The sequence below is a fragment of the Sceloporus occidentalis genome, unplaced genomic scaffold (genome assembly GCF_023333645.1).
Source record: "Sceloporus occidentalis isolate IW3139 unplaced genomic scaffold, rSceOcc1.0.p SCAF_29, whole genome shotgun sequence".
Classification (NCBI taxonomy): domain Eukaryota; kingdom Metazoa; phylum Chordata; class Lepidosauria; order Squamata; family Phrynosomatidae; genus Sceloporus; species Sceloporus occidentalis.
Window position 1 is genome coordinate 6,797,868 of NW_028317009.1, and position 144,179 is coordinate 6,942,046.

General features: G+C 46.0%; 2 protein-coding genes and 2 pseudogenes across 2 annotated transcripts; 2 read left to right on the forward strand and 2 right to left on the reverse strand.

Moving 5' to 3' along the window:
• Window positions 1-14,895: 14,895 nt before the first annotated feature.
• On the forward strand, window positions 14,896-30,426 carry LOC149299233 (hepatocyte nuclear factor 4-beta). Its single transcript, XM_089486400.1, has 10 exons — window positions 14,896-15,010; window positions 22,745-22,916; window positions 23,903-23,997; window positions 27,133-27,239; window positions 27,945-28,100; window positions 28,368-28,455; window positions 28,833-28,985; window positions 29,208-29,444; window positions 29,647-29,769; window positions 30,296-30,426. Exons 1-10 carry the CDS (start codon window positions 14,896-14,898, stop codon window positions 30,424-30,426), a joined length of 1,377 nt encoding a protein of 458 aa, XP_089342526.1.
• A 7,446-nt stretch (window positions 30,427-37,872) lies between these two features.
• Window positions 37,873-40,371, reverse strand: LOC149299234 (palmitoyltransferase ZDHHC7-like). The gene is made up of 6 exons (XM_089486453.1): window positions 40,066-40,371; window positions 39,656-39,780; window positions 38,925-39,021; window positions 38,611-38,692; window positions 38,361-38,491; window positions 37,873-38,046 (listed from the first exon to the last, which is right to left on the reverse strand). The coding sequence occupies exons 1-6, from the start codon at window positions 40,369-40,371 to the stop codon at window positions 37,873-37,875; spliced, it is 915 nt and encodes a 304-aa protein (XP_089342579.1).
• Window positions 40,372-48,964: 8,593 nt separating this feature from the next.
• LOC149299235 (neural-cadherin-like) lies at window positions 48,965-81,149 on the forward strand (annotated as a pseudogene).
• A 30,654-nt stretch (window positions 81,150-111,803) lies between these two features.
• Window positions 111,804-123,264, reverse strand: LOC149299236 (neural-cadherin-like; annotated as a pseudogene).
• Window positions 123,265-144,179: the final 20,915 nt, after the last annotated feature.

Here is a 144,179-nt window from a genome sequence, read left to right on the forward strand (position 1 = left end):
TAGACGTGAACTTATCTCTTTGCGGAAACCCCACCATAGCCGTCCAAGCTTGCGTTAAAACCACTCTAGTCATGATTGATAATAATAGTAAATCTTATTTGCCAAAGAGATACCAAAACTTTGTGCTGCTCGCCTCACCCACAATAGGGGTTTAACTGGAACTATATATATATACACAAATATATATATATATATATATATATATATATATATATATATATATGGTATAGCCATCACCCATCTCTGTGGTCTGGACTAGTGGTTCTGTGAACGGTCTTATATACCCAAACGCATTATCCTTAAATCCAAGGTCGTTGGTGGTCCTGGAGGACTTATGTTTAAGAGTTTAAGACTCTGTTATCTCTGGGTCTGTCTCAGAAAAAGAATAGGATTAGTTTCTGGTTAAATATCAGTATCTTCCATATCAGTCTACAATCTTATATGTCGAGTACCACGTATTTTATGGTTTTTTAGTACATTAAGATAAACGAAGAAGTTTTTTTTGTTCCTGACCTTTCTACCCGTTAATCAGTTATTACTGTAATTTCAGAGACAGGATAAAGCGTCTACGCACCGTGGTCATCTCACGGCATTCCGCTGAAAAGGTAAGAACGAACTGTGATGTTAATGCGTCGGTTTATATATACCCTGACCCCTCAGATGCAGTGGATATATATGACTAACCCCCCCCCCCCCAATACAGCATGTGGATTTTATAGACCTGATAATCCACGGTGTCATTTCTGTGAACCAGCAAATGGTGTCCAACATGTTGCTTTGACATCTCTCACGTGTAGTAGATGAAAAGTCTTTGTATACACACGTGCTTTAAACACGCATCCCATCCAGGAATTTCATTTGGCTTTTTATTTTCATTTTTAATCTCTGGCTCAAGGATGGGGTTTTAACTTAAAACAACCTTTACTCCACTAACAGAGCGCATGGACAGCCTTTAAACTCTCAGGCTTTTAAAGGAAACTTGGAGTAAACAGGCATAAAATAGCAGTAGACAAAATTTGTTACTGTCACAGAGAATAAACATTAGACTGGATCTCTTACTAGTTGTATTAAAACTGTTTACTATGCATGCCATATAAAGTACTTTTGAGAAGGCTTTAGAAAAGCACTTAAATAATATTATAATATAATAATAATAAATTCATTAATATTATATTACTTGGAAGAGAATACATGGGTATTATTACAGTCCTTGTGTGTTTTTGAACTAAATAAATTTACTTAAGCTATGCCTTTTAGATGTAAAATATAGTTATAATAATACACTTAGATGTATATAAATAAATTGTACATATTTTTTATCTTTGAAGCCTGTGAGTGCCCCATTCTGTGGATATATATATATATATATATATATATATATATATATATAAAAATATATACATGTATACGTTGAATAGCCCAGTCACTGTAGGAATTCAAAATGTTCATTCTTCCCAAATAAAACCAAAAGCTGAGTATTACGCAATATCCTTCTTCTGTGATAGCATCTTAAATGCAAGTTTACCATTAAGCAGTTATTGGAAGGACGATTATCTTTTTTCCCTTAATAATAAACACAGAGCGCAAGGCTCCCAAGGTATCTCTGCACGAGGTATCATTGATACATTTTGTATATTTTTCTATAACCGAATGATAAAATATCTGGTCCATATCCCTGGGCAGCAGGACACCAGAAAAAGCAAGAACCCAAAATGGGAAAACTATTCATGGAATCCAGTACAGATGGTTTATACCCTGCCCACCACCTCTCCAAAAAAAGCGGTCCCTTGTTGGTAACCAGGACTCCCCGGGCACAGATTAATTAATTATTTTTTGTCCAGAAAGTGATATCAAAATATGGAAAGTTGAACCGTCTCCAGTAAGTGCTTGGATTAAACAAGCGTCGTCTTTGCTATAACAATGTGTATTAAGAATGATTCACTGCTTCCATTTTCCAGTAACTTCTCAGCTGCTTTGCAAGCTCTTCCATGTGTAAAAAAAAAAAAAAAAAGAAAAAAAACACATTCCCAAAATATTTAGATGGAAAACCTTTTTTCCCCAAGGATAGGAGATACAGTCCCTGGTGATGGGGATGTTTTACTCTGCTGTTCTGGGTTTTATGCTATGTTTCTAACCAGCAGACGGTTGTTTTCCTCAGTACAGCTAATAATATTACTTTTGTTTTTTTCTAGGGCTGTTTGTGAACGGTGCAAAAAAAGAAAATGTGGCTGCGTGTCTACCCTAACCGTAAGTAAACATATAATACCGCTCTTTGGGCTTAATTTGGGGGAAAAAAAATTTCTCACGAAATGTATATTTTACTGTACGTGGATGATCAAAAAAGGATCCCCCAAAGAAGAATTTTTGTAGGTTTTGTCCATCTTTGGTGGGCTAGCTGAAGTGACCCCACGCTCAGTGATGTATACGCGTGGGGTGGTGTTGTAGGTCTGGCGCACAGCACGGCCACCATGATCCACCTTGAGTCCTCTTCCTCAGGCCGTGTGTCCTCTGTGCAGTGGAAGAGATACTACAGGGGTCTGTGCCAGCTAAGCACGGTAGTGTAACCTAAACAAGGGACGGGGAGACTATCACGCCCTCCCGCATGCCTGCCAACCTTCCCTAGAATACGCCACCACTTTGCCCATTTATATTGACATTAAAAACCATGGAGTGATTTAGGAGAATGAATGGTGGACAGCGGAGTATGAGCATGAATTTATATTGGCAGTCGTGCCCCATCTTTTTCATATTCTTCAAGGCAGTCTAATCCATAGCAGTGATGGCCCCTTCCCACATCCTCCCCTTCTTTTGTAAATCAATTTTTAGACCATCCTTAGAAGATGAAATGATTCAGAAATCTCAGAGCTGATATAAGGCCTGCCGAGACAGTCCCTTTAAACTACTCTCACCTCAAAGCTGTTGCAAGGTCTGCTCGCATTTCCCAGTCTGTGTCAGTCTTGGTTTTAATAGATCAGCGGCCATCTTTTTTTCACGCGGAGTTTGTTCTTTTTAACCATTATTTTGTGTGTGTATTTTTATGTCATATAATGTCATAATTACTATGCTTTTGTCAAGGCAGTAGGCGTGGCGATCCTTTAGTGTGAGGCTTTATGTATATAATCTGCAGATTTCTGTACCAGAGCCCATAAAAAAAGGTATTCAGTGCTCTGCTGCAGCTGCTGGGCTCCTCCGTAGTACAAATGGAGCAAATTATAAACCACATTATACAAAGCGAATGTTGGAAGTTCTTTAATATCAACAATGGAAAATCGAGTCAAATAATGAATGTGGCATGTGGAGTTAAGTCGTTTCGCCTCCTCATTGGCACCTGACGAGACCAGTTCAAAAACATCTCACCAGCGCAGTAGGAATTGTTATTTGCAAACATAAAGCGCTAGAGAGATGCATTAGCAGCACCTCCAAATTAAACTTCGGCCAGATTGAAGTGGTTTATATAGGAAAGTCATAATTGTTTTACTAGAATTACAGGAGGTCAGACGTGGCCTCTCTTAGACGTGCCTTCCAGCGTATTTCTCCCCTCACATTGTTAATCATGAGAGCGGGGTATATAGTCAAGGCAGATAGGCAGAGAACTTACTGACGGAAACGTAGTCTTAGAAGATTTATGGACAGCCTCACCCCGTACTGTCATGATTCAAGGGAAAGCGTGACTTTCCAAGAATTGGCCTCAGTCCGTGAAAATATACATGTAAAGGATTTAAGATACAATTTCCAAGCAGAGACAAGTTGAGTTTGTTTGTTTTACTGATGGGCAGATATATTAATACTACCTATCACACTTTTGCTGTCTGCATGTAGCCAGAGATAAAAGAACAAAGTTGTTTATAGCCCAACCTGCACCATGTGAACATGCCATCGCGTTTCCACTTTCTAAGGTGTCAGCCAACCAACTAAATATTGATCTTTGATTTTCAAGTTTTGTTTTTCTCCACCACCACGGAGTTTGGGGTCACTTAGAAATGTCCTTGTTTATGACCGAAAAGGAAATTTTATCCGTTAAAGTAACATGAAATGGATCAGAAATCTAGCGCAGGCGCTGTTAATGTTTAAATGACTGTTGTAGCTGGAAACGGCTGATTTTCAATGGAATATCTTCATAGACGTACAGAGACCCTTTATCACTCCCATCACTCCTGTGTTCCAGTGGCCCTTTATCACTCCCATCACTCCTGTCTTCCAATGGCCCTTTATCACTCCCATCACTCCTGTGTCCCAATGGCCCTTTATCACTCCCATCACTCCTGTGTCCCAATGGCCCTTTATCGCTCCCATCACTCCTGTGTCCCAATGGCCCTTTATCGCTCCCATCACTCCTGTGTCCCAATGGCCCTTTATCGCTCCCATCACTCCTGTGTCCCAATGGCCCTTTATTGCTCCCATCACTCCTTTGTTCCAATGGCCCTGTATCGCTCCCATCACTCCTGTGTCCCAATGGCCCTTTATCGCTCCCATCACTCCTGTGTTCCAATGGCCCTGTATCGCTCCCATCACTCCTGTGTTCCAATGGCCCTGTATCGCTCCCATCACTCCTGTGTTCCAATGGCCCTTTATCGCTCCCATCACTCCTGTGTCCCAATGGCCCTTTTTCGCTCCCATCACTCCTGTGTTCCAATGGCACGTTGTGTTCGCTGATCCAAGTTTAAGTTTAAAATGCAAATTGATTGTTACAAAAACCCTTTTGCAATTATGTTACGGCCGGAAATGTACTTGTTTTCCATTAAAACAGCTAAGTGACCCCAAACCTTTGAACGTTTGTATAGTTGTTATGAGGACCCTTTTATCAGATATGTACCTGGTGAGTCAGCCCCAAACAGTAAGATGTTGGGAACATTTCTCGTTTACTTATCCTCATAGACCATAACAGTATGTGTGATGGTACATGGAGTTTTATATTAAAATACAGGGGGTGGGGGGAGTATGTTTTTCTGAAGCGTAGCTCAACTGGATCAGGTTGGCAAGACATTGGCAACATATGCACGGTACACGGCCAGAATCTCTATTTTTAACATGTTTTTTCAACATTGCAATACCAAGTGTGGTATTGTATAACCAAGCATGGTCAGCTTGTGGAATGCCTTACTTCAGTGGCTGGACAGGAAAACACGCTTTATCTCAGAAAATATTTCCAGGTGACGGCCTTGCAAACATCCGATGTGCTAGAAAAAGACATTTATTTCACAATAGTTGTACAAATAACAAAAAAAAAACAAAAATGGCTTGAGGGTGTATATGAAAAATGGGAAAAGGAAAGCTTGAGTCTAAATAACTATTGTGAAATACTGATGAGCCTCTTGATTGCAGTTAAACGTGGGTTTGCTTAGAACTTATTTAAGCTTCTTCGCTCCGTAATAGAATATTCTGAAACAACTCACTCAGCGGGGAACGCGTCCTTTGCTTTTAACGCTGAAATGCTTCATCCCTAAATTTCATGCCTGGGGGTGGAAATAGCACAAAGGGTAAAAGGTTGCATGCGAAGAACTTAATATGCTACAATTACTGGCCAGTTTTACAAATGTTGAATGGGGGTTTTCGTTGTAATGCATGTCAGTATTGTTAACTATTCTTTATCTGTGGAATACCAACTCTTTGGCATCTGTTTCATATCCCACCAAAGCCACATGATGTAAGCCGGTCGGTACCCTCTGTATAATAATAGGATGATAGGTGTAAAAGATAAATAAGCAAATCTCTAATTTAAGCAAAAAAGACTAAAATTCCAGGACATACTGCTGTCTTGGTATTGGCTGTTCCACCCGACCGTTTATCGTCTGTAGTCTCCTGTTGGAGGAGGTGAACATTGGGCTTTATTGATGGTATTTCAAATAAATTAGAAGGGGTATGTTGGAATTGTAGACACAGTGAAGTTAGTGCTTTTCTTATAAATTGCCATGCACTACTTCCATAAACTATCAGGGTGTTCTTATTGTACAAATTACCCCCCTAACCATTATTACATAGTCTTCGTCGCCGTCCTCGGCATAACCATCATTGTCCCATCCCTTCTAACTATATAGAGTTCATTTTGCCTGTTACGCAGTAGGAATACTTGTACCAACTCAACCCTTTTACGTTAATGGCATCCAATGATCGGGTGTAGGTTTTGTATCAAACGTATCAATGTATCAATTCTACACTGAAAAGAATGAAAATACCTTATTCACCATATATTTGAAACAACAAAAAAACCCCATTCATTTTATTAAAGACTAGTATTTATATTCATGATGGCTGAAAGTTCCTCTATCGATCAGCTTGGTGGCAAAAACTTTGCTGGAGGAGCCAGAATGATTAGTGTCAGTTCTCAGAAACGCCATACCAGGAATAATCTATGGGCCCCAAGCGGGGGATGCTCCTTATTCTACAAGGGAGGCTTGGATCTTTCCACATGCAATTATAATCTGGCAGTTATACAAAACCTAGCACAGAGTATCCAATAACAGCTCGCATACCCTACTAATCCTTACAGTGGAAATATCTATTCTGCATTTTTATGGTTTTGTAGGAATCTCACCATAAAATCTTGAGATGTCTTTTATCTGCAATTAAAAGTAATGGTTTGTATATTTTGTATTCACAAACTGTATTGTAAGCTTTGCTAAAGGGGCAGTTAATGGTCCCTAACCGCCCCACTAAAGAGCAATCCATGTTAAAGTACTCTGTGAGTACTTTAATATGGATTCTTCCGAATGAAAAAAGCACATAACTGAGGTAGGATCGAGGAAGCAGCCAATCAGAGGCAGGAAAGTACTCCCATTGATAAGAGTCTGCTTCTAACTTCCAAAGGATGATGGGAAAGATAGTCTTTTAGATAGAAACACAGGACCCCTGGGCTGCTGGATTGGTAATGGGACAGCTAATCGGGTGGGTGGGTAAATAGGCTACGGGTAGGGAAGGAGATGGAAGAAGCGTGAGGGGAAGAGGCAGAGTGTTAGACGGTAGGGATGACTGGGAATGGTCAGCGGGAATAGGTTTAGGAATGAGGGAGAAAGGGCAGGGGGGGTCGACAGTGTGGCCTGAATACCAGGACCCCCTCACCAGCCGCCAGGGGATCCTAGCTCTATCTCCTCAGAAATCTAATCTTCCTCTCATGGTTCTTTCCATGTAGTTTCCGGATCCAGGTTGCCCCTGAAGGTTGAATGTCTCGAGTTCCATGGCTTCTTAACAGGATATAGAAAACAAAGAAAATGGTGAGTAATAACTGGCTTTACACAAGGGTCCTCCTTAAAAACCACCTAACTAACCTCTTTTGTCCCTGCCATTGAAACTGTCCCAGCCTGCTGGCCTTTTTCCCCTGCAGACCTACACACTCAAAAAATAGTGTTATTTTGCCTAGAAGTTCATTCATGCATTTTTACAGAGCAAGAATGAATAGCTTCTCGAAATATAAGAAGATTCAGGGGTATCAAAACATACAGCTGCATGTTCTCCAGAATATAGCAATCATGGTATTCAATTGCAATAATATACAAATCAAGGAACATGGGAAATTAATAATGCTATGATTGACATGAGACAATTTAATGTGTACTTAATCATGTAACCTTTTGGGTGACTAAAAAGAAAAATGACTTTTACGTGATATTTCAACAATTGCTTGGATTCTGAGAATCCCAGCTATTTAATCTGCGCCATGATTTGGCTGCAGTGCCCCAGGAGACTTGTTTATTGGGGGAAATGAAATGGACAGATATATACGGTATTCTGGATTAATCTGTACATGTTTTCTTTTGTGCTATTATTCTCGTATTTTACTTCTATATACAGTAGGACTCCAATATAAGGAATAACTATTCTTGGCGTAAACCTGCTAGCAGGGCTATACCTAATGTTTCCATTTACCTTAGTCTCTTAATTCTCTTAATATCTTTTGCAATGTTACTAAACCTGCAGTGTTCAGTGATTGCTTTAAAGGTTGTAAACCTGTGGTGTGGACCTTTAAAACACCACCATGGTCTGTAATGGTGGGTTTTGGCTCTAAGGAACAGAGTGGAATTGCTGCATTGGCCCCATGGCAGGGTTCCAAACGTGGTGCGCTCTTACAATTCAATTGAGGGCCACAGTCAGGAGGTAAAACCCTGTAATTTCCCCTAGTGGGGCACCTCCACAGAGGGTATCTTAGTTTGCCTTGTGGGAAGCCAGTGCTTAAGGGCATCTTAAGCATGAGATGTGTCTTGGCTCTAAGCCGGTGTATTACCCGAAGGCTATTCCTCTTCCTTGCACGTTGGCCCATCTAGTCCACCCATTATTCTTGATGTAAGGCTCGGGTCTTAATCAGTCCTTGATCTTGTCTTAGTTTTAGGATATCTTTATGCCAATCCCATGCATGTTTAAATTCCCTCACTGGATTAGACTCTACCACTTACAATGGTAGTCAGACATATAGTATTAGTATTATTATTATTAATTTTTATTTATATAGCGCCAACATTTTCCACAGCGCTTATTATGATACATAAATTCAAAGGGTCTGACAAAGCTGAAGTTAGCAGACTGACACAAACGATACATTAGGTAAATAGAATTTTTAGATAAAAAAGAAATATTTATTTTCGTCGCTTCCACTCTCTTTCTAGGACATCACATGTCTGCACACAGCACCTCTCCATTTATTATCTGCTGTCACAAGCATTTCTTTGCCGTCTCAATCAAGCTCCAGCATGTGGTTTTATCTCGGTATTGCTGGATACAAATGCATGATAATCAGTTGCAAAGGTATCTAAATGCAAACTGTGCTGTGAGTGTAAATATGTGTATATGTGTGCGTATGTATGTGTATATCCATGCTCCAGTCCGCTCGCGCGTGATGCTGGGGTTTCTTCTGTTCACGTGTTGGTGTTTGCTAAGTTCAGCCGAGTTCCTTGTTTTCTGTTTTTTAAATTTACGATGCACTGTTGGTTCTCCTGACAGGCCATCTCTGTGAGAAGTCACTTGAAACCCCATAAAAACGACAAGAAATGATCATCCAAAACCGAGTCTGACGCAGATTGCTAAATCCCCATCCTTTTATATGCTTTCCCTTGATTGTGTTCCTTGTGTGCACATATTTGTGTATCCCTTGGGGGAGAATCAGAATCTTCAGCTGTGTAGGATGTACAGTTTGACTTCATGTTTTTAATCCGAATGTTGTTCACTTAAATTTCTACACTGCATACCGGAAGACACCAGGCAGTGTCTTTTGGCGGAAAGGTCTTCCCTACCTTCCATTTTTAGCGTTACTGTAATTGCAAAAAGGTTTACTATAAACCTGATCAAAACATTAAGGTGTGTATGCCCCCACAATGTACCCCTGAGCATGGGGCATTATCATAACGGCCTTCCCTTTCCGCACACCTGGCAAAAGCCCCATTCAGCCCTCAGTACAACCCTGTCCACAAAATCAGTGCTTGCCATTGACCGATAGCGTCACCGGAGGGGTATGCCGGCACCCAGCCATATGCCCATGCCAAGCCCAACAACAAAGTTAGTGCCTAGTTGTGGCCTGAACTGAACTGTACAGGGTGTTTGCTGGCAACCTTAGGCAGAGGGAAGGCCGCATTACCGCCACCAAAGAATGGACTCTATTTGCTTACCCCTCTTGTCACTGTTAATACACACTTCTGCCCCAAGTCATCAGAATGTATTTAGGTATTTAGGGTTCTAGTCATTGAGAAGCCCTCTGCATTCATGTATGAGATTGCGAATGCGTTTCCTGCGACTCTGTTCCATACGTGCGTGTAGCACACCTTTATAGTAAGAGTCTGCTGCCAACTTCCAAAGGTTTATGGGGAAAAACAGTCTATTAGTTAGAAACTATGTTTTCTCTGTAGCCACAGGACCCCAGGGCCGCCGGATCGGGTGGGTGGATGGGCTACAAGGAGGGAAGGAAACAGAAGGAAGTCGAGGGGAAAGGCCAAGGGGTTAGAAGGTAGGGACAACTGGGAGAGGGCAGCTACCTGGATACCATGGCCACCTCACCAACAGCCAGGGGATCCCAGCCCTATCCCAGCCAGATCTGATCTTTCTCTCTGTTTTTCCATGTAGATTCCGGATCCAGGTTGCTCCTGAAGGTAGAAGGCCTCGGCTTCCATGGCTTCTTAGCAGGATCTGGAACCAAAGCCACACCGGTGTATGCATCTCTGTAAATAGCAGGTATTTAAGATGTTAGGGAGTCATGGGTGCAGATAGGGGCACCAATAGCATCCCAACTGATATACATACTTATTTAAAATCCATGGTAAATAACTATATAATCATGTCTAAGGTTCACTGGTTACATTACTTGCTGGTTTTTTTTTTAATCATATGATGTTTGTTTTGGAGAAAATGTGCCCATCGTGGCTAATATTCGTGCTGTCATTTGTCTTTTATAAAGAAAATTAATTTATACATCTGTTATACATCATGCATTTCCCCAACATAACCTCCACTGGTGTCTACAACAGATGAGCTCTGCAGTCAAAACATGAAGCCTTCCAGGAGATAAGTTTCAGACCCTCACTAATGATTCATTTTGGGCACATTGCTTTTGTTTAACACTCCGGGTGAGAATGTCCTTTGTGATATGATATACGGTATATTAAAACTAGACGGTAACCTATTTGTGTGCGGCTTACCCTGTATACAGTGTATTCCAACTATACATTTTACACCGACATTGATCGCTTTGGTGGAGGAAAAGCTGCCCCCGTTCCGTATAACTAGAAATAGTAGAATATCTCATGTTTAGAATATCACGGATGCCTGTACTATATGTCAGAGAAGAGAGGACTGGGGTTTCTGTGCGCGTCTCACCTCCCCTTAGTTGCTGATGTATAAATCACACAGATAAAATCCGTAATGTTGCTTTAATTGGTGAAATGGTCTTATGCGGAGAGAGATATTTTTTTGGCTGTGACTTTTGTTTGCAGTCGTAATCTTATCCATGTTTCGCTGGCACTATGTTTCATTGAATTGAACATGCATGGGACAGTCTTAAACCTACCGAGGACTGAATAGGCTTTGAGTCTTTACAGCGGGACACATGGGCAGACTAGACGGGCCGAATGGGTCTGATCTGCCTGCAAATGTTTCTGTTTTATATATATATATATATATATATACAGTGATTTTTTTATTTTATTTTTTACTTTCTTTGGAGTTAAAGTGATTGATGTTCTTTTTGAAAATATTTGGCAAGTTGAGTTGCATTCTTGAGCTTCAATAAAGCTCATATCTAGCTATATCATAAAATCTCTGGTATAATACGCACAATTTACCCCTTTTTTCAAGAGTCCTGAAAAGGGGGCTGCTTATTACACCCGAGGTACTCAATACAGACTTACCTTTTACCTGCAACACTACCTGTGTCCGATCTCCTGTTGTTCCCCTTACAATCTTTACACGCCGCCTGCGTCAGAGCGCCGGGGAATGACGCCATATCCCGGCAATCACACTCGGCGTGCTGGGACAGAGGGAACGCCTATGGACAGGGCTTTGCTGGCGGCATTGCTTAGCGCTTCTGGTCACCGGGTTGTACATAAGTGTCAGTATATGTAAGTATGAGTACGTAATTCTCTCCTACAAATTTAGGCTACATTTGTACCTATATATTATACACAGAGTCTGCTTTAAGCAAAAGGAATCATCTCATTTTCATTTTGAGGTTGTTTATAGCCTTTTGGCTATTTATTAAACCAATATGGCAGTCTAGCCCTGTATATCAGAGCTATAGTTTATAGAATCTGCAGCAGTTCTTTCCAAGTGGAAAATGTTTGTCCTTTCGTCAATGAATTGAGTCTCTTTGAGTTATGAGATCCTAAGCGCCAAACATTTGATACGCTGGCTGATAAACCTTTGCACGTTTTCCAAAAATATGTTTGGTTTTGTTTTTTGTCTTTTACGCAGCTAGAAAAACCAGTGAGCTCTGTACTGGCCGTGGATCTTTTTGGCAAATAGATCTGAAAGACCGTGCAGGTGAGGATTTGATTTGTCGTCTGTATAGACACAGACAAGTGAAATAGATTTGAATCCAAGTCAAGGTTAACCAGCACTATATGTATATATATATATGTATAAATATACAGTACATAGTGCTCGTTAGATACAGAATAATATGCTGTATATAGAACTGTGTAGGCAGCTAATATTGTAGAACCACTTTGTTACTCCAGAGTCTGCTACTGTTTTACTCTTTACTGTCCCTTTAAATAAAATAAAATAAAAATACTGTATATTTCCTTTGCAGATTACATCAGACGCTGAAAATAACCGCACAGCCCTTGTAAGTATGAGTCAAGGGATTTTATCCTCGCTTCATTTTCTTGTTTCACCCCGCATTGTAACCCCAGGTGTGGTTCTATTACCCGCAGCGTGCGTGTCATCTTCTCCTTTGGATGTGGAGGGGAAAAGTCGTGGGATCAGCACACCCTGCTGGTTATATGCCACACTGCTAGTGTTACTGTCAAAGAGGTATTATGGAGGGTATTTGTCCTAGATATTGACTGCATTGGGTTAGAGTTTGCCCAGGGGCTCATCAGCCTCCCAAATCCCAACCTTCTACCTACCGGAGGACTAAGGAACGTCTTTCTACCAACCTCTTTACAATCTGATAACGTCAGCAGTTACTCCCTACCCACGGCAAAGATACTTTTACAACTGTGTAACATTTGATTGCATAAAACATCTGGAAACGAAGAAATATGAATTGATTTAATAATGAAAAATGACTCAGCTGCTATACAAATACGTTGATGAAGGAAATTTGCCACTGGCAAGGGTGAAAATGAAATCCATCCCCCTATTAAACCATGGGAAAATCCCTGTGCGATGTAAGCTGATTTATGAGGGTATAATGGTTCCCCGCAGTGTTAGCCACATAGATGACTAATGTCTGATAGCCAACAGAACGTCTTGTATGACAACCCTTTAAATATCCATGTGGGAAGATATTACAGTCGCTCGAACAATCCCCCTAACAACACACCTTGCATTGATTACCTATCCGTCTTTCCTGGAGGTGTCTTGTAAAAATGTTATCATGTTTACACGACAGGAAGGCGTTGGGGTATTTGTCTAACCGGGCGCGCGTTTTGTGTGCTGCGTGGCCGTTGCGGTTTCATAGAACCGAAGAGGGAAACCACCCATGCCTCCTACCCCTTTTACAGAACGGGAATCCGGCATTCTCGCATCCATGCGTGGGGCTGTTTGAGGAATATATATAGCGCCTTAGGGGGTAAGGATGGCATTTTAAAATGAAGGAAAGCTGTGGGCAAACGAAAGGTTCAAGGGTATTTCACCTAAATGTAATTTATCAGTAATTGGGTCGGGTATATATACCAGCCACGACGGCACGTTACATAGATTAGGAAGGTAAAATGGTCTTAACATTGCTGGGTTCTTTGGGACGGCATTTAGCATCCCTTTATGCGTACATTATATATATATATATATATATATATATGTACAGTGCTAGTGGATTACTTGGCATATTATTATTTAGTTCCTAATGGTGTATGTTCCTGACAGCAATCCCAGACCTGTGCATATACGACAGCAGAGCTGTAGGGACTTGCTACCGCTCAATAGACACCTTGAACTCATTTGCTTGTCCAGGAGAGCTTGCAATCTAAGTGAAAGTGTTTCTGTTATGTCTCCCCAGTTCTCTGCCTTTACTAATCAGATCGTAATTGGGCTGACACTGGCATTATTGGAAGTCTCGGGGCAGAGTCCAAGGTAAGGATAAAGACTTCGTCCGTTATCTGATTAAAGTGTCATTGCTTTATGAAGTATAAAGTTATTACACAATTTGTTAAAATTAGATTATTTGTCGAACAAAGTAGGGCAAAGGTAGATAACCCTGTCCTTGAAAACTTGCATATTTATGTGTTCTAACATTTTTTTTTATTAATAAATATCATGAAGCAATCGAAAACCAGTCATGTTTAGGGCTGAAAAAAATATAACTATAAAAAAAAACATTTGTAACATTAAAAACTAGGTTGGTATGAATTATGAAGTTTATTTTATTTGGTTGTGTAGATTTTGTATTGACTGTTTGCTGCGATATACTGATTTTTGTTTCCCCCCCCCCCCATCTACTTGTAGTGTGAGCACTGACACTAAGACTAAGAAGAAGAAGAACTAAGACTTCACACGACATAGGGAGCACTGGCTTGCTTGCTGTTCCTGGTCTTCCTGCACTTCTGGGAAGACAGCAGGAAAGACATTGCCATTGATGCGACGATTGTGGCGATGTGGGGGTAGTTTTAATCCATGACATACCAGGTACGTCACTGGTCCTCAAGAGACATTTTTGTTATGACATACCTGATACGGCATTGTTTGCAAAGGAGTTAAACAACAGGTATTTTAATTTTATATCTAAAGTGTACAAATGTTTATAACACTAAGGCAAAATGCTCAGTATAAGTGCATTTGTCTGTTATGAGAACCTGTAACTCAAGCTGTGATTAGAAAATGCTGCATGGGAACCTCGCTTATCTCTTACATTTACAATGCTTTTTCATGTTGTGCTACGAGCCTATGATAACTTTGACTATGTCTTCGGGGCTCTACAGCTTTAAGTGACAAACCTGAGCGTGATCCGCACTGTATTTACTCAACAATAACATTAAGCGGTATTGGGCTGGTTTGAGGATGGAGCAAAGTATAATCAATGCCTTATCTGCATCATATAACCATAATATGACACATAGATTGTAGGTGCCTAAGGCTTTCAGAGCAAGGCGAGGGAGCGTCTCCTATTTTCTTTTTTTCTGCCACTCACACTTTGGGACAGCCTTCATTGATTTTTTTCCCTCTCCCGTTTGCAGTAACTTGCGTTGCCCTCCAAAGAGGAGCCTACCGGGGTGATTGGCAGTCAGGCTGTTTGGTTTGACCTGCGGTTAATGACTAATAATGAAGCTGTGTGAAGCCATGATGGATATGGAAATGCCAGATTATACAGAAACTCTGGACTCCTCGTACACCATGCTGGAATTTGACAGTATTCGAGTATTACCGAGCAACAACGGTGAGTTTTCCCATTTTATTTTCGTGGCAATAGATCTCTGGGATGGTGCTCTTCTGTCCTCTGTGATTACGCTAAGAGGACATGTGCCTTCATTTCAGATTTATGCTTCTAACATTTTATGCAAATGATCTTCATTTTAAATACATTGCACTGTGTTTTTATTTGATTTTTTTGGAACGCTAAAGAATTATGTAAGTGCCGTCACTCCTCTGTTCATTATATACACTATACTCAGGACGTATAAACTAATATATTCACCTAGAGTACAAGAGGTTAGAAGGGCCAGATTTATCTAACAATAAACCCGTATAAACATCTGGCTGCTATCCTGGTTATAAAATAAACGCTCCAATGCAAGATTATATGATGAGCGAAAGGAATCAAGTGGAATTTGACATACAGGTTGCATCAGCAACTTTGCCACATATTTAGATGCTAAATATTTATACAAGATTGGATTTTATGTACTAATTAATAGATGGGTGCTTGGTTGGCACATCTATGTAGAACTCAAGATGAAACATTTTTGAGCCAACTTGGTTTCAGGAGGCAGGAATGTATGGTGGGTGTGTGTCTGGATAGAGCCTTGTTTAATCCCGTTTCTACCCATGGTACTTATCAGACATCTGCACAGGTTTTGGTCATTTACTGTACTATCTATGTATGTACTTACCATCTATATAAGATACATTTTATCTGACCCATTAACTGGATAGCTCAAATCTCTGGAAATCCATTAGAAGGAAGGAAACAATAATATCAAATACATATCAGTGATTTTCAGATGACCAAAGATTTGAAATTATTGGGGGGGGGGGGGTTATGTGAAGACAAGATTATGTTTTTGAAACATTTCTATTGAGAACCTTTGTTTATACCTTTTAATTTTAATGCAACGACCATTGATTAGATGTACACAATGATCTGTAAAAAGCCTAAAAATAACTTTTGCATTGTACAGCGCTGTGGAATATGTTGGCCCTATATAAATCAATCAATACTTGTATTGTAACGTCATATGAATCTTTGCACGAATAAATAGTATAGCAAACAATGATCTTCTATAGTATTATTTTCTAGGTCACTATTCAAAAAACTTTGTAAATGGATATTGGTGTTTTATTTTTTTTACTAATCTCGGCCTCTTTGTTCCTGGAATATGGAGGAACTGAGTAGTCTGTTAAAAGGTTAAACCAGGATTTCATCCTGGGTACACCATGGCAGGTACATGAAAGAAAACACGCTTCTTGTTGTCTTCTAGAATTGGTGGCTGTGTGTGTATTGAAGGCAATGGTACCAGGGTCATGCCTGGAATATTTGCTTTCTCGTTAATCAGTTACCTACTCCCATCACACCATGCTGTTTGGAAAACAACTTGTTTATCTAGGGTAATTACCGCATTTTTTACAGCCTTGAAAACATATCACCGAGTCGGGTCATACACAGATTCATACTGCACAGCCGTTTACTTTGTGTCTAGCGGAATACAAAAAGCAAATATTATATCCCGGAGAATCTTGTTACAGATGATGTTATTACAGGGCGTGTTTTAACAGAAAATTGACACCGTTCTAGATAACGTTGGAAAGAGGTCATTGTGACATCATGACGCTTTACTTATAATATTAGGCAAGAGCGCAGACATTTTGAGTTTTTCTACACTTTTGCCTCATAAAACCCCTAATTCTTTGCTTAAATTGCATTCCTCTTAGACGCACTGATTCTTAAACGAGATCCGTCTTGGAGTGTCATGTTTAAGCCTCTCTATAACTTAATTTGATCTAACCTTTGATACCATTAGCCATATTTATGGCAGTATTTTAATGCTGCCATAAAACTAAGGAAGAAGCATAGCAAGTGCCCAACGATTCAAGAAAGAAACCGGTGCGTTTGGGTAGTGACCACGCATAAATACATGTGAAGCCTTCCTGCCCCATATATAGTAATATGGAGGTGTTTATGAGTCCAATGCAGGCATTAGATGTCCATGGAGAGCTGCTTTTGCATGGTGAGTAGGACACCTAACGCTCAAGCCACCACTGTGGCGACTCGAATTTGCTCGTCCATAATAAATACTTATACTCAAATTCACCCACTCGCAAAACATAATAAACACCGAGACAGATGCTCTAATGAGATTAGAACCTGTAACTTTCCACATGGTGAGTAACACACCTTACATGCGCGCCACATTTTCGATGAATGGATCTGCTCGTCCGTAATACAAATACTCAAATTCGCCCAATCTGAAAACATAATTTTACACAGAAGTCGCACTTGGATTAGAACTAGAAGCTATTCGCATGTTGGGTAATACACCTAGCACTCGCGCCACCCTTGCAACAGACAAAACTGCTCGTCCGTAATACAAATACTCAAATTCGCTCCCCTCTAAGAACATAATTCTACACACTAAGCTGTTAGACACACTAAGCAATAGGTAGTGCACCTTTTAGATTGTGTGCATTATGTTAGATGTTATGTGTATTTGTGCATCACACGCAGGCATCATATGTTCATGGCGGCGAAGAGCCTTCAATCATCTGATGGCGTAATGGTTAGGTGCCCTGCCTGCCATATGTTGCGGTCCCGGGCTCGATTCCCTGTAGCTCCGTGGGGGGCATCCAGCCATGCGGTGGTTTGAAGGTTTGGTGTGTTGCATACTTGATGCTGTGGTCCCAGTCTGGTTTCGCTTGAAGGTTCGGTGTGTTGCTTACGAGATAATGTGCCGGTGGCTCGGTAAAGCTGCTGACAATGTCTCTGTGCGTACAGCGGTCTTACCCTGAAAAAAAAATGCGTGCTGCTGTATTATTATTTTTTTTTTTTAGCATTTATAGAAAAAGCGTAAAAGGGTGTTGTGTACTACCGACTGGCTCTAACCCCCAATCATCCTGACCCGCACATACGCACAGCACTTTCACACACCACCGAACATACTCATACGCCTTACACACCGCACCGAACATACTCATACGCCTTACACACCGCACCGAACATACCGCACCGCAACCGCTCGCCAGGCCTCACGGGGATTAGAACCAGAAACCAAACCGCTTGGTAAGTAAGTACACTTAACACCTGCGCCACCCTTGTGGCAGAGTGGATTCGCTCATCCGTAATACTTATACTCAAATTCACAGAGTCTAAAAACATAACTTTGTGCTCTTAGTCGCGAGACTCACCGAGGTTTGAACCAGGAGCTTACGGCATGGCGCATGATGCACATACCACGCACGACACCCTCAAGATGGAGCAAAGCTGCTCATCGGTAATACAAATACACAAATTCCCCCACTTGAACAATATAATTTTACAAATATTTACACTTACGTGTAGGCCTCACAGAGATCAGAACCAGGAGCCTTACGCATGGTGAGTGATACACCTAACACATGTGCCATGCTCACGGCTGAATGGCCGCCCTTGTCCCTTAAACATATACTCAAGTTGACCTCTTTCACTTGCCACAAAGCAAAGGGGGTTAGAACCTGCAAACTTTTACACGTTAGTCATTTCCCTTACCTTCCACGCCACATCACGTAACGACATGCGGACATTCTAGTGGCGGACTGATAAAGCTCGTCCAATCCACAAACACTCTAAAAACATAACAGCTGGAGAGAACCACACTCGCATACAGATCCAGTGGAGATTAGAAGGGGGTTAGAAGCACTATATAGTTCCCTACAGGAGCGAAGTGGGTTTGAACCATAAACCAGTCGCAGTGCAGGCGATACACCTAACCATTACGCCACACCGCAAAATGGCGTCGGCCGCCCACCTGCTCCATATTTACTCATACGGACCCCCTCTAAAAAACATAAGAAAACATGCAGACGCGCTACACACGTAGATCCAGCTTTCATGGAGATTAGAACCAAAATACTTTTATATGGTTAGTGATGCATACGATGTCTGCCTGCTCCACATATAATCATATGCACCAAGTATAAAATGATACAAATACACAGATCCACTATAACAATAAACACAACCGCACCACACATTCATAGGGACTCAAACACATTATCATTCACGACAAGAATAACGCACCCAACCTTTACGCCACCGCATGAATGGGAGCTCGCCGGCTGTCTGATCCACGTACACTCATATGCACCAATTATAAAATAATAGTTACACACACGCGCACTATAACACTCAACACACCCAGCAATCATTGTATCGTGAGTAATACACACAACCACTAAACCACACTATGGTATGATAAATTATGTCATCTCCATATATGCTTAGATTCACACGCTCTAAAAAACATTAAAAAAACACAGCAACAAAGCATTTGTTTACCGCAGTTACAGCGTTAGAACCAACAAAGCCCCGGATGGTGAATAACGCACATAACCCACCACTGCAACTGGGTGTATTGTGGCTGACTGATCCCCCAAATACTCTTATGTACCCCACTCTAAACACTTAAAAAAACATCCAGCCTCTATAAAGGTAGCAACAGGAACCAGGGGGATAGAACTAGGAACGAGAAGTATGTTAGGCGATACACCAAACCATTACACCACACCACGGCGTGGGGACTGTCACCCATCTGCTCCATATTTACTCATATGTACCCCCTCTAAAAACATATAAAAAAAATATGCAGACACGCTACACATGTTTCATGGAGATAAAAACCGGTAAAGTTTTGGATGGTGGGTAACTCACCTAACATCTACACCATCAGTGCAAATTGATCTTTGCCAGCCGCTGTTTCCGCCAGTACTCTTACACACACATTAACACTCCATCAAAATGTTTTATGGTGGACACCGCACCAAACACCTACCCCACCGCTGTACTTTGATTTGTTCAGTCTGATTTTTCCCCAAATACTTTCTTATGTACCCCACTCTAACCGCTAAAAAAATTACACCCAGCCGCTACAGGAACCGAGGGGGTTAAAACCAGCAATAAGTTACATGATAGGCGATACCCCTAACTATTACACCACACCACAGGACAGGGACTGCTTGCCACCTGACCCACATATACTCATATCTGCCCCCTCTGAAAACATTAAAGAAACACGCAGACAGGCTAAACACGCAGATGCAGGCTACATGGAGATTAGAACCAGTAAAGCCGTGTACGACAGACAAGACACCTAACATCTACACCACCAACGCAAACAGATCATCAGCACCTGCCAGTTCCATGAATATTCTTACGCAACACTCTAACACTCAGAAACACACAAACTTACATAATTCTACACACTAAGCAATTAGACACACTAAGCAATAGGTAGTGCACCTTTTAGATTGTGTGCATTGTGACAGAACCCTCCATCACTGGTGCCCCTGGAGAGGCCTGAGAGACAGCCTCCTCCCTATCGACTATGGGCCCAGGCCTTGTAGAGACTTCTGTGTGTGGATACAGGGGTTCAGTCTGCTGATGTACCCCATGTTTTAGCACTCAGTGTCTCAAAACTGTAACGTCAGCTGGACATCCTGTGGTAGGAAGAAGGCTGGTTGTCTTTGCATTGTTGATTGTATAGGTGTGAAGTGTTTCCCCTGGTATTGTGTGAGTTAGCCGTTGTCTTAAGACCCCCTGTAGGTATGACTAGGTGTCACTGCTGCATACCTAATTATCGATTACATAACAGGCAACTGTTAATCCTGTGAGCTCCTGTTATCCCTGTGTCCTGGCCATTGCCTGTCTCAAGCCGATTATATGACATCATTCCCCATCTACGTCCCCAGTTAATGTAATTATTTATGTCTCGTGTCATCCTGTCCTTCCCCCGGATATTGTGTTGCAGGATTTACTTCCTTCCTGACATGGTAATTAGATCATGTGATATGTGTCTTGCCCCTTTTCTTACTTGTGTATATATAGATCTGTCTTTGGTTTTAATAAGGGAGTCCTGTTTTCACCTCAACATGAGTGTTGCCTGATGCTTGGGGTGGGCTGCTATGATCCTTTATTGTCCTTTTCAGGACAATAGCCACGGTGTGTAGCTAAGCTTCGGATAGCCACAGTGCCAATGCAGCTTCGGTGCAGCGACGTCCCCCCTTCTATCTACAACGCTGGTTCTGCCTGGCGCTGAAGGGGTTAATTGTTGGTGTCCCGTCAGGAGGAAGCAACGTTTGGCGGGAGTACCCAGTCGGGGTACAGGTCGGTCCTGTCACATGCATTATGTTAGATGTTATGTGTATTTGTGCATCACACGCAGGCATCACATGTTCATGGCGACAAAGAGCCTTCAATCATCCGATGGTGTAATGGTTAGGTGCCCTGTCTGCCATATGTTGCGGTCCCGGTTCGATTCCCTGTAGTTCCTTGTGGAGCATCCACCTATCCGGTGGTTTGAAGGTTCGGTGTGTTGCGTACTCGATGCTGCCCTGGTGGCTTGCTTCTGTATTGCTCAGTAAAGCTGCTGACAATATCTCTGTGCGTACAGCGGTCTTACCCTAGAAAAAAAAATGCACGCTGCCGTATTATTTTTTTTTTTTTTTTTTTTTTTTTTTTTTACACGTTAGGCATTTCACTTAGCTTCCACGCCACATCACATAATGACATGCGGACGTTCTAGTGGCGGACTGATAAAGCTCGTCCAATCCACAAACACTCTAAAGACGTAACAGCTGAAGTGAACCACACTCACATACAGGTCCTGTGGAGATGAGAACCAGCAACACATTGCACAATGCACAACAGACTTAACATCAGTGCCACCACTGCAGCTGGGTGAGCCCTGTCTGACTGATCCCCAAATACTCTTATGTACCCCACTCTAAAAGCATAAAAAGCACCCAGCCACGAAGCGAAGGGGGTTAGAAGCACTATGCTCCACCTGCTCCCTGCTTATTCAGCAAATACTCATATACCCCCAATATAAAATGATAAATATCTGCGCAGCCAGACGAAACGCTTAGAGGCACCAGGGAGATGAGAACTCACTACCTTTCGGGTGGCGGGTAACACCTGCACCAACCTTTCGGCTGGATTTTCAGCCAGAAACCTTGTGACTAGACTTCGGTGCCTGTCTGTCCCACAAATACCCCAAAGGCACCCAATATACAGACTTAGCCCCTAAACGCAGCCGCAAAGGGCACAAACCTCTTGTGGCAGCTGCGGCCAAATTTATAATTCAATGGCCATCCTCACGGCCCCAGGGGACGCAGCCTACCATGAAATTTCCCCGCTAACCCGTACAGCCTTGCTGTAATGCCCCTTTCCGGATTTAAAAGTTGCTTTTGCGTTACTGCCGGTTGTCGGCAGATTTAAATTTTAGGAGAGAAGAGGTGCTGATTACTTACCTTTTTTTTTCAGAATAAAATGAAGACGTAAAGTATTTTTAAAATGTTGGGGGGAAAAAAATTCCTAAAACGATATATCTGTTAAAGGTACATGTGACCAAATGATGGCATGTGGTGTAATTCATTAACATTACCCGTAATTCACCCGCAGGTCAAATAAAGGGTTCAGAATTCTGCCTGCAGCATTGCGTTGGTGAAAGTGACAATAAGGTCAAGACTAACTTTTGTTGAGTCTTCGCGCTTCTAGTTATGGTTTTGTTTGATGAGAAACAAGCATATTCTACAGAACTCATTTAAGTCGCTTCCTAAAATATGGATCACATAAAGCGAGACATATTCTTCTCGTTAAAGGTCCCCTCCCACCGACCGATGTACTTTAACACTGGCGATGGTCGAGTGCCATTGTAGGTACATATTAAGTAAAGCAGATTTGTGTCTTTTGTCTTTCTTGTAGAAATCATTTCTGTTGAATCGTCCAGTCCTGGTTTGCTGACGAATGGCGTGAGCTCCCTGTGTGCCATTTGCGGTGATCGAGCGACTGGCAAACACTACGGAGCCTCCAGCTGCGACGGCTGCAAAGGTTTCTTCCGCAGGAGCGTCCGCAAGAACCACGTGTACACATGCAGGTAAGCGATTTCAGAGACAGAGGCCAAAACGTTAAGAAAAACCCTGCTTTTTTTATTGTACAAAGGATATTTACATGGACAATGTCCAGAAGCAGAAAGGAAACCAACGGTTTGGCCCCCAAAGATGTTCTAGAGCAGCTATGAGAGGAGTGGTGAGAGCCAACAGTGGCATAAGGATAATTTATGTCTTACCTCCTCAGACCCCACTGCCGTGTTATGCTTTTGATTACGTGGGACTCCATGCAGAAGTAAAGAGAACGTTGATTTTTGTAGGAAACATTTGGCAAAATTCATTGGAAAACTAACATATAAATGAATTCCATCCATCATAGCGCGAATGCATGTTCCTGCTGGATGTTATGGCTCCCAGCCCACGCGTTATAGAACTATTGCCAGACTATAGCTTCCTGATTTACATTTTTCCAATCATTAATTACTGGTCGCTTTTCAAATATGTCCACAAGGATACTCTGTCACTTTTGAAAGTCTGGGCCATAGGACCACTTTCTGCAAACCTGAGAAAACAAATAAAGTTAACGTTTTTTTTTAAAAAAAAAATCGAATGCAAAGACCCAGACGTTCTAAACACACGCGCCATTTACGTAGGTTACCAAAAGCATCGTTTCCCACTTATACAGCGCTCGGCAAAACATATATTAAGTTATTCAAGCTAAATTTGCTGTAGTAGATCGTGCGCTCGTAGCTGTGAACATCATAATTGAAGACGGAAGGCGGAATTAAGCTGTTTAAGGATAATTAGGCAAAGACTTACATTTGGGTATAATTTCCCTTTAATTATTGTGTTCCCCAGCGGTTCAGGATGAATAACACATTATAATTATTGGGTAACCACTGATTTGCTTCCCATGACAAATCCCTTTTCTACCACTTGGCTGTGGTTAAGTGGGAGCCTAACAATAATATCACATTTTCATATACAACTGGTAATTCTGTGTCACTTTCTTCTTTTTTTTTTTGCACCAAAGGTTCAGCCGGCAATGCATCGTAGACAAAGATAAGAGAAACCAGTGTCGCTATTGCCGCCTGCGCAAATGTTTCCGAGCTGGAATGAAGAAGGAAGGTTTGTACATTCAGATAAATTCTCTTGTAAAACGGGTCCAAAAAGGCTACAAAATAAATCCACTGCGTAGAAATCCCTAACACAAAGGTTGCTGTGTCAGACAACATGCCCTCTTGTCTCCGCGTCTGAGTCATGCTTTACTCTTCATTGGAAAGGACTCTTAGCTGGCGACAGGAGAAGAAGAACTCCGAGGCGAGGGCCAGCACTTGTGGGTTGCCTTGTGTCTCTTGTAGGAACATAGGCCATGCCAGCTCAAACAGAATTAAGTAAAAATAATACATCATTCTAAAATACGGCACCTTGAAAAGCAGAATTGCCCGTTTCTGCCAGTCTGGTTATAAAGAAACACATTGCAGCGTTGGCCAGGATACTGGTCAAGGATTGATTCCTCTTTTAAAGGGGCTTTGTGTATTCCACGCGGGACTCACACTTCACCTTCAAATGAGTAGAAGAAGACTCGCCCCAAGCCCAAAATACTCTTATTCCATGTCTAGAGCTCCTTTCTGAATCAGCCCACTCCCAAATGTGTATTGCCCCAAAGACTCAAGTATTAGTATGTATGTCTTTTGCTATAATGGAAGCATCACTCAAGAGTAGATCTTCTATTAGTACAACCCTACTTTACTTTAATTAACTGCACTGTAGGGTAGCCGTGTAGAGTTGCAAGTGTCCCTTAACCACAGGATAATTAAAGCAGAACTGCTTTAATTCTGTGGCAGTTACTGTTTGTTGCAGTTCTTGTGATGACCTCTTAATGGCATTTGGCTCTCCAGCTTGGTTAGGCAATTCCATAAAAAAAGATTGTCTTTCAGCCCTTCGGATCTTGCTGCATGATCCAGCTGCCTTCAGCATCAGGTGGTGGACAGATGACCTAAAGATGGAATTCTGGAACAAAGCTGAATGGTTCTTTCCATAATGTTGGCAAGTTGGCCTGTCCTGAAGCCATAACAGTGCCACCACTGTGCTTGACCATCGGTATTTACCTTTTGGGAAGTCACAGCAGGATCCTTGTTGCCCAGAAGTTCTGCTTCTAAATTCTCTGTCTATATAATATTGGTCCAGATCTTCTAGAAGCATCCAGATAAACTCTAGAAGAAAATGCATGTTCTTCCTAGAGAGCTGTGCCATGAATCCCATGTTTCAAAGGGTCTTTTGGATGGTTTTGTTATGGACACTGACCTTAGCCAAGGCAAGATAGGCTTGCAGTCCCCTGGATGATGTTCTAGGTCCTTGGCGACATCCTTGATCAATTTTCACCTTATCTTTGATAGAATCTGGAAAGATTCACTACCGTCCACCTCCATTTGGTCATCGTGGCCTGGATAGTGGTTCGGTGGACCCCCGGAGTCCTTAGCAAAGACTATGTAACCCATTGTAATCAGACAGAGAAAAATACTTTTCCACACACGCTCCAAACTAGTCAATATGGAGACAAAACCATTAGCTGTTAGAGGTGGGTTGGTGTCCAGTTTAAAATGGATTGTGTGCCAGGTCACGTTGTAGAAGTTGTATAGAACATGTGCCATCACCCTCTGGACTTGCCCAGACACACAATTTACAGCTTGTCCTCGAAGCATTGGACTGTTCATGATGGAAACAGAAGAGATTAAAATAATTTTAGAGCACAGCTCTTTAAATGACTGCAAGTGAAACGGACAGTTTAATGACCCCCATTACTAGGTACGCAGCGATTTATTTATTGTTGGCACTCATATTGGAAGAATGGGCAGGAGATTGATTACTGTCGACTCCGGGCACAGTGGGAGGTAATGAGCACAACGCATGATTCCGTGGGGTCAGCTGGCTTTCCATATTAACATTACTACGCATGCAAACACGCTGGCAACATAAAGGACGGAAGGAGAGGCGTAGTAGTGGAAGGTTTGCTTCACAGATCACCCAGTGTTGTTTCTTTGTGCCATCATTGTGTAGTTTAATGACCTTTATGTCTTCCATACTAACTCTCCTAAGTTTCAGTCGTCTGACATACATCATCGACGCCTTACACCGTACAAAAATATCTATATGACAAATTGGCAGCGTTTCATTAAAACCGGCTAGGGGTGAGGTGAAAGGCCAGAGGGTCCACCAGGTTCCCATGAAGGAACATTGGAGCCACCAGCCACCCCATGGCTGTACTGAGCTTATCTCACTCCTTATACTTATCTCACCCCTTATACTTATCTCACTCCTTATACTTAGTTACAAACCCAAATTAATTGAAGGGCAAGGGTAAAATGCCCTTGGTATGGGTATAATGTTATCAATAAGTGTTTTATGTTCTTGTACATTATTGTTGTAATGATGATTTTGACCTATCCTCTATTTTATAGGTGCAATAAATATCCCTAGAACCGTACACAGAGATAGATAATGTTTAACCGAAAGGCAGGCAGCGTGCGTTCTGCTACTTCAAAGAATCAGAGCTTAAAAATAGACTTCAATAGCCCTCCTCATTAAGAGCCTCCTATACACAAAGATTAAACCTAATCCTCATTAGACTCAGTGAAATGTGGCAAAGAGCATTGCGAAACATCAGAACAGCCACAGATAAGACGGCTGCGGAGCCAATAAATCAACCGCTTACACTTAAGATGATGGAAACTGCCAGAAAACGAATTCGTTTAAAGCCGAAGTCACACAAGTTATTTGTTTTAAAGGTGTTTTTGTTGTTGAGGAGCGAGACCCTGCGGAGATTTCTGCAGACATTGTGCTGAAATAACAAGGAGCGTTCTTTGTTTTGTTCACAAAGTGGGGGAATATCACGGAAACGTGACCATGCATAGAAATACACGCTTTGGCAGGCGTGACCATGCTAGAAATACACGCTTTGGCAGGCGTGACCATGGGTAGAAGTACACGCTTTGGCAGACGTGGCCGTGGCTAGAAATACACGCTTTGGCAGACGTGGCCGTGGCTAGAAATACACGCTTTGGCAGACGTGAGAATGGCTAGAAGTACACGCTTTGGCAGACGTGACCATGGCTAGAAATACACGCTTAGGCAGGCGTGACCATGGGTAGAAATACACGCTTTGGCAGCACTCGCCATGAAACAAACACTGCTCTGTCGATCCATAACTGCATCATCCTCTATGCGGGACAAGCGGAACATTAATTCATGTTATTTCTGAAGCTGTGCAGAATGAACGCGACCGGATCAGCATGCGCAGAAGCAGCTACGAGGAGAACGGATCTCTGTCAATCAGCGTTTTAACCCAGGCCGAAGCAATGGTACGTCAGGTACGTGTTTTATTACACTGTTTAAACTAAGGATACAGAAGTAGCTGCCAAGTGATTGGAACTTGTACGAGTTCCATCAGGTATTGCTGAAGCTATGGAAAAGAGGTAGCTGAGGATCATGGGAGTTAACCGATAAAGGCAGAGTTACACGTCGGTAACCCTGGAATAGCGTTATCATGCCTCACTCTCTGCAAATAGAGTTTGATGCTTTCAACGGATTGCTGGTTTTCATTTTCAAGATGCAACGTGCGGAGAGTTCCCTCAAGCAGGGAATGGGTTAAATGTCACAAATCTGACTCGTCACTTGTGAAGAGGTTCTCCAGTAATGTGCACAGTGTCAGAGCTCATGGCAGAAAGCCGCGCCTGGCATGTCAAGGGGTTTTAGGAAGAAAGGCGGATGACGGCTCCATACAGAATTAGTGTATGAAGGGAACAGCGCCGCCTTGTGGCTGCATTTCAGATGACGTGCATTGCCTTCGTGTCTCTTACCCTAACCATCTAGTCCGTAACCCAGATATGTCAAGTAGATGCTATTTCCCAAGCTGGATCTGCCTATACATGCATTTGTTTCAAAGCACCTGTTACCTTACCTGTACCCAGCATTCTTAATGCAGAGCACACAAAAACCAGTCCCTGTGTTATTTACAAACCGACGGAATCCAGGCCATGTAAAGGGTTAACCGGCTTCTGGTTCTCTGTCTCCAGTTTTCCCCAGTAAGTCCGCTTCACGGGACAGATATTGCAATGAAGAAAATCGCCACCATCAGCGACGTGTGCGAGTCCATGAAACAACAGCTCCTCCTGTTGGTAGAGTGGGCTAAATACATCCCGGCGTTCTGCGAACTTCCTCTGGACGACCAGGTAATGAACACCCCGTCTCCTTAAATGAATTACAAAATCCCCCAGGCTTCTTCGGGTAGTAGGTCCGAGACAAGTATCCACGTGAATGCAACTCCCTTATCGATTGTGCCGTTAAGAAACATTCTTTATTGTTACTGCCAACCTCTTTACCTTCAACCCAGTTATCAGTAAATCCTCTTAAGCTTTTGGCTACCATTCCAGAGTATTGAGTACTGAGGACTAGCGCATATATTATTATATATTATTATTATTATATATTATTCCCAGGTTGCCCTGCTCCGAGCACACGCGGGCGCCCATCTTCTCTTGGGAGTCGCCAAACGTTCTCTTCCTTACAAGGACTTTCTGTTGCTGGGTAAGTGTCTGATACTCAGATCCTAAACATCAGAAATAAAAACAAGCAAAAGTTTAAGCTCTCGTATCACACCTAACCCCTCCAACGTGTTTATGCCAATTGTCGCATTGCCAGCGGGTGATGGACCATCGCTGGCCTTTTAAACCAAGGATGGCGGGAATGATTGATGTAGAAGTCAGGTTGAAAGCCCTCCGGGAACTGTTTTGTTGGTAGGAAGGCATGGTCTGCTTTCCTGTATGTTCTGATGTATTTATTCTATTTCATTCATTCATGCACCATAAGTGTCACGCAAAGTGGTGGACTCCCAAGTACTACGAATTAGTTCAATTGAACGTGTGGGAATGAAGGAGTAAGACTTGTCCTTCTGCGCGTTACAGGCAATGACTTCATTATTCCGATGCACTGCCCAGAGCTTGAAATAGCCCGCGTTGCCACACGGATTTTGGATGAGCTGGTCAAGCCCTTGCGAGAGATCCAGATAGATGAAAGCGAATACGCCTGCCTCAAAGCGATTATCTTCTTCGATCCCGGTGAGTCCTGACGCACAGAATTCATCGCTAGAGACCACCTGCTCATTGCTTTCAGTTCCTGGTTTGGCGCTTCAGGAGCTCCGCGACACAGAGACCTCATGGGTTAATTTAATGCTCCCGAGCTGTGGCCACCAGCAAAGTGTGAATTGCTGCGCGGCTCTCTGATAATGCCTTCAGTGTCGCCTATTCCCACCGATTCACACGATTCTGTGTTAATCCCAGATTGCAAAGGACTCAGTGAACAAATGAAAGTGAAGAACATGCGCTTCCAGGTGCAGGTGAACTTGGAGGATTATATCAACGACCGGCAGTACGACTCCAGGGGGAGATTCAGCGATATCCTCCTCCTCCTGCCCCCTCTGCAGAGCATCACGTGGCAGATGATCGAGCAGGTGCAGTTTGCCAAGCTCTTCGGAGTAGCCAGGATCGACAGTTTGCTGCAGGAAATGCTGCTGGGAGGTAAGGGTTAACGGCGATACCCCGTAACAGACACTGGGGGTACTTTACAGAAGTACAGGTGCCCTCCACGACCTGCTTCCCTTAGCAGACAGTATGCCCCTGTACAAGTTACCATTCTTCTCCGAGACTTCCAGCTACGCATCAACTCCGGAAGCCAAGCATAACAGCTTAAAGAAATACACAATTGTTATTTTTGTTGTAGGATCCAACCAGGATGGGGGGCAGTACATACATGCAGCTAATTCCAGTCTAAGCCTTGAATTAATCCCAGGGCACACGGTTCATCCCATCAACCTCCATTCTGTCATACATACGGTGTCATCCGGTAAGTGACTGACGCATTCATTACATCATTAGCGCCGTCAGCGCCTTCGAGAGCTCGAAACCAGGAGCCAAATGTGAAGCGATAGAGTTGATTTCCTATAACGTAGCAGATATGGTGTTATGGATCTGATAACGGCCGCCCCCTCTTTGGCCAATATCTCATGGCTCCATAAGACCTCTAGACCCCCGGCCCCACGTGTTCTTGGCACTTCCCAACACTCCATCTCAACCTCTTCCTGGGCTAGATTTACTAAACCGGTATGCTAAAGGTGGCCAGGTATCAGGGGCCTATTCCACTAGACCAGGGGTTCTCAAACTGCGGCCCTCCAGCTGCTGCAGGACTACATCTCCCATAATGCTCCTTCAGCTAAGGGGCTGGCTGAGGAGTATGGGAGATGTAGTCCTGCAGCAGCTGGAGGGCCGCAGTTTGAGTACCCCTGCACTACACTTTCAGTCTTTGCGTTTGATGTATGAACCCTGTTTTTTATTGATACTGCACATTTTTAACCGTGCTTTCTCCCTTTTAGCCTCCAACGAAACATCCGTTCCTTCGCCTCCTGCCAGCGCTGGCACCGAGGAGTACAAGTTTATCCCCGGTCCAGAAGCCTCCATGCCACTGATGCCACGCACTGTCATAGCCAAAAAGGAGATCTTATGAAGCGCACCGCTCTGGGCAACCACGTTCAGTGCCGCTGATTACCGCTGCACATGAGGATTTTGGATACAAGCCTCTCTCGTCTCCCGTACATAAAACAATTCACGGGAGACACAGAAAACCATCAGAACTTTAAGTACATGGAGGCTATGAGTCGGCGACTAAATGTCCGTTAACGTCCGCTGAAAACAAATCCCGTTTAATCCCGTTTCATCTTCCTGAGGACCCTTTGTATAGTTATGCAGGATTTGTGCTCTCTCTTGGAGTTAGGTTATTTTCCTTACTAATCACAATATTAACTGCTTTGTTCATAAAATAAAATGCTAAGAAAAAACTATTCCAGCCTAGAGGTTCCTGCCTGTCCTGCCTGGGTTTTAAATTGTAACACTTAACATCAAATGTCCCTTTAATTACCGTCACTTGCAAACCATGCCACTACTCTACAGAGCGCAGAACCAATGTATATATGTTATGTTTAAGATAATAATGTATCTCAGTCGACTGGTTGTATCGGTTATTAAAGGTTACAGCCATTTACGAAGAGGCAGGTCGGTTGCCACCGTGGACAGGACAAGTCTTCATCATAGGAGACAGTAAATATCTCCTGTATACACCTAAATACTGTAATATTTACAGTGCCGATCGTTGGCATTTAAATAAAGCTGTAACATGATGTAAATAACGTGTAAAGAAAATGGTATCTTCGTCAGGCATTTTTAGACCGGTACCCGCGCTTTTATTTTGACTGGTGGTTGACAAATAGATAGTAACACGACTGGGCTATATGTGTATGACTCATACAAGCAGTAACGTGTCCCCTTATGTGTAACCGCTCAACTCTTTATTGATCTACAAACCCCCCCAAAAAAGAGGATACGTAGGAGAATTAGAAGAAGTAGAGATTCCGTCACAACCTCCACCAAAAATGGGCAAGACAAATTACCTCCCGTGTCTTCCGTTATTAATTTAGGCAGTCACCTTCTTACCACAGCACAGGAATCCTTGTTAGATAAAGGTCTCAAATTTGCACCTAGCCATTCGGTTAATAAATTCGACACATTTATAGGCATTGAGAAATTCGTGAGAAATCTCGGCCTAAAAAAAATATTTTTTGAAACGCCCGCTGGAACAAACCATGACATCTTCGGAATGTCCTGCTGCGTCCTCGAAGTATAAGACACACCAACTGTCTTGGTTCTATCCAAAACAAGAGAGTGGGCCATATATTATTTCCTTTAAAAAAATTAGTAGAAAATGACCTTAGACAAATGAAAATGAAAAAAAATATCCCACAAACAATGTGAATCTAAGGGAAAGGAAAGCCATTCAAGAACTTCAAACTGCCAATGCTAGAGAACCTTTGCAAACAGGCATTAGAGGGAGATATTATTAATGAACACGAGTCAAAATTCATTATGGGTACGCAGGAGAGATTGCCCGTTTTCTACTGTCTGCCAAAAACACACAAAAGTTTACAAAGTCCTCCTGGCCGTCCGATTGTATCCGGAATAGGATCTTTAACATCAAATTTGTCACAATATGTTGACAAATTTTTGCAGCCATTTGTACAAAAGACAATTTATCATTTAAAAGACACTACAATTAAACTCATAGAGAGTTTTTCTTGGACCACAGATCACGTGTTAGATTATACACCAGCATCCAACATGATTTAGGGATAGCAGCAGTGGAAAGGTTTTTATTGGCAGAAGACATTGCGCAAGAACAAGTTAAATTGATCACAGAGGCCATTCGATTTATCCTAACACATAATTACTTTTATTTTGATGGTGATTTATTATTTACAGCAAATTGGGGCCGCCATGGGCACCAGGTTTGCGCCAAGTTACGCAAATGTATTTATGTCAGCGTGGGAGGAAGATACCATCACCCCCATTCTTGGCGCAAGCCTGGTGCTCCGGCGACGTTATATAGGCGATATTATTTTAATTTGGAAAGGGTCGATATCACAGTTAGAATTATTTGTTGAAAATTCCAATATGAATTCGCGCAATTTGGTATTCCCGTCCACAATAAGCAAGGAGAAACTGTACTTTGGCAGACAATTTTGAGGATGAGGCATCACTGTTGACCTCTCAATTTTTGGAAAAAGATTACCCTCCAGATTTATTAGAAAAATCTCTGGATAAAATCAGAAGTGCTGATAGGACATCTTTTTTTGAGGTTCGTGATTGTGAGAAAAACACGAAAGTAGCACAAGAAGTGAAATTAATTTTGCCCTTTAACAGAGATTATAAAAAGGCGGAACAGATAATAAAAAGACATTGGTATTTATTAAAACAGGGCAAAGTGATAGGAGGATCTATACCATCTCGCCCACGAATAATTTACACTAAAGCACCAAATCTAGGCATTATGGTGGCTCCATCTATTAAAAGGCCTCCACCGAACGAAATAAGCCAGTCGTGGCTTTCCACAAAAGGTTTTTTTTCGACGTGGGTCTTGTTCAAATTCAGGGTGAGAAAAAAAACGGTTATGGTTAAGTCTACAGTCAATGATTTTGAGTGGGAAATTGGAGAATGAATCACTTGTAATACTAAAGGAGTTATATATATATATATTGCAATGTAGTTGCCATAAACAATATGTAGGGCGTACAAAGAGATCGTTGAAGACAAGGGTGGCAGAACATTTCGTTTTGCCCACTTCCACAATAAAAATCCGTCAGAACTGAGTTTTACAGGTTTACAAAAAATCGAAAGAAACTGGCGAGGGGGCAGTTACGTTATTCAGATGTCGAGGGCAGAAACCAAAAAGATCTATGAATTTCAAAGTTTGGAGCCACATGGCTTGAACTCAAGTATAGAACTTTTTGGTTTTATGTAAAAAGACTGGCTCCCTACCTGTGACCCACTCTGGAATAATTGGTAGAGTGGCCCCCGGGAGGGATCCTATCACCTTTTGGTATTTTTTCATTATTTATTTATTTTTATTTTTTTTATCTTTATCTTTATTTTGTCTGCGGCCATACCACCCTGTAAGCGCCCGATCTCGTCTGAGCTTGCAAGTTAAGCAGGGTTGAGGCCTGGATGGGAGACCGCCTGGGAATCATTTTTTTTTCTTTTTCTCTCTTAATCGTTTCCACCTGTGTTCTATTGTTGTCATGTGACTTTTATGGTTAGTATAAAAGAGAGGTGAGATACCTCTAAATTTACAGCTACTGAGGAAGGGGACTGCTCTAACAGCTACTATACCCCGAAACGCGTTTGGTTTGTTTTTAAACACGCTATTATATTGGACCCTGTTCAGATACTGGCTGCTAAAGCCAGCAGCAACTGTGAAAGTTTGGGAGGCACTATTTGCACTTTTTCGGCTGTATGCTGATTGACTGTGGAATCCACGCGAACACCCAGCGAATACCATCACGGAGCACTGAGCTGGTCTGTGTCTGCGATATCGGCCGGAACGTCCCACATACAGTTAACAACTGACGGATATCATGTGACTATTACGTCAGACGCCGGTGATTGCCAGTGCGCTCGCCTGTGTGAGAGGCTACCTTCCATCCAGAGCCGTATCTCCCAGTTGGAACGTTGTACCGGAAAAGGTCTGCTACCGACAAAAATCCGGTCTAACATCAGATGGTGAGCGGTACAGTGTACCACCTTTTATGATCCGTTAAGAAAAAGAACATCTGTTTTACTAAATAAGGCACCGGCCAGTGATTCTATAAAGACATAGTGCTTACTGCCTACCCCAAGGATTCCAAAACCATGTTTTGAATTATTCAGTGCTGAAACACGGTTGATACAAATTTACGTTGCAGGACAATTGCTACAAAGTTTTCAGTTGGATACAATTTTTTTATAGGTTTTTCTTATATGGGACTTTATACTTATTAAGCCGGAACCGTGTACCAATATTGATTAGGAGTGTTATATTATTATATGTTTTATTCTATATATTTTTTGGTGTTTCTTTTTTTCTGGTCAATTAAGCAACTGAGTCTGGCCACAAGGGCCCTGTGGTTTCTTAGACTGACAGTTGTGATTTTATTAAAAGTGGTTTTTATACTGTCACATATATTTCTAGATTTTTCTTATTTCCATAAACTGCCATTTCCAAATGTCATTGTGGTTTACTGAGGACTGATACAATTGTTTTAGTATTTTTCCATATGTTGATTCCACTTGAGGTATTGGTGGTGTTTCAGTTAACCTCGTTATCTTGATCGTCAGCTGCACTGTGTTGTGTGTTTCCTAATTGATATAGTCCAGTGGTAGCCATGTGGAGCTCTTCAGCTGTTGTAGAACCACTTAGTAACATGATCTTTGGCCACCATCATGGGACATGTGGTGTCAGACCAGGCCATCTCCAGCACAACCAGTAGAGGTCCTCCACCGACGTGTGACTGGCGGTACCAGATATGCCAGCTGACTAACGCCGGCACGTGTCCACCTAGCCCGAAACATGGCAGCTTTAAGGGTAAAACAAGGCAATTCCCCGAGATGAAACAGATAAATGAACAGACAGGACCAACCTTGATTTGGGAAGAGCCGTATTGTTTCCAGTAACGAGCCGGAGGTCTAAAGCTTTGTGATCTTTTATGAAGCTACAACTGTGAAAAATACTTCATTGCTGATTGAAGTGTCAATTTTCTACAATTATTGTGCTTCATCGCCACTGCCAAATACGTGGTCTATATATGTGGTATGCGATTAAAGCCCCAGTCCCAAACAAAGGAGAACTTCTGGGGCAGATGCCCTAAATGAGGGGCATTAATGCTCCTAGAGGAGGGGAATAGGCTATGATGCCTACAAGATGTTTCCTCAACAATGGTGGAGAGATAATAAAGGAAAACGTGCAAGGTTTGGGGTAAGATGAATGTTTGAAACCCATAACATTCTTATTCGTACAGATACGGCCGCTGTCTCTGTGATTTGCCCTGCTCTGCCCTAATCGAATAACGCCAGGACAACAAAACAAACCAAACTAACAAAACAATTGTTAGTGCATTTATTTTACATATAAAATTACAGTTTAACAAGGACATACAAATTAAATCAGTTCCAAGTAGCACACATGCCCATAACATCAGGATTTAGAGGATCGCAGTTACAAGCTTTAATGAATGAGCGGCGGGTATTTAGACTGTTTGGGGGTCCGCTGTTATATGACGGTTAAAACCAGTTTAATGACATTGAAACAGCGTTAAAGACTCAAGATGGGACTCCCAATAAAGACGGAGATCTGTAGTAGTTAGACACAGAAGCATGGCTGCGTGGCTTTATTACAAATCACCTGGTTAAAAGCAGGAATGACGTGATGCCAATGGAGAGGGCAAGTGCTCTGCTGGACGGAAGGCACAAGTGACGTCTTCAAGGCAGAGCTGGCCAAACCGACGCAGAACTTGGGAGTCATCCAGAAATGTTCAGGTGCTATGGAACGTTAAGCTTTATAGATAGATTTGAGTCAAGGCTACCTGGCTGCTGGGGTTGGCCCAGATGTGCTCAGAAGGAATCAAATATGTCCGTTAAACTGCGTAAAAAAGCAGCGATTTGGGAAAACGTTCTCCTGTGACCCCCCTGCGATGACACAGAGGTAAGTATTATTACATAAAGCCATATAACATGCCGATACCAACCACTGAAATTGTTTGGTGCAACAAGCTATCTTCGTAGGTGTCAGTGAAAGGAATAAAATGGGTATTAAGTAGACGATTCCCTTTTCTGACTGCGCTGTGACTGTACTTGCTGTAAGTCCCGCGTACTACATGGCGTATGTGGTTACATATTATCATAAATAGTTGTAAGGTCAACAATTCCCATAACATCTCATCAATCCCAACCCATTGGATGGCTCACGGATCTTAAAGCTTCACATCCCGATGTATCAAACCCTATTAAATCGGTAATGTCATCGAACCGGTCGGTCCGGATGGTAAAATGTGACTCTGTCCCAATCCAGAGCCGGTCACAGATTCAATAGCATTGAACTCTATGATTCCCCGAGGTAAAGTGGATCAGCATGGAGAAGAGATCTAATGTATGTGATAAAATGTTTATTACAGTTTATTTCATCCACCCCCCGCCAAACACCAAGCCGTGTATTCCTAATTCTCACTGCGCCTTCAGCTACATGGAACCATTAATCAGAGCTAGACATATAAAGCACGCTGGAAATGATGTATGCAATGTGACTATGTGCAAAGTGGTCTTATCGCCATAGCAACCAATGGAATCGTGCACTCGGCAAATGGACCGCTTTCCTTCACATGACTGTTCTCCAAATGTCACGGGAGGAACCTGGAAGAACTAATAGATGGAGACCGAAAGACATCTGTAGTATATACTGACCACATCATGTCCTTTGTTTCGTATGGAGACAGCGGTTCGATGAAAGCTGCCTTAATATCAGAGAAAGTAACCCAAAAAGCCGCTGCCTGGCCGCGCAAGTCGCCGACGTTCTACGCTTCTAGGGAGCGTCGTGTGAAAGTAACGAAATCCTTTATTTCATAAATCAGTGCTTTAAAGAATTACATTTCCTCTTTCTTTTTAGACAATTCCATACATTTGATCAAAGGAGACAAAGAAACACGCAAACCCCGTGAAAATAGTCCGCAATTACAATTACCGCAGTATTTAGGAAGCGATATAGTGGGAAATATCGACCCGGCGCAGTCCTCTGATTGGCCACCGCGGACTACATTGTTACAGATAAAGAAAATATAAAATATATATCGCCAGAGGTGCTGCGCGGCACCGGGACAGGCCAAGGCTTCCCTCTTCGCACATCATCTTGTTCATAGGAAGACCCCATTAAACCAACGCACACGCGTTGTAAGGATGTAAGGGGTTGGATGGATAAGAGAATGAAAATATTAAAAGGGAAATGAACACAAAATCAAGACACGTCATAATTATTATAATATTGTTATTAACTGTAACTCATGGATGTACATGCGCAGCTTTCGGCTCTGCTATCGGCATGCGGATGCGCTGTAAACATTCTACCGCAGGCTTTGGGACTTCCAGCACGTGTAATAAATGATACGGGATAACGGCCACCCCGGGCGAGATCACCGAATCGAATGTCTCGTTCCAGCTCGAGAGTCACTTGGCTCGTCAAAGAGAGGAATCGCTTTTCACTATAACATTTTCCATTACCCGCTTACAAAAAATGAGGGGGCTCAATTTAGGTGCAAAAAAAATTAACCCTGTATAAGAATAAATTACAGCAATTGGAAGTGTCAGCCTTGTCCCGTGGTCCACATATTTCAGCGTCTCGCCTTCCATTCCGAAGGGGTCCGCGCCACAACCACATGACGGCATCCTGCGCACAGAATTCAGTAATTAAGACCAAAAAAAAAAAAGACAGTTTTGCTGCAATACCAAAAACAGTTCTCAGGTTCGATAGTTCGTCTGTAGACTGTTCCTCCGGCTCCAATAAATACAGCAATGCGTGATATTCCAGTTAAACGAGAAGGTCCTAGACGGAGAACTCCGAGCCCCCTTTCCTCCCTCTAACTAAGCGTCTGATTTGTAATCCAGCGAATGGGTTAATCCATAGGAAGGACGGCTGACCCCCGAAGACGGACCTCATGCCGTCCCACCTTAGCCTCCTCTCCCACGTGGGTTTTTCGCTTTTCAGCCGTTCGATTTCCTGCAAACGCACGAGAAAGAGAGAATAAAAAAATAATATTAAGAATAAAAGGTAGGCTTTCTGTATCCAATGCCGTCATTACATCAACAGAAACATTCTGTTTCTACGCAATAACAGTACATTTCTTTCTTTTTTGCCGAATGTGAAATAAGCTTTATTATTTGCTGGCTGCTCCTAAGGCTTCATTTATTATTATTATTATTATTATTATTTACATGTTTACCCCATATAAGTTCACAGGTGCCTTAATCCGCTCATCTAAACAAGTATTTGCTTGAAGAAAAACCCCCAAACAAGAGATCAATACATCCTACCGTCTCGTCGTTGCATATTGAGTGTATTTGGGTACCAAACATAACCGCCGTGAACGTCAGGAAAAGCAGTCCCTCCAGACACAGGAAGATCATCAGGATGACGGTAACCGGTGGGGAGAAATTACTGCACGCTGCAAGACAAGGAACGGCCGTGTCATGTATGTGCCTAATTATTTTGGAATAAATGCTGTGGAGGGAGCCCCGAGACGCACGACGGAGTAGATAGGAAGCTTTCTTTTCGTCCCCTTACCGTTCCACTGTCCTTTCACACAGGTAAACAGATGGATCCCACACAGCACCAGCGCATGGGCAGAGATCAGAGCTATATACATCTGGAAGCGGAAGGGAAAGCCAAGTTAAATCATCGTGTTACATCAGAAGATGATGAAATAACTACAGAGGTAAATGTCAATGGAAAAGACTACACGCCTGATCCACAAGCCACGCGAATCTCCATCCCTTTGCTTCATACCCCGGCAGGCCAGCCCTGGCACGGACTACAATCACCGCGATGCATTTGTGTGATAGCGGAAGGTAGAGCGTTAGATATTAAGGCAAACTCACCGTAAAAAGCACAAAGAACCTCTGGTTCTTCTCTCCCACGCAGTTGTTCACCCAAGGACAGTGGTGATCCATCTTCCGGATGCATCTCTTGCAAATACTGACATCAAAAAAACAGATGGATTTGAAAACTCTTAGTATTCCTGTAATAACTCCTCTCAGATTCTATAAGCCATGATCGGTATGTTCTTACACATGTAACACGACAACGGAACATACCACGAGGTGGACTGACAAGGGTCACACTGCAACCCTTTGCGACAAGGAGAATCCTTTGTATAAGGACAGAGGGGAGAGACGGGAGGCACGTGGCAGAACCATGGATAAAGGTGTAATTCTCCAAACACAATATCAAGACATCATAGCAACATCTAGATCGGGGGCGTCCAACCTGCGGCCCTCCAGCTGCTGCAGGACTACATCTCCCATCCTTCTCAGCCAGCCCCTTATCTGAAAGAGCATTTTGGGAGATGTAGTCCTGCAGCAGCTGGAGGACCGCAGATCTAGACGAACAAGAAGACACAATGTTGGAGGCAGACCACATGATTTAGTTGACTCAGAACCAGCCATTACAGTCCTTCAAAGCTTCCGCTCTGTGCAATTATTTATATCAAACCCGATACATTCTGCGCTGTATATATACTTCTCTCTGACATGGGTCCCAGGAGCTTCACTGCCATACTTGAAGGGTTAACGGGTAGGACTAATGGTGGTCCAGCGAAGCAGCGGGTTACCTGCAGTGGTGAGCGCGCTCCGGTTTGATGCTGCAGCACTTTGGACACTTATAGATCACCTCTCCCGGCTTCAGCTGCAGGCTCTCCATGTATTCTTTGGTGGCGTTACCTTTCGGGACAGCTCCCTGATATCATTCCGGATAAAAAGACACAAAAATATATCAGCATGCGCTGAAATCCAAAGTGCTGCGATGTGCCAAAGGTCACCGATGTCAATTTACATGCTGCGTTTGTGTTTATAATGAATGAACACAATCATCTCTCAAAAAAAAACAAAAACGGGACGGACAGGTTTATTATATTTCTGCATTTAAACGAACGCATGGATTCCAGATATTTGCTGAGTGCTCTCTCTCTCTCACACATATATATATTTATTTCTTGCCTTGTGTAAACCGAGCGACACCTACCGGGTCCGTCAGCATCGTTCTCAGGTGGGACGTCAGCGCGAGGGACGCGAGGCAATTAAAGAGGATCCCGTTGATGATAGAATACCAAAAGTCTGTGGAAGGCAGCAGCAAGACAAACGTCACCACGAAGTCCGCGTAGAAGACCAGCGTCCAAGTGATGACGGCACAGACCATGCCGCAGCTGTCCCGGATAAACCATACTTTGTCGGCCGGCTCTCCTTCCGGGGGAGAAGAGTCGTACCCATCGCTTTCGTTAAGAAGAGGATGGTGCTCGACGTCGCGGAATCTGTGACCCGAGGACTGCATGGTGCCCGGGGTGTCCTGCCAGAGAATGAAACCCAAGTATATTAACATTCTAATCAGAATTAATTATCATCTCGGTTACTTTCACATCCAAAAAAGAAGGATCCATTATTTTTGGTTATTAAAACAGCCCCGCTTTATTGTAGAGTTAAAAGGCGGGTTCTGAGAGAGAGAGACAGATGTGACCTTAGAAGCCGAGCCGGAGACTCTGACTAACGGCTATTGATCTGAAATTGGATACGGAAGACATCAGCTCAAGGATTATTGATTAGGAAACAGAACCATGGAAACCTGGCCATGAGCCATAAGCCTTAAGGCCACGCAAAGGGAGAAGAAAAAAGAAAGCCAAACAGTCACGCCGGCCCCGCTTCGCTCTGACGATGCTTGCTCTTGGAAGAAGAATCTGTCATTTTCGCTAACAGTAAGAGGCGGCTGTCACTTTTGGCAAGAACACTTCCTCAGAGCCCCGTCGAGTTCATTATTTCTATATCATCGGCTTTCGTCAGCACGAAGCACTCAATGATCAAAGTGCAGGTCTGTGATGAATCAACTTGGCTGGATTTAAAACCTTTAGCGTGGTCTCGAGATAGAGCGTGGAAGCCCAACGCCAATACGCTATAACGCAACGTTTCACACTAACCCTGAACTCTGAAGCTGCAGCGATTAACACGCTGCTTCCTAAAAAGTGTAATAAGAGATAAGTAAAGCTCCAAACAGCTCATCCCCCGGGAGTTCCGTTAAGCACGGATTAGGGAAAATAGCCAGAAACGGCTGACTCACCTCACAAATTCTGTGTTATTTTGACATCGCAGTCTGTTTTCGGACTCCCGGAGTACAGTTACTCACGTCTGTCGTGATCTAGAAAGACAGCGTAAAGGAACAGCTTAGCATCGCACCTCGAGCCAAGACCGGCCCCCCCCCCCCCGATCACAATGCCCAATATCGCTCCCGAGGCTCAGTAAGCATCCCTGTACAGACTACTCGGCACGATCGGCCGCTGGGCTGACAAACCCGAGCCTCTATCTGTGAAACGTTCCCACGCAGCCCGAACGGGGAAGCACCAATTATCTATAAGTGTCAGGGCGCGGACTCCTAATACGCATGGGAACCGAATTCCACAAATTCATTGAGAAAAGAAAAAAAAAAGGTCAACCCGATCTCCGCACGTTTCACATTCACTTTCTTTACTAGGAACCGATCGAACTCCGACTCCTGGGACTTCCCAGCCAACCTCTGAAGGACTTACCGGCCCCGCTAAAAAGTTTCTGAACCTCCTGCAGACAAAGCCGGACTACTTTTTAATCCTTGTCCTCCACAAAAGAAGCAAATATCTAAGCAACTTCCTCAACTGATCTCCTTCAGCAAACAAATTCACTATGAGATACGAGAGCCACCGAGGACGCCCTGGAACTGTTCCATTCTGACAGCCACAGGGAAGGGGAGCTATGGCCGCCGTGGTTTGGAAAGCTACATTTTACGATGATGATGATGATTACAGTGAAATAAATGTGGCTGGTGCTAAAATGCATTAACACAAATACTAAAGTAATTACTGTTTGCTTGAAACATTCCGAGCACAAGAGCAAAATTAGCTTCCGATGAGTAAGGTTCTTCTAGAAGGAATGTAACCCAACTGGCTTGGCGCTCTTGCCTGCGATGCTGAAGGATCGGCACAAAGCTAAAAAAAAAATAATACTAAAGTTCGCTAGTAGATGGGAGAGATAATAACGCGGACGCCCTATCTGGACACGGAGATAACGCGTCACATCGGACTATTGATCAGCCTGCCCTGCAGACCACAAGCTTCTGATTCACTCGCCTCAATGAAACAATAAAAATATCTGGGACGTCGGTTCTGCCCAAATCGGCAATTATAAGAACTGTCAAAAATAATGAAAGGTGTCAGAGCATGTAACATAAATCAAACGTACATAAACAAGAGTCAGCATCAGAAGAACGCAGAAGTGATCACTCCCAACACGACGCAAAGGGGGGGGGGGGCGATGAACGTTCTTCCAACCCGGAGACGTCAGATCTACGTCAAGATATGAAAACGTTCAAATATCTCCGGTGGATACAAATTTGGATTTAAACAACATGCCATCTCTTAACATGCGACCAGACCTCGTGTGTGAAGGGGCAGCTCTCAAAAGAACGAACCCTCGGTTGGTGGAAGGAGGTCAGCACTCCTATATCTGAGATGCAAATACGGTGATTATATGAACATTATAGTCAAATATATCATATCAGCAGCTAACCAATCAAATTACAGCTGCCCGGAATATTTGTAACTTGTAATAGCGCCACTGGAATCCTATTAGTGTCACCAGTGTGGCATTTACTGTGGCACCCAAGAAGCAGGAAACTATTTGATTCCGGATGCCTAATATTTTAGGTTATGTTTATATAAATAAAAGATATTATTATTATTATTAATAATAATAATGTTGGGCTATGCCAACAGATGCACTTATATCTTCTTTCCAAACACACAATCTGCCCACATGATTTCGTTTTAATACATTACTGGACTACATCCAGCCCACTGACGATGCGGAGGGTTCTTCTTCAAGCCGGTTCCGCCAGCTTTACCGGAGGGGCAAAAAGCCAGCGGAGAATTACTGTAACAAGCGGCAGGAGACCCAGAGCAAACAAAATAATGCGGGGGAAAAAAGGAGAATGTCGTTAAGATTTGGCTTAATCTCAAAGACACTGTCACATTGGGGTCACTTGACAGTCCTGCGGCTCCCACATGCCTTATCAGCCACGGATAAATGAGTTCCGAGACCGTAGACCAGGAAACACAGGATGCATTCAGATGTGAACCGAGTACGATAGCTTATCCTGATCACTGCAACAACCGAGACAATGTAGTACAAGAACACGCAACATTCTATTAAACACGAGCATGACAGAAGCTCTCATTCCTCTACAGCAAGTAGCTCATTCTTCTACCTACACCTGCCAAGGGCACAAGCATAACACTCCATGCCACACACTATACAGTCTTGGCCAACATTGGGCAATCTAATTCCAACCAGCCTGGGAGCCGCAAAGGATCACATACACATACATGCTGGTGTGTTACATATTATTTATTATATACATGTATTATTATTATTTGTTATTATAAAATAAATCAATCAAAATAATTATTTGGCATTTAAACTATTCACAGCCCACGCTGTTGGTAAATATCACGAATTGTAACGATCCGGCCATCTGCTCTTGGAGCCCATCTGAGTCAGGGCTGTGATTCAGGCGGAGGAGCCTTAGGTCTATGATTGCTAGCTCTTGTGGTTATGCGATTCCTTTGCCCAGTAGCTGGCCCGCTGGGTTGAAGGACTGCTCTTTGTGCTGAGGAAGCCTCCCAGGGCATTGTCTTCGGACAGGGAGGCAGATCTGTTCTGCAGTACATTCTCTAACCTCCTGTCATATTAAACAGCCTGCAGTTTGTTACCCCTGCGCTTTTACCCGTGGGGTTATTATTTGCCCTGCCCCACGGAGGCAGATCCCTGGAAGCTGGCATGTCTGGCAAGCTGCCTCCAGGTGACAGGCCGTGGAGCTGCACTGACCTGCCACCCAACCCGCAGCTGACACATGCGCACGCCGCTCTGCCATCACCCAGACCCCGATCCCGGGTACGTGTGCGCCCCTTACCTAATGTCCATGGTCGCCCTCATCCATTGTCCCTGCAGATGCTGCCAACCACAGCCCCTCTCCTACCATCCAAAGGCTACTTCCGGGGTCGGTGGGATCGGCTCTTTCCGGAGACGCATCAAGGGTCTTTCGGTAGTTTTCGGCACTAGAGTGTGCGCATGCGTACGGCACTACACACTGGTGAAGCTGCGTCGGCCATATTGCTTAAGGTAGGGAACGTTACTGCCATACTGGTTGTGGCAAATGTTTTCTGAAGTAAAAATAAATAAATGATACATTATTAACTCAATGAAAGTAAGTATAAACAGATAGAAGACAAGAACATTAACAAATGAATCCTCAATGTTTAACGCACACATCATGTTCATTAAACCAAGAGGAAATGTATACAGTAATAAAGTGCACCGGATAGACGTCTCAGGGTTGACGTTGGAAGTCACTCAGCAGTATATGTATGAGTTGGTTGAGGCTGCTCTCTTCATACCCTCAAAAACACAGATCAAAAGCTTTGGTGTCTCATCCAGCTTTTATAGGGCGGGTTGTTGGCTCTTTGGGACTGATCCCCGTAACTTAAAAACTGGAAGAAGAAACCATCATTAACAATGGTGATGCCCATCAGTAACCCATCCATCGAGTAAACACGTTACAGATAAAGCTCCCGGGAGTGTCACCGCCATGACCCAAAGCAAAGATATCCTAAATAATTACATTGTATGCATAAAACATGATCATGTAAGAATAGATTATTGGACACGTCACTAAACAATCTTTATGGGGATACCATCTAAGTATGGAAGCAACAAATTTTAATACAGTGACACAAATGGGATAGGGATTAAGGTCTGAGTCCTTACACCAGGAGAAACGGGCCACTAGGCACGCCGAATGGGGCCAATCTCTGGCAAATTCGATGTTTCTATGATTGGTTGGAAAATGTTTATTGCTTTGAAGGTTGAGCGATAGATAACTCCCCAATTCCTATAGTATATTCCCAGCGTAAAGTGTCAGTTTTCCACTGACTGATGTAGGTGGAAGAGGCATGGAGTTTGGAATCCCAGTCAAACATTAATATATAGTTTAAACGTTAGATCCAATGATAAGGGGCATGTAGCCTTGGATAAACACTCTAACCTTTAACACCATTCCACAACTCCACTTCACAAAACAGGAAATAAACGACATAAATCAGATTTGGGGATAATAACCCGACATATGTCCCGGCTCTAATCAATATCTTAACGTCACAAGATGAGCCAACGATAAGCAGAAACGTGAGCAGATATAATACAATATAATATTAGCACACAATTATTAACTACAACACATAGTTCTTACTTTGATTACTCGTTGTGGAAACTCAAAGTAATGGTTTCAACATTCATATTAATATTTTTTATTATTATTTTATATACAGTTTCCACAGTGCTTCTTACAGTCCGTACATTCAAACGGTCTGAGATAAACCAATACATTAGTTATAGAGAGCCCACCTTGTGAGCTGACAATCTATTAATAATAACTATTATCGTTTCAGTTATGTATCAGTATCTTTCCGTCCGTTTTCAGTGCCCACGGGGATCATCTATTATTCAGCATTCAATGTTCACAGTCTCACTGCTTGCATGGTCGGGACGCTCTTTGTTCATAAGAAACCCGCTGGGGCTTTTGTAAAATAAATATTTGTAATATCAATATTTTTCCACATAAACAAAGCAGCCCCCAAAAGAACCGTCTCCTTTCCACTTTGTATATTGCAGAAATGTTTAACATTGATACATATGTACATATGTTTTATTTATGACAAAACCTTCACTTATCGGCCCCTCTAAAATAATCCGGTAATATTTAGAAAGTTTGGTGCATTTTTAGAGGTTGTATGACTGGTGTTGGACTCCGAAGAGAGAGAGATCCCTTAAGAGATTTAAATCAGATCTATACCATTATAATTAACCCCATAAACAATGTACACGCATGCAAATATAAAAAAAATCAGGTTAATAATTCCATTAAAATATTTAAGGTTTCCTGGTCAAGCAGCAACAAGATTAGGGCACAAAAATGTGCATTACCCAATGTCATCCACTATATGCCACTATATTCCGCTGCAGCGGAAGTTATCTACGCAAATCGCGTGGAGCTCTACACGCTGCCCGGACTAAGCACCGGGGACTCAGAAGCACCGGTAAGTTGGGGGGGGGCATAAAACAGGAGGATCCAGGTCCCCTGCATGGCTGCGGGGGTTCTGGATCTTAGTCTCATAGTCAGACCTTTTGGTCTGGAAAAAAACCTCGTCTCATAATCGAGAAAATACGGGTAGTTTTTAAAAAAAAAATACAAACTGGGCCGAAAGGGTTAAACTCTGTGTTTTATGCTGTTGTGATGTAGCATCTGAGATGTTTGCCGCTCGCTTGTATATCTTTAACAATACGATTGTGTTTGCCTTGCTATGGGCCGCACGCCGCTGTGGCACACAGAGGGTTAATATTGTAGCGCTGTTTACTCTTTGTGCAGCGTTTATGTCCATGTTCTGGGGTTTGATTCGCTCGCTGGGCCGCGGCGTGCCGGTTACCCTCTCGTGTGTGTAAAGCTCTTGGTGCTGATACGTTGTATATAAATAATAATAATAATAGTAATAATGCCGTCTGCCATTTTTGTTTGCTATGTGTTATTTAAAGCCTCCCGCACGCCCCTAGATGCCCCTCGGTTCTCTGCCGTGTTCTGGACGTTCCGTGTTTAATCGCCCGGATAATTCTGACTTCGTGCAACAAATGTGATATTAATGGCTGTGGGGAGTTGGCTCGGCCACGCGTTACTTTCACTGGATTTGGCTCTTTATATCGTAACTTTGTATCTGCATATCTGGGTCTTTATATTATACCTTTATATTTGCGTCTTTATATTATAACTTTTGCATCTTTATGTTGCATCATTGAATATGTTGGTTGACAATGAACCCCAATAATTATTCCAGTGCCCCCTGAGGCTGGGGTGAGGATGAACAGACGCCATGTCTGAAACCTTATATAGCACATGCTATAGTCCAATCTTATAGCATAAAGTGCAGATATTGCCCCGTTACACATCATTCACATAATAATGATTATTATTGCCCCTCTCCATGCTGTAGGTGCCCTGTTACGGCTCCTGTAGCTGTCCTCCGATGAATATCACGGTTTATTCACGTATTGTTACTGCGAGGTCTGCCCCCCGCAGGCTGTCAGGATCTCCTGGTAGGAATGGAGGTGGATGTTGCAGGTAGAGGGCGGCCCTGATTGATCCACCTGGGTCAGGACTGCTGGGCTGTTCAGTGATTTCCAAAGAGCTGCTTTGATGTTGCCTCTTAATCCACTCTTTCTATTGAGAAATGGAAACCCAAAAGACCCCACAAGTTTGCGTGGGGGGCTGTTGTCAACTTTCTGCCCCCCAAGAAAAGCCTGTTTGGGGTGAATTGGGGAATTATCTGCTCAAACAAGCAGCAGGCCAAGGCCCTGGAATATAATATTGGTTGCAGATCGGCGGAGCTCTGGGGTCTGGATTATTACACCGAAATCTACCCCATGGAGGGATTGTTTGGACTCCGGCTGAACTGTTACAGTAAGGACACGGAGGGCCGGTGAGTGGCTTGTTTATAAGACAAGCATGTGGTTTTATTTATCAATACATTGTTTTGGTTTTTTTTTTAAATACAAACTGGGCCGAAAGGGTTAAACCCTGTGTTTTATGCTGTTGTGATGTAGCATCTGAGATGTTTGCCGCTCGCTTCTATGTCTTTAACAATACGATTGTGTTTGCCTTGCGATGGGCCGCATGCCGCTGTGGCACACAGAGGGTTAATATTGTAGCGCTGTTTACTCTTTGTGCAGAGTTTATGTCCATGTTCTGGGGTTTGATTCGCTCGCTGGGCCGCGGCGTGCCGGTTACCCTCTCGTGTGTGTAAAGCTCTTGGTGCTGATACGTTGTATATAAATAATAATAATAATAATAGTAATAATGCCGTCTGCCATTTTTGTTTGCTATGTGTTATTTAAAGCCTCCCGCATGCCCCTAGATGACCCTCGGTTCTCTGCCGTGTTCTGGACGTTCCGTGTTTAATCGCCCGGATAATTCTGACTTCGTGCAACAAATGTGATATTAATGGCTGTGGGGAGTTGGCTCGGCCACGCGTTACTTTCACTGGATTTGGCTCTCTATATCGTAACTTTGTATCTGCAGATCTGTTTCTTTATATTATAACTTTGTATCTGCAGATTTGTATAATAATGCGCCGATACTGGATGCAAGAAATCCGCTTTGGAATGTTGATAAATTGATTGAGTAATTGGAGGGAAAGGGACCGGGGAGGAAAAACTGGGAGTGTACAAGGGGTCACAGGTAAAGTGATGGAAAGGGCCGGCCCATGACTGAGTAATGAGGGTCCTGGTCCAAGACATTTTAGGGAGCGGGTGGGAGGTTTACCTACTTGTATTTGTCTTGTAACCCAAGGAATTAAGTCCTTTTGATGGCTATTATAGGCGGAGGATCAGATGCCCATGCGCAGTCTTATAGACACGCTGGCCTTGGTGCCTTCTCGCCCCCGTCGTAAAGAGAAGGGATGCGTACCCGGTGGCTTGTATTCCCCGTGGGAATCCTACTGCCGTGGAACGTGCGTGCATCCGGTGACATGAAACGCACGCATACCCTGTGTATACTTGGTGGGCCCATGCGGGTACCCGGTGCCGTGTATCCTGTGCACACATGTGTTAGCATACCCGGTGCCGTGTATCCAGGGCACATACATGCCTCGGAACAGGCTTATATCCTATGTGTGCTATGGAACGTGCCGTGTTTCAGTGCACCTACGTGCGTATGCGCAGTGCCATGGACCCAGGGACATCCCGGTGCCGTGCCTGAGCGATGGAACGTGCGTATACCTTATGTCTACCCGGTGCCACTTAACATGCATATCCCCGCTGCCCCTGCCGCCTACCCGTTGCCCGCAGACCCCCTGCGCACATACATGCGTGCCGACCCGTCCCTGCGGGCCTACCCGTTGCCCGCGGACCCCCTGCGCGCCTGCCCGCGGACCCCCTGCACGCCTGCCCGCGCACCCCCTGCGCGCCTGCCCGCGGACCCCCCCCGCGCGCCTGACCGCTGCCCCTGCCCGAGGAGGCGCTACGCGCCTACCCGCTGCCCATGGACCTGCTGCAGGCCTACCCGCTGCGCGCCTACCCGCTGCCCATGGACCCGCTGCGCGCCTGCCCGCTGCCCATGGACCCGCTGCGCGCCTGCCCGCTGCCCATGGACCCGCTGCGCGCCTGCCCGCTGCCCATGGACCCGCTGCGCGCCTGCCCGCTGCCCATGGACCCCCTGCCGGCGTGACCCGCTGCGCCCCTGCCGGCGTGACCCGCTGCGCCCCTGCCGGCGTGACCCGCTGCCTCTGCACGCGTACCCGTTGCCCATGGACCCGCTGCCTCTGCACGCGTACCCGTTGCCCATGGACCCGCTGCCTCTGCACGCGTACCCGTTGCCCATGGACCCGCTGCCTCTGCACCAGTACCCGTTGCCCATGGACCCGCTGCACGCCTACCCATGGACACGCTGCCTCTGCGCGCGTACCGGTTGCCCATGGACCCGCTGCCCCTGCGCGCGTACCCCGCTGCCCCTGCGCGCGTACCCCGCTGCCCCTGCGCGCGTACCCCGCTGCCCCTGCGCGCGTACCCCGCTGCCCCTGCGCGCGTACCCCGCTGCCCCTGCGCGCGTACCCCGCTGCCCCTGCGCGCGTACCCCGCTGCCCCTGCGCGCGTACCCCGCTGCCCCTGCGCGCGTACCCCGCACGCTGTGTTCTCTGTCAGAGTGATTTCCGACACTAGGACTGGAAATGACCTGAAAGTCCTTGGAATGAGTTCCGGGGAATCACCGCAGCGCAGAGTTTTCCAGAATGCGTTCTGCTCTGATTTCAAATCATGGGCTGAAGATCAAATTCCAAGAAGCGTGGCTGAGGGGCCGTAGAATAGGTACATTATAAAGGATTTATAGCCGATAGAGGACAGAGCACGGACAGACAGCGACAATCAACACCCCGGAGAAAGCCTGCGCAGAAAGTTTAGGAAATAGGACACGTTTAGAAGCTGCTCCAAACGTTTGGGAGAACCTCGTGGCTTCAGACAGAAAAACACAATGTAGACGGCAATTTGTGACATAAAAAGCATCAGCTGCCCAAGATGTGCCTTCACTCGATGGGTGGGGCGCGGTGGGTGCCCTACCTTCCTCGTGGATCAGGTCAGATGGTGAGTTTGTCACTCAGTAGGTTACCGACAAGGACGTCATCCAGCAACAAGAGTAGTTTAGCCAACGATAAAACTACAGCCATGCAGAGCAGTCCTGGATCTCTAAAGAGCACCTGGGGGCGAGAGAGCTCAGCCTGGGACTGGATGGTGTTTGAGAACTGATAGGTCGCTCTGGGAAAGGAGGTTCAGGTGTTGGGTGGCATTCCCTTCGGCTTTTCCTCCCATCTGAAGCAGAGTGGAATAGAATGGGCGCCTGGTTAGCTCAGCACCCAGTGTCCCTCTCTTCCGTACCACGTGGTGTTCCGCATGGTCTGGAATCTGGCATGGATTCAAAGAGTTGTGAACGTTCTGTGGTGCACATTGCCGGTGGATCCATATGTGGCCGGTCGATCCTGGCTCATGTTTAATACAATCAAGTTACTAGTTTTGGAAACCCTTATGTGTCATCGCAGAGGACGTTACCGATTGTTATCTTGTTAGACGTTAGCCGCAGAATACACACAGCAGGGATCCTTATTTATGGGTAATGGTTTTTGCATACATATCTTTAAGTGCGATTGATGACATCATCTTTATGAGGCCAGCCCAAAAAATAATTGCAGATGATAGACAGATCAGAGCTACATAGTCATTCTACGTTCCAAGCCTCATGTTCTGGGTAGCAGAACGCCTTTGACGTGCATGTTAAATTTCACGCACTGTATTAACCTCCATAATTGGGATGTCTGTAGATACAAAGTTAGGGTTTTCCTTTTCTTGTTTGGGTGAATTTGTGACATTGCTGTCTGCGATTGGCGCCTCTTGGTGATTGCGCTGGAAGGTGGCGCTTCTTGGTGATTGCGCTGGAAGGTGGCGCTTCTTGGTGATTGCACTGGAAGGTGGGGATTTTTGGAGATTGCGCCAGAAGGTGGGGATTTTTGGAGATTGCGCTTGCATGTGATTCTATAGCAGATGAATCCGAGATCCATTTCTCTTGGTTTCAGTATTTGCTGTATGTGAGCCTGAGCCGGTCCATCTCTGAAAGTATTTAGAGTAACATTTCACATCCCGTTCCCAAATGTAACAAGATAGTATGTCGCATAAATAACTGACGGGAAGACGGGGGTATCCAAGACGGTCCTAAATTAGGCTACAGGCCATCCATGCGTTGATGATTGTCTCTGATGCTCTTCTCCCTGCTCGATAGTAAACTGTCTATGAGAGCCGTTTCCATTGACTTTAGGAGAGCCATTAAACAACAAACTATGTACTTGGCAGCAGTGGAACGCGTCTGCTTACTCCATGGATCATACTCCAATGATGCTCCAGCTCAAGGCCTGCTTCCCTGCTGCCCTCACCATAATAGATTAGCGACCTACTCGCATTTAAACGCAACAAACCCATTCTCCACCCGTAATCATCAATTCCTCCTTAATGGTTCCCTGGCACTTTAAATGTAATTTTGGATTCTTTTAGCCCCCTACCATCTCATTCCTCAGTTCACTTGAATATATGGGGATTTTTTATGTGCATTAGCCTTCTGCATGAAGTACAGAGCCTCACGGTGTATGCTCTGCGCCTTCTCTCTGATTAGTATTAATGGCGTAAAGTTTACATTAAATTGTCCCCGTAGTAATAAAAGTCACTTTGTAGCAACGATACCCTGGGGATACCAGCATATTTTTGGCTACGGCTTCCCTGTTCTATTTGCATAGTCTAATAGTTAAGATCATTTTTATGTTCTCTCCGTCACAATGAGAATAAGCACCGCGCACGTTATAAATGAACTCCTATTTCTGCCGCAATCTGTTGCCAATTGTCTAAGATTCGTATAATGAGTTACAGAAATACTGCTTCGGTTTCAGAGATGCCCTCAGATGTGCAAAGTCAGAAACCCACTCCAAAAACAAAAAAATTGCCCAGGAGAACCATTCATCAGCCTGTGTGATCTTAATGGGACAGAGCAAGAGCCAGTGTGATGGAACCTGTTGGCCGCTAGGGTTGTGATGTACAAAGAAAAATAGACAAACCCTACGGCTGCTGCGGATCTTCTTTGGAAGCTAAGGTGTCGATGGCAGCTGTAGGGTTCTAAAGGGTTCCTATTGTTCTAAAGCATTTAGTCTGTTGGCTGGTGAGACTGTGTGAATGATGCAGACAAACCCTATGGGTGCTGTAGATCTTATTTGGAAGCTAAGGTGTCGATGGCAGCAGTAGGGTACAAGTTGGGTTCTTAAGGGTTCCCGCTAGTCTCATAGCGATGAGATTGTGATGGTTTACACAAACCAGACAACCCCTACAGCTGCTGCAGATCTTCTTTAGAAGCTAACATGTTGATGGCAGCAATAGGGTACAAGTTGGGTTTCAAATGGTTCCTATTGTCCTACAGCATCTAGCCTGTTGGCTGGTGAGATTATGTGAATGATGTTGACAAACCCTACAGCTGCTGTGGATCTTCTTTGGAAGCTAAGATGTTGATGGCAGCAAAAGGGTATATGTTGGGTTCTAAAGCATTTATCCTGTTGGCTGGTGAGATTATATGAATGATGTAGACAAACCCTACAGCTGCTGCAGATCTTCTTTGGAAGCTAAGAGGTTGATGGCGGCAGTGGGCTACAAGGTTGGGTTCTTAAGGGTTCCTATTGTTCCACTGCATACATGTTGGGTTCTAAAGCATTTATCTTGCTGGCTGTTGAGTTTGTAATGATGTACCAGACAAACCCTACAGCTGGTGCAGATCTTCTTTGGAAGCTAAGATGTTGATGGCGGCTGTGGACTACAAGTTGGGTTTCTCAAGATCTGCAGCAGTTATGAGCTTTACAAAGAGAATGGTTGATGACGGACAGTTCTGCTTGAGTTTGCATGAGCTCTGAGGTCTTTATGGATACCCCACGTTGACCTCGCCGAGTATGATTGTAGATTTCATTGCCGTAGATATCATCAGATCTATTTGCACGCAGAGGAAAGATGAGGGTTATCTAAAGCCTGATTTGTGGTCTAAAAGCTGGCAGCCAATCTCAATGTGTAGCCCATTCGGGGAGAGGTAATAAACTGTAATGCACCTCAATAAATAGTACTTGAGAATAACTCCCCGGGGTATCATACACCAAAGACTGCATCGTACAAATGACATCGTAAGCGGCTTACGGCTCTACGAGTAATTACGTTTGCCACACATTTTTTAGCCGAACGCTCACAGATCTTGTTAAGCTCCTATAGAAACAGCTGGGCTTTGTCACTCTTCCTCGGAATCGGTCACACTGACAGTTTTAAGAGCCGGCCTCCAGATCTTTCCTTTCATAACTTTAATGGAAAAAATGTTGTGTCCATTAGGTTTCTGCATAGAAATATCTACTAAGGTCACTTGAAGAATAAAAATGTTACTGGGGGGAAAAATGGTCTTAAAGAAATAAAACCTGACGTGTAACATTTTAAAAACGTTCTAGAACGAAAGAAAACGCCTCAAGTTCCCTTTTTCACATTACAGGCAGAAAAATATATTTTTTTTTTGGATGGGTATTTTTTTTAGGTCTCCCCCCCAAAATTTTTGATGACTTTCTGGTTTGAGGACGTGTGATAATATCACTGATACGCGTAAATATAGAGAAAGGGGGACATTCTCCGATTTAACCTTGTTAATCCAAGTGGCAAAAAGACCGGCGCTGGCACACCGAGAGTTAACACATCATATATTGTCCCCAATGGAAAGCTCACTGATTTAATTACAGGATGGAACTCAATTCCGCCGTTCTTTGCCTTGTTCTACGGTAATTCTGAACGTTCTTCGTACCCCGTCTCACGCATCGCTTAGTATATCAAAGGCTTGTTTTGGTAACTGAAATGCCCCCTCCTCTCCCTTCCCATCACATCCTAGCAGACCCCTTGATGTCTCTGCCACACACAGAGAGCGGGCTGAAGGGCTCCATCTCCACCCATAGGTGGTGCTGGCAAATCTCTGGCTTTCTGCATCAAACTGCCTTCAGCTCCAGGAGGATCGCAGATGTTGCTGGGTTTTGATACATTGTATCTTCTCGTTTCCATTGAATCCCCTTTTCCTAGCCTGCTGGGGGTGATGAGGACCTGGCTCAGAGGCTGCCTGCTCTTCATCCTCCTTTCCAGGTGGGCTCTGGTGTCTCTGGCCACCTGGACTGATGAAGGACCTAAACTCAGAAGACCTGTCTTCTCTGGGTCGGTGCACGAGAACTGGCCCATAGGGACTAAAGTGAATGGGTTAAACATCCCCCTGAACAGGATCAGCCCCCAGCCTTGGTGCTCCGGGGTAACAGGTCGCCGGCTGCATCTGGAGCTGCTCGGGGACATGGGGTCTCTGTTTGAGGTCTATTTCCACCACAGGTATGCCCAGCTGTCTCTGAAGACCACCCAGGTGCTGGACAGGGAGGAGAGCTCCCGGTATGTGTTCAGGCTGGGGCTGTGCTGCCAGCGGTGCTGCTCTCTGGGGCATACCGTCAGCGAGCTGGCCGTGCTCACCGTGCACGTGTTGGATGAGAATGATAATGCCCCCCGGTTTGCCCCCGCGAACCGCTCCACGATCAGCCTGGATGAGACGGCGGAGCTGAGGTCCGTGGTGTTCAGAGTCTCTGCCCACGATCCGGATCAAGGGACTTCGCCGAGCCCACCAGCGACTACTTCTTCATCATCCCGAAGACCGGCCAGGTGGTCCTGGTGGGGTCCCTTCTCAACGTCAAAAAGCCCCTCAACCTGACTGTGTATGCCCGGGACCACGGCCAGCCCCCGCTGCGCAGCGCCCCCCTACAGATGCGGATCTGCCACAGGGCCAAGACGTTTTCGGTGCCCAGTAAAGGGAAGGCATCTCCGGGCATCTTCAGGCGGAAGAGGGCATCCCCCGTGCCCCAGGCGTTCTATGCCATCTCCATAGCAGAAGACGCCGCCCCGGGCTCTGCTGTGAGCGCCCTGGAACCTGGAGAACTCAATGGCTCCACATTCCAGCCAGTCTCCCCCGGGGACTGTCCCATTGGGGTGAACTGGGAGACCGGCGTCGTGACTCCCTTCAGGACCCTGGACAGAGAGTCCGTCGCCAAACACCACTGTCTCTTCAGAGTGCTGGACGGCACCGGTAAGGGGTCCATTCGAAACTCTGGTTTCCCTATTTCTCTCTTTCTCCCCCTTTCTCTCTGTCTCCCCCTTTCTCTCTGTCTCCCCCTTTCTCCCTTTCCCCCTCTCTCTTCTTGGAGTGATGCTGTAGGGGTGTTAATGTATGTTTCGTTGTGAGGGGTATCGGGGTAATGCAGTTATATGAGGGTCTGGGTTCCCTTTCTGGTGATCTTCACTTATCTGAGTGATTTATTAACTCTTTGGGTGTATTAACTCTTTGGGTGTACTAACTCTTTAGTTGTCTTGACTCTTTGGTTGTCTTGACTCTTTGGTTGTCTTGACTCTTTGGTTGTCTTGACTCTTTGGTTGTCTTAACTCTATGGGTCTATTAACCCATTGGGTGCATTAACTCTATGTGCTTCTCAATGTGCTTGGAGACTGTAAGGGTTAAATACCAGGAGCCCCTCTTACTTTAACCTTTCTCAAAATAAATGTGAATTATTACTTCCCAATCTTCATCGGCTAGCTGGCAAGAGTTACCTGCACTATCCAGTGTAAAGTAGTAGGTACTGGCGTAAACTCCCAACACGGGTGGTAACGTATAATGAGTGAACCTTTGCGAGGACCCGCTTCTATCAGTGTAATTAACGGAGGTTTCAGGGCTGCTGATCCGGATTAGTGGAGTAATGGGGGCTCTTTCAGGATTATCGCTGACACTTTGGATCCACAGATTTCAGTTCATATGGTGCTCTGATAATCCTCTTTACTCACAGAGGGGGTCTCCTGCCTCATACTCATCTGATACATTATCGGGCCGCTCGCACCTTCTGCGCGCGCTATACATGCACGCTCGCACCTTCTGCGCGCTATACATGCACGCTCGCACCTTCTGCGCGCTATACATGCACGCTCGCACCTTCTGCGCGCTATACATGCACGCTCGCACCTTCTGCGCGCTATACATGCACGCTCGCATCTTCTGCGCGCTATACATGCACTCTCGCACCTTCTGCGCGCTATACATGCACGCTCGCACCTGCGCGCTATACATGGACGCTCGCACCTTCTGCGCGCTAGACATGGACGCTCGCACCTTCTGCGCGCTAGACATGGACGCTCGCACCTTCTGCGCGCTAGACATGGACGCTCGCACCTTCTGCTCGCTAGACATTGACGCTCGCACCTTCTGCGCGCTAGACATGGACGCTCGCACCTTCTGCGCGCTAGACATGGACGCTCGCACCTTCTGCGTGCTAGACATGGACGCTCGCACCTTCTGCGCGCTAGACATTGACGCTCGCACCTTCTGCGCGCTAGACATTGACGCTCGCACCTTCTGCGCGCTAGACATGGACGCTCGCATCTTCTGCGCGCTAGACATGGACGCTCGCACCTTCTGCGCGCTAGACATGGACGCTCGCACCTTCTGCGCGCTAGACATGGATGCTCGCACCTTCTGCGCGCTAGACATGCACGCTCGCTCCAGGTGTTAGTATTGAGCTCCATGCCAGACACTGCTCAGAAAGGATGATAGGGATCAGAGTCCTCCAGCAAACAGAGCTCTGCCCCAAACTGTATATTAGTTTAGCTCCCGTGGATTAAATGCAGAAAAGTGCACAAAAACCCGCTGGCGACCCACAAATCGCGACTTTCCTCCCATAATAAATAAATCCAAACAGGAGCCGAAACAAACAAACGATTGCACTTTTCTGTTTGTTTAAGGAAATTGCTTTTTTCGAAGCCGTTTCAGCTGGAAATGCGTTTCCCTTTTGTTTCGGATTTGTTTATTGATGATTGGCGCTCGAGACGCCGCGTGTACCTTGCGATGCGAAATCATTAACCTTTTCAGAGTGCTGAAAAAACGTAATTACGAATGATGTCAGACGCCCTGCCATGCGGAGTGGGGCGCGCCGGGCGCTAATCACTCCGCGTTCAGAAAGGTGTTCACGGCGAGCGTTTCTAGAGAAATGCCACGGATCCATATCCTTAATACGGGCTGAGCCTGCGCGGGGCTCGTACCTCGGGAACTGAAATATTTCAAGGCTCTTCTGCATGTCGGAGAAAAGATTCTTCATTTTATGTGAGAAGCGGAGCTGAAGCTTCTCCTTTGGTGGACATATTTATACGTCCGGGTTCATGCGGTATATACGTCCGGGTTCATGCGGTATATACGTCCGGGTTCATGCGGTATATACGTCCGGGTTCATGCGGTATATACGTCCGGGTTCATGCGGTATATACGTCCGGGCTCATGCGGTATACGTCCGGGCTCATGCAGACCAGCATAAGACCTTGCTGAGAGAATGAAGATACTAACATGTTCTTTTATACGGTCGCTAGCAGGGTGTCTCGCGCAGGTAATTGTTCAGCTGACCGTCCTTTCTCAGGTTGGTGGAAGCAGATATCCTAACGAAGGCGAATCAAGAGAGGTCCGGAAACCCTCTAGGAAGAGATTCCCGGTGCATTGACTTTTAGTCTCATGTTAGACCCTCACCCGGTTTACCAGATACTTCATACCATCCTGAACTATAACGTGTCGCGGGATCGCCCCAGACGCAGAGACAGCACATTGTGTGGCCCTTGTCAGAGCCCCTAACCCCATGCATCAGATTGTGTGGCCCTTGTCAGAGCCCCTAACCCCACGCATCGCCCGCGGTGTGATTTTCCGCTGGAGACGTTTGCGCAGGCTCATTTAAAAGGGAAAGGACGGCTGGATCCGTAGCTCGTGGTAGCCCGGGGGCAATGTGATTTTCTAGATGTATGTAGCCGGAGCCATAGGCGGAAGGCGCCTGTCTGAGCGCAGCACGCCTCGGGTCACCGCACACCGCTTGTCTGATCTCGTGAACAACAATAATCATAATAATTGCTTTGGGGGGCGTTTAAATCATTTGCCACTTCTGGGGACTGGATACTGTTACCAAGGATTAACCCATGTGCATACACACAACCTATCCCGTTAGTAGGGACTGCTTTTCAGTGCAGAGCGCACATTAATCTTTAAAAAAACCCTATTTTAACTGCTTGGGTGGGTTGAATCACTTGAATGGTACAAGCTTATAATTAGCTGCTCTACAACATCTTATGTTTGAATAAAGAAGCCTTCAGGGCCAGGACAATGACTGGAGACGCTAGGCCGGTATTCTAGGAATAGTAGGAACTACATTGACATTTTGTAACCAAATTCTTCCCTTCGGAACACCGCCAGGAGCGGCTCTGTACCTCGTTCACCTGGAGCTGACCGTGGTGGACGTTAATGACCAGAGCCCAGAGTGGACAATGGAGCCCTCGCCTTTCCTGGCTGCGGTGTTACCTTCTGCCGGCCCGGGAACACGCGTGTATAAGCTACATGCTATGGATAAAGACGAAGATGTGTGCCATTTCTGGTGGGTATTCCAGAACCTTTTCTTCAAGCCCCCTGTAGGGCTTTTAACTTGGCATTGGGGCGAGGGTCTTCTTGCTTGAAGGTTTGCTCTCGATGTACAGTTTTATGACATATGTTGGCTTTCCAGGTGGAGAAGACAGATTTGTCATTGACCGCAGCACAGGTTGGATTCGGACAACTAACCAGAGTCTACAGGAAGGTCAGGAGTATCTGCTCAATGTGCAGGCCGCTGATAAGCTTGGGATGAGAGGTTCCCCGGCTGTCGTGTCTGTGATTGCTGGTGTCAGACCCCCACAATTTAAATAAGCTTCATACACCGTACACGTTCCAGAAAGCGCTGCCCCGGGAAGCACGTAAGTCGCCATTCAACGGTCTCTTTGGTTTTGGAGCCGCTGCCTGTGATGGATTGACCTGTCCTCCGTGTTCTAGGTTGGTGACCGTATCCGCGATATCACATCTAAGTAATCCCCTGAGCTATAGCATGGTCGCAGGTCCCCAAAGTGTGTTCTCCGTTGTCCGGATCACTGGCCAGGTGACGCTCATCAGGGCTGTAGATTTTGAGAGTGACCCTCAACAGTTTCTACTGGGAGTTACCGCTACCGAAAAGCCGACGGACCTGAAGAGCACCGTGCAGGTAGCCCAACAGACGGCGGACGGGGTCTAGGAGTATTTCTCTGTATATGCCGCAATGTACGCTGTTGTGTTGCCCCATATCTCATACATTCGTAGCCAGGTAGTCATTATGTTTTAATGAAGTACGAGATCAGGAAACAGAGCTCCTATAATGTTCTTCCATAATGTTCCTATATATTTTAATTAAAGTGCTGCACAGAGAGGCTCGCTAATGCCTGCACAGATGGTGGGAGACTCTAGCCCAAAAGGAGATAAAATAGTGGAATTTATGCATCAGAACGATGTCAGCTCGCGTGCCGGGACGTGCAACGCTTACGCACGAGTTTGGGGAGAACGCACCCCGGCAGGAGACGTTTAGTGGCTTGAGATGTCTCCGCGCGCATGGTATACATTTGGATGCGTTGCTATGTTATGCAGATTGAATATTTTTCTCATTGAATATCTTGCAGGTAGCGGTTGGAATCACAGATATTAATGACTGCAAGCCAGAATTCTATAGCAAGGATAACGTACCTGAAACAGTGCCTGCGGCAGCCGCTCTCTTACAAGGTTAATGTGATAGTCCTTGCTGGCGTGGGGGGGCTCTTATAGCTCTCTACCCGTACGCCCCACGAGATAGAATGCACTTTTCAGGTGATAACTCTCACTTCTTGGTATATTAGGAGATAGCGGCTGAGAAGAGGATCTATCTGTTAATTGCTGTAGGAGGTAGCATTTTATTATGCGCTTAGAATCGAGACTGACTCTTCTCCGTTCTGGGATTGGAAAACTTTCATTTTTTAAGACTTTGTCATATTTATATAGTATAATATATGGTATAGTATATGGTATAATATATAGTATAATATATAGTATAATATAATTATATAGTATTATATATGGTATAATATATAGTATAGTATATGGTATAATATACAGTATAATATAGCTTTCTGCATCAGTCTGAAAGATGTCACCCATGCGGTGAGATACTCAGAGTATGTATATGTTTGTGTGTATGTATGTGTGTGTGTGTGTATATGTGTGTATACATGTGTGTATGTATGTGTGTCTGTGTATGTATATGTATGTGTGTGTATGTATGTGTGTAAATATATATGGATGTATGTATGTGTGTATAGATATATATATGTATGTATGTGCGTGCGTGCGTGTGTGTATGTATGTGTGTATATATTTATGTATGTATGTGTGCGTATGTATGTGTATAAGTGTATAAATGTACTGGGTAAAATGCCATTTTCCCTTTAAGGCTTCAAAATAATCACCCAGTGATATCTGGGAATAAAGAAAGTGAACGTCGAGCGATCAGCAGCAGACTCAATTACAGCCGTAATCCCCAAAACCGTACGATTGTCCTACTATAGGGCTGTTTCAGCTGCCAGCTGTATTGATGTGTAATGATATGGTGTATCGGAGCGCCGCGCGTGCTTATTGTTCTTGTGTTTGCTTCTAACCAGTGACAGCCACCGACTGCGACTCCGGTTTGAATGGCGAGGTTTCCTATTATTCTTTGAGCCCCGATTTTGGCATCTCCAAGGAGGGCGTTATCAGCCCCGTCCGGGAGTTGGATTACGAGAGGCCCAACCATCTTTACGAGTTTGTGGTTCTGGCGATAGACCACGGAGAAGACCCAAACACCGGGACAGCCACCGTCCGCATCCGTGTCTCCAACGTGAACGATGAAGCTCCGGAGTTCTCTCAAACCACGTAGGTGCAGCTCACGAGACTCTTCTTAGTTAGGGTAGTGCCGACATGTAGGTGGCAAACCTTTCCCCTTCACAGCGTGGAAGTAATGGATCCAAAACAGATTCAAACTTGAGAGTTTTGGGCAATCTTTCCCAAAGATTAATTGTTAAACTTTGGGCAATTTTCTAAGCTTCGCTTCCAAAGGGGAGGGCAATACAATGCTAGGTGATCATTTTAGAAGAGGGATAGTGTTGTCAGGTAATTAACAGCCACTCTGAATGTCATTCCCGTTCAGCAATGTGTGATCTATACTGCCCCCCGCAGGCCGGGGTAATGGTGCACGCGCTCCGCGAGGCGTATGAAATGCCGTTTCTGTTGTCCTGTATGTTGCACTCGCTCTACCCGGGGTGCCGTATATAGCCCTGATTGTCAGAATGATTGCAGGGCCATTAGTCAGTTTAATGAGCGTGAGATGGTCGTTTAAAGAAAGGCGTCTCGAGGGGCCAAAGTTTGTTTTGTTTTGTCCATTAACGCATCTCGGTGTATTGCCGGAATCTTTCTTCTCTCCCTTCTTCTCCCCCATCACAAACTTGCACCTTCTGTAACTGATACATTGTTGCCCTACTTTTATTCTTTAAAGCCTCCTTTGTCTTGCGAGACCTTACCGCGAAGTATTCCAAACTCCCATCTCTCTCCCCCTCGTCACTTTATAGCTTTAAAACTGTCAAAGCTAAAATCAATTTGCTCGTTAGACTGGAGGCAAAGACAGGGCCTTGGGCTATAATTTGTTGCCGAGCGGCGTTAGCTTCCCTCCAGCCTGGTGCATTAAACGAGGGATTCACAAATAATCTCCTCTCCAGTCTCCTTCAATTTGCAGCCGTGTGATCCGGACAGTGCAGACGTCTCGGCGTAATGGCCGTTGGTTACCCTTTTTTCTCATTCAGGGTTTTCTCATTTCATATTTCTTCCTCTTGCACAAATTCATGCAATTTTTTTTTTTTTTTTTAACCTATTATTAACGATGACATGTCTGTAACTGCCGCGATTCTTTGGAGCGCGATACGTTTTAAAGCCGGGCATAGAACGTCTATTACGTCTCTGCCTGGGAGAAGGTCACGGTTCGGTCTTTTTTCTTTATGGCGTAAAATATTGTAGCTTCACTCCCATAACCTAATACATTGTAATACATTGCGGTTCATCAAGTCTCTCCCAACAAAGGCTCGAGAGTTTGTCCCAATACGATCCATAAATGAAAGGCGACTGCATAGACTTCATTCTATAACTTCTTTGCCAGGGCCGGTGAGGCTGGGATGAGTTTTCGGCTCAGAAGACCAGTAGGTTTGGTGTTGGCCGAGCCTCGGGGTAGGAGGTAGCACTGAATGGGTCTCTTGGCAGCGTTTCTCTGCGGAGGAACTTGATTATGTACTCCATTTTCCAGATACAGAACGTTTGTATCGGAGGAAGCTGCTCCCAACACCCTGGTTGCCACCGTACATGCCTTTGATCCAGATGGAGATCATGTGACTTACAACATTTCGGAAGGAAATAAAGAAGGGAGCTTGTGACAGAACCCTCCATCACTGGGGTCCCTGGAGAGGCCTGAGAGCCAGCCTCCTCCCTATCGACTATGGGCCCAGGCCTTGTAGAGACTTCTGTGTGTGGATACAGGGGTTCAGTCTGCTGATGTGCCCCATGTTTTAGCACTCAGAGTATCAGGACTGTAACGTCAGCTGGACATCCTGTGGTAGGAAGAAGGCTGATTGTCTGTACATTGTTAATTGTATAGGTGTGAAGTGTTTCCCCTGTTATTGTGTGAGTTAGCCCTTGTCTTAAGACCCTCTGTAGGTATGACTTGGTGTCACTGCTGCATACCTAATTATCCATTACATAACAGGTAGCTGTTAATCCTGTGAGCTCCTGTTATCCCTGTGTCCTGGCCATTGTCTGTCTTAAGCCAATTATATGTCTATCGTCATTCCACGTCTACGTCCCCAATTAACGTCATTATTTATGTCTCATGTCATTCTGTCCTTCCCCCGGATATTGTGTTGCAGGATTTGATCTAATTACTTCCTTCCTGCCATGGTAATTAGATCATGTGATATTTGTCTTGCCCCTTTTCTACTTGTGTATATATAGTTCTGTATTTGGCTTTAATAAAGGAGTCCTGCTTTCACCTCAACATGAGTGTTGCCTGATGTTTGGGGTGGGCTGTAGCCACGCTGTGTAGCTAAGCTTCGGATAGCCACAGTGCCAATGCGGCTTCGGTGCAGCGATGTCCCTCCTTCTATCTACAACGCTGGTTCTGCCTGGTGCTGAAGGGGTTACTTGTTGGTGTCCCGGCAGGAGGAAGCAACATTTGGCGGGAGTACCCAGTCGGGGTACAGGTCGGTCCCGTCACATTGGTTGCAAGCGGCGGGATGTTTCCTTCCAAACGGGACATCCAAACCACCACCAGGATTGGTCACCCTTCGGGCAGAGTAGGAGCAATGTCAGGATCCTCAGCTATGGAACTGGAGTTCAGATGGCGTATGCAGGAGGCATGGGCCCAACACAACGGACCTGTATCGGCTGAGAACGAGCTGCGGTGGAGTGATCATATCCGTCGGCAACTCTGGGGGGAGACTCTGCAATGGGAACAGGAATACCAGGGTAAGTGCCTCCTAACCAGCGAGGACATTTACTGGTTCCAGCTGGAGGCACGAATGCCGTTGCTGGGAGAGCAGCCCAAAGAGGAATGGGTGGCCGAGTTGGAGGTGCTGGTCCAGACAGAGCTGAGGTTGGATGATGGCTATCGGGCTCTGCGGTGGTACGCAGCACAGCTATGCCCGGGGCTGGAGGATAAGAGGGCTATGGCTTCGGCGGCCCGGGGCTACTATTGGAAAGCATAGAAAAGGATCCCGACTTCGAAGTACATCGGAGTGCCGGGGGGAAGACATCCAGGAGCGCAGGGCAGAGGCTATCCCATATGTGGCCGAGCTGTGGACTGACCTGGATTATTTGGTCACACAAGAATGGGAACTGGAACAGGCATATCAAGAGTTGTTCGACCATGTTCAGCAGTATGCCCCAGTGTCCATGGATTTTGTTGACTGTTCATACGAGGATGTTAACCTAGGATGGGTAGATGGGTAGATGGCCCTCCAAATGCTGGGTAGTTCGCCCAGATCCATACCCCCCAGCTGAAGCGCTGACAACAGGGTGGAGAGCCCCTGGCTTCTGCCCCGTACCTGCAACAGGAATCCAGGGAGATGCGGCAGCCGGCCCATCTCCCCAGCGGCAGCAGGAGCACGAGGGAGTGGAGGGTATCGTCCCTCCTCCCCAGCGGCTGTTGGATGACCCGGGAGACGGCACAGCCGGCCCATGTTCCCAGCAACAGAAGGAGCCTCAAGGAGGGAGTGCAGATGGCATCCCTCCCCAGCGGCCAAGTGAGTGCACAGGAGATGGCGCAGATGGCCAGTCTCCCCAGCAGCAGCTCACAACTCTGGGAGTGGAGGAACCTGTTCTCCCTCCCCAGCGGCAGATCCCAGCTGAGGGAGCTGAGGGTGTCGTCCCTCCTCCCCAGCGGCTGACGGATGACCTGGGAGTGGAGGGTACCGTCCCTCCTCCCCAGCGGCTGTTGGATGACCCAGGACACAGCGCAGCCGGCTCATCTCCCCAGCGGCAGATGGAGCACCAGGGAGGGGATGCAGGCGGCATCACTCCCCAGCGGTTGGGTGAGTGTCCAGGAGATGGCGCAGCTGGCCAGTCTCCCCAGCGGCAGCTCACAACTCTGGGAGCGGAAGAACCTGTTCTCTTTCCCCAGCAGCAGATCCCAGTTGAGGGAGCTGGGAGTGTCGTCCCTCCTCCCCAGCGGCTGACGGATGACCCGGGAGACGGCGCAGCCGGCCCATATTCCCAGCAGCAGAAGGAGCATCAAGGAAGGGGTGGAGGCGGCATCCCTCCCCAGCGGCCAAGTGAGTGCACAGGAGATGGCGCAGCTGGCCAGTCTCCCCAGCAGCAGCTCACAGATTCGGAAGCGGAGGAACCTGTCCTCCCTTCCCAGCCGCAGATCCCAGTTCAGGGAGCCGAGGGTGTCGTCCCTCCTCCCCAGCGGCAGACAGATGACCTGGGAGATGGCGCTGCCAACCCATCACCACAGTGGCAACAGGAGCACCAGGGAGAAGATGCAGGCATCATCACTCCCCAGCGACTGGGAAGATTCCAGAGAGAAGGTGCTGTAGGCACTTCTCTACAGCGGCAGTTGTATTTTTCTGGAGAGTCAGAGGTGGGGCGGGGGAGTACTGCTCTTGGAGGGGCAGATTATTTGTGGCACCAGTTTCGGGAGGGCATTGATGGGCTAAGTGAACTAACTGACTACGGAGTCAACCCGTTTGGGGTTTCCTCCTGTGTCAGTCCTATTTGGAAGGGGGAGAAGTGTGACAGAACCCTCCATCACTGGGGTCCCTGGAGAGGCCTGAGAGCCAGCCTCCTCCCTATCGACTATGGGCCCAGGCCTTGTAGAGACTTCTGTGTGTGGATACAGGGGTTCAGTCTGCTGATGTACCCCATGTTTTAGCACTCAGAGTATCAGAACTGTAACGTCAGCTGGACATCCTGTGGTAGGAAGAAGGCTGATTGTCTGTGCATTGTTAATTGTATAGGTGTGAAGTGTTTCCCCTGTTATTGTGTGAGTTAGCCCTTGTCTTAAGACCCCCTGTAGGTATGACTAGGTGTCACTGCTGCATACCTAATTATCCATTACATAACAGGTAGCTGTTAATCCTGTGAGCTCCTGTTATCCCTGTGTCCTGGCCATTGTCTGTCTTAAGCCAATTATATGTCTATCGTCATTCCACGTCTACGTCCCCAATTAATGTCATTATTTATGTCTCCTTCTTCCTTCTATCTACAACGCTGGTTCTGCCTGGTGCTGAAGGGGTTACTTGTTGGTGTCCCGGCAGGAGGAAGCAACATTTGGTGTGAGTACCCAGTCGGGGTACAGGTCGGTCCCGTCACAGAGCTTTCTTATTGATTCCGAGAAAGGTACATAGAGCTATATTTTGTATACATCCATAACTAACCCCCCCCCCCCAATGCCACCGATGCTTTTTACAGATACCTGATGATTTCTCGCATATTCTGCTACATAAAGAAGAAAATTAGTCATCGAGATAAAATTGAGTTCCTCACCAGAATTCCGTCACAGTAACTATAACTTGAAGTTCCTAAATAGTTGAGTAGGGGGTATCACTTACCCTGGGTTAAGGATTTGTAACAATGGGACTGATTTATCCTCACACCATTTAACAGGAATAATCTGTCTTGGTTCTAACCTGCTTCCAAAGCATCATGGAGCCGAGTATGTTCTGTATGTGACCGCCACAGATGACAACGCTTCGGGGGGTCCTCACAGCCTCACCAGCAAGACTACGGTCGTCGTGACAGTCGATGACGTCAACCAGAACAAGCCTGTCTTCCATCAGGTACCTCATACATTAAATCAAACTCCAGAAAACTGCTTAGGAGAATAATCCCTTACTGAACGCCAATGAACTAAAGCCGTGTTAGAACTGTCCTTGGCTTCAAGATGTAGCCAGATCCTAAAAGAAATGTGTGGATTTAACATTATTTCCAGTGTGCCCAGTTTGTGCTGCAGGTGGAGGCGAAAGACGCAGACGTTGGCGTCAACGGTCAAGTGAAGTACGGGATCGTTCATTGCGAGGGCTCTCTTCCTGCATTCAGCATCCATCCGGACACAGGTGCCACCGCCTCCTATACCTTAAAGCCCTTTAAACATTGTATGGAGAGATGGGCTGCGGCACGGTGACCGAGGACACACTTTCCTCCCAGTGTATTTGTGTTCTAGGTTTTTAATATGCTTTTTGCTGGATTGGTGTATACGCTTCTACCCTTCTACCCCAGGGTCAACAGCCAGAGGTGACATCATGGAGCTTCATTTGATTCTGTTAAAACCAGTGGGTCAGATAGGCTCGGTGATGCAGGTTTTAACCATGCTTGTAGGTCATGTTAATCAGCCAAGCTTTTTTTCTCAAAAGCTTATGAGAAAATGTTCTTCACGTGTTATAGCAGGAACTGCCAGTCACATCGCCTCCGTGCTTTCTTTAACACGTTTCCCACGCAGGAGTCCTGACAACTCTTCAGAGCTTTGATCGGGAGAAGCAGAAAGAGTTCCCCGTCACCATCAAAGCCACAGACCAGGCGGCCGAGCCTCTCATAGGGCTGTGCCAGGTCAACATACAGATCCAGGACCAATATGACAACGACCCCAGCTTTGAGAACAACCACTACGAATGTAATTGAGTCTCCGTGGGTAGAGTATGAGATCTCTACAAGCACCAAGTCCCCATCATGTTCTTCTGTCCTCTTCTAATTATAGCTTTAAGTGGAATTCAGCGTTAAGAGTCTTCCTAGATCTGCTGGTCCACAAGAGCTTGGCGGGCTCGCCCATGGGGTATTTGGGACCCCAGTGGACAACATAGAATTCAAATGTTTTCCTTCTTGTCCCAGATTTCCTGAGAGAAGATGCTGCCGTGGGAACCAGCTTCCTCCGCGTTGCGGCCCGTGATGACGATTATGGCATGAGTGGAATGATCACGTACTCCGTGTCTGGAGAGGAACCAGTGGCCTTCAGCATTAACACCTCTACGGGGTGGCTTTATGTTCGCCAGCCAATATCTCGGGTAACGTAGCAAGCGTTTACATGCCGTGTTTAGAGAACCAACTTACATTTCAACAAGTGATAGTACTCTTAAATGAAAATATCGCGGGGTCACCTTCTGACCCCAGATCCCTTTATACAATATGACTTATAGTAGGATTGTAAGCCACTATATATAATGCAATAATAAGATATGGCACACATGTATCTCTCTTTCGTTCCTAATATTAAGTAACCAGTTTAATGTGCATATTGCAAAACTACAATGTATCTCTTATGACAGCGAGTAGCTTTGTGTTTGCATATTTCAACTTTATGCTTTGCAAACACAGCTGGTGGCTTTTTAAGTGGGGACGTAACGGGGCTTTTTGGATAGTTTTAAGGCATTGTCAAGCTGTCATGTTTGCTTTTTCTGAAATCAAAAGTCTCTACGGCCAGACGATGACATCTGGACACTGATTGGAAGGCCCCCGTGTGAGTCCCCGAGGTTACCGCTAAATGAGACTCTCCATTGCAGAATGCCAGCTGTTTGCTGGGAATCGTCCACTGTCTTTTTTTTTTTTACGTGCCTCTGGTTAGCTCTGTAATTGGAAATCGGTTGGGCGATAGAATGAAAAACCCTCTAGGACAAGTACCATACAACTAATTAACACTTTGAGTACCAGAGTATGCGAGTGGTGCATGAAACTCCTCAACCATCTGTCACTCACAGCTTTTAAATCAATTGGGAGAGCATTTTTGGGTTTGTTTTTTTTGTCGGGGAGGTTGCTGAATGGAGAAGGTTTAAGTGAATGTAATTAAGTTTTTTGTCTTAACCTTTTTTTCCCCATCAGAAATCATTAATAACTCTAGAGGTCACGGCCGCGGATGGAGGAAATAGAAGCACGCAGGTGGAAGTAGCCGTTTGAATCACAGATGCTCAGAATCAGCCTCCAGTCTGGGAAAAAGAAAGATATGACCTGGTGATTCCGGAAAATACCATGAGAGATACGCCTGTTGTGGTATGACGTGACCTCTGACCTGGAAACCAGTGGAATTTTTCCACCCGTCGGTGGGAAATGTACAATGCTTCCAGCCATTGGTTGGGCACCTTACAATGCTTCCAGCCATTGGTAGGAGTCATAGAAGGTTTCCGCCCATTGGTGTATGATCTCATTTGAAGATGGATTTCTCCCTCATGCCCGGCTACCAGGGATCATACCCATCTAGACATCTGCTTCCCGTTAGGCCTGATATGAAGCTAGTGAGAGGGAACGGGGTATGGAGACATCACCTCTAAGGAGCCTTAATCACCCTTCTAATGTCTGTCATTTCCGAGTGGACTTCCTGCTGTTGAGGGCTTCTTTTTACTGTAATTTACTGTTAATTACACAATGTTCTGCCATTCCTACAGACCGTTAAAGCTTCCTCACTGCTGGGAGACCCTCGTGTGACGTACAATTTAGAGGAAGGATTGGTCCCGGAGACTAACATGCCCGTTCGTTTCTACCTGACGGTAAATCGAGAAGAAGGCTCTGCCTCCGTTCTTGTAGCTGAACCTTTAGATCATGAAACAACCAGGACTTTTATCCTGAGGATCCAAGCTCAGACCGTTGCTGTTGTGCCATTGGCTGCCTTCACTACGGTGTACATTAACATTACAGGTAGAATCTCCGGATATCGATTCTGTGCCTGCGCTGCTAGAAGAGCAAATGTGAAGCCGGACTTGTTTATATTGCAGATGTGAATGACAATGTGCCCTTCTTTACGTCGTCCATATATGAGGCCACCGTTACAGAAGGCCTTGAATTGGGAACATTTGTGCTCTGGGTGTCTGCATCTGACCAAGATCTCGGACTGAATGGAGAGGTGAGTTCATACGTGAAACCTCATCACACGCACACTCTGACTCCTATAGCTCTGTGTTCCTGGGTATACTAAATGCGGTACCAGTTTATAAAATCTGCACCCATTGACGCATGTTCTTCAGATATCCCTGGTCCTTCTAGCCATAGCATATATTCCTGTAATTTGCACATGTAAAACAATGTGCTTTATGGCCATACCAATCCGTAGGGCAGGGCCATACCAATCCGTAGGACAGGGCCATACCAATCCGTAGGACAGGGGCATATCAATCTGTAGAAGAGGGGCATACCAATCCGTAGGACAGGGGCATATCAATCTGTAAGACAGGGCCATACCAATCTGTAAAACAGGACCATACCAGTCTGTAAGACAGGGCCATACCAATCTGTAGGACAGGGGCATACCAAGCTGTAAGACAGGGCCATACCAATCAGCAGGACAGGGTCATACCAATCAGCAGGACAGGGTCATACCAATCAGCAGGACAGGGCCATACCAATCAGCAGGACAGGGCCATACCGATCCATGGGACAAGGCCATAACATTTCATAGCATAGTGCCATACCTATCAAGAGGACAGGGGTGCATACCAGTTTATAGCACAGGGCCATTACGATTCATGGGACAGGGCAATACTGATTCATAGGATCAGGCCATACTGGTTCAAAGGAGAGGGGTGTATACCAGTTCATAGTACAGGGCCATACTGATCCGTGGGACACGGCCATACCAATATCTACACTAGATCAGGGGGTCAGCACGTTAATTAGAGTTACTGATGCCACATAGGGGGGTTTTCTCGCCTGATAACACTCTCTGGTATTAGGGCCAGATTGTTGGTTGTTGAGGGGTCACGTGTCAGTTAAAGCCACAAATAAATAATAAAGAGAAATTAAATTGGTTTGCGGCAGAACAGACAGACCTTCTGCTCATCGGATCGCAGCATTTCCTGCGCACCGGCATTACTGTTACGTTAATAATATATGTAGTCCTGGCAGAACATGTTCAGTAAAAGCTTCCAAGCCTTTGCAACAAAGAGCATTAGTGGTTTTCCATCAGTTCCACCTCATATCAGCAAAGTGTTTTCAGGCCAGCCTGTGCTAACTGTGGTCTGATTGTCTTGCTCCAGATCACCTATTCTATTTTAGAAGATCGCAGCGGAGACCATGCTCTGTTCCACATCGATCCCCAGACGGGAGTCATTTACACAGCTGCCGTGTTTGACCGGGAGACCAAGGGCTCGTATCTCCTAGAAGTTATGTCGTCAGATGGATCAGAGTCTGCTCGACCTGGAAAACATGGGCAACCCAATTCTGGTGAGGATAATATGGGGTTTATTTTGGCACAGTGGCCTTACTGCTCAACCGAAATGCAGCATACATCCCAAGATCTATTCCTAAATAGTTGCCCACAACCATCCCCACCCCAAGGTCCTGCCGAGATACCCATAGCCCTCCCTACCCCAAGGTCTGATCCTGCGAAGTTGCCCACAAACCACCCCAATGTATGTTCACAAAGCAGTGCCCATAGCCCATAGCCCATAAAACCTCAATGCCTCATCCTGCTGAGGTGCTCATAGCCCTTCATACCCCAACGTCTGATCCCGCTGAGATGCCCATAGCCCTTCATACCCCAACGTCTGATCCTGCTGAGATACCCATACCCCTCCATACCCCAACGTCTGATCCTGCTGAGATGCCCATAGCCCTTCATACCCCAACGTCTGATCCTGCTGAGATACCTATACCCCTCCATACCCCAACGTCTGATCCTACTGAGATACCCAGACCCCTCCATAGCCCAACGTCTGATCCTGCTGAGATGCCCATACCCCTCCATACCCCAAGGTCTGATCCTGCTGAGATATCCATGCCCCTCTTTACCCCAACATCTGATCCTGCTGAGATACCCCAAAGTCTGATCCTGCTGCAGTGCCAGAGGGAGGGTCAATTGTTAGGTTGGTAACTCTCAGCCCTGTTACCTCCTCACCTTTTAAATATTTAGGGTTGGGCACACCTGTCAACATGTAAAGAAACCCCGGGATTAACTCATGCAGTTCTGTTCGTATAAAATGACTTTAAGCTGCCAGAAGCTTATGCAAATCATGTAACTTTTTGTGTATTTAAATTAAGTTATGCGCAAAAAATGAAATGTATTCTTTTATGCAATGCTAATGAAATTCACTAATATCATGAATTTATAATGGTGTTCAGAAGGATCTACGTCCTAACGCTCCTCTGAAGAGCAGCACGGTTTGCAAATGAGAACAAATTAACCCCAATAAAATGCGTTATTGGGGCTATTGGCCAGAAATAATTTTTTTTTTTTAAATGAGCCATTGACATGGGGCATCAGTTATACTCGTGTTATCCATTGAAACAAATTCCCGTCCACATTCATCTCATCTTCAAGAGCTTTGGAATAACGCGGCTGTATAAGTTGTTTCCGATCCGCAGGGTCTGTCCGCGGATTGTCTGCATATTAGTTTATATTTAACATGCGGGCGGACAGTTTAAGGAATTGCGGCTGACAGAAGTGCCTCTGTGAAGTATTTTAATCTCCTGCCTCTCGTCTCTGCAGACTCGGCGTACGTGCGCGTTTTCATCAGTGATGTTAATGATAACCAGCCGGCCTTCGCTCAGCGCGCTTACCACGTTAACGTGCAGGAAGACCAGGACGTGGGATCCATTGCTGCCCTTGTCAGTGCCACTGATCCAGACGAAGGTGAAATAAGTGTGACCGAGTTGTAAGAGAGTTACAGAGCTCTGCCCCCAAAAGAGTTATAAATGTAGGAATGTGACCAAGGATAGTTCAGCTGGGTCTAGGAATGTGACCAAGGATAGTTCAACTGGGTCTAGGAATGTGACCAAGGATAGTTCAACTGATACCCCTAGACCAGGGGTTTCCACCCCTAGTTCTCAAAAGAGTAAAGAATGTTAATAAACTGATTTTTTGTACCAAGAAGAAATTGCTAATCTACATAAAGTCCATGTTACGGAAGTTTGGTGAGCAAAGGAATTATCAGTAACTAGTAATATCTCATTCCTGTGCTTATCAGTAATGCGGATCATTCATTTGACTCGACATACAAGTCGTTCCGTTTAAAGGGAAGCTGTTTGGTTTGGAAGAAGCTCTCGGAATGTTTGTTTATGTTACAGGGATGAATGCAAAGATCCGCTATCAGATCACAGCTGGGAATAACGGGGGAGCCCTGGATGTAGACCCAGAAACCGGCGCTGTCTTCATTTTCCAGCCACTGAATTACGAGGAGGTGCCAGTCTATGAACTCACTGCGCTGGCGTCGGACGGGAAGTGGGAAGATTATACCACGGTCATGATCAACGTGTTGAACAAAAATGATGAGGCTCCGGTTTTCTCGCAGAACGAGTACCAAGGTCACATAATGGAAGAACTGTCACACTTACCGGTTTTGGTACTGGTACTTTGAACATGTTTCCAGAATTTGTTTGACTTCATCTTCCTTATAACTCTCAGAACAAGAGGGTTAGGGGTATTCTTCAAATGTTCTTGGCCAATAATAACAATACTACTGTGTTTACTCTTTGACGTATGTCAAGGTTTCTGCTGTAGACCCAGATGACCGAGAACAAGGAACCATGAAGTATTCTCTGCATGGAAGCGGAGCAGGTAATGTTTTTACCATAAATGAAAGGACAGGAGGAATATTTGCCCAAAAGCCTCTGGATCGCGAGGAACACGCTCTCTGGAGGTTTGTGGTTCTTGCCACAGATGAAGAAGGAGATAGCCTCACAGGATTTGCCGATGTGATCATTTATGTAGATGATGTGAATGACCACGTACCGCATTTCATCTGTGAGAGAAACACCTGCAGTGGAGATGTGCTGGAAAACGCTCCTGCCAACGCGTCCGTCATGGAGATGAGTGCAGTTGAACCAAGGGTTCCAATGCTATTCTGATTTACTCCATCGTTAACAATCCCCTGGATTTGCTTAACCGAAGCATCTTCGGCATAGACTCCACCACCGGTGTTATTTTTACAGCCCTCGGGAACCTAGACCGTGAAGAGACAGATACTTACATTCTTCTTATTGAAGTTGAAGATGGCGGAGGAATGAGTTCCACCGGTACGGCAACTATTCATGTTCTAGATAGAAACGATCACGCACCGGTGTTCACCCAGGATACGTGGCATGCTACCGTCTGGGAGACAAGTGAAATCAACTCTAACGTCCTTCAGGTGGTGGCAGTAGATGAAGATGACGGAGAAAACGCTTTATTGTCATTTAGCATCGTTGGAGGAGACCCAGGCCACGCATTCACTATTGAAAGCAACCAAAAGGAGAAACACGCGATAATTAAACTTAATAAGAAGCTGGATTATGAGATCCCTGAGGAACGGAGATTTAACCTTTCCATCGAGGTCCGGGACTGTGATTTTTCTTCAGTTTCCCACTGCCTGATCCGAATTAAATGGACAGTTTGCTTATGGCATTCACGCGGAGTCTGATGTCTTCGGTCAGTTTTATGTTGACCAAAGTGGGGCTGTCAAAGTGGTGAAAGCCCTAGACCGGGAGGTGACTTCCCAATACCTCCTGGTCATTGTAGCTTCAGACCGGGGTATCCCAGTTCAAACAGGAAGCGCAACTGTCATTCTAGACCTTCTGGATATTAACGACAACGGGCCAGCATTGGCTGCTCTGTACAAACCTATAGTTTGGGAAAACATTGTAAGTGAGTAGCCTCAATAGTCTCTTCTCTGCTGTTGTGACCAGTATTGTAGCTATTAATTATATCTTTATGTTCTCTGTCCCAGATGCATTATTTTACATGTTTTGGCTCCAAGTCTTTAATAACCCTTCCTATCCCCCCCCCCCCCGAACATCAGTTTGGTTATACGTACGTTCTCTTGATAAAGAGGCAGGAATAATGTTTGTTTTTAAATTGATTATAGAGACCCACGGCGAATGGTGGCTGTAAGATAAAGGTCGTTCTAGACACGTAATTTTTTGCTAGAAGATTTATCAATATGAATTTTATATTTGTACATAAAATGAATGAATAATTTAAGCATACGAGAGATCGAAACAAAGGAAAAAATAATTAATCTCCTTGTCAAGGACAGACACGCAGGCCCACTCTTATTTTTTATTTTTTTTACATTTTTTAAGTAGGCTAATGACATGTAAAATATAAGAGTTGATATTTATTAGATCGCTTTAAATCTGCACAATGAGTTTACATCCAAAAATCCCTCCTGGCAAACGCCGCCAAGTGAAAGTGAGCAGCAACAGTGAACGAATGATCTTTAGCAAACGTTAATGGCTGTCAGTTATTTTCATTCCGCGGTTAACTGAGCTAAACAGGAGGGACGTATTGGAAATGAGTCCTCGTTAATTCTCCGGCAGGGCATGCTGATCGTATATTGTACAGTTCCTGACAGCAGAATGTAGGACAAATGATTAAAAATACAGATGGGCACGAATGCAGACATACTTATGAATGTCTTACCATTTTTTCTTGTTTAAAACAGCCGGGTGGTCATCAGCAGAGATTGGGAAGGTCGCTGTGCTGGATGAAGATGGGATACAAAACATTATTCCGCCGTCTCTCAAATACCCAGGTGAGTTCCATGGCTCGAATAACACACGCATTTCATGGTCATTAATGCACTTCACTATTGACACGCAATGGGTTATAGGTTGACCATGTCGGCCGGTGGCTGACCAGTTGCTTAAAGAGGTCTCAGAGAAGTTCACGGATATTTATTCATCAATCCAGAGGTAAATTGGAATACTCTATGTCATGACAAGCGTTTGAGATGTCAGACTTTGATCATTCAGGTGGATCACTGCTAAGGTAGGACGATCTTTAGTGGTGGTCTATAAGGTGTATGAAGGAACTGGATGACAAGTCTGGTGTATGAAGGATTGAGCAGATGTGTCTGGTGTATGAGGGAGATAGATGTGTCTGATAAATGACGGAGTGAGAGGACATGTTGTATAAGAGAGGAAGTAGACATGTCTGGTGTATAAGAGAGGGAGAAGACGTGTCTGGTGTATGAGGGAGAGAAAAGATGTGTTTGGTGTATGAGGGAGAGAGAAGACGTGTCTGGTGTATGACGGAGCAAGAAGACGTGTCTGCTGTATGAGGGAGAGAGATGATGTGTCTGGTGTATGAGGAAGCGAGAAGACATCTCTGGTGTATGAGGGAATGGGATGACATGTCTGGTGTATGACGGAGCAAGAAGACATGTCTAGTGTATGAGGGAGAGAGAAGACGTGTATGAGGGAGAGAGAAGACATGCCTGATGTATGAGAAAGAGAAAAGATTTGTCTGGTGTATGAGGCAGTGAGAAGACATGTCTGGAGTAAGAGGGAGCGGGATGACGTATTTGTTGCATAAGAGAGGGAGAAGACATGTCTGGTGGATGAGGGAGAGAGAAGACACGTCTGGTTTATGAGGGAGCGGGATGACATGTCTGGTATCTGAGGGAGAGCTGATGTGTCTGTTGTATGAGGGATTGAGAAGACGTGTCTGGTGTATGAGGGAGATAGATGTGTCTGATGTATGACGGAGTGACGAGACATGTCTGTTGTATAAGGGAGAGAGAAGATGTGTCTGGTGTATGAAGGAGAGAGAACACATGTCTGGTGTATGAAGGAGAGAGAAGACATGTCTGGTGTATGAGTGAGCAAGCAGACTTGTCTGGTGTATGAGGGAGAGAGAAGATGTGTCTGGTGTATGAGGGATTGAGGTGACGTGTCTGGTGTACGAGGGAGTGAGGAGACACGTCTGGTATATGAGGGACCAAGAATACATGTCTGATGTATCAAGGAGAGAGCTGAAGTGTCTGGTGTACGAGGGAGCAAGAAGACATGTCTGGGGTATGAGGGAGCGGGATGACATGTCTGGTATCTGAGGGAGAGCTGATGTGTCTGGTGTATAAAGGAGAGAGAAGACATGTCTGGTGTATGAGGGAGAGAGAAGACGTGTCTGGTGTATGAGGGAGATAGGTGTGTTTGGTTATGAGGGAGATAGGTGTGTTTGGTGTATGAGGGAGATAGGTGTGTTTGGTGTATGAGGGAGATAGGTGTGTTTGTTGCATAAGAAAGGGAGAAGGCATGTCTGATGTATAAGAATGAGAAGAAATGTCTGGTGTAATGACGGAGCCAGCTGACGTGTCTCGTGTACGAGGAAGATAACTGAAGTGTCTGTTCTATTAAGGAGAGAGACACCAGACACGTCTTCTCTCCCCCTCATACACAGACACGTCTGGTGTATGAGGGAGCAAGAAGGCATGTGTGATGTATGAGGGGAGCGATCTGAAGTATCTGGTGTATAAAGCAGAGAGAAGACATGAGTGGTCTGTGAGGGATTGAGCAGACGTTTCTGGTGTATGAGGGAGATAGATGTGTCTGATGTATGACGGAGTGAGAAGACATGTCTGTTGTATAAGAGAGGGAGGAGACGTGTCGGGTGTATGAGGGAGAGAGAAGACTTGTCTGGTGTATAAGTTAGAAAACTCACATGTCTGGTGTATAAAAGAACGAGAATACTTGTCTGGTGTATGAGGGAGAGAGTTGGAGTGTCTGGTTTATAAAAAAGATAGAAGACATGCCTGATGTATGAGAAAGAAGTAAGATTTGTCTGGTGTATGAGGCAGTGAGAAGACATGTCTGGAGTAAGAGGGAGCGGGATGACATATTTGTTGTATAAGAGAGGGAGAAGACATGTCTGGTGGATGAGGGAGTGAGAAGACATGTCTGCTGTATGAAGGACTGAGAAGACATGTCTGGTGTATGAGGGAGCTAGAAGATGTGTGTGGGGTATGAGGGAGCGGGATGGCGTGTCTGTTGTGTTAAAGAGGAAGAAGACATGTCTGCTGTTTGATGGAGACAGAAGACGTGTCTGGTGTTTGGGGGGGGAGAGAAGGCATGTCTGGTGTATGAGGGAAAGAGAAGACGTGTCTGGTGTATGAGGGAAAGAGAAGACGTGTCTGGTGTATGAGGGAGAGGGAAGACGTGTCTCGTGCATGAGGGAGAGGGAAGAAGTGTCTCGTGTATGAGGGAGAGGGAAGACATGTCTCATGTATGAGGGAGAGAGAAGACATGTCTAATGTATGAGGGAGAGAGAAGACGTGTATGAGGGAGCGAGATGACGTGTCTGTTGTATTAGAGTGGAAGAAGACATGTCTGGTGTATGAGGGAGCGAGATGACGTGTCTGGTGTATGAGGGATCGAGGTGACATGTCTGTTGTATGAGAGAGGGAGAAGACATGTCTGGTGGATGAGGGAGTGAGAAGACATGTCTGGTGTATAAGAGAGCAAGAAGATGTGTCTGGTGTAAGAGGGAGCGAAAAGACATGTCTGATGTTTGAGGAAGTGAACTGAAGTGTCTGGTGTATGAGGGAACGAGAAGACGTGTCTGGTGTATGACGGAGATAAAAGATGTGTCTGGTGTCTGAGGGAGCGAGATGACATGTCTGTTGCATAAGAAAGGGAAAAGACATATCTGGTGTATGAGGTAGCGAGCAGACGTGTCTGGGACTGAGGGACTGAGAAGCCGTGTCTGGTGGATGAGGGAGAGAGAAGTGGTGTCTGGTGTATGAGGGAGTGATCAGAAGTGTCTGGTTAATGAAGGAGAGAGAAGACGTGTCTGGTTAATGAGGGAGATGGAAGACATGACTGGTTAATGAGGGAGACAGAAGACGTGTCTGGTGTATGAGGAACTGAGAAGCTTTGTCTGGTGGATGAGGGAGCGAGAAGACAAGAATGATGTATGAGGGAGCAAGAAGACATGTCTGATGTATGAGGGAGCGAGCTGAAGTGTCTGGTATATGAGGGAGCAAGATGACATGTCTGTATGAGTGAGTGAGGAGACATGTCTGGATTATGAGGGAATGAGAAGACATGTCTGGTGTATGAGGGAGTGAGAAGACATCTCTGGTGTATGAGGGAGAGAGATGATGTGTCTGTTGTATGAGGGAGTGAGAAGACATGTCGGATTCATTAGGGAGGAAGACAACATCTCTGGTGTGTGAGGGAGTAAGAAGACATGTCTGATATATGAGGGAGAAACACAACGTCTCTGGTGTATGTGGGAGCGAGACAACGTGTCTGGTGTATGAGGAAGTTAGAAGATGTGTCTGCTGAAGGAGGAAGATAGAAGACACGTCTGGTGTATGAGTGAAGGAGAAGACGTGTCTGGTGTATGAGGAAGGGAGAAGATGTGTCTGGTGTATGAGAGAGAGACGACGTGTCTGGTGTATGAGGGAGTGAGGAGATGTGTCTGGTGTATGAGAGAGAGAGGAGATGTGTCTGGTGTATGCGAGAGGGAGAATACATGTCAGGTGTATGAGGGAGTGAGAAGACGTGTCTGTTGTATAAGAGAGGGCGAATACATGTCTGATATATGAGGCAGCAAGAAGACGTCTGGTGTATGTTGGAGCTTGATGACTTGTCTGTTATGTACGTGAACAACCATATGTGTCAGGTGTATGAGGGAGCAAGAAGACGTGTCTGGTGTATGAGGGAGTGATGAGATGTGTGGTGTATGAGGGAGCGAGAAGAGATGTCTGATGTATGAGGAAGAGAGAAGATGTGTCTTGTGTATGAGGGAGCAAGAAGACATGTCTGGTGTATGAGGGAGCGAGATGACGTGTCTTGTGGATGAGGGAGAGAGAAGACGTGTATGAGTGAGTGAGGAGACATGTCTGGGTTAAGAGGGAGTGAGAAGACATGTCTGATTTATGAGTGAGGAAGACAACGTCTCTGGTATATGAGGGAGTGATGAGATGTATGGTGTATGAGGGAGCGAGATGAGATGTCTGGTGTATGAGGGAGAGAGAAGACGTGTCTGGTGTATGAGGGAGTGATGAGTTGTGTGGTGTATGAGGGAGTGAGAAGAGATGTCTGGTGTATGAGGGAGAGAGAAGACGTGTCTGGTGTATGAGGGAGAGAGAAGACGTGTCTGGTGTATGAGGGAGAGAGAAGACGTGTCTGGTGTATGTGGGAGTTAGAAGGCGTGTCTGAGGAAGATAACATTGCATTGACAGTTTGTTTTCTGTAGGTATCTTTGGTTGAACCAAAACAACGTGACAATCCTAATGACCGAGAGACCTCCGCAGGGAACGTACAACCTCAATATTACGGTTTCTGATGGTGTGTGGCCAGGTACCTTCTCTACTATCAAAATTTATGTACAAGAGATTGGAAGTGACGCCTTCCGCAGCTCGGTGTCTCTGAGACTCACAAGTAAGTCGTGCGGAGCAGTCTCAGGTAGATTCTTGTAGGACTCCGCTGGGACATTTGATGGGAAGAATGCCTGGTTTGACCATCATAGAGTTTGCACTAGATAAAGAAGTGATGTACAGGTCACCATAGCTGCATATATATGTAACCATTTCCCTGGACTCCTGTACATTGTACCATAAAGACATTAAAATGATGTAGTATCCCTGCATAGGGATAGAAGGAAATGGTGGGACAGGAACGCTCTTGGCATTAAGTGACCCCTGTCCTACTCAGTGCGTAACCCCAATTCCCTTCCCTGCTCCTATCTGGGTAAATACGTTACTATCTCTGCTTCTCAGTCACAACTTTTTAATCTGCATTTTAGGCATTACAGCAGAGGAATTCATAGAGAAGGATGAGTTGGGAGTCAGCAGACGTGACCAGCTCCAGGCCGTCCTGGCAGACATGGCAGCTGCCCATCCCAGCCATATCCACATCTTCAGTGTGGTGAACGCAGAGTATAACGCGACCGACGTGACATTTTCAGTATGCGGAGCTCCCTCCTTGCCACAATCCCGAGATTTTACGGAGCTTATTGACAGCCCAGAGAGAGAAGGTATGGACAGAGTGTTTATGGCGTTATTACTGAGTAAGAATAACGTCGGCTGTCTCTTAAAATTAATGATATTACAAAACGCAGAATATTTATCAGTCTCATGATATCTAGATGTATCCTGTTTGTCTTTCAGAGTTTTGTGGAAATAATTCCCTTGATTTTGAATCTCTGAGGGTACAGCCGGGGGTTTATTACTTTATAACAAAAGTAAAGATCTAAGAGCGATGCGTTTTAATCATCTTTATCTGCATTTGTTGTGGGAGGGAGCTGGTCCTGGGGTGCCTAATGGCCACAGAACTGGGATGGTGTCTAGATAAGTTTTTGGTGTCGTCTTAACTGAGTTTTTTTGTGTTCTTCTCAATGACAGATCCGATCAGTGCTGAAGGAAAGGAATTCCCAAGTATCCATTGATTTCTGTTCACTGATGGGCTGTTTGCAGGATGGCGGGTGCACAATCCATAGCGCAGTCAGCAGATCCCCGCCTCTCGTGGATGGAGGTAGCGCATCTATAGTTTCAATTCCCCAAGTTGGAAACGTGTTCTGCAGATGTCCGGTACAGAAACAATTTTACCAGAACTGTTATTCTCTGCCCCAAAACCCTTGCCTGAATGGTGGGACTTGCACGTCGACTCTCACCGGTTACAGGTAGGCAGATTTTCTGGACCATGTTCCTGTGTGACTTATCCCTTACATCACCAACTTCAGACAGTCTACCTCTGAAACTAAAATATTTCCATTTGTCTTTCTAGGTGTCACTGTTTGACTTCGTTCCTTGGGCCACGCTGCCGGCAGACTCAGAACATTTCACGGTAACGGCTATGCATGGATTCATCCTATCGGCCACTGCTCGGACAGCCATCTATCTATCGCTGGAGTTCGTAAGCGACAGAACAGATGGATTATATTACTACACAGCTGAGCGGCAAGAGACAGTAAGAACTTCATCGCAGTTGGTGAGTATCAGGAATGAGCATAGGGTGGAGGCGCATCAGCTAGAGAGCAGAGGCAGAGCTCCTTCTCTCTTTTATATTATATATGGTTATTAAATAGTTATTATATACCCTCTATGGTTCCCTGTGAGCTTCTTCAGGAGTTTATCTTGTATGTTTCTTTCTGTGCTTTAATTGATTCAAACTGAGAAGAAATTGAGAACTAAACCACTTTTATTGAATGTCTACACAGTACAATACAGAGAGTCAAATCACAAGTACAAGGCAAAGAGTAACAAGGCAAAGAGTAACAAGGCAAAGAGTAACAAGGCAAAGAGTAACAAGGCAAAGAGTAACAAGGCAAAGAGTAACAAGGCAAAGAGTAACAAGGCAAAGAGTAACAAGGCAAAGAGTAACAAGGCAAAGAGTAACAAGGCAAAGAGTAACAAGGCAAAGAGTAACAAGGCAAAGAGTAACAAGGCAAAGAGTAACAAGGCAAAGAGTAACAAGGCAAAGAGTAACAAGGCAAAAAGTAACAAGGCAAAAAGTAACAAGGCAAAAAGTAACAAGTACAGTGCAATGAATTACAAATCACAAGGCAAAGAGTAACAAATACAATGAGTTAAAAATCAATGCAAAGAATCCCAAGTACAGTGCAATGAGTTACAAATTACAAGGCATAGAGTTACAAATAAAATTATGAAGTCATGAGTAACATGAAGTGAGTGTAATAGTAAATCTACATTGACAATAATCACAGTTGAATTACATTCTTAGTCTGCTCCGGGTCCAGCCGCACTGCTGTTAATGTGGTTTTGTTTCCATTCCCAAAGAGATTACGAGCGGCCGGCTCCTTCTCATCTTCAGACAAGACCTGACCACGCTGAGGCTCGGCTTTCCAGAGCAGGTGAACGTTACAGACAGAACGGCATCGGATAGACCTGCGCATAAAAGATAAAGTAAGTTAATTATCACATTGTGAGCCAGACATGTAATTAATGCAGCCACAGGAAAGCTTAAATATTCTCCTTTACTCACAGAAGTAGAATGAAGATGAATCTTTAAGAGCAGACACAGAGCTGCATTATACTCAACTAACTGACCCTCAGCTAACACTACATGGAACATATCACACCAAATACACAACGATTCGAGTCGCACGCAGTCAAATTTACTTAAAAAATGTCAACGTCGGGCAGTCAGGGAAGATGAATCACTGACTTCATTTACTTCAGTGCAGGGAGTCAGCCTGACTCTGAATCGCTGCCGCACGGCTTTGATAAATGAGACAGGGGATCGGATGAAAGCTACTTACAGAGGATCGAACGAGTTGTGAAGTCCACGGAGTCATCATGCAGGACAGAAGGTACGGAGCACACGGATGGCTTGGGCTGGATATCAGGGCTGACTTTACTGAAGTCACAAATGATAAACCGGGATTAATGCCTAGCGGCTGCTCCACTGGGTTTGCAGTCTATGTGGATGAAAAGAAAGGAAGTGTTGAAGAGTCATGACAGTTTTTATGCATGTTTAATATCTGCAGTAGTAAAGCCCCACACCACGTGTTACTGTGACCCGTGTCTGATATGCATGCCATTCTCTGCAGGTTTTGGGAGCCGGATACCGTTCTGCAGCTCGGAGGCGTTAAGCAGTCATCTACTCGTTCCCACAATCTCCTTCCGCACAAACCCTTTAAAGGCTGTCTCTGCAACGTTGTTCTTAATAAGCAGGTAACAGACTTTCTATCACACAGAGCATTGCTTACCTCTTACTGCAGACGGCTGCTCTGTAGTGGACGTGGGAGCTGCGGATGGATCCGGTAAACTGGATCAGCTTCGGTACTTTGGGGGTCTCTGAGCAGAGGGACGCGGTATAACCAGGCGGGTTAGCAGGATCGTCCCGGCTGGTATCACGTAGGACAGAGGTTGGTAATGATTCCTATAAGACATGAATAAATTAGAAAGTTCTTTGATTAGGAATGTGTATTATTACCAATATTCACTAACATACAACTCGCAGATATGCAGCCAAACTGTGTGAGGAGCCGGGTCAATAGACATTCTAAGGGTAACAAAGGGTAACTAAACCGTAAGAACGTAACCGGTAGCGGGGTCCGTATCAAAGCTTTCCGCCGAGTTATCTGAGCTACTTTGTGCTGACCTGCAGAATGATATCTAATTTTCTTTATGGGGTGTGTGTTTCCTTTAACACAGGTGTATGATCTAGCAGCCCCACTGGAGGCCGTTAATAGCTCCCCAGGCTGTGCGAGGAAGGGTACAGCTTGCTCATCACCTGTACCCTGCGACTTCCCTTGCGTCAGTGACCCCTGGACCCCCAAGCTGTGATTGCCCACCCGCTCACCAGGACTGCGGAAAAGGTACAGGCTTGGCTTACACCGATGCGCTCACGGGTAATAACTCTACAAGAACATTAAAAAGAGACAAACCTGAATGAATGGTTCCACCACCTTGCTGATATCAGAATGTCTCCCACTATAAAGTGTGTTTTATATTAAACCATTTAGAAGAAGTGCTATTTTTCATGCCAATATTTATGTTATATTAAAGAGACTCACCTGAACCGGGATATTTTTGTGAATGCGCAGAGTATAGTGTAGATTATTGGAAAATGGGGAGTCGCGGTGCGATCATCAAGGAATCCATTCGAATGTTTGTGGCCAAAGCTCCGCCAGACAGGACTCTTCATACATCATATCTGAACGCTCTGCCACCACATGGTGCTCTGCTGGGCGATCATTTCTGTATCATAGTGAATAGCGTAATCTGCATTATATACTCATCCTTTTGCAGATGGCCACAAACTTCTTCCATCCTGGAGGCCACATCCGGTACCTGCTCCCTCATTCTCCATCCGCAGCGGACACATTTTCAGGCAACGTTAAGAACACGCAACGCCGACAGCGTCATCCTGCGTTTGTCTTCTAAGGACTGGAGCGAATCCATCCACCTGCAGGTACAAAACACAGCATGAAGTCCATACCTTGACATGCGCCATGCTGCACGTTGGGTAGAGTCGCGTCCACATCTGAAGCTCCCGATTCAGAGCAGCCGGTAGATGGGACAGCTTTAGGGTCATTGTATTTCAGCCTGTAGATCATAGCGATGGTTCAGCATGACCCGGGGATCTAACGGCACTGTTTGTTTTGTTGAGGTGAGGCATTGGCTTCTAACAGTCTGCTACAATCTCGGTGATGGTCCCAACACAGTCACACCTCCCGACCATAAAATAGACACTGGAGAGTGGAATGACGTTGGCTTGGAAAGGATGCAGAACGAGTTCACGCTTCGCTTTAATGGAGGAGGGGAGCACAGAGTGATAGCAGCTCACGGGACCTACAAAGAAATTAAAGTCCATCCGAGAGGCGCGATTCTGGGAAGCATCAACCAGTCGGGTTATCAAGGTAAAAAAACAATAGTTACCGATAATAAGATAAGAGTTTACGCTTTCACAACAATGGGCTTCAATAAAACTGAAAGCAATTCTAGTGAATGTAAGATTAGAAGCCGTCTGTAAATCCATGGGGTATAAAGACTCTCCCTGCCCGTCATTCCCTGGAATACACCGTACGATGCTGAATTCTCACTGTCCCATCATGCGCTGATCTCCAATTCCTTCTGTGTAATCAGGATGCATAAAGAACGCGAGACTGAACGGCTGCCGCCTGCCCATGGAGAACACGACGGGCTCGCCGGTGTCCGTTATAAGCCGGGAAGGAGTGACCGAAGGCTGCGTCTCAGACGTCTGTAGCAGCAGCCCCTGAAGCCGCGGCTTTGTCTGCGTTGATCTATGGATGAACCACGAATGCAGGTATCACCCAACGCGTGCTGGGGTCACAAGACTTCAGAAGAGATTAGAGCTTTGGGGTCTTACCTTGTGCTTTCTAAGCATTCCCAGTTAAGCTGCACTCCATACAACGCATTCACGCCACTCGATTGTTAAACCACCACTCCCATGTGTCGAGGGATAATGAGAATCATTGTCCTGTATGAAAGAGAAAAACATTTTGAAACACTTCACAAGATTTTGTTTTACTGGCTTAAAATGTATCTGATCTTCCGCTGTTATGGTAGATTTAACCCCTTCTCTCCCTGTAACTCAACAGGTGCCCCCCCGGATACCTGCTTACAGAGAACGGCACAGAGGCTCACTGCGTCTACACGGTATGTGCCAGCCACCCCTGCAAACACGGTACGTGCCACGCTCGCCAGCCGAATTCACCCACCTCTGCGCAGAGGGGTACGGCGGGAGCGGATGTCACGTCTTCAGCCCCGGACTCTGGTTCAGCACTCTTTATATCATCTTGATTTGCCTCCTGACGATCATAGGTAAATTTAACACACCGTCTCCCTCATTACCTCCCATGTAACCCGGGAGGGGGGCTCAGCACCACCTTTAAGGGGATCGGTCATTCATTAACCCAAGGGCATTGATTTATACAGCGCTGGAAGTCCTACCAAGGGTCCCTTCTGTCCCCAGGATTTAGATTCCCCTGAGTTTGCCCCCCCTTTACCTATAACTGCACCTACAGTTAACTTTATCAGGGCAAGTTAAGATTGGTAGCAACCCTGTTATTCATGATGGATCAAGAAAAAGCATTAAAATATAAAAAATATTCAGTACCTTGCATGCTTCAAGAGGATAATTCTTGTGTCTCCATTCGCAGCGCTGATCGTCTGAATTCTGTTGTGGTCTCAGTGCAAGAGGAGGAAGCCCATAAACCAAGGAGTTTATCACGGATCTGGGCATAGCCAGGACCTTGAGGACACCAGAAAAAACATCTTCCATTACAACGAAGAAGGCGGCGGCACGAAGACCACGTGAGTAAAGCGTTTGTGGGATACAATGTTACATTTTTTATATGTAGTTTGTAGCAAGTTTAAAACTTTGGTCCACTCACCAGCTGCTGCTGATCCTGGAATTCTGATACAATCCGTACTCCATACGCCTTAAGCCGCTTCATAGACAGCTGAAAAGTTAAAGGGATAAAGGCCTTGTGTAACGAGATGGAATGTTTTAATTACCCAAATCACACTCAAAATACATTTATGGGGGGGGGGGGGGGGATTTTCCATTTTCTGCAGTAGTAGCTCTGACTCCGGACAGAGTAGGGATGCAGATTTGGGGCAGGACGGGTTAAATTGGATGACTACTCATTTGGCAACTCGCTGAGACAGACGAACAAACCAATCAGTTTTAATTCGAGTGAATGTTCTCCGCAGGACGCATTCAACGTGACAGAGCTCCAGCTGTGTGATCGGAGCAGCGCCGCGCACGCTTTCTGCAGGAAGACTGGAGGGCTTCATGGAAACGGTCCCTTAAGCTGCAATTACGAGACGTCTGTCAGCCTGAAGGAGCCGTCAAAGTTCCCCGCATCGGAGCAGAGCTGTTTTTACCAGCGGAGATTTCGGCCGATACTTCTACAACGCGTTCCAAGAAGCTGCCTACATCCAGCAAGCGCTTTCATGCGACAGCTTAAAGGTCTATCACGTGGAAGGAGACGGCTCCCCGGCGGCCAGCCTCAGCACGCTGGCGTCGTCCGGAACCGAAGGGGACGTGGAGTACGAGGAGGAGATGAGACGGTGGGGGCCAAAGTTTGTGACACTCTAAACTCTACTCTTACACGGCCGCCGAGGATCTGCAGTGAAAGAGCGATGATCGGGAAAGACATCCTATGCTTTTGGCAGAGACTTGCGGTGATAACATTGAGGATTGTGCAGCCAAAGCAACAATAGTTTGATCGGGAGAAGCTGCAGAAATAAAGGAGAGAAAGCGGACCAAAGAGCTTACAGTCTAACCAGTGGTATCCCCGCGCTCACCTTGGGACCGAGTCCGCCGAGTCTGAAGATGTCCAGAACAGCAGCAAACAGGTCTGCAAACCTAGAGCAGGGACAAGAAACTTGCATTAGTTCTCTAGTTACCCTTTATACCCCCGCGTGACTCCAATTAACATCTAATCACCGCACCCCTATCAAAGCTTTAACGAGCTCCATTTAACGAGCTCCACCCGGGACTGGGATTCCATTTCCTTACGAGGGCCCAATAAGGATACAGGATTTATTTCATTTTAACATTACGGGGCTCACTCGGCCCACCCACGTGACCCCCCCCTGTTCATGCCTTACCGCCGGCATGCATTCACCTGTGCCAAAGCCCCAGCTCCCTCTTCTGTTTTCACCCTTTAAAGTTTGAAATAAACTCAGTAAAACGATTTGGCTCTTTGTCCTCAGTTTGTAGTAAAACAGTATAACACATACATGCTGCAGCCACGGCTCGCTGAGTGTAACCGCGTGGCTGCAGCATGTATGTGTTATAACCCGAATGAGCTCGTCCCTAAAAAATACTTATACTCAAACTCACAAAACATAACATACACCGAGACAAATGCTCTAATGAGATTAGAACCTGTAACTTTCCGCACGGCGAGTAACGCAATTTACCTGCGCGCTACACTTCCGATGAATGGATCTGCTCGTCCGTAATACAAATACTCAAATTCGCCCAATCTGAAAACATAATTTTACGCACAGGGCGCAACGGGATTAGAGCCAGAACCAACCTACATGGGATGTAACAAACACTTCCGCTGCGCCACCCTTGCAACAGACAAAGCAGCTCGTCCGTAATACAAATACTCAAATTCACACCCCCCCCCCGAAACCATAATTCTACACACTAAGCAGTTAGACACACTAAGCAATAGGCAGTGCACCTTTTAGATTGTGTGCATTATGTTAGATGTTATGTGTAGTTGTGCATCACACGCAGGCGTCATATGTTCATGGCGACGAAGAGCCTTCAATCATCCGATGGCGTAATGGTTAGGTGCCCTGCCTGCCATATGTTGCGGTCCCGGTTCGATTCCCTGTAGCTCTGTGGGGAGAATCCAGCCATGCGGTGGTTTGAAGGTTCGGTGTGTTGCGTACTCGATGCCGCGGTCCCAGTCTGGTTTCGCTTGAAGGTTCGGTGTGTTGCCTACGAGATGATGCGCTGATAGCTCGCTTCCGTGTGGCTCGGTACAGCTACTGACAATGTCTCTGTGCGTACGGCGGTCTTACCCTGGAAAAAAAACGTGAGCTGCCGTATTATTATTATTTTTTTTAGCATTTATAGAAAAAAGCATAAAAGGTGTTGTGTACTACCGACTGGCTCTTACCCCCAATCATCCTGACCCGCACATACGCACTTTCACACACCACCGAACATACTCATACGTCTTACACACCGCACCGAACATACCCATACGCCTTACACACCGCACCGACCATACCGCACCGCAACCGCTCGCCAGGCCTCACGGGGACTAGAACCAGAAACCAAACCGCTTGGTAAGTAAGTACACTTGACACCTGCGCCACCCTTGTGGCAGACCGAATCTGCTCGTCCGTAATACTTATACTCAAATTCACAGAGTCTAAAAACATAACTTAATGTTTTTAGTCGCAGGACTTCTTGGGACTCGAACCCAGAACTCATGGCACAGTGTGTGACACACGCATCACACGCGCCACCTTCGAGATGGAGAAGAGCTGCTCATCCCTAATACAAATACACAAATTCCCCCACTGGAAAAACATAATTTCACAAATATCCACCCTAACACGCAGGCCGCACAGGGATTAGAACCAGGAGCCTCACGCATGGTGAGCGATACACCTAACACATGTGCCACGCACACGGCTGGATGGCCACCCTCGTCCCATCCACATATACTCAAATTTACCTACTTCAAAAAAACATAAAATCATACGTTATACAGGAATCACAGAGATTAGAACCAGGGGCCAGGAGCACGGTGATGAACACAGCTATGACATGCGCCACCAGTACCATGGGGCAAAAATGCCTTGTCTGTTATACAAATACTCAGATTCACCGACTCTGAAAACATAACATTAGTTTATATACAGGATACATGGAGAATAGAACCTGCATCCACTTGTATGGATGGGTGGGGGTAACACACCAAACACATAGACCACCATCTCAACTGGGTCAGGAGGTTTGCCAGTTCCACAAATACTCTGATGTACCCGCTCTAAAAGATTAAGAATAAGATCATACAGCAGACCGGCGGGTGAGAACCAGCAGCCAACCACACGTTAGGCAATCCACTTAACCATCACGCCATTCCACCACACAAGATGGGCGCCCACCGGCTCCACATATACTAATATCTCCCGACTCTAAAAACATTAGAAATAAATCGGCCATGAAGCAAAGTGGGTTAGAAGCACTATACAGTTACCTACGGGAGCGAAGCGGGTTTGAACCATAAACTAGTCGCAGTTTAGGCGATACACCTAACCGTTACGCCACACCACGACATGGCGTCGGCCGCCCAACTGCTCTACATTTACTCATACGGACCCCCTCTAAAAACATAAGAAGAACATGCAGACGCGCTACACACGTAGATCCAGCTTTCATGGAGATTAGAACCAAAATACTTTTATATGGTTAGTAATGCATACGATGTCTGCCTGCTCCACATATAATCATATGCACCAAGTATAAAATGATACAAATACACAGATCCACTATAACAATCAACACAACCGCACCACACATTCACAGGGACTAAAATTATCATTCACGACATGAATAACGCACCCAACCTTTACGCCACCGCATGAACGGGAGCTCGCCGGCTGCCTGATACACATACATGCACCAAATATAAAATAAGTCACACGCACGCACTATAACACTCACTATAACACAGCCACACTATACACAGCGAGTTCACCTGTTGTATTACAGGTAATACACGCAGCCACTACACCACACCACACCATGGCATGATAAACATATACTTAGATTCACACGCTCTAAAAACATTTAAAAAAAACACATTCACCAGACGTTTGTTTACTGAGATCACGGGGTTGGAGCCAACAAAGCGCTGCATGGTAGATAATGCACCAAACACCTAACCTACCACTGCGGCTGGTTATGACTTGACTGATTGTCCCCCAAATACTCTTATGTACCCCACTCTAAACACTTAAGAAAAAAAACATTCAAGCCAACATCAAGTTACCGACAGGAGTTAAGGGGTTTAGAACCAACAACAAAAGAAACGGTAGGTGACGCACCTAACCGTTACACCATGCTGCAGCACGGCTCCTGATCTTCCCCTGCCCCACATATACTCATATATACCCCCTCTAAACACATTAAAAGAAAACACACGGACATGTTGCACACATCAACACGGGTTTCACGGAGACTAGAACCGGTAGCGTTTTGGGTGGTGGGTAACGCACCTAACATCTACACCACCGGCGCAAATTGATCTTTGCTTGCTGCTGTTTCCACAGCACAATACTCTCATGTACCCGCTCTAAAAGATTAGAAATCAGCTCATACAGCAGACCGACGGGTGAGAACCAGCAGCCAGCCACACGTTACACAATTCGCTTAACCATCACGCCATTCCATTACAGGAGATGGGTGCCCACCGGCTCCACATATACTAATATCTTCCGACTCTAAAAACATTAGAAATAAATTAGCCACGAAGCGAAGGGGGTTAGAAGCACTATACAGTTACCTACGGGAGCAAAGCGGGTTTGAACCAGAAACCAGTCACAGTTTAGGCGATACACCTAACCGTTACGCCACACCACGGTGTTGGCCCGCCCACCTGCTCTACATTTACTCATACGGACCCCCTCTAAAAACATAAGAAGAACATGCAGACGCGCTACACACGTAGATCCAGCTTTCATGGAGTTTAGAACCAAAATACTTTTATATGGTTAGCAATGCATACGATATCTGCCTGCTCCACATATAATCATATGCACCAAGTATAAAATGATACAAATACACAGAACCACTGTAACGATTAGACTTGGGCACCAGGGAGCTCTTCGTGTTCGTCTTCAGGGGGGAAAAAATCTTCGTAAGGCTAGGTTTCCACTTGGGTTTTTGTCCTGCGTTTTTTTCTTGATGAAAAACGCCAGGAAAAACGCCAAGAAAACTGCCACTGCGTTTACCTGCGTTTTGGCGTTTTTTCTGGAGTTTTTTCTGGCGTTTTAGCCTTTCTGTGGAAATTGCTTTTTTTGACCTTAGGCAGTTTTTCCAGCCTTTACAAGTTAGAAGTTTCACCCAGCTAAAAGGGATTAGGATAAATGGCAAGTATCTGCCCTCTCCTGATGTCATTTACTTGGAAGACCCTTTTGTCTCTTTTCTGTGGTTTGTAAGGCATGCTTTATTTCGAATGTCTGCTCCTCTGGGAAGATTGGCTCCAAATGATGGTGCAAATTGTTTGCTGTTGCTTTTGGCACGCAGGATCCAGTTGATGCGTCGGGTATGTTTGTTTGTAATGGTATGTTTGTTCCAAATGGTGTAAAATTCAATATGAACCAGTCCAGGACTTTGTTTTGTGTGAAACTGTTTGTTTTCAGCCTATTTCTCGTAGGACACACAGATACTGGGTCCATCCTCTGCATTGTAACTGTGGAAAAAACGCCATAAAAAACGCCAAGGCAATAAACCCACATGGCTTTTTCATGGCGTTTTTTCTCTCCCATAGACTTCTATTGGAGAAAAACGCCAAGATTTCCTTGAAAAAACGCCAGAGTGTGAACATGCTGCGATTTTGAAAAACTGCCACAGAGCCCAAAAAAGCAGAAAAAAACGCCAAACAGAAAAACGCAAAGTGGAAATGGCATTTTGCGATTTCCTATTGAAGAACAGCTAACATCTGGCTGCAGCGTTTTTTCACAAAAAAAACGCCAGGTGGCGCTATTGGCGTTTTTATGGGCGTTTTTAGAAAAAAAAACCAAGTGGAAACCTAGCCTAACCCCTGCTACGCAGCCGGGAGAAAACGAAGATAAAACGAGCACGAAGAATGTCCACGAATATTCGCCCGAAAAGAAGACATGAACGGGCGAATATTCGCGGACATTCTTCGTGCTCGTTTCATCTTCGTTTTCTCCCGGCTGCGTAGCAGGGGTTAATACGGGGTTAAGAACACATCGGAGCCGCAGCAGCAGATGCGTTCGCGCCGTGAAGGTACGTGTGTGCGACTCTATTGGTGGCCGGAAGGGGGCTGGTCTGGCATCAACAAATGAATTATTTAATTTTATTTTAAAATTATATTTATTTTTTACTTTATTATATTTATTTAACGTTGTAGTGCTACCCTACCCAGCTATACCTTCCTACGTGCACTAGTATACCTAGTTTAGCTAAATTTGATGGGACAGAACTGGAAAAAAGCAGGACTGTCCACAAAAATGTTGGGTGTGTTGGCAGGCATGCGAATGGAAAAATGTGGGACAAGAACTAAAAAATAGCTTAGGGTTAATGTACGGTTATGTTTAAGATTATTAGCAGTGCACTGTTTTGGTTAAAGATGTATTATGTCTAAATAAGAAGCTTGCATTAGTTCTCTAGTTACCCTTTATACCCCCGCGTGACTCCAATTAACGTCTGATCACCGCACCCCTATCAAAGCTTTAACGACTCCATTTAACGAATTGAATGACAGCTGACCTCAATCAAAGTTGGGTTCCGCCCCCTGTTTGAAGGTTTAGTTTAGAATGTTCAGGCTCCCCGTGCAGACGATTACTCTGGCTCTGCCGCCCCACACAAGCGTAAGGAAAACATCTTGTAACAAACAACTACCGATAGTTTAATTAGAGATTGTTTATGTGCAAGCGCAAACAAATACAGTAATATATTAAACACCGGTAACAGAGCAATGTTTGTAACAAAACTTGGGCCTTCCACACCCCCTAGCATGCAATCACTCCCTCTGCTCCCACAACTCAAAATAAAATATTTGCCACACTGGCTAAGTGAAGACTGTGAGAGTTAATGCCGTCTTCCATCGTTCTGACCATACTGTAACGTTGGGAGGTCCTCTCCCCCATAATCATCCCCAGAGTCCCTTTGTCCCCTCATTCACTAAGCTGCACCTCTCTCCTTTTTCCTCCCTCCTTACAGTACAGGGATAGCTCAAATAAACATTGCGGTGTTGGTGTGTGTGTATGTGTTTGAGTGGCTGTGTAAGTCAGGAATCATGGAAAGTATAAAACAGTCGATAGGACGCCTGACTTTTATGCCCCTATGTAAAAATATTTGCTCTAAAAATATAAGACAAAATACTTTTGTGAGCTGTGTATAAGTTAGAGTGGCTGTGTTCATATTTACACAACCACACGGTACAAGAACCCTTAGGTAGGGAACCAGAAACCTTGTCCTTTGTAGGCATCACTCCTAACCACAACGCCACAACGTTGTTATGCGCTTTGTCTCCCCATTTGGCGTATAAAGCCTGTCTGTTCCTGAGGAGATGTGCGTAGGGGCGGCAGGCGAGTGTAATATATCTGTGGGGTGGAAAAATTTCCAACGATGTGGTGGCGCAAAGGTTAGGTGTGAATCCTCTGATACAGAAGGTTACTGGTTCGTTCCCCCAGCTTGACTTCTGTAAATATATATAAGTTTTAGAACGAGTGCATGTGAGTATAAGAGGACTACGGAAAGCTGAAATTCTTGGCCACGCGGGTGGCACAATGGTCAGGTGTCTTATGCACCATACAAAAGGTTGCTGGTTCAATTCCCATGAGCCCTAACAGTAGCAGTGTCTGTGGTGGTGGTGTCTGCCTTAGGTTGAGTGTGTGAGTTGGTGTGGTTGTGTATGAGTATGTTTGTGTGTTATGGTGTGTTTGTGTATGTCAGGACTCATGGGAAATGAATCACGAGATAAGGCGCCTGTTCTTATGCCGTTATCTAAAGATATTTTGTGCTGAAAAAAAAAATAATTGGTGCATACAGCTATTTATATATTTACACAGCAGCTTTTTTTTTATTTTCAAATACAACCAGGAGGAATCAAACCAACAACCTTGCGCATCAAAGGCAGCCCACTTAACCATCACACCACAAGGTACTTACAGAGAATCACCCTCCCCGTGGATATATAATGCCTGCCTGTGTCTGGATCACGGACGCGGTATATAAATGTGAAACAGAAAGCTTTGTGCGACTGCCATATGGCGTAATGGTAAGCGATCAGCCTTCCATCCAAAGGGCTGCTGGTTCTAATCCAAGTGCATCAAAAAGCTTTATTAGTAAGAGATATGTCCTTTTTTTATTTATATTACAAAAAACCTTGCATTTAATAAATGGATTGCAAAAAGCCGGGTGAATTTGTGATTAGGAAGTAAAGTTCATATTCTGGAAATATAACGGATGGTAGACGTTGCTTACAGTCAGGATGTGTATTTTTTACACTGTGATGTGAGGGATGTCGATGTTGAGGGACCTAATAGTAAGAGTCAATGAGCACCCAACGTCGACTGGCTCCTTTGGTAAAGTTTCCGAGAAAGCGCAAGGGTCCCTTCTAGCTGCCTGTGTTAAACATAGAAAGTGACGGCAGATAAGAAGCATTCTGCCCATCCAGTCTTCCCAGCCTCTGAATCCTTTCCTTAGTATCTTGCCTTATCCTATATCTAGCTTAGCCCTATGCCTATCCCATGCTTGCTTAAATGTCTTCACTGTATTAACATGTACCACTTCTCCTGTATGGTGATTGCATGCATCCACTACCCTTTCTGTAAAGTAGTATTTCCTTTATTTTGGATGATTTATAATTTACAATACAAGGCAGAAATTCTTCCTGCTACCAACGCCTCTTGTTATACAACCCAGCACCCTGCTTGCTTTTTCCAACGCTTTACTGCATTGTCTGCTTACCTTTAAGTCATCAGTAATTATTACTCAAAATCCCTCTCGTCTGCTGTCACCGGCAGAACAGCATTCCCAATGCTATAGTTTGCCTCACTATTTCTACATCCCAAGTGCATTCGTCCATAATAGATAAACTCAAATTCACCTACTCTGAAGACTTAGATATACGCGCAGCCGCTATAATAATATATATTTACCAGGAATAGAATCACCATTACGCCACAAGACAACTAGACTTTTTGCTGTTTTGCCATGAAACAAGCTATATCTATGTATTTTGCTATATTTTGTACTATTTACCTCTCCATGGACATAAGATGTCTGCCTGCTCCTGACTCACACCTGCACCTCATTTCCTCAATCAATCAAAAGTCTATTTAACCCGGGCGTTTCTCCAGCCTTCTAGCCAGAACTTTGTGTTTCTTGGTGCTGCGTGTTGGTCCTGTGGAGCTGATTCTCTGGTCTTGAGCTTGGAGAAGGAGCGGCAAAGGTTTGTGAATTCTGTGATTTTGAAATGAATGCAGCCCTCTAGATCTACCCCCCAGAAGCAGAGATCGTTTCTTTCAGTCACAGAGTGTCTCGCATGGTCGGGGTATGCATAGTTTGTTGTGGAGTTTATTTGCGTGTTTGTTAATACTGTGAAAGTAATTTCTTTGTTTTACATAAGTTTTTCAGTAGTTTGGTTACGCTTAAATGGTTAATTTCATACTCTTAGATGCTTTTTCGCAGTATACAGGAGCTCTCGTGGGCCATAATCCTGTTAGAAGCGGTTTTCTATATATATATTTTTTATTTGAAATGTTTGTCGAATATACTTTGAAAATGCAGGGTTTGCCCCCTATGAACACAAGCGGGCCCTCCTCACCTGTGTTTTAAGTCAAATTATGTTACATACTACTTATACCCTGTCTAGACATTGTACAGCGCTACTAAATATGATGGCGCTATATAAAACAAATACTGGGGCTGGAACTTACCATGTGCAGCAAAAATGGCCTCATGAAGTTTTGGGCTGGCCTCCAATTGTCAGCATATTTTGTTTTAATCGCCGGCCCCTGACAATGTTTTACTACAAACTGAGGACAAAGAGCCGAATCATTTTAATGAGTTTATTTCAATCTTTAAAGGGTGAAAACAGAAGAGGGCGCTGGGGCTTTGGCACAGGTGAATGCATGCCGGCGGTAAGGCATGAAGGGGGGGGGTCACGTCTGTGTCTTACAGCAGGGCTCTGCTGAATTGCGGTGGGCTGAGTGAGCCCCGTAATGTTAAAATGAAATAAATCCTGTATCCATATTGGGCCCTCGTAAGGAAATGGAATCCCAGTCCGGGGTGGAGCTCGTTAAATGGAGTCGTTAAAGCTTTGATAGGGGTGCGGTGATCAGACGTTAATTGGAGTCGCGCGGGGGTATAAAAGGTAACTAGAGAACTAATGCAAGCTTCTTGTCCCGGCTCTAGGTTTGCAGATCTGTTTGCTGCTGTTCTGGACATCTTCAGACTCGGCGGACTCCGTCCCAAGGTGAGCGAGGGGATACCATTGGTTAGACTGTAAGCTCTCTGGTCCGCTTTCTCTCCTTTATTTCTGCAGCTTCTCCAGATCAAACCATTGTTGCTTTGGCTGCACAATCCTCAATGTTATCCCCGTAAGTCTCTGCCAAAAGCAAAGGATGTCTTTCCTGATCATTGCTCTTTCACTGCAGATCCTCGGCGGCCGTGTAAGAGTAGAGTTTAAAGAGAGTCACAGACTTTGGCCCCCTGCCGTCTCATCTCCTCCTCGTACTCCGCGTCCCCCTCGGCTCCGGACGACGCCAGCGTGCTGAGGCTGCCCGCCGGGGAGCCGTCTCCTTCCACGTGATAGACCTTTAAGCTGTCGCATGAAAGCGCTTGCTGGAGGTAGGCAGCTTCTTGGAACGCGTCGTAGAAGTATCGGCCGAAATCTCCGCTGGTAAAACGGCTCCGCTCCGACGCAGGGTACTTTGACGGCTCCTTCAGGCTGACTTTTCCCAATCATCACAGCTTAAGGGACCGTTTCCATGAAGCCCTCCGGTCTTCCTGCAGAAAGCGTGCGTGGCGCCAATCACACAGCTGGAACTCTGTTGCGTTGAATGCGTCCTGCAGAGAACATTCACTCGAATTAAAACGGATTGGTTCGTTCGTCTCAGCAAGTTGCCAAACGAGCATTCAGCCAATTTACCCCGTCCTGCACCAAATCTGTGCTTGCCTACTCCCCCCCCCATAAACTTATTTTGAGTGTGATTTGGGTAATTAAAACATTCCATCTCGTTACACAAGGCCTTTATCCCTTTAACTTTTCAGCTGTGTATGAAGCGGCTTAAGGCGTATGGAGTACGGATTGTATCAGAATTCCAGGATCAGCAGCAGCTCCCACCCGTTACCGGCCTGTAATTGTCCATGGTTGGTATTAGTTGGTGAGTGGAACAAAGTCTTAAACTTGCTACAAACTATGTATAAAAAATGTAACATTGTATCCCACAAACGCTTTACTCACGTGGTCTTCGTGCTGCCTTCTTCGTTGTAATGGAAGATGTTTGTTTCTGGTGTCCTCAAGGTCCTGGCTATGCCCAGATCCGTGATAAACTCTTTGGTTTATGGTCTTCCTCCTCTTGCAGCGAGACCACAACAGAATTCAGACGATCAGCGCTGCGAATGGAGACACAAGAATTATCCTCTTGAAGCATGCGAGGTACTGAATATTTTTTATATTTTAATGCTTTTTCTTGATCCATCATGAATAACAGGGCTGCTACCAATCTTATCTTGCCCTGATCCACCCTTGGTAGGACTTCCAGCGCTGTATAAACAAAGTGTTTCAAAATGTTTTTCTCTTTCATACAGGACAATGATTCTCATTATCCCTCGACACATGGGGAGTGGTGGTTTAACAAGCGAGTGGAGTGAATGCGTTGTATGGAGTGCAGCTTAACTGGGAATGCTTAGAAAGCACAAGGTAGGACCCCAAAGCTCTAATCTCTTCTGAAGTCTTGTGACCCCAGCACGCGTTGGGTGATGCCTGCATTCGTGGCTCATCCATAGATCAACGCAGACAAAGCCGTGGCTGCAGGGGCCGCTGCTACAGACGTCTTAGACGCAGCCTTCGGTCACTCCTTCCCGGCTTATATCGGACACCGGTGAGGCCGTCGTGTACTCCATGGGCAGGCGGTAGCCGTTCAGTCTCGCGTTCTTTATGCATCCTGATTACACAGAAGGAATTGGAGATCAGCGCATGATGGGACAGTGAGAATTCAGCATCGTATGGTGTATTCCAGGTAATGACTGGCAGGGAGAGTCTTTATACCCCATGGATTTACAGATGGCTTCTAATCTTACATTCACTAGAAATGCTTTTACAGTTTTATTAAAGCCCATTGTGAAAGCGTAAACGCTTACTATCTGTAACAATTTTTTTTTACCTTGATAACCCGATTGGTTGATAATTCCCAGAGTCGCGCATCTCGGAACGACTTTAATTTCTTTGTAGATCCCGTGAGCTGCTGTCGTCTCTCTGTGCTCCCCTCCTCCATTAAAGCGAAGCGTGAACTCATTCTGCATCCTTTCCAAGCCAACTTTGTTCCACTCCGAGATTGTAGGAGACTGTTAGAAGCCCATGCCTCACCTCGACAAAACAAACGGTGCCATTAGATCCCCGGGTCATGCTGAACCATCGGGTGCCGAAGCTTTGCTATGATCTACAGGCTGCTCGCCATTGCTGCGGACCCAGACCACCTAACAGTGGAGCACTGTGGGCTCTCGCAGGGAACGCTGAAATACAATGACCCTGAAGCTGTCCCATCTACCGGCTGCTCTGAATCGGGAGCTTCAGATGTGGACGCGACTCTACCCAACGTGCAGCATGGCGCGTGTCAAGGTATGGACTTCATGCTGTGTTTGGTACCTGCAGGTGGATGGATTCGCTCCGGTCCTTAGAAGACAAACGCAGGATGACGCTGTCGGCGTTGCGTGTTCTTAACGTTGCCTGAAAATGTGTCCGCTGCGGATGGAGAGCATGAGGGAGCAGGTACCGGATGTGGCCTCCAGGATGGAAGAAGTGTTCATGGACAGCTGCAAAAGGATGAGTATATAATGCAGATTACGCTATTCACTATGATACAGAAATGATCGCCCAGCAGAGCACCAGGCGGCGGCAGAGCGTTCAGATGTGATGTATGAAGAGTCCTTTCTGGCAGAGCTTTGGCCACAAACATTCGAATGGATTCCTTGATGATCGCACCTCGACTCCCCATTTTCCAATAATCTACACTATACTCTGGGCATTCACAAAGATGTCCCGGTTCAGGTGAGTCTCTTTAATATAACATAAATATTGGCATGAAAAATAGCACTTCTTCTAAATGGCTTAATATAAAACACATTTGTATATTGGGAGACATTCTGATCAGCGAGGTGGTGGAACCATTAATTCATGTTTGTCTCTCCTTTTAATGTTCTTGTAGAGTTATTACTGGTGAGCGCATCGGTGTAAGCGAAGCCTCACCTTTTCCGCAGTCCTGGTGAGCGGGTGGGCAATCACAGCTGGGGGTCCAGGGGTCACTGACGCAAGGAGAGTCGCAGGGTACGGGTGATGAGCAAGCTGTACCCTTCCTCGCACAGCCTGGGGAGCTATTAACGGCCTCCAGTGGGGCTGCTAGATCATACACCTGTGTTAAAGGAAACACACACCCCATAAAGAAAATTAGATATCATTCTGCAGGATCAGCACAAAGTAGCTCGGATAACTCGGCGGAAAGCTTTGATACGGACCCCGCTACCGGTTACGTTCTTACGGTTCAGTTACACTTTGTTACCCTTAGAATGTCTATTGAGCCGGCTCCTCATAGTTTGGCTGCATATCTGCGAGTTGTTTTTTATTGCTCTTCATCGCATTTGTCGAGATGCTTGTTGAATTCAAGTTGTCAAATTCTACCGCGTCCAACCAGAAGGAGCCCCCCGTCCTGCTACTGAATGTTAATACACATTACTAATCAAAGAACTTTCTAATTTATTCATGTCTTATAGGAATCATTACCAACCTCTGTCCTACGTGATACCGGCCACGACTATCCTGCTAACCCACCTGGTTATACTGCGTCCCTCTGCTCAGAGACCCCCAAAGTACCGAAGCTGATCCAGTTTACTGGATCCATCCGCAGCTCCCTCGTCCGCTACAGAGTGGCCGTCTGAACTAAGAGGTAAGTGATACTCTACGTGATAGAAAGTCATTACCTGCTTATTAAGAACGACGTTGCGGAGACAGCCTTTAAAGGGTTTGTGCGGAAGGAGATTGTGGGAACGAGTAGACGACTGCTTAACGCCTCCGAGCTGCAGAACGGCATCCGGCTCCCAAAACCTGCAGAGAATGGCATGCATATCAGACACGGGTCACAGTAACACGTGGTGTGGGGCTTTACTACTGCAGATAAAAAACATGCATAAAAATTGTCATGGCTCTTCAACACTTCCTTTCTCTTCATCCACGTAGACTCCAAACCCAGTGGAGCAGCCGGTAGACATTAATCCCAGTTTATCGTTTGTGACTGCAGTAAAGTCAGCCCTGATCTCCAGCCCAAGCTGTCCATGTGCTCCGTACTTTCTGTCCTGCATGATGACTCCATGGACTTCACAACTCGTTCGATCCTCTGTAAGTAGCTTTCCTTCGATCCCCTCTGTCTCACTTATTAAAGCGATCTGGAGTCAGGCTGACTCCCTGCACCGAAGTAAATGAAGTCAGTAATTCATCTTCCCTGACTGCCCGACGTTGACATTTTCCTTAAGTAAATTTGACTGCGTGCTGCTCGAATCGTTGTGTATTTGGTGTGACTTGTCTTGGTTATATGTTCCATGTAGAGTTAGCCGAGGGTCAGTTAGTTGAGTATAATGCAGCTCTTAGAGATTCTCCTTCATTCTACTTCTGTGAGTAAAGGAGAATATTTAAGCTTTCCTGTGGCTGCATTAATTACATGTCTGGCTCACGATGTGATAATTAACTTACTTTATCTTTTACGTGCAGGTCTATCCGATGCCCGTTCTGTCTGTAACCTTCACCTGCTTTGGAAAGCCAAGCCTCAGCGTGGTCAGGTCTTGTCTGAAGATGAGAAGGAGCCGGCCCCTCGTAATCTCTTTGGGAATGGAAACAAAACCACATTAACAGCAGTGTGGCTGGACCTGGAGCAGACTAAGAATGTAATTCAACTGTGATTGTCAATGTAGACTTACTATTACTTTCATTTCATGTTACTCATGACTTCATAATTGTATTTGTAACTTTATGCTTTGTGACTTGTAACTCATTGTACTGTACTTGTGATTCTTTGCATTGTGATTTGTAACTCATTGTGCTGTACTTGTTACTCTCTGCCTTGTAATTTGTAACTCATTGCACTGTACTTGTTACTGACTACTGTGTAGACTTTCAATAAAAGTGGTTTAGTTCTCAATTTCTTTTCAGTTTGAATCAATTAAAGCACAGATAGAAACATACAAGATTATCTTCCTTCTATAGGAGCGCAAAAGGAACTATAGGGGGTATATAATAACTTTCATAACCATATGTAATATAAAGGAGAGAAAGTGCACTGCCTCTGCTCTCTAGCTGATGCTCCTCCTCCCTACGCTCATTCCTGATACTCACCAACTGCGATGAAGTTCTTACTGTCTCTTGCCGCTCAGCTGTGTAGTAATATAATCCATCTGTTCTGTCGCTTACGCACTCCAGCGATAGATGGCTGTCCGAGCAGTGGCCGATAGGATGAATCCATGCATAGCCATTACCGTGAAATGTTCTGAGTCTGCTGGCAGCGTGGCCCAAGGAACAAAGTCAAACAGTGACACCTAGAAAGACAAATGGAAATATTTTAGTTTCAAAGGTAGACTGTCTGAAGTTGGTGATGTAAGGGATAAGTCACACAGGAACATAGTCCAGAGAATCTGCCTACCTGTAGCCAGTGAGAGTCGACGTGCAAGTCCCACCATTCAGGCAAGGGTTTTGGGGCAGAGAATAACAGTTCTGGTAAAATTGTTTCTGTACCGGACCTCTGCTGGATACGTTTCCAACTTGGGGAATTGAGATTAAAGATGCGCTACCTCCATCCACGAGAGGCGGGGAACTGCTGACTGCGCCATGGATACTTGGGAATTCCTTTCCTTCAGAACTGATCGGATCTGTCATTGAGAAGAATACAAAAAAACTCAGTTAAGACAGCACCAAAAACTTATCTAGACACCATCACAGTTCTGTTGCCATTAGGCACCCCCGGACCAACTCCCTCCCACAACAAATGCAGATAAAGATGATTAAAACGCATCGCTCTTAGAGCTTTACTTTTGTTATAAAGTAATAAACCCCCAGCTGTACCCTCAGAGATTCAAAATCAAGGGAATTATTTCCACAACACTCTGAAAGACAAACAGGATACATCTAGATATCATGAGACTGATAAATATTCTACGTTTTGTAATATCATTAATTTTAAGAGACAGCCAGCGTTATTCTTACTCAGTAATAACGCCATAAACACTCTGTCCATACCCTCTCTCTCTGGGCTGTCAATAAGCTCTGTAAGATCTTGGGTTTGTGGCAGGAGGCAGCTCCGCATACTGAAAATGTCACGTCGGTCGCGTTATCCTCTGCATTCACCACACTGAAGATGTGGATATGGCTGGGATGGGCAGCTGCCATGTCTGCCAGGACGGCCTGGAGCTGGTCATGTCTGCTGACTCCAAACTCATCCTTCTCTATGAATTCCTCTGCTGTAATGCCTAAAATGCGGGTTAAAAAGTTGTGACTGAGAAGCAGAGATAGTAACGTATTTACCCAGATAGGAGCAGGGAAGGGAATTGGGGTTACGCACTGAGTAGGACAGGGGTCACTTAATGCCAAGAGCGTTCCTGTCCCACCATTTGCTTCTATCCCTATGCAGGGATACTACATCATTTTAATGTCTTTATGGTACAATGTACAGGAGTCCAGGGAAATAGTTACATATATATGCAGCTATGGTGACCTGTACATCACTTCTTTATCTAGTGCAAACGCTATGATGGTCAAACCAGGCATTCTTCCCATCAAATGTCCCAGCGGAGTCCTACAAGAATCTACCTGAGACCGCTCCGCACGACTTACTTGTGAGTCTCAGAGACACCGAGCTGCGGAAGGCGTCACTTCCAATCTCTTGTACATAAATTTTGATAGTAGAGAAGGTACCTGGCCACACACCATCAGAAACCGTAATATTGAGGTTGTACGTTCCCTGCGGAGGTCTCTCGGTCATTAGGATTGTCACGTTGTTTTGGTTCAACCAAAGATACCTACAGAAAACAAACTGTCAATGCAATGTTATCTTCCTCAGACACGCCTTCTAACTCCCACATACACCAGACACGTCTTCTCTCTCCCTCATACACCAGACACGTCTTCTCTCTCCCTCGTACACCAGACACGTCTTCTCTCTCCCTCGTACACCAGACACGTCTTCTCTCTCCCTCATACACCAGACACGTCTTCTCTCTCCCTCATACACCAGACACGTCTTCTCTCTCCCTCATACACCAGACACGTCTTCTCTCTCCCTCATACACCAGACACGTCTTCTCTCTCCCTCGTACACCAGACACGTCTTCTCTCTCCCTCGTACACCAGACACGTCTTCTCTCTCCCTCATACACCAGACACGTCTTCTCTCTCCCTCGTACACCAGACACGTCTTCTCTCTCCCCCTCATACACCAGACACGTCTTCTCTCTCCTTCATACACCCAGGGCCGGCCTTAGGGGTGTGCGACAGGGGGGCCTGCCCGGGACTAAAATTAAAGCATCGTTTTTCTGTTTTGTTTTTTTTTTTACTTTATTTAACATCCTCCATGTTAAATAAAGTATTTTTTAACTTTATTTAACATGGATGATGTTAAATAAACTTAAAACAAACAAAAAAAACCCGATGTTTCAATTTAAGCCCCGGGCAGGGGCGCCGAGCGGTCGCTCGTGACGTTTTCAGCGACCGCTCGGCACCCCTCACTCTTAATATTCCGGCACTCAGCGGCAGATCGGGAAGACGGACGCCTCCCGCTTCCACCGCAGGACTCCGGCAACAAGGTAACTAAGGAAAGGGAGAAGGGGCAGAGGAGGGGGCAGTGAGAAGGGGAAGAGTGGGGGGGTCAGTGAGAAGGGGCAGAATGGGGGGAGGGGCAGTGAGAAGGGGATGGGGGTGGCGCCAGAAGAGTAGTCTGCACAGGGCGCCAGAATACCTAAGGCCAGCTCTGCATACACCAGACACTTCAGCTCTCTCTCTCATATATCAGACATGTATTCTCCCTCTCTTATACAACAGACATGTCTGCTCACTCCCTCATACACCAGACATGTCGTCTCTCTCCCTCATACACCAGACATGTCGTCTCTCTCTCCCTCCTACACCAGACATGTCGTCTCTGTCCCTCATACACCAGACATGTCTGTCTGTTCCCTCATACACCAGACACGTCTGTTCGTTCACTCATACACCAGACACGTCTGTTCGTTCACTCATACACCAGACACGTCTGTTCGTTCACTCATACACCAGACACGTCTTCTCTCTCCCTCATACACCAGACACGTCTTCTCTCTCCCTCATACACCAGACACGTCTTCTCTCTCCCTCATACACCAGACACTTCAACTCTCTCCCTCATATATCAGACATGTCTTCTTGCTCCCTTATATATCAGACATGTATTCTCCCTCTCTTATACAAGAGACACGTCTGCTCACTCCCTCATACACCTGACATGTCGTCTCTCTCCCTCATACACCAGACACGTCTGTTTGTTCCCTCATACACCAGACACATCTTCTCTCATACACCAGACACATCTTCTCTCTTTATCATACAAAAGACACGTCTTCCCTCACCCTAATACACCAGACATGTCTTCTTGCTTCCTCATACACCAGACACGTCTTCTCTCATACACCAGACACATCTTCCCTCATACACCAGACACATCTTCTCTCGTCCTCATACAACAGACACTTCGTCTCTCTCCCTCATACACCAGACATGTCTTCTCTCTCCCTCATACACCAGACACGTCTTCTCTCTCCCTCATACACCAGACATGTCTTCTCTAACCCTCATGCACCAAACACATCTCTTCTCTCCCTCATACACCAGACACATCTCTTCTCTCCCTCATACACCAGACACATCTCTTCTCTCCCTCATACACCAGACATGTCTTCTCCCTCTCTTATACACCACACGTCAACTACCTCTCTTATACAACTGACATGTCCTCTCACTCCGCCATTCATCAGACACATCTACCTCCCTCATACACTAGACACGTCTGCTCAATCCCTCATACACCAAACGTGTCTTCTCTCTCCCTCATACACTAGACATGTCTTCTTGCTCCGTCATACACCAGACATGTCATCCCATTCCCTCATACGCCAGAGATGTCTTCTTGCTCCCTCATATTCCAGACACGTCTTCTCTCTCCTTCATACACCAGACACTTCAACTCTCTCCCTCATATATCAGACATGTCTTCTTGCTCCCTCATATATCAGACATGTATTCTCCCTCTCTAATACAAGAGACACGTCTGCTCACTCCCTCATACACCAGACATGTCTGTTTGTTCCCTCATTCACCAGACACATCTTCTCTCATACACCAGACACACCTTCTCTCTTTATCATACAAAAGACATGTCTTCTCTCACCCTCATACACCAGACATGTCTTCCTGCTCACTCATACACCAGACATGTCTGATGCATGATGGACCAAGAAAACATGTCTGATGTATGAGGGAGTGAGCTGAAGAATCTGGTGTATGAGCGAAAGAGAAGACGTGTCTGGTTTATGAGGGAGCGAGAAGACGTGTCTGGTTTATGAGGGAGCGAGAAGACATGTCTGGTGTATGAGGGAGCAAGATGACATGTCTGTTGTATAAGAAAGGAAGAAGACATAGCTGGCGTATGAGGTAGCAAGCAGATATGTCTGGTGGATGAGAGAGAGAGAGAGAAGACATGTCTGGTGTATGAGGGTGAGAGAAGACGTGTATGAGGGGGAGAGAAGATGTGTCTGCTGTATGAGGGAGAGGGAAGACTTGTCTCGTGTATGAGGGAGAGGGAAGACGTGTCTCGTGTATGAGGGAGAGAGAAGACGTGTCTCGTGTATGAGGGAGAGAGAGGACGTGTCTGGTGTATGAGGGAGCGAGATGACGTGTCTGGTGTATGAGGGTGAGAGAAGACATGTCTGGTGTATGAGGGTGAGAGAAGACGTGTCTGGTGTATGAGGGAGAGACAAGACATGTCTGGTGTATGAGGGAGAGACAAGACATGTCTGGTGTATGAGGGAGAGAAAAGACGTGTCTGGTGTAAGAGGGAGAGAGAAGACGTGTCTGGTGAATGAGGGCGAGTGAAGACGTGTCTGGTGTATGAGGGAGAGACAAGACGTGTCTGGTTTACGAGGGAGCGAGAAGACGTGTCTGGTTTATGAGGGAGCGAGAAGACGTGTCTGGTTTATGAGGGAGCGAGAAGACATGTCTGGTGAATGAGGGAGCAAGATGACATGTCTGTTGTATAAGAAAGGGAGAAGACATAACTGGCGTATGAGGTAGCAAGCAGATGTGTCTGGTGGATGAGAGAGAGAGAAGACATGTCTGGTGTATGAGGGAGTGAGAAGACACGTCTGGTGTATGAGGGTGCGACATTACGTGCCTGCTGTATGAGGGTGCGAGATTACGTGCCTATTGTATAAGAGAGGGAGAAGGCATGTCTGTTGTATGAGGTAGAGAGAAGACGTGTCTGGTGTATGAGGGTGAGAGAAGACGTGTATGAGGGGGAGAGAAGATGTGTCTGGTGATTGAGGGAGAGGGAAGACGTGTCTCATGTATGAGGGAGAGGGAAGACGTGTCTTGTGTATGAGGGAGAGAGAAGACGTGTCTTGTGTATGAGGGAGAGAGAAGACGTGTCTGGTGTATGAGGGAGCGAGATGACGTGTCTGGTGTATGAGGGTGAGAGAAGACATGTCTGGTGTATGAGGGAGTGAGAAGACGTGTCTGGTGTATGAGGGAGAGAGTAGACATGTCTGGTGGATGAGGGAGAGAAGAGGACGTAACTGGTGTATGAGGGAAGGACAAGACGTGTCTGGTGTATGAGGGAGAGAAAAGACGTGACTGGTGCATGAGGGAGAGAAAAGACGTGACTGGTGCATGAGGGAGAGAAAAGATGTGTCTGGTGTAAGAGGGAGAGAGAAGACGTGTCTGGTGAATGAAGGAGAGAGAAGACGTGTCTGGTGTATGAGGGAGAGAGAAGACGTGTCTGGTGTATGAGGGAGAGAGAAGACGTGTCTGGTGTATGAGGGAGAAAGAAGACGTGTCTGGTGTATGAGGGAGTGATCTGAAGTGTCTGGTGTATAAAGGAGAGAGAAGACATGTCTGGTGTATGAGAGAGGGAGAATTCATGTTTCGTATATGAGGGAGAGAGCAGACGTGTCTGTTGTATGAGGGAGCGAGAACACGTGTCTGGTTTATGAGGGAGCGAGATGACATGTCTGTTGTATAAGAAAGGGAGATGACATGTCTGTTGTATAAGAAAGGGAGAAGACATATCTGGCGTATGAGGTAGCAAGCAGATGTGTCTGGTGGATGAGGGAGAGAGAAGACATGTCTGGTATATGAGGGAGGGAGAAGACATGTCTGCTGTATGAGGGAGAAAGAAGACATGTTGTGTATGAGGGAGCAAGGAAAAAAAAACAAAAAAACATCAGACATGTCTTTTTGCTCCCTCATACACCAGAGACTTTATCTTGCTCCCTCATACATCAGACATGTCTTCTCACTCACTCATACACCAGACACATCTCCTCCCTCATACACCAGACACGTCTTATCCCTCTCTTATACAACAGACATGTCTTCTCACTCCGTCATACATCAGACACATCTATCTCCCTCACACCAGAAACGTCTGCTCAATCCCTCATACACCAGATACTTCAGTTTGCTCCCCTCATACATCAGACATGTCTTCTCTCTCCTTTATAGACCAGACACTTCAGTTATCTTCCTTATATACGAGACACATCAGCTCGCTCCCTCATACACCAGACATTTCTTCTCATTCCCTCATACACCAGACATGCCTTCTCCCTCTCTTATACAACAAACACACCTATCTCCCTCATATACCAGACACGTCTTCTCTCTCCCTCATAAAAGAGACACGTCCGCTCGCTCACTCATACACCAGAGTTGTCCCATCCCTTTCATATACAACAGACATGTCATCCCGCTCCCTCATATACCAGACATCTCTTCTCTCCTTCATACACCAGACATGTCTTCTCCCTCTTTTATACACCAGACACCTCAGTTATCTCCCTCATACACCAGACACATCTGTTCTCTCCCTCATACACCAGACACACCTGCTCACTCCCTCATACACCAGACACGACTGCTCACTCCCTCATACACCAGACATGTCTTTTGGCTCCCTCATACACCAGACACATCTGTTCTCTCCCTCATACACCAGACACATCTCTTCTCTCCCTCATACACCAGACACATCTCTTCTCTCCCTCATACACCAGACACATCTCTTCTCTCCCTCATACATCAGACACATCTCTTCTCTCCCTCATACACCAGACACATCTCTTCTCTCCCTCATACACCAGACACATCTCTTCTCTCCCTCATACACCAGACGTGTCTTCTCCCTCTCTTATACACCACACGTCAAGTACCTCTCTTATACAACTGGCATGTCCTCTCACTCTGTCATTCATCAGACACATCTATCTCCCTCATACACCAGACGTGTCTTCTCTCTCCCTCATACCCTAGACATGTCTTCTTGCTCCGTCATATACCAGACATGTCATCCCATTCCCTCATACACCAGAGATGTCTTCTCTCTCCCTCATACACCAGACACATCTTTTCTCTCCCTCATACACCAGACACGTCTTCTCCCTCTCTTATACACCAGACACGTCTACTTCCTCTCTTATACAACATGTCCTCTCACTCCGTCATTTATCAGACACATCTATTTCCCTCATACACCAGACACGTCTGCTCAATCCTTCATACACCAGACTTGTCATCCAGTTCCTTCATACACCTTATAGAACGGCACTAAAGATCGCCCTACCTTAGCAGTGATCCACCTGAATGATCAAAGTCTGACATCTCAAACACTTGTCATGACATAGAGTATTCCAATTTACCTCTGGATTGATGAATAAATATCCATCAACTTCTCTGAGACCTCTTTAAGCAACTGGTCAGCCACCGGCCGACATGGTCAACCTATAACCCATTGCGTGTCAATAGTGAAGTGCATTAATGACCATGAAATGCGTGTGTTATTCGAGCCATGGTACTCACCTGGGTATTTGAGAGACGGCGGAATAGTGTTTTCTATCCCATTCATCTTCATCCAGCACAGCGACCTTCCCAATCTCTGCTGATGACCACCCGGCTGTTTTAAACAAGAAAAAATGGTAAGACATTCATAAGTATGTCTGCATTCGTGCCCATCTGTATTTTTAATCATTTGTCCTACATTCTGCTGTCAGGAACTGTACAATATACGATCAGCATGCCCTGCCGGAGAATTAACTAGGACTAATTTCCAATACGTCCCTCCTGTTTAGCTCAGTTAAATGCAGAATGAAAATAACTCTGACAGCCATTAACGTTGGCTAAAGATTATTCATTCGCTGTTGCTGCTCACTTTCACTTGGCGGCGTTTCCTAGGAGGGATTTTTGGATGTAAACTCACTGTGCATTTTTAAAGCGATCTAATAAATATCAACTCTTATATTTTACATGTCAGTAGCAAAAAATGACATGTCTAGAACGACCTTTATCTTACAGCCACCATTCGCCGTGGGTCTCTATAATCAATTTAAAAACAAACATTATTCCTGCCTCTTTATCAAGAGAACTTACGCATAACCAAACTGATGTTCGGGGGGGGGGGGGTAGGAAGGGTTATTGAAGACTTGGTGACAAGAAGAAAATTAGATTTCTGAGCCAAAACAATAATGCATCTGGGACAGAGAACGTAAAGATATAATTAATAGCTACAACACTGGTCACAACAGCAGAGAAGAGACTATTGAGGCTACTCACTTTCCAGGATGTAAACGCTGATGTCTTTGTGAGCTCAGTGGTGCGGGTTGTCAGATATTTTATGAGGGAAAACATGTATTCTATATATTCTGTATTTTACACGAGCCCAAAATGGAGTTAGAGCCATTTTAGTTTACTTAATCATATAGTGATTATTTCTTTCTGTCTTTGTTCCCTCTATAATTGAGAACAAAGAAGTATTGATGTATATAGATGTTTCAGTATATATGATCCAATTAACGTTATCTCCCATGAGAAAGTTAAGGAGTAGACACTACATATCCTTAGGAATGTAAATTGGAATGGGGGATACGTCGTAAGACCACCAAAACCTAATTTACTACCTAGGAGGCAACGTCTGGAGATATGGGTGACTACAAAGACCTGATTTACTATCTAGGAGGTAACATCTAAAGATAAGGATGACCATGGATGAATTCCAAACACATATGTAATGGTATTAAGTTATTTCTTAGACCAGAGCGTCTCTCGCAGGTAAATTAAGAAATTACAACGGTGTAAATATGAGTAGAAGTCTTAATTATAATGGGTAAAACCCACCGTTATGATTGGATAATTCCAATCAAGAGGTGGTGGCTGTGATAATAAGCCCTGTCTTTAAAAGCTTAGGTCTTGAATAATAAAGAGGACCCACCTTGAAAACTGACCCTAAAAAACTGACCTTAGATGAACCCACCTTGAAAAAGACTCACCCTAAGACTCACCCTGAAACAAAGGCATCATGAAACAAATTAGACCCTGACGGACTCCAAATTTACCCCAGAGAATTGGAATCTTAAGATCCTGGCACCATAATTTTACTCAGAGTTATTTTGAGTCCTAACCTATATAACTTTTAGAAAGTTATATTTCTTCCCACTTAATTTCTTGCCACTGAACCTGGATTAACTTCTACAAGGACCAGTTGGACAACAGCAACAAGTGGTGGTAAATATAATTGTTTTATTATTCTAATAGAGATGAATTTTGTCTTCTTCGTATAGAATTCCCTGTTTCTGGGAAATAGTATATTGCATTATAAGCGTATACGACGGCTTTTGAGACTGCAGTTTATAACCCGTGATAATGACAATAATGAAAAGGTATTTTTACCTGTAGATGAAGTTTGACATCATTTGCATCTATTAAGAACTTCACTAATACTCCTATTATGTCATATTAGTTGAACTAATATATAAAGTGAGTAAGTGATATTTTTATTACCGCCCTGATTATCATTGTTGGTTGCTGAGTGGACTGGAAATTAATTGTGTGTGTTAGACTCATAAAGTAGTAATTCATATTGATACTTTCGATTATATACTGTATTTGGAACTGATTCAATTTGACATGTTTTAAGAATTTTCTGTTTTAGATCATGCACTGTATGACTCATATATATATTTTATAAATTGTGTTTACAATAAATAATATTTTTGATTGATTATTGTGATAATATATATCTAATTTGAATTATAATTTTCGGCGATCTGAAAGGATTTAGGATCGGAGATAAAATATAGGATATCTCCTTAAATTATTATTGTGGATGTGGTCCTACAATATTTGGTAGCGTCGTTATTTTGCGTGTGTGATAAAATATTGGTTTTGCCTATTTTGTCTCATTAATATCCCTAACAGGGTTATCATTTTGATCACCAATAGTTATGCTTGTGGTGGCCCAAGGCGGGTTTCCGCTATCCGTAATTATAACTGGAAGATAAAAAAAGCCCTCTCTATCTCTCGATCGAAGGGCCTCAGAGTCTCAATAGAGGCCGTGCTGTTTCCGTGGTCAATCAGCATGAATGTTGAAGAATTCTGATGGTCATTTGGCAAAGTAAAAGTAAACGGGGCTCCGTTCTCTGCAGTATCAAGATCCACAGCATACAAAACATCCGATGTCTCGTTGACATGGACCCTCTGAGGCCAGACTGCGTTTTCCCAAACAATAGGTTTGTACGGAGCAGCCAATGCTGGCCCGTTGTCGTTAACATCCAGAAAGGTCTAGAATGACAGTTGCGCTTCCTGTTTGAACTGGGATACCCCGGTCTGAGGCTGCAATGACCAGGTGGTATTGGGAAGTCACCTCCCGGTCTAGGGCTTTCACCACTTTGACAGCCCCTTTTTGGTCAACATAAAACTGACCGAAGACATCAGACTCCACGTGAATGCCATAAGCAAACTGTCCATTTAATTCGGAGTCGGCGTCAGAAACTGTGACATGCATAACGGTAGAGCCCACGGTTATATTTTCCAAGAAAGGGGGCACTTGCAAAACGGATGGAATGAAAACTGGAGCGTGGTCATTGCAGTCCTGTAACTCGATCAGGCAGTGGGAAACTGAAGAAAAATCACAGTCCCGGACCTCGATGGTAAGGTTAAATCTCCGTTCCTGAGGGATCTCATAATCCAGCTTCTTATTAAGTTTAATTATCGCGTGTTTCTCCTTTTGGTTGCTTTCAATAGTGAATGCGTGGCCTGGGTCTCCTCCAACGATGCTAAATGACAATAAAGCGTTTTCTCTGTCATCTTCATCTACTGCCACCACCTGAAGGACGTTAGAGTTGATGTCACTTGTATCCCAGACGGAAGCATGCCACGTATCCTGGGTGAAGACCGGAGCGTGATCGCTGATATCTAGAACATGAATAGTTGCCGTACTGGTGGAACTCATTCCTCCGCCGTCTTCAACTTCAATAAGAAGAAAGTAAGTATCTGTCTCTTCACGGAAAACTAATATGCAGACAATCCGCGGACAGACCCTGCGGCTCGGAAACAATTTATACAGCCGCGTTATTCCACAGCTCTTGAAGATGAGATGAATGTGGACGGGAATTTGTTTCAATGGATAACACGAGTATAACTGATGCCCCATGTCAATGGCTCATTTTTAAACATTTTTATTTCTGGCCCAATTGCCCCAACAACGCATTTTATTGGGGTTAATTTGTTCTCATTTGCAAATCGCGCTGCTCTTCAGAGGAGCGTTAGGACGTAGATCCTTCTGAACGCCATTATAAATTCACGATATTAAGCCGTTTGTGAAGCCTGAAGCTGCTTCTAGAATAGTTTTCATTAGCATTGCATAAAAGAATACATTTCATTTTTTGTGCATAACTTAATTTAAATACACAAAAAAGTTACATGATTTGCATAAGCTTCTGGCAGCTTAAAGTCATTTTATACGAACAGAACTGCATGAGTTAATCCCTGGGTTTCTTTACATGTTGACAGGTGTGCCCAACCCTAAATATTTAAAAGGTGAGGAGGTAACAGGGCTGAGAGTTACCAACATAACAATTGACCCTCCCTCTGGCACTGCAGCAGGATCAGACTTTGGGGTATTTTAGCAGGATCAGATGTTGGGGTGTGGAGGGGTATGGGTATCTCAGCAGGATCAGATGTTGGGGTAAAGAGGGGCATGGGTATCTCAGCAGGATCAGACCTTGGGGTATGGAGGGGTATGGGTATCTCAGCCGGATCAGACCTTGGGGTATGGAGGGGTATGGGTATCTCAGCAGGATCAGACGTTGGGGTATGGAGGGCTATGGGCATCTCAGCAGGATCAGACATTGGGGTTTTATGGGCTATGGGCACTGCTTTGTGAAGATACATTGGGGTGGTTTGTAGGCAACTTAGCAGGAACAGACCTTGGGGTATGGAGTGGCATGGGTATCTCAGCTGGATCAGACCTTGGGGTAGGGTTGTGGGCAACTATTTAGGAATAGATCTTGGGATGTATGCTTGTGACAGGGCCAGGCTAGCTGGCTCATGTGTCATATGAAGTTTAGCCGGGTCACGGAGCACTTTTGTGTCCGGTTCCGTATACCGTGACCCGGTAATATGTTATATTGTGTTTATTGTGTAACCGGCCCAGAGACTGATGTGGATTCAGCCCCAGCCTTCAAAGAGACAATCCTATAATCTGGCTGGGGCTCTTAATCAGCCAACACAGCCCTGTCTGCCCAGACGGCACCCGCACTACAGGGGGGATAACACAGGTGGGGGAACCCATTCTATTCTGTAATCCCCTCACCTGATACATCCCCTGTATACTGATGGGATTTGTGATGGGATGTGGCTGATGGGATTGGGGGTTGGGTTCGGTACACATGGCATTGAGATTGTATATAAATTCTGTGTGTTTGTAATAAAGAGAGTTCTTCTTGGTTTACTACGAATGGTGGTCTGGATGATCCGTGGATAGCTGAGTGCTATCCGTACGAGGGACTGACTGGTGATTCCTCAGCCCTCAAACAGGGGGACCCAGCCTTGGGTACGGTGACCCTGTAACATTGGTTGGCAGCGGTGGGATGAATCCCACGATTTGGGTGAAATCCAAACCACCAACTGGGATTGCAGACGAGAGACACCAAGAGAGCTCCTGGAGGTTTGTAGCAAAGGAAAGGCTACTCTGATTGCGGACTGCAGAGAGATGGACCGGCACCAGGATGCCCCAGAGGAGAGCCTCGGACTGAGTGCTCTATAAAAGAACATTCTATGGCACTTATCCCTGTACCCAGGAGGGGCTACATCGGAGCAAGTGACGGCGGTGATTAAAATGTGTCACCAGGAACTGAGCCAGAGTGGGTCTGTATCTCCCAGACTAGGGGAACAGAACACCAAAATATACCAGGATATCCAACCCTTCCGAGAACCAGAGGGTGAGACAGACCGGGTTACAGCCGAGGTGTGTGAGCTGGAACACCAGCAGAGGCAGTTAGAGTCTGCGCCTGCAGACTGGAGGGATGATTTCTCCCATCCCCACTTTGAAACGTACTGGGCACAATACCGGACAACGTGGGATATACGAGTTCCACTCCTGGGGGACAACCCGTTGCCGGAGTGGGAAGACGAATTGAGGGGTCTCATATATGCAGAGCTCGACCTCCAGAGCCGCTACCAGGGATTCTCCCAGCAGTTAGCAGGTGAAGACCACAGCGACCCTCTGATGCTGTATAGCCCCGTCGACCCAGGACTGATATACCCCATATTATCCTCACCAGAATTGGGTTTCCCATGTTTTCCAGGTCGAGCAGACTCTGATCCATCCGACGACATAACTTCTAGGAGATACGAGCCCTTGGTCTCCCGGTCAAACACGGCAGCTGTGTAAATGACTCCCGTCTGGGGATCGATGTGGAACAGAGCATGGTCTCCGCTGCGATCTTCTAAAATAGAATAGGTGATCTGGAGCAAGACAATCAGACCACAGTTAGCGCAGGCTGGCCTGAAAACACTTTGCTGATATAAGGTGGAACTGATGGAAAATCACTAATGCTCTTTGTTGCAAAGGCCTGGAAGCTTTTACTGAACATGTTCTGCCAGGACTACATATATTATTAATGTAACAGTAATGCCGGTGCGCAGGAAATGCTGCGATCCGATGAGCAAAAGGTCTGTCTGCTCTGCCGCAAACCAATTTAATTTCTCTTTATTATTTATTTGTGGCTTTAACTGACACGTGACCCCTCAACAATCAACAATCTGGCCCTAATACCAGACAGTGTTATCAGGCGAGAAAACCCCCCTATATGGCATCAGTAACTCTAATTAACATGCTGACCCCCTGGTCTAGTGTAGATATTGGTATGGCCGTGTCCCACGGATCAGTATGGCCCTGTACTATGAACTGGTATACACCCCTCTCCTATGGATTGGTATGGCCCTGTGCTATGAATTGGTATACACCCCTGTCCTTTGAACCAGTATGGCCCTATCCTATGAATCAGTTGCCCTGTCCCATGAATCGTTATGGCCCTGTGCTATAAACTGGTATGCACCCCTGTCCTCTTGATAGGTATGGCCCTATGCTATGAAATGTTATGGTCCTGTCCTATGAACTGGTATGGCCTTGTCCTGCTGATTGGTATGGCCCTGTCTTACAGATCGGTATGGCCCTGTCTTACAGATTGGTATGCCCCTGTCCTACAGATTGGTATGCCCCTGTCCTACAGATTGGTATGCCCCTGTCCTACAGATTGGTATGCCCCTGGCTTACAGACTGGTATGGCCCTGTTTTACAGACTGGTATGGCCCTGTCTTACAGACTGGTATGGCCCTGTTTTACAGATTGTATGGCCCTGTTTTACAGATTGATATGCCCCTGTCCTACAGATTGGTATGGCCCTGTTTTATGGATTGGTATGGCCCTGTGTTACGGATTAATATGCCCCTGTTTTACAGATTGGTATGGCCCTGTCCTACGGATTGGTATGGCCCTGTCCTACGGATTGGTATGGCCATAAAGCACTTTGTTTTACATGTGCAAATTACAGGAATATATGCTATGGCTAGAAGGACCAGGGATATCTGAAGAACATGCGTCAATGGGTGCAGATTTTATAAATTGGTACCGCATTTAGTATACCTAGGAACACAGAGCTATAGGAGTCAGAGTGTGCGTGTGATGAGGTTTCACGTATGAACTCACCTCTCCATTCAGTCCGAGATCTTGGTCAGATGCAGACACCTGGAGCACAAATGTTCCCTTTTCAAGGCCTTCTGTAACGGTGGCCTCATATATGGACGACGTAAAGAAGGGCACATTGTCAGTCACATCTGCAATATAAACAAGTCCGGCTTCACATTTGCTCTTCTAGCAGCGCAGGCACAGAATTGATATCCGGAGATTCTACCTGTAATGTTAATGTACACCGTAGTAAAGGCAGCCAATGGCACAGCAGCAACGGTCTGAGCTCGGATCTTCAGGATAAAAGTCCTGGTTGTTTCATGATCTAAAGGTTCAGCTACAAGAACGGAGGCAGAGCCTTCTTCTCGATTTACCGTCGGGTAGAAACGAACGGGCATGTTAGTCTCTGGGACCAATCCTTCCTCTAAATTGTACGTCACACAAGGGTCTCCCAGCAGTGAGGAAGCTTTAACGGTCTGTGGGAATGGCAGAACATTGTGTAATTAACAGTAAATTACAGTAAAAAGAAGCCCTCAACAGCAGGAAGTCCACTCGGAAATGACAGACATTAGAAGGGTGATTAAGGCTCCTTAGTGGTGATGTCTCCATACCCCGTTCCCTCTCACTAGCTTCATATCAGGCCTAACGGGAAGCAGATGTCTAGATGGGTACGATCCCTGGTAGCCAGGCATGAGGGAGAAATCCATATTCAAATGAGATCATACACCAATGGGTGGAATCCTTCTATGACTCCTACCAATGGCTGGAAGCATTGTAAGGTGCCCAACCAATGGCTGGAAGCATTGTACAGTTCCCACCGACGGGTGGAAAATTTCCACTGGTTTCCAGGTCAGAGGTCACGTCATACCACAACAGGCGTCTCTCTCATGGTATTTTCCGGAATCACCAGGTCATATCTTTCTTTTTCCCAGACCGGAGGCTGATTCTGAGCATCTGTGATTCGAACGGCTACTTCCACCTGCGTGCTTCTATTTCCTCCGTCCGCAGCGGTGACCTCTAGAGTTATTAATGGTTTCTGATGGGGAAAAAAGGTTAAGACAAAAAAATTAATTACATTCACTTAAACCTTCTCCATTCAGCAACCTCCCCGACAAAAAAAACAAACCCAAAAATGCTCTCCCAATTGATTTAAAAGCTGTGAGTGACAGATGGTTGAGGAGTTTCATGCACCACTCACATACTCTGGTACTCAGTGTTATTTAGTTGCATGGTGCTTTTTCTAGAGGGTTTTTCTTTCTATCGCCCAACCGATTTCCAATTACAGAGCTACCCAGAGGCACGTATCAAAAAAAACCAAACAAACAAGAAAAAAAAAAAAGACAGTGGACGATTCCCAGCAAACAGCTGGCATTCTGCAATGGAGAGTCTCATTTAGCGGTAACCTCGGGGACTCACACAGGGGCCTTCCAATCAGTGTCCAGATGTCATCGTCTGGCCGTAGGGACTTTTGATTTCAGAAAAAGCAAACATGACAGCTTGACAATGCCTTAAAACTATCCAAAAAGCCCCGTTACGTCCCCACTTAAAAAGCCACCAGCTGTGTTTGCAAAGCATAAAGTTGAAATATCCAAACACAAAGCTACTCGCTGTCATAAGAGATACATTGTAGTTTTGCAATATGTACATTAAACCGGTTACTTAATATTAGGAATAAAAGAGAGATACAAGTGTGCCATATCTTATTATTGCATTATTATATAGTGGCTTACAATCCTACTATAAGTCATATTGTATAAAGGGGTCTGGGGTCAGAAGGTGACCCCGCGATATTTTCATTTAAGAGTACTATCACTTGTTGAAATGCAAGTTGGTTCTCTAAACACGGCATGTAAACGCTTGCTACGTTACCAGAGATATTGGCTGGCGAACATAAAGCCACCCCGTAGAGGTGTTAATGCTGAAGGCCACTGGTTCCTCTCCAGACACGGAGTACGTGATCGTTCCATTCACGCCATAATCGTCATCACGGGCCGCAACGCGTTGGAAGCTGCTTCCCACGGCAGCATCTTCTCTCAGGAAATCTGGGACAAGAATGAAAACATTTGAATTCTATGTTGTCCACTGAGGTCCCAAATACCCCATGGGCGAGCTGGCCAAGCTCTTGTGGACCAGCAGATCTAGGAAGACTCTTAACGCTGAATTCCACTTAAAGCTATAATTAGAAGAGGACAGAAGAACATGATGGGGACTTGGTGCTTGTAGAGATCTCATACTCTACCCACGGAGACTCAATTACATTCGTAGTGGTTGTTCTCAAAGCTGGGGTCGTTGTCATTTTGGTCCTGGATCTGTATGTTGATCTGGCACAGCCCTATGAGAGGCTCGGCCGCCTGGTCTGTGGCTTTGATGGTGACGGGGAACTCTTTCTGCTTCTCCCGATCAAAGCTCTGAAGGGTTGTCAGGACTCCTGCGTGGGAAACGTGTTAGAGAAAGCACGGAGGCGATGTGACTGGCCATTCCTGCTATAACACGTGAAGAACATTTTCTCATAAGCTTTTGAGAAAAAAAGCTTGGCTGATTAACATGACCTACAAGCATGGTTAAAACCTGCATCACCGAGCCTATCTGACCCACTGGTTTTAACAGAATCAAATGAAGCTCCCTGATGTCACCTCTGGCTGTTGACCCTGGAGTAGAAGGGTAGAAGCGTATACACCAATCCAGCAAAAAGCATATTAAAAACCTAGAACACAAATACACTGGGAGGAAAGTGTGTCCTCGGTCACCGTGCCGCAGCCCGTCTCTCCATACAATGTTTAAAGGGCTTTAAGGTATAGGAGGCGGTGGCACCTGTGTCCGGATGGATGCTGAATGCAGGGAGAGAGCCCTCGCGATGAACGATCCCGTACTTCACTTGACCGTTGACGCCAAAGTCTGCGTCTTTCGCCTCCACCTGCAGCACAAACATTCCTGGGGGCTGGTTCTCCAGGACTACGGCGTGGTGACGGTACAGGGCACACTGGAAATAATGTTAAATCCACACATTTCTTTTAGGATCCGGCTACATCTTGGAGCCAAGGACAGTTCTAACGCGGCTTTAGTTAATTGGCTTTCAGTAAGGGATTATTCTCCTAAGCGGATTTCTGGAGTTTGATTTAATGTATGAGGTACCTGATGGAAGACGGGCTTGTTCTGGTTGACGTCATCGACTCTCACGACGACTGTAGTCGTGCTGGTGAGGCTGTGAGGACCCCCCGAAGCGTTGTCATCTGTGGCGGTCACATACAGAACATACTCGGCTCCATGATGCTTTGGAAGCAGGTTAGAACCAAGACGGATTATTCCTGTTAAATGGTTTGAGGATAAATCTGTCCCATTGTTACAAATCCTTAACCCAGGGTAAGTGATACCCCCTACTCAACTATTTAGGAACTTCAAGTTATAGTTACTGTGACGGAATTCTGGTGAGGAACTCGATTTTATCTCGATGACTAATTTTCTTCTTTATGTAGCAGAATATGCGAGAAATCGTCAGGTATCTGTAAAAAGCATCGGTGGCATGGAGGGGGGGTTAGTTATGGATGTATACAAAATATAGCTCTACGTACCTTTCTCGGAATCAGGTCTCCGACCCTCGCGGGAAGGTCTTGCAAGACAAAGGAGGCTTTAAAGAATAAAAGTAGGGCAACAATGTATCAGTTACAGAAGGTGCAAGTTTGTGATGACCATCTCACGCTCAATAAACTGACTAATGGCCCTGCAATCATTCTGACAATCAGGGCTATACACGGCACCCCGGGTAGAGCGAGTGCAACATACAGGACAACAGAAACGGCATTTCATACGCCTCGCGGAGCGCGTGCACCATTACCCTGGCCTGCGGGGGGCAGTATAGAGTGGCTGTTAATTACCTGACAACACTATCCCTCTTCTAAAATGATCACCTAGCATTGTATTGCCCTCCCCTTTGGAAGCGAAGCTTAGAAAATTGCCCAAAGTTTAACAATTAATCTTTGGGAAAGATTGCCCAAAAAAATCTATATACACACACACATATATACATACACACGCACGCACACATACATACAAAAATATATATACACACATACACACACACACATACATACAAAAATATATATACACACATACACACACACACACATATACATACACACGCACACATACATACATAAATATATATACACACATACACACACACATATATACATACTCTGCTAATTCCACTTCTGGAAGCAGGAGCATTATAGAAATAGAGCACCGAGTATCTCACCGCATGGGTGACATCTTTCAGACTGATGCAGGAAGCTATATTATATTATACTATATATTATACTATATATTATACTATATATTATACTATATATTATACTATATATTCTAAGCGCATAATAAAATGCTACCTCCTACAGTAATTAACAAATAGTTAATTTCAGGTACGTTATCCTTGCTATAGATTCGCTGCTGAAATTCCGGCTTGCAGTCATTAATATCTGTGATTCCAACCGCCACCTGCAAGATATTCAATGAGAAAAATATTCAATCTGCATAACATAGCAACGCATCCAAATGTATACCATGCGCGCGGAGACATCTCAAGCCACTAAACGTCTCCTGCCGGGGTGCGTTCTCCCCAAACTCGTGCGTAAGCGTTGCACGTCCCGGCACACGAGCCGACATCTTTCTGATGCATAAATTCCACTATTTTATCTTTCATTAACTCCAGACTGATCGCGATCTAGTGCGCGGCGAAGGCTGTGATGTCACCCAGCTGATAACGCATCATTCCCCTTATCTCCGAGAGGAGCCAGTCAATACCAACGCACTTAAAACTGATAGAAGCGGGTCTCGCCAGGATCACTCATTATACGTTACCACCCGTGTTGGCTTTAAAGAATAAAAGTAGGGCAACAATGTATCAGTTACAGAAGGTGCAAGTTTGTGATGGGGGAGAAGAAGGGAGAGAAGAAAGGATTCCGGCAATACACCGAGATGCGTTAATGGACAAAACAAAACAAACTTTGGCCCCTCGAGACGCCTCTCTTTAAACGACCATCTCACGCTCAATAAACTGACTAATGGCCCTGCAATCATTCTGACAATCAGGGCTATACACGGCACCCCGGGTAGAGCGAGTGCAACATACAGGACAACAGAAACGGCATTTCATACGCCTCGCGGAGCGCGTGCACCATTACCCCGGCCTGCGGGGGGCAGTATAGAGTGGCTGTTAATTACCTGACAACACTATCCCTCTTCTAAAATGATCACCTAGCATTGTATTGCCCTCCCCTTTGGAAGCGAAGCTTAGAAAATTGCCCAAAGTTTAACAATTAATCTTTGGGAAAGATTGCCCAAAACTCTCAAGTTTGAATCTGTTTTGGATCCATTACTTCCACGCTGTGAAGGGGAAAGGTTTGCCACCTACATGTCGGCACTACCCTAACTAAGAAGAGTCTCGTGAGCTGCACCTACGTGGTTTGAGAGAACTCCGGAGCTTCTTCGTTCACGTTGGAGACACGGATGCGGACGGTGGCTGTCCCGGTGTTTGGGTCTTCTCCGTGGTCTATCGCCAGAACCACAAACTCGTAAAGATGGTTGGGCCTCTCGTAATCCAACTCCCGGACGGGGCTGATAACGCCCTCCTTGGAGATGCCAAAATCGGGGCTCAAAGAATAATAGGGAACCTCGCCATTCAAACCGGAGTCGCAGTCGGTGGCTGTCACTGGTTAGAAGCAAACATAACAACAATAAGCATGCGCGGCGCTCTGATACACCATATCATTACACACCAATACAGTTGGCAGGTGAAACAGCCCTATAGTAGGACAATCGTACGGTTTTGTTGATTACGGCTGTAATTGAGTCTGCTGCTGATCGCTCGACGTTCATCTTTATTCCCAGATATCACTGGGTGAAAATTATTTTGAAGCCTTAAAGGGAAAATGACATTTTACCCAATACATTTATACACTTATACACACACACACACACATACATACATATACACGCACACATACATACAAAAATCTATATACACACACACATATATACATACACACGCACACATACATACAAAAATATATATACACACATACACACACACATACATACAAAAATATATATACACACATACACACACACACACACATATACATACACACGCACACATACATACATAAATATATATACACACATACACACACACATATATACATACTCTGCTAATTCCACTTCTGGAAGCAGGAGCATTATAGAAATAGAGCACCGAGTATCTCACCGCATGGGTGACATCTTTCAGACTGATGCAGGAAGCTATATTATACTATATATTATACTATATATTATACTATATATTATACTATATATTATACTATATATTCTAAGCGCATAATAAAATGCTACCTCCTACAGTAATTAACAAATAGTTAATTTCAGGTACGTTATCCTTGCTATAGATTCGCTGCTGAAATTCCGGCTTGCAGTCATTAATATCTGTGATTCCAACCGCCACCTGCAAGATATTCAATGAGAAAAATATTCAATCTGCATAACATAGCAACGCATCCAAATGTATACCATGCGCGCGGAGACATCTCAAGCCACTAAACGTCTCCTGCCGGGGTGCGTTCTCCCCAAACTCGTGCGTAAGCGCTGCACGTCCCGGCACACGAGCCGACATCTTTCTGATGCATAAATTCCACTATTTTATCTTTCATTAACTCCAGACTGATCGCGATCTAGTGCGCGGCGAAGGCTGTGATGTCACCCAGCTGATAACGCATCATTCCCCTTATCTCCGAGAGGAGCCAGTCAATACCAACGCACTTAAAACTGATAGAAGCGGGTCTCGCCAGGATCACTCATTATACGTTACCACCCGTGTTGGCTTTAAAGAATAAAAGTAGGGCAACAATGTATCAGTTACAGAAGGTGCAAGTTTGTGATGGGGGAGAAGAAGGGAGAGAAGAAAGGATTCCGGCAATACACCGAGATGCGTTAATGGACAAAACAAAACAAACTTTGGCCCCTCGAGACGCCTCTCTTTAAACGACCATCTCACGCTCAATAAACTGACTAATGGCCCTGCAATCATTCTGACAATCAGGGCTATACACGGCACCCCGGGTAGAGCGAGTGCAACATACAGGACAACAGAAACGGCATTTCATACGCCTCGCGGAGCGCGTGCACCATTACCCCGGCCTGCGGGGGGCAGTATAGAGTGGCTGTTAATTACCTGACAACACTATCCCTCTTCTAAAATGATCACCTAGCATTGTATTGCCCTCCCCTTTGGAAGCGAAGCTTAGAAAATTGCCCAAAGTTTAACAATTAATCTTTGGGAAAGATTGCCCAAAACTCTCAAGTTTGAATCTGTTTTGGATCCATTACTTCCACGCTGTGAAGGGGAAAGGTTTGCCACCTACATGTCGGCACTACCCTAACTAAGAAGAGTCTCGTGAGCTGCACCTACGTGGTTTGAGAGAACTCCGGAGCTTCTTCGTTCACGTTGGAGACACGGATGCGGACGGTGGCTGTCCCGGTGTTTGGGTCTTCTCCGTGGTCTATCGCCAGAACCACAAACTCGTAAAGATGGTTGGGCCTCTCGTAATCCAACTCCCGGACGGGGCTGATAACGCCCTCCTTGGAGATGCCAAAATCGGGGCTCAAAGAATAATAGGGAACCTCGCCATTCAAACCGGAGTCGCAGTCGGTGGCTGTCACTGGTTAGAAGCAAACATAACAACAATAAGCATGCGCGGCGCTCTGATACACCATATCATTACACACCAATACAGTTGGCAGGTGAAACAGCCCTATAGTAGGACAATCGTACGGTTTTGTTGATTACGGCTGTAATTGAGTCTGCTGCTGATCGCTCGACGTTCATCTTTATTCCCAGATATCACTGGGTGAAAATTATTTTGAAGCCTTAAAGGGAAAATGACATTTTACCCAATACATTTATACACTTATACACACACACACATACATACATATACACGCACACATACATACAAAAATCTATATACACACACACATATATACATACACACGCACACATACATACAAAAATATATATACACACATACACACACACATACATACAAAAATATATATACACACATACACACACACACACACATATACATACACACGCACACATACATACATAAATATATATACACACATACACACACACATATATACATACTCTGCTAATTCCACTTCTGGAAGCAGGAGCATTATAGAAATAGAGCACCGAGTATCTCACCGCATGGGTGACATCTTTCAGACTGATGCAGGAAGCTATATTATACTATATATTATACTATATATTATACTATATATTATACTATATATTATACTATATATTCTAAGCGCATAATAAAATGCTACCTCCTACAGTAATTAACAAATAGTTAATTTCAGGTACGTTATCCTTGCTATAGATTCGCTGCTGAAATTCCGGCTTGCAGTCATTAATATCTGTGATTCCAACCGCCACCTGCAAGATATTCAATGAGAAAAATATTCAATCTGCATAACATAGCAACGCATCCAAATGTATACCATGCGCGCGCAGACATCTCAAGCCACTAAACAACTCCTGCCGGGGTGCGTTCTCCCCAAACTCGTGCGTAAGCGCTGCACGTCCCGGCACGCGAGCCGACATCGTTCTGATGCATAAATTCCATTATTTTATCTTTCATTAACTCCAGACTGATCGCGATCTAGTGCGCGGCGAAGGCTGTGATGTCACCCAGCTGATAACGCATCATTCCCCTTATCTCCGAGAGGAGCCAGTCAATACCAACGCACTTAAAACTGATAGAAGCGGGTCTCGCCAGGATCACTCATTATACGTTACCACCCATGTTGGGAGTTTACGCCAGCACCCACTACTTTACACTGGATAGTGCAGGTAACTCTTGCCAGCTAGCCGATGAAGATTGGGAAGTAATAATTCATATTTATTTTGAGAAAGGTTAAAGTAAGAGGGGCTCCTGGTATTTAACCCTTACAGTCTCCTAACACATTGAGAAGCACATGTTAACACGCAGTGACTGTAAGAGACATGAAACACGTCACCAATGAAGAGTGTTTAGGACAATGACATGGGGTGGCATTCTGTACAAAACATCTGGGTTAAATAGCTAGCTGAGTTTGTTATGGACTATAACTCCCATGATCCGGAGTTGTGGTTCTGCATTAGCTAGAGAGTGATACTGGCTGGCTGTCCTTTATCTGTACATACCCAAAGAGTTAATACACCCAACGAGTTAATACACCCAACGAGTTAATACACCCAACGAGTTAATACACCCAACGAGTTAATACACCCAACGAGTTAATACACCCAACGAGTTAATACACCCATAGAGTTAATACACCCATAGAGTTAATACACCCATAGAGTTAATACACCCATAGAGTTAATACAACCATAGAGTTAATACAACCATAGAGTTAATACACCCAAAGAGTTAATACACCCAAAGAGTTAATACACCCAAAGAGTTAATAAATCACTCAGATAAGTGAAGATCACCAGAAAGGGAACCCAGACCCTCATATAACTGCATTACCCCGATACCCCTCACAACGAAATATACATTAACACCCCCACAGCATCACTCCAAGCAGAGAGAGGGGGAAAGGGGGGAAAGAGAGTTCCGAATGGACCCCTTACCGGTGCCGTCCAGCACTCTGAAGAGACAGCGGTGTTTGGCGACGGACTCTCTGTCCAGGGTCCTGAAGAGGGTCACGGCGCCGGTCTCCCAGTTCACCCCAATGGGACAGTCCCCGGGGGAGACTGGCTGGAATGAGGAGCCATTGAGTTCTCCAGGTTCCAGGGCGCTCACAGCAGAGCCCGGGGCGGCATCTTCTGCTATGGAGATGGCATAGAACGCCTTGGGGCACGGGGGATGCCCTCTTCCGAAAACCGAAAACGTCTTGGCCCTGGGGCAGATCCGCAGCTGTAGGGGGGCGCTGCGCAGCGGGGGCTGGCCGTGGTCCCGGGCATACACAGTCAGGTTGAGGGGCTTCTTGACGTTGAGAAGGGACCCCACCAGGACCACCTGGCCGGTCTTCGGGACGAAGAAGAAGTAGTCGCTGGTGGGCTTGGCGAAGTCCCTTGATCCGGATCGTGGGCAGAGAATCTGAACACCATTGACCTCAGCTCCGCCGTCTCATCCAGGCTGATCGTGGAGCGGTTCGCGGGGGCATTATCATTCTCATCCAACACGTGCACGGTGAGCACGGCCAGCTCGCTGACGGTATGCTCCGGAGAGGAGCACCACTGGCAGCACAGCACCAGCCTGAACACATACCGGGAGCTCTCCTCCCTGTCCAGCACCTGGGTGGTCTTCAGAGACAGCTGGGCATATATGTGGTGGAAATAGACCTCAAACAGAGACCCCCCTGTCCCCGAGCAGCTCCAGATGCAGCCGGCGACCTGTTACCCCGGAGCACCAAGGCTGGGGGCTGATCCTGTTCAGGGGGAGGTTTAACCCATTCACTTTAGTCCCTATGGGCCAGTTCTCGTGCACCGACCCAGAGAAGACAGGTCTTCTGAGTTTAGGTCCTTCATCAGTCCAGGTGGCCAGAGACACCAGAGCCCACCTGGAAAGGAGGATGCAGATCAGGCAGCCCCTGAGCCGGGTCCTCATCACCCCCAGCAGGCTAGGAAAAGGGGATTCAATGGAAACGAGAAGATACAACGTATCAAAACCCAGCAACAGCTGCGATCCTCCTGGAGCTGAAGCAGTAGCGTACCTAGCGGGGGGCGGTCCGCACCGGGTGCCGCTCATCAGGGGGGTGCCAACTTGCCGGCACCCCTCCAGAGACGGACAGCAATGTCCGCCGCTGGAGGAGCAGTTTCGCAAGGGAGCGGTATCAGAGGTCTTTAGCAGACCTCCGGCTCCCATGAGTGATTTTAAGCCGGGTTCAACCCTTGAACCCGGCTTAAAACCACTCAAGGGAGCCGGAGGTCTGTTAAAGACCTCCGATATCGCTCCCTTGCGATCCGCGCGGCAACAGCTGCTGTGCGCCGGGATTTGTTGTCAGATCCCGGCGCACAACACTGAAGCCACGCCCACTGCCGTCCTTGCCCTCTGACCCGGAAGAAGACAGAAGAACTGAAGAAGAGGAGGAAAAGCAGCTGTAAGGAGAAAAGAGGAAAGGTAGGAAAGCATTCAGTGAGTGAGAGTTGATTGGTATGTGTGTGGCTTGGTATGTGTGGATTAGTATATGTGTGGATTGGTATGTCTGGATTGGTATATGTGTGGATTGGTATGTGTGTGGATTGGTATGTGTGTGGATTGGTATGTGTGTGGATTGGTATGTGTGTGGATTGGTATGTGTGTGGGTTGGTATGTGTGTTGATTGGTATGTGTGTTGATTGGTATGTGTGGATTGGTATATATGTGGATTGGTGTGTGTGTGGATTGGTGTGTGTGTGGATTGGTGTGTGTGTGTGGATTGGTGTGTGTGTGGATTGGTGTGTGTGTGGATTGGTGTATGTCTGCACTGGTGTGTGTGTGGATTGGTGTGTGTGTGGATTGGTGTGTGTGTGGATTGGTGTGTGTGTGGATTGGTGTGTGTGTGGATTGGTATGTGTGCGGATTGGTAAGTGTGTGAGAGTGATGGGTGTTATGCTGTACCATTTCAAATGTATTTTTCATTATATAATTATGTTCTAGTACATCATAACTCCCATCACTCTATACTGTTCCATACAGTGGCAGAGCTGGGAGACAGAGGCCTTGCACCCCCACCGCAGGACTCCTGAAAGGTAAGTGAACTTCAAAGTGGGAGAGGGTAGATAGTTAGGAGGGGGTAGATAGGGAGAAGGGAGTGAGACGGGGGATAGGGGGTAGATAGGGAGAAGGGAGTGAGAAGGGGTAGGTAGGACAAAAGGGAGTGAGAAGGGGTAGATAGGGCAATCATACTCCTATCATGCCAAGTCTGCGAGTACATCCTGGAATCTGGGTATGCCTGGGCATGATAGAAATGTGATTGCTGTTAACAATCATATATATAAATATATATATTAATATTGTTATTTAATTGTTTTGTCCTATTTTGGTGTGTTACTTACTTGAAATAAAAGTGTTAGATTTTTTTTTATGGTGTGGGGGGCCCATATTCGGTTTCGGCCAGGTAAATGCTGCATTTTCGGTTTCAGTCCAGAATTTGTTTCGGTGCATCCCTACTACTAATGAAGTGGTAGGCCTACACCACATCAATGTTTGGCTTAGTATATAGTGATAGGAGTTATGCTGCACTATTGTCAATGTCTGGCTCAATGTATAGTGATAGGGATTACGCTGTACCACCGTCAATGTGTGCCTCAGTATATAGTGATAGGTGTTATGTTGTACCACCGTCATTGTCTGCCTCAGTATATATTGGTAGGTGTTATGCTGTACAACCGTCAATGTCTGCCTCAGTATATAGTGATAGGTGTTATGCTGTACCACCGTCAATTTTTGCCTCAGTATATAATGATAACAGTAAGTGTTATGATGTACCTTCAGTGTCTGCGCCGGTATATAACGGTAGAAGCTATGCAGTTTTAAAGTGTGGGTGGGGGGGGTGCCACATACAGGATCCGCCCCAGGTGCCAAATACTCTAGGTACGCCTGTTACAGGGTCACCGTACCCAAGGCTGGTCACCCCTGTTTGAGGGCTGAGGAATCACCAGTCAGTCCCTCATACGGATAGCACTCAGCTATCCACGGATCATCCAGACCACCATTCGTAGTAAACCAAGAAGAACTCTCTTTATTACAAGCACACAGAATTTAGATACAATCTCAATGCAATGTGTACCAAACCCAACCCCCAATCCCATCAGCCACATCCCATCACAAATCCCATCGGTATACAGGGGATGTATCAGGTGAGGGGATTACAGAATACAATGGGTTCCCCCACCTGTGTTATCCCCCCTGTAGTGCGGGTGCCGTCTGGGCAGACAGGGCTGTGTTGGCTGATTAAGAGCCCCAGCCAGATTATAGGATTGTCTCTTTGAAGGCTGGAGCTGAAGCCACATCAGTCTCTGGGCCGGTTACACAATAATACACAATATAAAATATTACCGGGTCATGGTATACGGAACCGGACAGAAAAGTGCTCCATGACCCGGCTAAACTTCATATGACACATGAGCCAGCTAGCCTGGCCCTGTCACAACGCCCCTGAGCTGAAGGCAGTTTGATGCAGAAAGCCAGAGATTTGGTCAAGTTGGAGGCGTTTAGGGCACCACCTATGGGTGGAGAAGGAGACCTTCAGCCTGCTCTCTGTGTGTGGCAGAGACATCAAGGGGTCTGCTAGGATGTGATGGGAAGGGAGAGGAGGGGGCATTTCAGTTACCAAAACAAGCCTTTGATATACTAAGCGATGCGTGAGACGGGGTACGAAGAACGTTCAGAATTACCGTAGAACAAGGCAAAGAACGGCGGAATTGAGATTCATCCTGTAATTAAATCAGTGAGCTTTCCATTGGGAACAATATACGATGTGTTAACTCTCGGTGTGCCAGCGCCGGTCTTTTTGCCACTTGGGTAAACAAGGTTAAATCGGAGAATGTCCCCCTTTCTCTATATTTACGCGTATCAGTGATATTATCACACGTCCTCAAACCAGAAAGTCATCAAAAATTTTGGGGGGAGACCTAAAAAAAATACCCATGAAAAAGGGAACTTGAGACGTTTTCTTTCGTTCTAGAACGTTTTTAAAATGTTACACGTCAGTTTTTTTTTCTTTAAGACCATTTTTTCCCCCCAGTAACATTTTTATTCTTCAAGTGACCTTTGGAAACATTAGCAGATATTTCTACGCAGAAACCTAATGGACACAACATTTTTTCCATTAAAATTATCAAAGGAAAGATCTGGAGGCCGGCTCTTAAAACTGTCAGTGTGACCGATTCCGAGGAAGAGTGACAAAGCCCATCTGTTTCTATAGGAGCTTAACAAGATCTGTGAGCGTTCGGCTAAATAATGTGTGGCAAACGTAATTACTCGTAGAGCCGTAAGCCGCTTACGATGTCATTTGTACGATGCAGTCTTTGGTGTATGATACCCCGGGGAGTTATTCTCAAGTACTCAAAAAATTATTTATTGAGGTGCATTACAGTTTATTACCTCTCCAAATGGGCTACACATTGAGATTGGCTGCCAGCTTTTAGACCACAAATCCGGCTTTAGATAACCCTCATCTTTCCTCTGCGTGCAAATAGATCCGATGATATCTACGGCAATGAAATCTACGATCCCACTCGGCGAGGTCAACGTGGGGTATCCATAAAGACCTCAGAGCTCATGCAAACTCAAGCAGAACTGTCCGTCATCAACCATCCTCTTTGTAAAGCTCATAACTGCTGCAGATCTTGATAAACCCAACTTTTAGTCCACAGCCGCCATCAACATCTTAGCTTCCAAAGCCACTTGGCTATTTAAGGAAGGCCAGGGGTCGTGGCCTTCCACTTTTAAAATTCTGGAAGCAGTGAAGAAGTTTTCTCCTGTTTTCCTATTATCAAAAAAAAACAAAAAACCCTATTTTTGTTTCTTACCTGCTCTCGCTTTTTAGTGCCATGGCTGACCTGGACGGGCTGCTGTCTCGGGTCCGGGATTCTGCGGTGCAGTTCGGGACGTCCTGGATCGAGGAGCGTTTGGCCCAGCTGGCGGATGAAACGGCTCAGCTGTCGGCGGGTGCGACACAGGATCCGGCCGTACCGCAGGAGAGGGCTACCAGGACGTGGAGGACTCGTCCGGAGGTGTCGGCTGGCCCGAGCAGACGTCTGAGATCCCGGCGGTTGGCCGTCGCGGCGAGTGGTGAGCCAGCCTCATCTGAGGCGCGCGAGTCGGCGGTGGAGCAGGGATCACGTGGCTGGCATCGTGCCAGCGAGTCGGAGGGACGGCGGGACGGCAGGCGTCGTCGGCGCCAGTGTTCAGGGGGCGGCTTGACGCGGCGTCTACCAGTGGCAGGCGGGGGAGTGCACAGCCGGTTGATGTCCCGCGACGGCAGTCCCCATCTCGGGGATCGCTTTCTTCTGCCGCGGCTTCTAGTCGGGTCCAGGGCAGGGCGCGAGGTCGGACCCCTCCCCCCCCTTCACGGCGGTCTCGCTCTCGGCGGGGTTCTACAGCTCGGTGAGTCTACAGGGGATACTGGTCCCGCAGGGTTGCCTCAGGCTACTCATCTGTCCGTTGCGCACGTGGCTGGGGCTGGGCCGGCTGCACAGGGTCCTGTGGCTCCTCCTGGGGATTGGGGCGGCTGCACAGGGTCCTTTGGCTCCTCCTGGGGATTGGAGCTCTCTGGTTGCTGCCTTTAAAGCAGTATTAGACAAGTTTCCGGCTGCTTCTGCTGCTGTTCCGTCTGCTACAATTGGGAGCGCGTCCCCGGCATCTGTCTGGGAGAGTGGTGTGGCTCGTGCCGGCGAAGTGCCATCTGTCCCTGGCTCTTCTTTGGGATCGGCTGCTGTGGGGGAAGGGGGGCTCTTCTGCAGTTGTGTCCCCTACGGCTATGGCTGGTGCGAAGGAGGCAGGGGATTTGGCTCGCCCTTCTGACACGGCGAAAGGGGAAGTTTATGTTTGCTTCGAGGGCCCTTTGGGGGCCCATCTCAAGCAGGACCACAAGGACATTGCTTTGTGGCTTAAGGTTACGGCTCCGGTGTGGCAGCCCTTTTCGGGGTCTGCCGGCGGAGCCCATAAGCTCGCCGTCGGCGGGTCCCAGAAAGGGCTATTGCTGGCAATTCAACGAGGGCCAGTGTAAGTGGGGATCCACTTGTAGGTTCAAACATGAGTGTTCGGGATGTGCCGGCTCCCACCCCCTGTCCAAGTGCTTTAAAAAAGCAAAGGAGGGAAAGGCCTCTAGTACTGGGGGAAAAAGGGGCGACTCCAGTGAGGGTAAATGAGATGGTCCCCTGGTTGGATAGGTATGCTGATAGGTAGGCGGCCGAGTTGATTTTTTCTGGTTTTTCGGAGGGTTTCTACATTCCGTTTCGGGAGGGGGAGGCTGCTCAGGCCCCCCGGAACTTAAAATCCGCTTTGTCATTTCCTGGGGTGGTGGGAGAAAAATTGGCCAAGGAGGTTGAGTTGGGGCGCATGGCGGGACCGTTTGTTAGTTCTCCTCTTCCTAATTTGCGGGTTTCCCCTTTGGGTGTGGTGCCCAAGAAAGAACCGGGCAAGTACCGTTTGATACATCACCTCTCCTTTCCAAAAGGGGGATCCGTTAACGATGGTATTGACAAGGAGCTGTGTAGGGTCTCATACGCTTCATTTGATTCAGCCTTGCATTGGGTTCGGCGCTATGGTCGTGGTGCCTTGTTGGCTAAGTCTGATATAGAGGCGGCCTTCCGGCTATTGCCGGTTCATCCGGATTGTTTTCACCTCCTGGGCTGTATGTGGGATGGGCAGTTTTTTGTTGACAAGTGTTTGCCTATGGGGTGTTCGATCTCCTGTTTTTATTTTGAAACGGTTAGTTGTTTTTTGGAGTGGGTGGTCAGGGAGGAGTCTGGTGTTCCGTCTGTCATCCATTATCTGGACGATTTTCTGTGTGTCGGTCCGAGTGGTTCTCCGGTCTGTGCCATGATTTTGGCGACGTTGCAGGGCGTCATGAATCGTTTCAGGGTTCCTTTGGCCCTGGATAAGACGGAGGGCCCTGTTACCCGGCTGAAGTTTTTGGGCATCGAAATCGATACGGTGTCTATGATTTTCCAGCTGCCCGAGGATAAAGTTACTGATTTGCATTCATGGGTCGGTCGTTTCCGTGCGGCTAAAAAGGTTACGTTGCGGCAGTTGCAGTCCTTGTTAGGGAAGTTCAATTTTGCGTGTCGCATTATCCCGATGGGGCTGGTTTTTTGCAGGCGGTTGGCTCTGGCCTCGGCGGGCGTCCGTTCGGCTCATCATTTCATTCGGATTACTTCGAATTTGAGGGAAGATCTTGCTGTTTGGGACGTCTTCTTGAGTGAGTTTAATGGGAAGGCTATTTGGATGGACGAGGCGGTGGCTAGCATCGATATGGAGTTTTATACTGATGCTGCTGGTGGCGTGGGTTACGGGGATTTCTTCCAGGGTCGGTGGAGCGCGGCCTCTTGGCCTGCGGCTTGGACGGCCTCTGGGCTTTGCAAGAATCTGGTGTTCCTGGAACTCTTTCCAGTTGTGGTGGCCGTGGAACTCTGGGGGGGATTTGCTTCGGAATAAGAGGGTGAGGCTTCATTGTGATAATATGGGCGTGGTGTTGGCCATCAACAATGTTTCGGCTTCCTCCCCCCCTGTGTTACGTTTGTTGCGGCATCTCGTGTTGCGCTGCCTGCAGTTAAATATGTTTTTGACGGCTGTCCATATCCCTGGCGTGGACAATTCCCTAGCGGATGCTTTGTCTCGACAGCTGTGGTCGCGGTTCCGGGAGCTGGCGACAGGAGCGTCGCAGGAGGGTCTGGCTTGCCCACCTTGACTTTGGACCTTGGGGGATGTCGCACTTTGATGTTGCTGCAGCGGTCCCTGGCTCCCTCTACTTGGACAGCCTACCAGAGGGCTTGGTCGGTGTGGGATGCGTTCCTGGCTTCGTCTGGCGACTCGTCTTCAACTGAAGGAAGAGTGTTGGCTATGCTGAGGTATCTGGGTGAGGCCTTTGAACAAGGTGTGTCGGTGTCTAGGGTCAATCAGCTGATGGCCACGGTGTCCTTCAGGTGCAAGATGGTTGGTGACACTGATTTTTGTAAGGAGTTTCTCGTTCAACAGGCGCTTAGGGGTTTTCGGAAGGGTTTTCGGACGCGGGATACGCGGAGGCCGGTGACCTTTTCTATTCTGGGTCAGCTCTGTGGCCGGTTGGTTTTGGTTTGTACGGATCTCTATGAGCAGGTGTTGTTTCGCCCGGCTTTTGTTGTGGCCTTTTTTGGGGCGCCCCGCATTAGTGAGTTGGTCAGACCGTCGCGAGTCCTCAGCGGTGGGCTTCGTCTTGAGGATGTGTGTGTGGGTCGTGACAACGTTCGTCTGGTTATCAGGAGATCTAAAACTGATCAGTCAGGAAGGGGTTTTACTGTGGTACTGCGCAAGTTGGTCGGTTCTGACCTCTGTCCTGTGGATTGCTTAGTTCGTTTTTTGCGGCTCCGTCCGCAGCTCCCGGGCCCCCTTTTTATTCACGCAGACGGCTCCTTTTTGTCCCGGTTTCAATTTATGGCCGTTTTCCGTAAGGGTTTATTGGGTCTGGGCTTGTCTCCTGGGGAATTTGCCTCTCATTCCTTCCGTATTGGGGCCGCTACGGAGGCGGCTAGGTGGGGTCTTCCAGAGGAGACTATTATGAGATTAGGGCGTTGGGGTTCTGCTCGTTATCGATCTTATGTTCGGCCTTCGTTGGTTTAGTTGTATTCTTGCTCTGATGTTGTTTGTTGTTCATTTTTTGCTCTTTTGCAGATTGTGAGCGTTGCCGTGTCTGGATTTTCAGGCACTCCTTCGTCTACTGGGCTTAAAAGAGGGCTGCGGTGCGCGTTCAGGGTACTCAGCTTGGTCTGCTGCTCAGTGAAGCTCAGGTTCGATGGTTTGGGTTTCGGGGCAAGTCTTGGGATTTTGTCCTGTCGGAGTTTTATGATAGGGCTGCCGTTGGTTCGCCCCCTCATGTTTTGGTGTTGCATGGGGGGGGTAACGATCTTTGCGTGGTTCCTTTGCGGGTGTTAGTTCTGAATATTAAGTGCGATCTGCTGCGGTTGTGGACCCGTTTCCCTGGGCTAGTGGTGGTTTGGTCCCACATCACGCCTCGGCTGTTTTGGAGGGGGGCTAAATCTCTTCAAGGTGTCAACAGGGCACGGGTGAAGGTTAATTTCCCGTTTTGTGTCCCGGTTTGGGGGGATAGTTGTGCCCCACTCGGATCTCGAGGGCGATAATTCGTCTTTGTTTTGGGCGGATGGCATTCATCTGATGGATATAGGTTCTGATATTTGGTTGTTAGATGTTCGTTTCGGTTTGGAGAAGGCGGTTGCTGTGTGGAGGAGCCACTGCATTCAAGTAGGTTCGAATGCATTGGCCGTGGCAGGGAACTGAGGTTCCGGTTGGCTGTTTTTTAGGATACTTATTCGTGGTACCTGGTTATAATTGGGTGGTTTCTCATCCGAGGTATGGAAACCGTGTTTATTTGTCACGTTTTGTTTCCCACGGGCACGAACCCAAGGGAATGAGGGGGCCGTTGTGCTTATGCCACGTGCTAGTGCGGTTTACGGCTCGTGGTAGGGGTGCACGGCAAAAGCGGGTGACAGCTCCCGGACGGAGGTGGAGCTGTCTGAAAAGGATGTCGGTTTATCCTTAAGGGGTGTAGTAGTAACCTCCATCGGGTGAAGTGTGGTAGTAGGGGTGGAGGGACCCTAAGTCATGGAGGTTACAATGTTACAAAGTTATGTACGTTTAAAATTCAAATAAAGTTTTACGTGTCACAGTGCTTTTATAATAAATAAAGCTGTGGCTTTTCAAAATCCAGTTGGTTGTCCGGCTCATTTATTTTATGGTACATTACATTATGTTTTAAACCCGTTAGCATGACCCACAAGCTGTCAAGTGCTGGGATCATGGGTTTGTTGCGTTTAAATGCGAGTAGGTCGCTAATCAATTATGGTGAGGGCAGCAGGGAAGCAGGCCTTGAGCTGGAGCATCATTGGAGTATGATCCATGAAGTAAGCAGGCGCGTTCCACTGCTGCCAAGTACATAGTTTGTTGTTTAATGGCTCTCCTAAAGTCAATGGAAACGGCTCTCATAGACAGCTTGCTATCGAGCAGGGAGAAGAGCATCGGAGACAATCATCAACGCATGGATGGCCTGTAGCCTAATTTAGGACCGTCTTGGATACCCCCGTCTTCCCGTCAGTTATTTATGCGACATACTATCTTGTTACATTTGGGAACGGGATGTGAAATGTTACTCTAAATACTTTCAGAGATGGACCAGCTCAGGCTCACATACAGCAAATACTGAAACCAAGAGAAATGGGTCTCGGATTCATCTGCTATAGAATCACATGCAAGCGCAATCTCCAAAAATCCCCACCTTCTGGCGCAATCACCAAGGAGCGCAATCACCAAGAAACACTACCTTCCAGCGCAATCACCAAGGAGCGCAATCACCAAGAAACACCACCTTCCAGCGCAATCACCAAGGAGCGCAATCACCAAGAAACACCACCTTCTAGCTCAATCATCAAGAAGCACCACCTTCCAGCAGAATCATCAAGAAGCACCACCTTCCAGCAGAATCATCAAGAAGCGCCACCTTCCAGCGCAATCACCAAGAAGCGCCACCTTCCAGCGCAATCACCAAGAAGCGCCACCTTCCAGCGCAATCACCAAAAAGCGCCACCTTCCAGCGCAATCACCAAGAAGCGCCACCTTCCAGCGCAATCACCAAGAAGCGCCACCTTCCAGCGCAATCACCAAGAAGCGCCACCTTCCAGCGCAATCACCAAGAAGCGCCACCTTCCAGCGCAATCACCAAGAAGCGCCACCTTCCAGCGCAATCACCAAGAAGCGCCACCTTCCAGCGCAATCACCAAGAAGCGCCACCTTCCAGCGCAATCACCAAGAAGCGCCACCTTCCAGCGCAATCACCAAGAAGCGCCACCTTCCAGCGTATTCACCAAGAAGCGCCACCTTCCAGCGCAATCACCAAGAAGCGCCACCTTCCAGCGCAATCACCAAGAAGCGCCACCTTCCAGCACAATCAATCACCAAGAAGCGCCACCTTCCAGCGTAATCACCAAGAAGCGCCAATCGCAGACAGCAATGTCACAAATTCACCCAAACAAGAAAAGGAAAACCTTAACTTTGTATCTACTAGACTTGTGCATTCGTCTTCGGGCGAACATGGAAACGAACACGAAGAGTGCGTTTTCCTGTTCGTTCCGAAGACACGCCAAAGAGAAGACGGCGGCGGTAAAACGTAGGCGAAGACGAAGACACACACCACGAAGATCTTCGTGATTGTCTTCGTCTTCGTCTACCATTCTCCCCCCCTCTTCTAACTTACCTTGTCTTCGCGGCAGTTCCCGGAAGTGGAAATCCGCAGGTTCGCCGTCACGGGTTACATGGCAGTGCGAATTAGCTTATTGGTCACCTACAGGGACCTCCTCTGGCATCAACCAATTGGTTGATGCCAGAGGAAGACCCTGCAGGTGACCAATAGGCTCACTCACACGGTCTTTCTAACCCCTGACAGCGAACCTATGGATTTCCGCTCCCGTTAACCCCTTCGATGCTGCGTTATCTAACACAGCATCGAAGGGGTTAAGGGGAGCGGAAATCCATAGGTTAAAGGGCCGTGCAAGCGACCAATAGGCTCACTTGAACGGCCCCTTAACCCTTTAAAAAACAAAGTTAACCCCTAACTAATTGAACAGGGAGGGAGACCAGTGGGATCTGCCGGGTAAGTTGCAGCATTGAGGTTTTAAAACCCCAATGCTGCAATTTACCCTGCAGATGCCACTGGTCTCCCTCCCTGTTCAATTAGTTAAATGTCCGTACAAGCGACTTTATTGTTCGCTCGTACGGACATTTAATTAATCGAACAGGGAGGGAGACCAGTGGGATGTGCCGGGTAAGTTGCAGCATTGGGGTTTTAAAAGTCTGCACAAGCGACCAACAGAGTGGTTTTAAAACCCCAATGCTGCAACTTACCCGGCACATCCCACTGGTCTCCCTGTTCTATCAGTTAAATGTCCGTACGAACGACTTTATTGGTCGCTCGTACGGACATTTAACTGATAGAACAGGGAGACCAGTGGGATGTGCCGAGTAAGTTACAGCACCAGGACCCTAAAAGTCTGTACGAGCGACCAACAGAGTCACTCGTACAGACTTTTAAAATCCCAATGCTGCAACTTACCCGGCAGATCCCACTGGTCTGCCTGTTCTATCAGTTAATAAATGATAGAACAGGGAGACCAGCGGGATCTGCCGGACAATTACGGCACCAGGAGTTTAACAGTCTGAACGAGCGACCCTATTGGTGGCCAGCAGGGGGCTCGTCTGCCATCAACCAATGGCAGACGAGCCCCCTGCTGACGACCAATAGAGTTGCTCATACGGACATTTAAACTCCTGGCGCCAGAGCGGCTTTAACCCCGTTTTAACCCCTTAACCGGGGAAAACGAATAAAACCCGAACACGAAGAATGTCCGCGAATATTCGCCCGAAGAGAAGACAGGACCAGGCGAATATTCGCGGAATACGAAGTTTTTTCTTTTGCCGAAGACGAGCACGAAGACGAACACGAAGAGCCCCCTGGTGCCCAAGTCTAGTATCTACAGACATCCCAATTATAGAGGTTAATACAGTGCGTGAAATTTAACATGTAAGTCAAAGGCGTTCTGCTTGGAACGTAGAATGACTATGTAGCTCTTATCTGTCTCTATCATCTGCAATTATTTTTTGGGCTGGCCTCATAAAGATGATGTCATCAATCGCGCTTAAAGATATGTATGCAAAAACCATTACCCATAAATAAGGATCCCTGCTGTGTGTATTCTGCGGCTAACGTCTAACAAGATAACAATCGGTAACGTCCTCTGCGATGACACATAAGGGTTTCCAAAACTAGTAACTTGATTGTATTAAACATGAGTCAGGATCGACCGGCCACATATGGATCCACCGGCAATGTGCACCACAGAACGTTCACAACTCTTTGAATCCATCCCAGATTCCAGACCATGCGGAACACCACGTGGTACGGAAGAGAGGGACACTGGGTGCTGAGCTAACCAGGCGCCCATTCTATTCCACTCTGCTTCAAATGGGGGGAAAAGCCGAAGGGAATGCCACCCAACACCTGAACCTCCTTTCCCAGAGCGACCTATCAGTTCTCAAACACCATCCAGTCCCAGGCTGAGCTCTCTCGCCCCCAGGTGCTCTTTAGAGATCCAGGACTGCTCTGCATGGCTGTAGTTTTATCGTTGGCTAAACTACTCTTGTTGCTGGATGATGTCCTTGTCGGTAACCTACTGAGTGACAAACTCACCATCTGACCTGATCCACGAGGAAGGTAGGGCACCCACCGCGCCCCACCCATCGAGTGGGCAGGCGGGCAGCGGGTCCACGGGCCCGCAGGCAGTGGGTAGGAGGGCAGCGGGTCCACGGGCAGCGGGTCAATGGGCAACAACAGCCGGGCAGCGGGTAGGCGCTCAGTGGGCCCACGGGCCGCGGGGCAGGGGCAGCGGGTCCGCGGGGCAGGCGCGCAGGGGCAGCGGGTCCGCGGGGCAGGCGCGCAGGGGCAGCGGGTCCGCGGGGCAGGCGCGCAGGGGCAGCGGGTCCGCGGGGCAGGCGCGCAGGGGCAGCGGGTCCGCGGGGCAGGCGCGCAGGGGCAGCGGGTCCGCGGGGCAGGCGCGCATGTATGTGCACCGGACGCACGACCCCAGGTATACGCACGTATGTGAACCAGAAGCACGGCACCGGGTAGGCGCGCAGCGGGTAGGCAGGCAGAGAGTAGGCGCGCAACGGATCCACGGGCAGCAGGGCAGCGGGTCGGCGGGCAGGCGCGCAGGGGCAGCGGGTCGGCGGGCAGGCGCGCAGGGGCAGCGGGCAGGTGCGCATGTATGTTTACCGGACGCACGGCCCCGGGTATGCGGCCGTATGTGAACCAGAAGCACGGCACCGGGTAGGCGCGCAGCGGGTAGGCGGGCAGAGAGTAGGCGCGCAACGGATCCACGGGCAGCGGGACCGCGGGTCGGCGGGCAGGGGGACCGCGGGTCGGCGGGCAGGGGGACCGCGGGTCGGCGGGCAGGGGGACCGCGGGTCGGCGGGCAGGCGCGCAGGGGCAGTGGGTCCGCGGGCAGGGGAAGCGGGTCCGCGGGCAGGGGAAGCGGGTCGGCGCGCATGTATGTGCACCGGACGCACGGCCCCGGGTATGCGCACGTATGTGAACCAGAAGCACGGCGCCGGGTACGCGCACAGATCCACTGTATGCTCCATGGCACGTGTAAGCTTCCTGGCACAGGGGATATGCTTGTTAAGTGGCACCGGGTACACATTAGGTATACGCACGTTCCATCGCTCAGACACGGCACCGGGATGTCCCTGGGTCCATAGCACTGCGCATACGCACGTAGGTGCACTGAAACACGGCACGTTCCATGGCACCGGGCACATATAGGATATACGCCTGTTCCGAGGCATGTATGTGCCCTGGATACACGGCACCGGGTATGCTAACACATGTGTGCACAGGATACACAGGACCGGGTACGCGCATGGGCCCACCAAGTATACACAGGGTATGCGTGCGTTTCATGTCACCGGATGCACGGACGTTCCACGGCAGAAGGATTCCCACGGGGAATACACGCCACCGGGTACGCATCCCTTCTCTTTACGGCGGGGACGAGAAGGCACCAAGGCCAGCGTGTCTATAAGACTGCGCATGGGCATGTGATCCTCCGCTTATAATAGCCATCAAAAGGACTTAATGCCTTGGGTTACAAGACAAATACAAGTAGGTAAACCTCCCACCCGCTCCCTAAAATGTCTTGAACCAGGACCCTCATTACTCAGTCATGGGCCGGCCCTTTCCATCACTTTACCTGTGACCCCTTGTACGCTCCCAGTTTTTCCTCCCCGGTCCCTTTCCCTCCAATTACTCAATCAATTTATCAACATTCCAAAGCGAATTTCTTGCATCCAGTATTGGCGCATTATTATACAAATCTGCAGATACAAAGTTATAATATAAAGAAACAGATCTGCAGATATAAAGTTACGATATAAAGACACAGATATAAAGTTACGATATAAAGAGCCAAATCCAGTGAAAGTAACGCGTGGCCGAGCCAACTCCCCACAGCCATTAATATCACATTTGTTGCACGAAGTCAGAATTATCCGGGCGATTAAACACGGAACGTCCAGAACACGGCAGAGAACCGAGGGGCATCTAGGGGCGTGCCGGAGGCTTTAAATAACACATAGCAAACAAAAATGGCAGACGGCATTATTATTATTATTTATATACATAATATATACAACGTATCAGCACCAAGAGCTTTACACACACGAGAGGGTAACCGGCACGCCGCGGCCCAGCGAGCGAATCAAACCCCAGAACATGGACATAAACTCTGCACAAAGAGTAAACAGCGCTACAATATTAACCCTCTGTGTGCCACAGCGGCGTGCGGCCCATCGCAAGGCAAACACAATCGTATTGTTAAAGACATAGAAGCGAGCGGCAAACATCTCAGATGCTACATCACAACAGCATAAAACACAGGGTTTAACCCTTTCGGCCCAGTTTGTATTTAAAAAAAACAAAACAATTTCTTGATAAATAAAACCACATGCTTGTCTTATAAACAAACCACTCACCGGCCCTCCGTGTCCTCCGTGTCCTTACTGTAACAGTTCAGCCGGAGTCCAAACAATCCCTCCATGGGGTAGGTTTTGGTGTAATAATCCAGACCCCAGAGCTCCGCCGATCTGCAACCAATATTATATTCCAGGGCCTTGGCCTGCTGCTTGTTTGAGCAGATAATTCCCCAATTCACCCCAAACAGGTTTTTCTTGCGGGGCAGAAAGTTGACAGCAGCCCCCCACACAAACTTGTGTGGTCTTTTGGGTTTCCATTTCTGTAACAGTTCAGCCAGAGTCCAAACAATCCCTCCATGGGGTAGATTTCGGTGTAATAATCCAGACCCCAGAGCTCCACCGATCTGCAACCAATATTATATTCCAGGGCCTTGGCCTGCTGCTTGATTGAGCAGATAATTCCCCAATTCACCCCAAACAGGCTTTTCTGGGGGGCAGAAAATTGACAGCAGCCCCCCACGCAAACTTGTGGGGTCTTTTGGGTTTCCATTTCTCAATAGAAAGAGTGAATTAAGAGGCAACATCAAAGCAGCTCTTTGGAAATCACTGAACAGCCCAGCAGTCCTGACCCAGGTGGATCAATCAGGGCCGCCCTCTACCTGCAAGATCCACCTCCATTCCTACCAGGAGATCCTGACAGCCTGCGGGGGGCAGACCTCGCAGTAACAATATGTGAATAAACCGTGATATTCATCGGAGGACAGCTACAGGAGCTGTAACAGGGCACCTACAGCATGGAGAGGGGCAATAATAATCATTATTATGTGAACGATGTATAACGGGGCAATATCTGCACTTTATGCTATAAGATTGGATTATAGCATGTGCTATATAAGGTTTCAGACATGGCGTCTGTTCATCCTCACCCCAGCCTCAGGGGGCACCGGAAAATTAATGGGGTTCATTGTCAACCAACATATTCAATGATGCAACATTTTTTCAAAGAAATTATTGTATCGATAACAATAGTAATAATATTATTAATAACAATAATAATAATAGCAATACTAATAATAATAATCATAAAATATAACAATACTAATAGTAATAATATGATTAATAAAAATAATAATAGTAATAATAATAATAATAGATGCTGGAATGTATTAGGGATGTAGCACTTTGTGTAATGTATCAACGTCCTGATTACTCGTACTGCATTTTATTATAGCTGAATCATTACAATTGTCTTATTTTTATGACCTCTCAAGTTCTTCTTGACCAGACGGGCTACAGTTCCTTTCATTCAATTGAATGACACCAGCAATAGAAAATAAATCCAGCTACAGACCAAGATCGCAAGCCTCTGTCACCGTCAGCCACAATCTTATACATGACCTCTCTGCTCAGGGAATTGTCTTGCAGATGTTTCTTCCTTGTAACTATACTGAGGGATGTGCTGGTGTTCTCACCCTGTGACTGCAGAAGACAAACTTCCGGTGTTTCGTGGCCTAACAGAAAAGGACCCCGAGTTATAGGAATTCCATTCCTCTCTTAAGTGGAGGGGTTTCCATCACCTTTACCCCACCATAACTTATTGGCACATCAAAGATGGGACCCAATTCTTGGGGATGGTGTCATATAATCGGTCATGTGATCAGAGGGGTGTGTTCTTGAAACAGAGTCTGATTTAGGGGCAATGCAGGGACCTCAAAAGCAGAACTCCATGATATACTCTGATCGGAACAACATCATAAGAAACCTTCTGGACTTAAGGAGGTCTCACAGGCCTACTTATTGGAGAAACTCGTGAGTGAGGGGCCTGCGTATTGGAGAAACTCGTGAGTGAGGGTCCTGCTTATTGGAGAAACTCGTGAGTGAGGGGTCGGCTTATTGGAGAAACTTGTGAGTGAGGGGCCTGCGTATTGGAGAAACTTGTGAGTGAGGGGCCTGCTTATTGGAGAAACTTGTGAGTGAGGGGCCTGCTTATTGAAGAAACTCGTGAGTGAGGGGCCTGCTTACTGAAGAGACTCGTGAGTGAGGGGCCAGTTTATTGGAGAAACTCGTGAGTGAGGGGCCGGCTTATTGGAGAAACTCGTGAGTGAGGGGCCTGCTTATTGGAGAAACTCGTGAGTGAGGGGCCTGCTTATTGGAGAAACTCGTGAGTGAGGGTCCGGCTTATTGAAGAGACTCGTGAGTGAGGGTCCGACTTCTTGGAGAAACTCGTGAGTGAGGGGCCGGCTTATTGGAGAAACTCGTGAGTGAGGGGCCTGCTTATTGGAGAAACTCGTGAGTGAGGGGCCTGCTTATT

What these genes read in the sequence shown, in the direction of transcription:
- LOC149299233 (XM_089486400.1), top strand. Translation starts at nt 14,896, where the DNA reads ATGAAGCTGTGTGAAGCCATGATGGATATGGAAATGCCAGATTATACA. An exon ending in AACTTCCTCTGGACGACCAG is followed by an intron (nt 28,101 to 28,367) that starts GTAATGAACACC and finishes TATTATTCCCAG; the next exon opens with GTTGCCCTGCTCCGAGCACA. An exon ending in CATACATACGGTGTCATCCG is followed by an intron (nt 29,770 to 30,295) that starts GTAAGTGACTGA and finishes TCTCCCTTTTAG; the next exon opens with CCTCCAACGAAACATCCGTT.
- LOC149299234 (XM_089486453.1), bottom strand. Translation starts at nt 40,371, where the DNA reads ATGCAGTCCTCGGGTCACAGATTCCGCGACGTCGAGCACCATCCTCTT. An exon ending in TGTGAAAGGACAGTGGAACG is followed by an intron (nt 38,492 to 38,610) that starts GTAAGGGGACGA and finishes CTTGTCTTGCAG; the next exon opens with CGTGCAGTAATTTCTCCCCA. An exon ending in CAATATGCAACGACGAGACG is followed by an intron (nt 38,047 to 38,360) that starts GTAGGATGTATT and finishes GTGCGTTTGCAG; the next exon opens with GAAATCGAACGGCTGAAAAG.